Raw genomic sequence first — 144,179 nt, 5'->3', positions numbered from 1 at the left:
AAAAACATCCCTTTTTGCACATAACATGATAGTGTACATAAGTAACCCCAAAAATTGGACAAAAGAACTTCTACAGCTGAGAAACAAGTTCAGCAAAGTGACTGAATATGAAATTAACTCAAACAAATCAGTAGCCTTCCTCTTCTAAAAGGACAAACATGCAGAGAAATAAATTAGGGAGAAGATATTCTTCACAATAGTCACAAACTATATCAAATACCTTGGTGTGAATCTAACTAAGCAAGTGAAGGACCTGTAAGACAAGAACTTCAAATCTCTAAAGAAGGAAGTCTAAGAAGATCTCACAAAATGGAAGGATCTCCCATGCTCCTGGATTGGAAGGATCAACATTATAAAAATGGCAATCTTACCAAAAGCAATCTACAGACTCAATGCAATCCCCATCAAACTTCCTACCCAATTTTTCATAGAGTTTTAAAGAGCAATGTGCATTTTCATCTGGAATAACAAAAGACCTAGAATAGCAACATCCATCCTCAACAACAAGAAAACATCTGCGGGAATCATTATCCCTGACCTCAAACTATATTACAAGGCAATTGTTCTAAAAACTGGATAGTACTGGTACAGAGATAGGCATGTGGATTAATGAAATAGAATAGAAGATCCAGAAATGAGCCCTCACATATATGGTCACTTGATTTTTGACAAAGGAGCTGTAAACATTCAAATGGGACAGCCTCTTTATCAAATGGTGTTGGTCGTACTTGCACTCATCATGCTATAGAATGAAAATAGAACCTTTCTTATCTCCTTGCACAAAGGTCAAGTGCAAGTGGATCAGAGATCTCGGCATTAAACCAGGTACACTGAAATTATTAGAAGAGAAATTAGGGAAAACCTTAGAACACATAGGCATGGGAGAAAATTTCCTGAACAGAACACCAATGGCTCGTGCTCTAAGATCAGATATCAACAAATGGGACTTAATGAGATCACAAAGTTTCTGTAAGGCTAAGGACACTGTCAAGAAAACAATACAGCAACCAACAGATTGGCAAAACATTTTTACCAACCCCACATCAGATAGAAGCCTAATATCCAAGGTATACAAAGAACACAAGAAGTTAGACACTGGATAATCAAACAATCCTATTTAAAAATGGGGTACAGAGCTAAACAAAATGTTCTCAATTGTGGAATATTGAATGGCTGAGAAACATCTAAGGAAGTGCTCATCATCCTTAGCCATCAGGTTAATGCAAATCAAAACAACCCTGAGATTCCACCTCATACCAGTCAGATTGGCCAAGGTCCAAAACTCAGATGACAGCAGATGCTGGTAAGGTTGTGGAGAAAGAGGAACAATCCTCCACTGTTGGTGGGGTTGTAAACTGATACAACCACTCTGGAAATCAGTCTGGCGGTTCCTCAGAAAAATGGACATAGTATCACCTGAAGACCCAGTTATTCCACTTCTGGGCATTTACTCCAGAGATGCTCCAACATACAACAAATATACATGCACCATAATGTTCATTGCAGCTCTATTTATGATACCCAGAAGCTGGAAAGAACCCAGATGTTCTTCAGTAGATGAATGGATACAAAAATTGTGGTACATTTACACAATGGAATACTACTCAGCTATCAGAAACAATGGCCTAATGAAATTCTCAAGAAAATGGATGCATCTAGAGACTATAATCCTGAGTGAGATAACCCAGTCACAAAAGAACAGACATAATATGCAGTCACTGATAATGGGTTACTAACCCCAGAAGGCTCTGAACACCCCAGAAACAACCCACAGACTGTGTGAAAATCAAGAAAAAAAGAAAAAAATAATATATTTTAATTAAAATAGAGATGTATCCCATTCCCCTTTCCTTCCTTCAGCCCCTCCCAGTTTCTCTTCTATCTCTTCTAATTAATAACCTCTTTTCCTATATTATTGTTACATATATACATATGTGTATATATAGGTACCCACAAATACTTAATTACAACCTTATAAAAATGTGTTTGTATACTTTTATGCAAAAATGCTTAAAAATCTGTACATTTTTCTTTGTTTTTTAAAATAAAGTTAAAAAATAAAATAAAGTTGTTCAATTAAAAAAAAAAAACAGACCAGGGAATAGAGATATTCATCACCTTACTTAGCAACATTTTCATTAAAATGTATTGTGATAAGAGCATTTATTTATAAGATATGTCTCAAGCAAACTTTAAGGGTACACCAAATTAGCAATACCCCCCAGCAAAACTTTAAAACTTTTCTATCTTGCATTAATTTGTTGATTACTGACTTTCTATTGTATTCTTTTCCCCAACTTGGAAATTAGTCATGTTTTTATATTTTAATTTTATTTATGTTTGCCTATTTTTAGATACTTAATATAAATTGAACCAGAAAGCGTCTTTGAATAAATGACTTATATTGTTTGGGCATTTTCTTACCTGACTGATTGTTTATATATTATGGTCTCAATTTTGTATTTTTAATGGTTTCATATGTATGCAAGCATATCTCCATTTGTGCATGTGCTTTTTGTGGGATTTTTGTTCTCTGTTTTATTGTGATTTGTTTGTTTCTATTTTCTTTTTTGTTTTATGAAGAAAGAAGAAAAAAAGCCATAAAGTTGGTTGTGATGAGGAAATGTGAAGGCTCTGGAAGTGTATTAGAAAGGAAAAGGCAATACCATACTAATTATTTTATGAAAATTATTTCTACATTAAAATGGTTTTGAAATTAAAATTCCATAATAACAAACAATAGTCTTTAACTCATATTTTATACAGTATTATTTCTGTACAGATCGACAGGTGTTAAAATATTAAACCATTAAATGTATAGAAAAGTTTGAATACACATTTTTCTAAAGGTATACAGCATTACCAATGATTATTAAAAAGATAATTCAAAATACAATGAAATACTAATCTGCAGCTATTAGAATATTGATTATGAAGGCAAAGTTTCAATCGAATCTTGTTTGTATAAAGACAAAGTTCAGAAAACAAGAAAAGATGTAGAAAATAGGAAGGTCCAGCAACAGGCCCAAAATTGGAGCCAGCTCAAGGGGAGGTCCCAAAAGCTGACACCATTACTGAGGCTATAGAGCACCAGCAAAAATGGTCTTATTACGACTGCCCTCTGAAAGACCCAAAAAGTAGCTAAAAGAATCAGATGAAGATGTTTGCCCCTAACCAAACAACAGAAGCTGCTGACCCCTGTGGTTAGATCAAGGAAAAGCTGGAGGAAGCTGTGGGTGACCTTGTCATAGGACAAGCAGTCTTAATTAATCTGGACCTCTGAGATCTCTCAGACACTGAATCACCAAACAGGCAGCTTACACCAGTTGATATGAAGACCTCAACACATTTATAGCAGGGGTCTGGGTTCAGTCAGAGAAGATGCACCTAATCATCATGAGACTGGAGGCCCCAAGGAGTTTAGAGGTTTGGAAGGGTTGGTGGGGTGGGGATTTCCAGATGGAGAAAGAAGGCGGGGAGGAGGTAAGAGATGTTGAACAGTCAGCAGGTGGACTGGGAAGGTGGGGAGGTAATAAAATCTGTAGTGTTAAATAAATAAATAAATAAACAAACAAATAAATAAATAAGAAACAACAAACTATCAACTACCATGATCAAGTAGGCTTTATCCTAGGGATGCAATGTTGTTTCAATATATAAAACTCCGTCAACATAATCCACTATATGAACAAATTGAAAGAGAAAATCACGTGATCATATCATTAGATGCTGACAAAATACAACAGTTCTTCATGTTGAAAGCCTTGGAAATGTCAGTAATTGTAGCGCCATACCTAAATTTAGTAAAAGCAATATATAGCAAAGCAACAGCCAATATCAAATTAAATAGAAACATACTTGAAGCAAGCCCACTAAAATCATGGACAAGACAAGGATGCCCACTCCACCCATATCTATCCAATAATACTCAAAGTTCTAGGTAGAGTAATATTACAACACAGAGAGATAAGGGGGATACAAATTGGCAAAATAATAGTCAAGATATCACTATCTGCAAATAATATGAGTCTATATAAGCAACCCCAAAATTCCACTAGAAAACTTCTACAGCTAATATACAACTTCAGTAAAGGGACTGGATATAAAATTAACACAAATAAATTAGTAGCATTCCTTAATACAAATGATAAATGGGCTGAGAATGAAATTAGAGAAATAACATCATTCATAATAGTCACAAAAATATAAACTATATTGGGGTAACACTAACAAAACAGGTGAAATATTTGTACAATTTGAACTTCAAGTCTCTCAAGAAAGAACTCCAAGAAGACCTCAGAAAGTCGAGAGATCTCCCATGTTTATAGATTGATAAAATTAACAGTAAAAATGATCATTCTACCAAAAGCAATCTACAGATTCAATAAAATCCCCATTAAAATCACAACACAATTCTTCAAAGATATAGATATAGCAATTCTCAAATTAATCTGAAAAAATAGAAACCCTGAATCAAACAATTCTAAACAATAAAAGAACTTCTGGGGGAACTCATCATCCCTTACCTCAAGCTATACTACATAGCACTAGTGATAAAAACCAGCACGGTATCAGTATGGACACAGAGTTTGATCAATGGAATAGAATTAAAAACCCAAAAACAAAACCACACTTATGGATATCTGATCATTGACAAAGAAGCCAAAAATATAAAATGGATAAAAGAGCACATCTTTAGTAAATTGTACTGGTCTAAATGACAGTGTGTATGCAGCAAAATGAAAATAGATATGTATTTGTTACCTTGCACAAAGCTCAAGTAAAAATGGATCAAAGACCTTAATATAAAATCAGATACACTGAATCAAGTAGAAGGGAAAGTGAGAAAGAGGCTTGAATTCACTGTCTCAGGGGGAAAATTCCTAAACAGAAGTCCAATGGCTCATGCTCTAAGATCAATAATTGATAGATTGGGTCGTATAAAACTGGAAAGCTTCTGTAAGGCACTAGACATAGTCAATAGAACAAACCAGCAACCTACATATTGGGAAAAAAAAATCTTCACTAATCCCACATCAATAGAGGACTAATATCAAAAATATATGAAGAACTCAAGAAGCTAGCCACCAACAAATAAAACAACCCAATTAAAAAAATGCATAGAACAGAGAATTCACAAAAGAGAAATATCGAATGGCTGGGAAACACTTAAGGTTCTTAGTCATCAGAGATACAAAATAAAATTAGAGGAGTAAGGATTGAAGAAAAGATCATTCAGAGACTGCCTCACCTGGGGATCCACCCCATATGCAGCCACTAAACCCATGCACAGTTGCTGACACCAAGAACTGCTTACTGGTAAGAGCCTGATATGGATGCCTCCTCAGAGGATCTGCCAGAGTCATACAGATACAGAGGAGAATAATTGCGGCTAACAATTGGACTGAACATGGGGACTCCAAGGAAAGGGCTAAAGAAAGGACTGAAGGAGCTGAAACAATTTAAAATCCCATGGGAAGAACAACATTATCAACCAACCAGACCCTCCAAAACTCCCAGGAATTAAAACATCAACTAATGAGTACACATGGAGACTCCCATGGCTCCAGTTGCATATTTAGCAGAGGATAGCATTGTCTGGCATCAGTGGGAGAAGAGGCTATTGGTTCAGTGAAAGCGTGTTTTCCCAGTGTAGGGGAATGTCAAGACACTGAGGTGGAGAGGGTGATTGGGAGAAGGAGCACCTTCATGGAAGCAGTGGAACGGGGAGGGGAGTGGAGGGAAAGGAGATAACATTTAAAATGTAAATGCAGAGAATGGCCAATAAAAGAAAAAAGAAAAACATGGCCTTGAGATTTCACCTTACCCTGATTATAATGGCTAAGATCAAAATCTCAGGGGACAGCACAGGCTGGTGAGGACATGAGAAAGAGGAACACTACATCATTGCTGGTGGGATTGAAAACAAGGAAAACCACTCTGGACAAAAATGTAGAGTTTCCACAGAAAATTAGAAATAGATCTACCTAAAGATCCAGCTGTACCACTCTTGAGCATATACCCCAAAGATGTCCCACCATACCAGATGGTATGTTTTCCACTATGTTCATAGAGACCTTATTTGTTATTGCCAGAAGCAGAATCAATCTATATGTCCATCAAATGAAGAGTGGAAACAGAAAATGTGGTTTATTTACACAATAGAATACTACTCAGCTATTAAGAATGAGGACATCATGAGTTTTGAAAGCAAATGAATGAAACTAGAAAGTACTACTCTGAGTGAGGTAACTCAGACACAAAAGGACATGCGTGGTATATACTCACTAATAAATAGATATTAGCCCCAAATTACAGAAAACCCAGGACATAACCCACAGGACTCCAGAAAGTTAAAAAGCCAAAGACCCAAGTGAGGATTCCTCAATCCCATTTGGGAGAAAAAAGAAAGCACTTATGGAACAGAGGGTAGAACCTGTGTGGGAGAGGGATCAGGGAGGGAAAGGAGGGAACATGATCAGGTATTGGGAGGGGGCACTACTGAAGCCCTGAGGGCCAGCAGAAAGAATAGAAACAGGCAACCTCTGGATGTAGGAGGAGAGGGACCCTTTAGAATGTAGCAGAGACTTGGAAGGTGAGACAATCTCAGGTCTCAAATGAAGTGCTCTGCAGTGGGGAGACGGGACTTGTAGAGTCCACCTCCAGTAACGTGACAGCACATCAAGTGGAGGAATAGGGTTGCCATCTCATAGTCAAGAGTTGACTCAGAGTTGTTCCTCTTTGAAGGAACTGCAGGGACAAAAATGGAGAAGGTCCTGAGGGAAAGGAGGTCCAGTGACAGACCCAAAGTAGGACCCAGCTCAAGGGGAGACCTAGAGACCTGACACTATTACTGATGCTATGGTGTGCTTACTGACATGGGCCTAGCAAGACTGCCCTCTGAGAGGCCCAAATGAGCAACTGAAAGTGTCAGATGCAGATACTAACACTCAACCAATGGACAGAAACCTGGAACTCCTGTTGTTGGATTAGAGAAAGGCTGGAAAAAGCTGAGGAGGAGGGTGGCTCCAGGTGAAGACCAGCTATCTCAACTGACCTGGACGCCTGAGATCTCTCAGACACTGAGACATCAACTAGGCAGCATACAGGAGCTGATGTGAGGCCCCCAACACATATACAGCAGAAGAGTGTCTGGTCTGGCCTCACTGAGAAAAGATGAACCTAACCCTTGAGAGACTCGAGGCTCCAAGGAATGCGGAAGTCTGTTGGCATTGGGGTCGGCTGGGGACATCCCCTTGGTGACAGCATGAAGAGGAGGTATAGGATGTGAAACAGTCAAAAGATGGCCCTGGAATGGGATAAAGTCTGTACTGTAAAAAAAAATTAAAGAATAAAATAAATAAATAAATAAATAAATAAATAAATAAATAAATAAATAAATATTAGATAAATAAATTGTCAGGCTGTGTATGAGGACATTCAGAATATTATTTACAATGTTAATTAAGCAGGATTCATTGCACAATACTAAAAACACAAAACCTGCAGCCTGCCCCTCAATATAGCTCAGGAAAAGTATAGTTAGTTCATATCAATAATCTTCAACTCTGACTCTGTTTTTGACTTTCTGGAAATTTTGGTTAAAATACCAATGTGTGGGCCCCACCCAAATTTCTAGAAAGTATCTTAAGCAAGGATTGCCATGCCCATATTAAATTGAAAATGCTGCCTCTGCTATAGTGCAGAAGAATCATAGATAGAAGAGGACTAAAAATATATCCCTTTGCTGTTGGAGCCCAGTTTCAGAAAGATTACAAAAACAAAGTATTGCTGCCCAGCCCTGATAGGGAACACCTGTAATCCCAGCACGTGGAAAACTGGGGTTTCAAGAACACCATTAACTTAAGTCCTGAATAAGATATAAATAGTCAACTTGTCTCAAAAGTAAAAATAAGAGCTAGAAAGCTTGTTCAATGGGTAAGAGCAATAGTTGTCCAAAGGACCCAAGTTCAGTTCCTAGCATCCATGTAACAGTTTAGAACTGCTTGTAATTTCAGTTATGTAGGAAATCATGTCCTCTTCTGGCCTACACTATCCTAACACACAATTAGTGCACAGAAATACAGGCAGGAAATCACCCATACACACAAAATAAAAATAAATAAAATATTCCAAAAAATTAATGCTGAGAGAAGAAATAGTCTTCCCCCAGCAAAGAGCACACCAATAAATTATCTAATACCAAATGGTTATCCTGAAAAAAAATATATATATAGAAACAATAAATGAAAAAAATGAAGTCATGAACTTAGGTTTGGAGGGAAGAAATAGAAGAAAATGATATAATTATAGTACAATCTCAAAAAAAACATTAAAAATATAAAGAGCTTATAATTATATCTCTGCTCTGATTTCTGTCTGTTATATGTGTGAATAGATATAGAAATTTAAAAAGAAATTGAAATAATATGACATTTGTTGTTGAGCCCTGTGGGACTCTAGATATGTTTTTATTCAGAAGACCAGGTAGTACTGAGGAAACTGAAGTATCAATGATGTGCCATCTCTGAATCTGGGTTGTAGTAAAGCTGTTTCCTTTATTCCAACTAAAAACAACAAAAATAAATTGTAAATAAAGTTGGATTTCTGTTTTAAAATCCATCTTTACATCACAATTTCTCATGTCTTTATTTCATTTGTTGTTTGAGAATTTAATACATGTGTATAATATGTTTTGATTAAATCCATGCCTGACTTTATCCTCTCTAGCACCTCTCATATCCCTCCTACCATGTTTCCCTCACAACCCCATGTGTGTTCACTGAGTCAACTTAGGACTACAAGTGTAAGCATTAGTGCAGAATCATTCACTGGAATATGAGTAGCCTCTCAGGAGCCACATCCCTAAGGAAAACTGATATTTTCCCTCAACCAGTAACTCTGCAGCTGTGGATGAGACTTGTGAGGCCAACTCCCATGCATATTTGGATACACATAGATGAGTGCAACTCAAAGCTCATCAGAAAAGCTTATTTTTGCAGTAAATGGAAATTGAATAAGATTTATAACTGATCAATTTGAAGAGAATAAGTTATCATGTAGTACCCAGCCCTAAATGGGACAGCTGTATCATATCCTTCTGACCCACCCCACAAGGTTTAGGGACCATTACAAAAAAAGTGAGACTAAAGAGGACAAGGGCAGAAGTAGTGGAGGACTGCTGCAAAACAGCGTTCTCTGGATATGGATATGACAAGATTGTTGCACTCATAAATGCATAGTGTACATGAGTGCATGCATACAACCTGCGCAAGATCCAGACATTCCATCCTTAGTTCTGCACAGTGTCTCACATACAGCAAGTGCTCTACCAACATATTTGAATCTGAGAATGTCTCGTGTGAGTCTACCAAAAATAACAAAAAGTGGAGGAAAAGAATCAAAACTAAAATTAATTGATATAAAAAGGTGTTTAGGGTTAGACTCTTGCATAAGCAGACCTTTATTCAAGAATTGCAGTATAAGTCTTCAGTGAAAAGATGATCTCAGGAAGCTGACTTTTTACGCATTCTTAAGCAGTCTACTGTTGCAAGCAACTGAAAGCTACTCCTGTAAGTGATGCAGCTCTGAAGGGAAAAATTTTACACCTCTGCTCTGGCACAGGGAAGGTTTCCACCAGCAAAAGCTCTGCTCTGAGAGGTATCTTGGCAATTAGGGGCTGATGGATACCACAAAGTCACACAGTGTAACAAACCTCACACAAGAGATTTATTGTGGGAGAAATACCCAAGAGGGTGGCTGCTTCTGTTTGGGAGAAAATCAGAAGGGAACTGAGCAGAAGGCAGGATTTATTTGGGGTTTCTTAGATAGGAGGCAGAGCTTTCAAGAGGGTGAAGATTTCCAGCTTGAGGATTCGTGGGATTTCAATTCCTGAGCTTCTTTGAGCTCAGAGACTGGTGAGTTTTCATGCTCAGGAACTGGTGTTGTTTTGTGCTCAAGGATTGATGAGTTTCAGTGGCACATTCAGGGACTGGTGGAGGTTTCGTTCAGGGATTGGTGAGGTTTTGTGCTCAGTAATTGATGAGTTTCTGTGGCAAACTCAAGAATTGGTGGAAGTCTGGATCTTGGTCCAGGTACATCTCTAGGATCACACAAATAATAAGTAGCCAATGTGAAATGTGAACCCATACAGTCTGGCCTCAAGGCCTGACCTATTAACCATTATGCATTAAGACTTCTCGGTAGGTAAAAGTAAAGAGCTAATTGAGGTGGAACTCAATGTTCTATTTATTCTCCTTTAAAGGGTAACTAGCGTTAACAGAAGAAAATTTAGTCTACCAGATCAATTGGCATTTAATCCCCTTTAATTGATGTCTGACTCTGAGAAAACTTCATTATGTCTTTATCCCTCAGCTTCTTAAAATTAAAATGAAAGTTGGAAGCCTTGGGTCACAGAAGTCCTGGACATGCAAACTTAGCACCTGATATTTAGTAAGGTGCCTATCCTTGTAATAAATGACAGTAAAAAGACAAGCTAGGAATCCAGAGAAATAGGCATCTTGAAAATGTAATCACTTAATAATCTGCCAAATTCTTCCTTGGGGTTAATCTATAGCAAAGCTTACTTAACCTCTGAGAATTTGTGAAATGCTGCACTATGATAGAGCATTTTAAAATGTTTCATTCAAATCTCAAATGTTCTATGACAAACCCACTTCTTTCTTTCATCTTAGGGTAATATAGTTATTGCTTAAATGTCAGAAAGCCATGGATTTTATCTCTTTGCCCTCTGCTTCTACAAACACGCTTTATAATTAATGTTTATTTTAAATAGTTGATCTATTGTAGCACTACACTTTACTCAACTGTTTTCTTAGGAGGACAGTACTTCACAATAAAGAAAACAAATTAAAACATTTTTTCTTAAACAAACAAACAAACAAAAAAACCAAAATAGAATACCTTTTCTTACAAAACAACAACAACAACAACAAAAAACTCGATTAGAATTTGCTGGTGAAAATGCAGGCAGAAAAGGACATTTTGGCACTGTTGATTGGAATGTAAAACAGTATAGCCACTGTGGAAATTCGTGTGGAGGTTCTGCAGAAATGTAGCATATGACCCATCTGTATTACTACTGAAACCCAAAGGACACCAGAGTCCAGCAATCACAGAGCTGTTGGAAAATCTATGCTAAAATTTCAGTGCTATTTCCAATAGCTAATCTATAGAACCAAACCAGGTGTTCAATAAAGCAGGAAGGAACAAAATATCCCAGGTATATAAAATATAGAGTAGATGCTTCCAGCAATAAAGAATGAAATTATATCATTTATAGAAAAAGGGATGTAATTGAAGATAATATTATTGAGCAAATTAAGCCATTCTCATAAAAGACAAATATTGTATGTTTTTTTCTCATATGAGGTTTCCAGATTTTATATAGATACATTAAATTATGTATAAATGATAATAAAGTGGAAAAGAAACTTTCTAGGGACATGAAGAGAATTACCATGAGAAGAAAAAAGGTTATGTGGTCTGGAGTATAATATACTCAGTATATAAAATATCCTTATATTATACAGCATCATTCATAATGAATATACACAATGAACATTAAAATACTTCAAAAATCATGTTATTTGAATTATAAATGGTCACAAATTTTTACTTTTTATGATCATTTATTTAGCCTTTTGGTATTGTGCTTGGATTTTCACACAGAAAAGATTTCTTAAAGTACAAATCACAATAGCAAATATGCACTGGAAAAAATATCATGTAGGCTACATCTTTACTCTAATCTAGGAATTATCACAAAATACTGATCAAATTTGTCAGATTTGTCAAAGGACTCTAAGGTCTAAAATAAACGAACGGGAACATTTTCAAACTCTCCCTAGAACTTAATAAGCTCTATCGGAAGCAACTACAGTAATGTAGTTAATTTCATCTACCCAAATCAAAGCACCTGGTAAAAAAAAAAAATAATTAGATTTGCCCGAAGAAGGCTGAGCTCCAGAACAGCCTCACAAGCGTTTCTCCACCTGAGCCAAAGGTCATCTTGACTTACTGCTCACCATCTATCTGAGGAGGGAAGTCTAGGAGTTCTCAGAGCACAGGGAGCTTGGTGTTCTCTGGAAAAGGGTCCTTTCCAGCCCAGAGAGAGAGCCGGGTCTCCAACATTAGGACTCAGGACCTTCAGACAGAAGGCTGAGCTCACAGAACAGCCTCACAAGAGCTCTCAAACCTGTGTCCCTGGAGACAGAACCTAGACACTGCCATCAGAACTCACTGCCTGTCCACAAAGAGTGAAACTCCTAGGAGCAATCTCCCTCCTGAACCCACAGGCCCTCAGACACACAAAAGAGACAAGCATCAGTCAGAGACAAAAAGATGACCTGTAACCACAGACAACAAGATGTCAAGAGGAAAGCACAAGAACACAAGCAATGAAAACCAAGACAACATGGCAACATCAGAACACAGATTTCACACCATATCAAGTAGTGTATTTATCAACACTCCAGAAAAATAAGATATAGACTTAAAATCATACTTTATGATGATGATGGAGATATTTGAAAAGCATATAAATAACCCCCATGAACAATTACAGGAGAATTAGGAGAAATCAATCAAATAACTAGAGGAAAATACAACCAAACAGGTAAAGTAATTGAAAATAGAAATAGAATCAATAAAGAAACCACAAAAGAGACAATCATGGAGGTAGAAAACCTAAGAAAGAAATCAGAAGTCATAGATACAAGCATCACCAACAGACTACAGGAGATGGAGGAGAGGATCTCAGGGGTCGGAGACAACAGCAAATATAGCCAAAACAGTCAGAGAAGATACAAAAACCAACAAACACCTAATTCAAAACATCCAGATATTCAGGACACAATGAGAAATCCAAACCTAAGGATAATAGGTGTAGAAGAGGGCAAAGAATATCAACTAAGAGGCACAGTAAATATCTTCAACAAAATTGTAGAAGAAAACTTACCTACCCTTAAGAATGAGATGACCATAAACATACAGGAAGGCTACAGAACTCCAAATACATTAGACCAGAAAAGAAATTTTTCATGACACATCATAGTCAAAGCAGCAAAAGTTCAAAACTAAGAAATCATATTAAAAGAAGTAAGGGAAAAGGACAAGTAACATATGTAGGCAGACAAATAAGAATTACACCAGATTTCTGAAAAGAGACTAAGAAAGCTAGAAGATCCTGGACAGATGTCAGACAGACCCTAAGAGAACACAAACTCCAGCCCAGGTTACTGTATCCAGCATAACTCTCAATTACCATAGATGGAGAAACCAAGATATTACAGGACAAAACCAAATTTATACAATATCTGACCACAAATCCAGCCCTACAAAGGATAATAGATGGAAATCCAACACAAGGAGGAAAACTACACGCTAGAAAAAGCAAGAAAATAACCATACAAGAAAACCAAAATAAGAAAAGCACAAAAACATAATTCTACCTCTAAAAACAAAAATAACAGGAAACAGTCAATATTTTTTAATGTCTCTTAACAGCATTGAACTCAATTCCCCAATAAAATGACATAGACTATCAAACTGGATATGTAAACAGGATCCAGAATTTTGCTGCTGCATAAAAGAAACTCATGTCAGAGACAAAGGCAGGCACTACATCAGAGTAAAGGCTGGAAAATTAATTTACAAGCAAATGGCACAAGAAACCAGCTGGAGTAGCCATTCAAATATCTAATAAAATAGATTTGCAACCAAAGGATATCAAAAATGATAAGGAGGGACACCTTTTACACATCATAGGAAAAATCTATTCAGATGAACTCTCAGTCTTTAACATATATGCTGCAGATACTAGAGCACATACATTCTTAAAAGAAACCCTAATAAAGCGCAAAGCATATATTGCACTACACACAATATTAGTGGGATACTTGTCAGCAATGGACAGATCATGGAAGCAGAAACTGAACAAAGACACAGCAAAACTAGCAGAGGTTATGAACCAATTGTTATTAACAGACAACCACATAACATTTTATCCTAAAACAAAAGAATATACCTTCTTCTCAGCACCTCACTATACATTCTCCAAGCTTGACAACTGTCTCAACTGATACAAGAAGATTGAAATACTACCATGCATCCTATCAGATTACTATGGACTAAGGCTGATCTTTAGAAACAACAAAGATAACAAAAGCCCAAATACAAATGGAAGATGAACAATGTGCTACTCAATGATAGCATGGCTAAAAAAGAAATAAAGAAAGAAATTAAGGATGTTTTTTAGAATTTAATGAAAATGTAAGCACAGCATACTCAAACCTATGGGATGCAATTAAAGCAGTACTAAGAGTAAAACTCATAGCACTGAGTGCCTCAAAAAAGAAACTGGAGAGAGCATACACTAGCAGTTTGACAGCATACCTGAAAGCTCTAGAACAAAAAGAAGCAGATACACCCAAGATCAGTAGACACCAGGAAATAATCAAACTCAGAGCAGAAATCAACCAAGTAGAAATAAAAAGAACTATACGAAGAATCAGCAAAAAACAGAAGGTGGTTCTTTGAGAAAATCAACAAGATTGATAAACCCTTAGCTAGACTGACTAAGGGACACAGAGAGTACTCAAATTAACAAAATCAAAAGTGAAAGTGGAGACATAACAACAGAAACTGAGGAAATTAAAAAAAAAATCACCAAATTCTACTACAAAAGCCTATACTCAACAAAGCTGGAAAATCTAGAGGAAATGGACGAATTTCTAGAAACTTATCAGATACCAAAGTTAAATCAGGATCAGATTACACCATCTTAACATTAACATAATACCTAAAGAAATAGAAGCAGTCATCAAAAACCTCCCAACCAAGAAAAGCCCAGGACCAGTTGGATTCAGTGCAGAATTTTATCAGACATTCAAGGAAGACCTAATACCAATACTCTCCAAACTATTCCACAAAACAGAAGTAGAAGAAATGCCACAGGACTCGTTCTTTGAAGCTACAATTAAGCTCACACCTAAACCACAGAAAGACCCTACAAAGAAAGGACTTCAGACTAATATATCTAATGAACACTGATGCAAAAAATTCTCAGTAAAATTCTTGAAAACTGAATTCAAGAACACATCAAAACAAACATCTGTCAAGATCAAGTAGGCTTCATCCCAGGGATGCAGGGAAGGTTCAATATACAGAAATCCATCAATGTAATCCACAATACAAACAAACTCACAAAAGAACAACAACAACAAAAAAAAAACAAACAGAAAATAACACAATCATCTCACTAGATACTGTGAAAGAAGTTGACAAAATTCAACACCCCTTCATGTTAAAAGTCTTAGAAAGAGCATGAACTCAAGGCCTATACCTAAACATAGTAAAAGTAATATACAGAAAACAGGTAGCCAACATCATAATAAATGGTGAGAAACTGAATCAATCCCACTAAAATCATGGATTAGACAAGGCTGCCCAATATTCAGTGTAGTACTGGAAGTCCTGGCCAGAGTATGTAGACAATAAAAGTAAGTCAACCAGATACAAATCAGAAGAAAGAAGGCAAAATATCACTGTTTGCAGATGATAAGATAGGATAATAACGGACCTCCAAAACTCCACCAGAAAACTTTTACAGCTGATAAATAACCTCAGCAAAGTGGTGGGAATCCACCAAATAAACAGACTCAAAGAAAAAAATCACATGGTTATCTCACTAGATGCTGAGAAAACATTTGACAAAATTCAACACCCCTTCATGTTCAAAGTCTTGAAAAGAACAGGAATCCAAGGCCCATACCAAAACATAATAAAAGCAATATACAGCAAATCAATAGCCAACATCAAACTTAATGGTGGGAAACTTGAAGCAATCCCACTAAAATCAGGGACTAGACAAGGTTGCCCATTCTCCCCCTACCTATTTAACATGGTACTGGAAGTCCTGGCTGGAGCAATTAGGCAGCAAAAGGAAATCAAAGGGATACAAATTGGAAAGGAAGAAGTAAAAACACCACTTTGCAGATGGGATGATAATGTACTTAGGTGACCCCACAACTTCCACCAGAGAACTTTTACAGCTGATAAACAAGTTCAGCAAAGTGGCTGGATATAAAATTAAGTCAAACAAATCAGTAGCCTTCCTCTACTCAAAGGATAAACATGCTGAGAAAGAAATTAGGGAAAAGAAACTTTTCATAATAGTCACAAACAATATGAAGATCCTTGGTGTGACTCTAAGGAAGTGAAAGATCTCTATGACAAGCACTTCAAATCTCTAAAGAAGGAAATTGAAGATCTCAGAAGATGGAAAGATCTTCCATTTTTATGGATTGGAAGAATCAACATCTTAAAATGACCATCTTGCCAAAAGCAATCTACAGATTCAATGCAATCCCCATTAAAGTTCCAACTCAATTATTCATATAGTTGAAAGACCGTTTTAAAATTCATCTGGAATAACAAAAATCCTAGGATAACGAAATCTATTCTCAACAACAAGAAAACTTCTGAGGGAAGTTTTCTAACCTCAAGCTGTATTACAAAGCAATTGTGGTAAAATCCCCATTTTACTGGTACAGAGTTAGGCAGGTAGAAAAATGGAACAGAACTAAAGACCCAGATGAACCCACAGAGCTATGGTCACTTGATCTTTGACAAAGGAGCTAATAACATTCAATGGAAAAAGGACAGTCTCTTCAACAAATAGTGATGCTGCAATTGGTAGTCAGCATGGAGAAGAATGCAAATTGATCCTTTCTTATCTCCTTGTACAAAGCTCAAATCCAAGGGGATTAATGACCTCAACATAAAATCATGTACACTGAAACTATTAGAAGAGAAAGTGGGAAAAATTTAGAACACATAGGCCCAGGGAAAAATTTCCTGAACAAAACACCAGTGGCTTGTGCTCTAAGATTATGAATCAACAAATGGTACCTCATGAAATAGCAAAGTTTCTGTAAGGCAAAGGACACTGTCAAGAAAACAAAATGGCAGTCAACAGACAGGGAAAGGATCTTTACCAATACCACATCTAATAGAGGACTAATATTCAACATATACAACAAATTCAAGAAATTAGACTCCAGAAAATCAAACAATCCTATTAAAAATGGCATGCAGAGCTGAACAAAGAATTATCAACCTAGGAACACCAAATGACTGAGAAGCACCTAAAAAACCCAGATGTCCTTCAGTGGATACCGAAATTGTGGTACATTTACACAATGGAGTACTACTCAGATATTAGAAACAGCAACTTCATGAAATTCCTAGGAAAATGGATGGATCTAGAGAATATCATCCTGAGTGAGGTAACCCAGTCACAGAAGAACAGACATAATATGCAGTCACTGATAATTGGATACTAGCCCCAGAAATCTCTGAATACCCAAGAAACATCTCACAGACCATAAGAATCTCAAAAATGTAAAGGCCTCAGTCTGTCTTAGAAAAAAAAATAATGTATAGCACCCTCTCAAAGTGGGTACACTTTGACCTTAAATCCTTAATAACTCAAGACCTAAGAAGATATGCTTGCGACAATTTTTGGTATTTAAAAATCATTATATTTAATCTTTACACACCAAGAAAATTTTGACTATTTCCATGTTACGTTTTGTTTTACATATACATTGTAACAAGTAAGATTTCAATGCATACTATCAAACCTTTAAAAAATACTGACAAAAATATTATATAGCGTTATGCCAAAATGCTTTAAAAAATCTAAAAAAAAATGTAGCATGTATGTTCTTATGTGTGTATTTAAGTATTACTGTGTGTGTATGCGCATGCTCATGGGAGCCTGAAGTTGAAGTTGACACTAAGTTTTTCTGGCTCACTCTCTATCATACTCTGTTTTCAGTGTCAATCTATAGTTCTGAAAAATCACCAGAGAATAGTTAATTATTTGGGGTGCATAACGATAGTCAGGTAGATATTAATAACAATGGGAAGAGACTAATTAGAAAGTTGATGCACAATGAGATCATTTTAAAGATGAAAATTTTTCTGTGGCTCAACTTTGGTTGCTTTTAAATTTCTTATGGTATCTTTTATATAAGCAAAGTGTGCAGTGTTTCTTCTAGAATGGTCTGTAGTATCTGTCTCACTGAGGCATAAGATTCTTCACATGGTTGATTCATAGATACATAGATGATAGATGGATGACTTGGATAGATGGATGAACACAAAGACAGATGGACAGATAGATAGATGGATAAAAGATAGACTAAAATTTTCTTCCTTCTTAATAACCTACTCTGTTTTTATTTCATTCTATGATTCTTTATTTGGAGCCAATTTTAGGTGTTTCACAAATCAACATTTGCCCTGAGGTTATTTTTCCTGGAAATAGTACTGCAGTGGCTTCACAATATTTTCTCTTTACAGTTATTCAGTTTTGAACTGAGTCAAGTATTTCATAAGTCTGTTTGGGTTCTCTTTCAACATCCATTACTCTGTGGTACATTCTTTTTAGCCTTTTTCCATTTAGAGGGTTTCTACATGTGTAAGAACAAAAGACACTTCAGATGTTTCTTTTTTTTTTTTTTTTTTCTATTTAAGTTGCTTTCAATGTGATTTTGGCTGCAGACCAAATCATTAAATCATCATCAGTGTAGACATTTTCCACTGCTCTCTTTCTTGTATCACTGTTTGTCCTGCATGCTCACAGAGTTGATTTTTCCTTACTAATTCTTGTGTAGAGCATTTCAGTGACTCTATTAGGAACATTTAAAGATAGCCAAAATCTTATAAAGTTTTTATGTCGCTCTTGAATAACAGCAAGATAAAATGTATTTTTTGATGTGGCAAGTAAGTCTATAGTTTTTGGTCTTTGTGTTAGTGTGGTGATAAGTTTTCTATGTATTATATAGCCAGCTCTCCATAGAAATAAGAAACAGGTTTCAAGGACTCTCCACAGATCCCCAAATCTGCAGATGCCTCAATGTCCAATATAAAAAGTTGCAAAAGATGTAAAGATTGGCTACTGGTTTAGAGTGTTTACTGCCTGATGGTGAGATCCTGAGTTTGGATCCCAGCATCACTTAAACTGGCTATGGTTTCATACTAGTGCTATGGGGAAGCAGAGACAATATTTATGGGTTTAGCTTACTGCTAGCCTAGCTGAAAAAAGCATTAACTACTGATTCAGAGAGACATTTTACCTCTAAAGAATAAGGTGCAATGTGATAGAAAAAATACATTCAATTTCCTTCTCTGGCCTCTGTACACATTAACATCTGTGGGCATCTCTGCATATATAAATACACCATACACACATATACCAGGTATGTATATATATATATATATATGTGTGTGTATGTACACAAAATGAAATATTTGTATAATATAATATATGTACATATACTTTTATACACTTGCACATGGGGCTGCTATAAGATTAACAGCTGGCTTTTTTTTGTACTGCAGAGAGCAGAAAGCAATGAGATCACAAGTGCACACATATGTACACACACAGACACACAGACACACACAAACACATTCACATACTGACACTCACAGGTGACATGGTGAAAGAGAAATAAAAGTTAGCCACGAATTCTGCATTTGGTAAACCCATTCTTCTACAAAGAAGAAGAATTTAAGAAATTCTCAGATAAACAAAGATGACTGGTGTTGGCATCAGAAGTTGGTCACTGGTTGCCTCCAAATCCAGTGATATCACCCCTAGGCAACAAGGATCCTAGTATGTCTGTTGCCCTGGTAACTGCTACACATTCCCCGAGTTCACCTCTCTGTTCACCAGAGTTCCTTTCCTGTGTGTGGTGACACTTGCAATTATGTCACACTCTAATGAAAAGCAGAGGCCCCAAACTCCTTGTCCCTTCTTTTTTGTCCCCTCTTCTTTTCCCTGCATCCCCCAATAAACTTTTTCTCATGGAATTGTGTTTCCCTGGTATGATCTATTCAGGTACGATCCGCTTTCTAAAACAACATTTTATGCCAAGACTCTGGAATAGCTAGACCACCCAGGTGTGCCAGTCTTACTACTGGGGCAACAGTGACTGACCAACCACAGCTGCACCTGGGACACTGTCATTACAGCCTCAAACCACTGCCACCACGATTGCGGGACACACAGACCTCCACCATGTAGGCTAGCTTTTGTCACATGGGTTTAGCTCCAGGGGCCAAACCTCATTCCAACAGGTCCACCAGCGGCATAACACCACCCTTCCTGTTACCAGAGAACTAGACTCTCTCACACAAGAATTGGCAAATTGGTAAAGTTTTCTGTCCGTTAGGTAGGGAAGGGGTAGGGGTTGAGTCCCTTCCTCCAGAAAGGTCTAGCAAACCTCTATGGGCCTAGGGGTTGGCATTTCATGGTCCTTATGACCAGCCTCCTAGGAGGCCTCTTAGCCTTCTAGGTTCAAGATAGGAGTTACTTCTCTCTCAAAAAATTTTTATTCCCTCTCCCCACCCAAGGGCTCTTGCATCCTTGCAGCACTTGGGCCTCAGTTGGGAACTTCCTAATGAGTCCAGGAAAAATCATAGTCTCTAGTTATTCATGTGACGACCGGGACATCTAGCCTAGATATGCATTTTTAATTAATTGTGAAACTATTTATTGGGATGCCAGTATGAATAGTTCAATAACATTCCATCCCTGTCACCTGTCTGCAAAGAGTGTCTAGTAGTCTTAGACTGTGCCTCCAAGCTCCCTACTGTGATGTCTCCTGGAAAATCTCAAATCTCTGAAGTTAATGCCCAACGTGAGGGCATCAAACCTGGCACACCTCTGCAATAAGGTCTGAATTCAGTATCCATTAGACTATGGCTCTAAATGGTCAGTTAATCACACACTAGATTCAATTATTTTAAGGGATCTTTATACATACTGCCAGTGCTCAAGTGTTTACCTATCTTCACTCCAACCCTTCTCTCTGCTCTTCTTGTTCTTCAACCCAACTTTGCCTAGCCATGAAACGTCCAACAGATGACACTATAACCCTCAATCTAGCTAACATACTGCCTCCTTTCTACTGCAGACTTGTTTTAATGCCTTCAAAAACCCCAGCCCCTGCCTCAGTTTCTTCTCACCAGACTACACCAGAACCTCCTTGTGTGTCCTCTCCAGGCTCTTCCCCTCCTCCTGTGCCAACTGCAGGCCACTCCAATTGCCCTGTATTGGCACCTACTTTCAGCCCTCCCATCACCCCATTTAAGACCCCAGACAAACCCCTCACAAATCCTTTTACTCCCTGGACACATGGGCCAGCGTCAATGCTTCTTTAAAGGGAAGTTGCTGGGGGAATTTGGCCTAGTCAGAGTTCATGCTCTCTTCTCATTAAGTGAACTTTCTCAAAAATAAAATAAAGACCGGATTGAGATTCTATTCCTCTAAATCTTCTGCCTTTATTAATAAGTTTCAATACATTATTCTATATTATAACTTGACTTTCCATAATGTACATATGATCCTCCCAAAATGCAGGTGAGTTTTGGAGCAGGCAAAAATACATCCAAATGAGACTCATCAAATAGATGGAACATATCCAATCTCATCTGAGACAGCACCTCACCAAGATCGTCAATGGAATTATAATTCCCCGGGTGGCATTTTAGCCAGAGATAGATTCATATCCTGTCTCCTGGCTGGTCTCCATAGGGCTGTCTTAAAACCACTAAACTTTGAGAAACTCCAAGAGGTCATCCAGAACAAACAAGAAAACCCATCTCAATTCCTAGAGTGCCTTATAAAGACCTAATAAAAACACACTAATCTAGACCCTGAAACCCAGGAAGGTAAGCAACATACTCCAACATTAAAGCAAAACTTAAACCTTTGGAGATGTGACCCCCTAGCTCCACAGGCAGAAGTCTTTGTATTGGCCTTCAAAGTGTATTATGAGAGAGAATAAAAGGACTGCAGAAAAAAAAAAATACCATATGTTGGCAAAGGTTGTCTGATCAGCCCCAGCTCTGGACTCTGGTCTTCTAAGACTCAGAGATAACCAGATTTTTGCTACAAATGTAGTCAACAAAGTCACCAGATTTTTGCTACAAATGTAGTCAACAAGGGCTTGCTGTAACCTCACAAGCCTAAGGGGCCATACCCTAGGTGCCTCAGGAGGGACGTTTAGCTGTCAATTGCCCTCACATTACACAGGGCAGAAAGACCACACTCCTGGGTAAACCTCCAGCTGGTCTCCCAGGCTTGGTTATGGTCAAGCTCCCTTGGCCTGACCATTTCCATTACCAGCAGGGAGCCCTTGGTAGTCATCATGTAGGCGGCCAATCTCCTTCCTTTTGGACACTGGGGCCATTTACTTGGTCCTGACAGAGTTTTGGGGACCCAGTTCTCTCTCTCTCTCTCTCTCTCTCTCTCTCTCTCTCTCTCTCTCTCTCTCTCTCTCTCTCTCTCTCTCTCTCTCTTGTTCTTCTATTGTCAGGGTAGGAGTACAACCTTACCTTCACCAGACACCACTGCTCCTTCTTCTAGGCAGTAAACCTACTAGCCGAAACATGTTTCCTTTACCAGCTTCTCGGGTAGACCTCCCACGTCTGGGATTTCAGAACTCTTCTGTTCCTAAATATCATTCTCCCATTGCCATCTAATGACTAGACTCTACCATGTACATCACCCAAACTCAATACCTTCTCTCTCTCCAGAGCCTCAGGGGATATAAGAGTATTATCTCTGACCTTCACCCTACCTTTTTCCCCTTTAGCACCTGTACTTTAGCAGTTAAGAAACATACTGGAACTTATCACGTGGTTCAAAACCTCAGACGCATCAATTCTGTAGTGGTTCCACTCCACTGGCTGAACCTTATACACTTTTTTCCACTATCACCTCAGGGACTTCTTATTTTTCAGTCCTGAATCTCAAGAATGGGTTTTTCTTTATCCTTCTGGATGTCCAGTTACAGAACATATTTGTCTTTACCTGGACAGATCCTGACATCCACTCTTCTAACCAACATACTTGGACTGTTTTACCTCAAGGATTTTAGGACAACCCACACCTATTTGACCAGGCACTGGCTTCTGACTTACTTTCTCTGTCTATCCCTTTATCAAAGATTGTCCATTGTATAGATGACATTTTACTCTGTAGCCACTCTCTAAAAATTAGCCAAGCTGAAACCTCTGCTCTTCTGAGTTTCTTTTTTAGTCTAGGCTACAGGGTCTTACCTCTGAAGTCCAAATGCCCACTCCTCAGATCACCTATTTGGGACTAATAATTCTCCCAAACTATGAAGTTATTACCTTAGAAAGAAAGAAGCTGAGTCAGTCTCTAAATGTTTCTTCTATAGAGGAAGGGGGTTTGTTGTTGTTGACAATGCAATTTTGTTAATTGGAAATTTTAATTATTTACATCTCAAATATTATCCACTTTCCCAGTGGTTTCCCTTCAGCAAACTCCCTATCCAATTCCCCCATTACCCTTCTTCTATGAGGATACTCCCCGACCCCTCTACCCACTCCTGCCTCACCACTATAACATTCCTCTACACTGGGACATTAAGAATTCCCAGGACCAAGGGCTTTCTGCCACATTGATGCCAGTTAAGGCCCCTTCAGCTTCTACAGTCTGTCTTCTACACCTCCATATAGCTCTCTGTGATTCATATGATGGTTGGTTTCAAGCATCTGCATCTGTATTAGTCAGGATCTGACAGAGCTTCCCAGAAGACAGCTGTATGAAGATCCTGTCATCAAGCAATTCTTGGGCATCAGCAATAGTGTCTGGGGTTGGTGTCTGCATGTGGGATAGATACCTAAGTGAGGCAGTCTCTGGATGACCTTTCCTTCAGTCACTACTCCACTCTTTGTTCTATGTTTCCTTTAGACAGGAATAATTCTGGGTTAAATTTTGGAAATGGATAGGTAGCCCCATGCCTCAACTGAACAGCCATGCTGAACCTCTGGATATAGTCTCCACAGGTTCTCCCTCCCCTTTGTGGATTATTTCAACTAACGTCATTCCCATCATCCCTATGGGGGCCTGGGGAGCTCTTGCTTTCCTGGCATCTGGGGTTTTCTGGTTGCTACCCTCATTACTACACACCTCAGTTCATTTTTCTGTCCCTCTGTACACCTCCTCCCATACCTGATTCTGCTGATTTTTCCACTCCCCTCCTCAACTCCTCCCAAGACCCTTCCACCCTCTAATTCTCAAGATTATTTTGTTCCCCCTTCTAAGTAAGACTGAAGCATCCACTCTTTGGTCTTCCTTCCTCTTGAGCTTCATATGGTCTGTGAGTTTTATCATGGGTATTTCACGCTTTTTGCCTAAAATCTGCTTATCAGTGAGTGCATACCATCTGTGTTCTTTTGTGACTGAGTTATCTCATTCGGGATGATATTTTCTAGATCCATCAATTTACCTGAAAATTTCATGAAGTCATTGGTTTTGATAGCTGAGTAGTATTTCATTATGTAAATTTACCACATTTTTTGTATCCATTTCTCTGTTGAGTGATATCTGGGTTGTTTGTAGTTTCTGGATATTATAAATATGGCTTCTATGATCATAGTGAAGTAGGTGTCCTTATTACATTTTGGAGCATCTTTAGGGTATATGACCAGGAATGGTATAGCTGGATCCTGAGGTAGATGGAAAGATCTCTCATGCTCATAGATAGACAGGATTAACATAGTAAAAATGGCCATCTGGCTGAAAGCAATCTATAGATTCAATGTGATCCCCATCAAAACTCTAACTCATATCTTCTTTGAGTTAGAAAAAACAATTTTCAAATTTATTTCTAATGACAAAAACCCCAGGATAGTGAAAAACTGTTCTCAACAATAGAAGAACATCTGGGCAAATCACCATCCATGATCTCAAGCTGTACTACAGAGCAATAGTGATAAAAATTCCATGTTATTGGTACAAAGATAAACAGGTAGATCAATAGAATAAAGTTGAAGACCCAAAAATGAACCCATACACCTATGGTTTCTTGATCTTTGACAAATAAGCTAAAACCATCCTGTGGAAAAAAAAGCATTTTCAACAAATGGTGCTGGATCAACTGGCAGTTAGCATGTAGAAGAATGCAAATCTTTCCATTCTAATCTCCTTGTATAAAGCTCAAGTCAAATTGGATCAAGGACCTCCACATAAAATTATATACAGTGAAAGTACTAGAAGAGAAAGTGGGAAAAAGCCTCAAATACATGGGCACAGGATAAAATTTTCTAAACAGAACACCAATGGCTTATGCTCTAATATCAAGAAATGACAAATGGACATCATGAATTTGCAAAGTTTCTGTAAGGCTAAGGACACTGTCATAAGGGAAAAAAGGACAACCAACATATCAGAAAAAGATTTTTAACAATCCTACATTTGGTAGAGGGCTAATAGCCAATATGTACAAAGAACTTAAGAAGTTAGACTCCAGAGAGCCAAGTAACCCTATTAAAATGGGCAATAGAGTTAAACAGAGAATTCTCAACTGAGAAAACTCAAATGGCAGAGAAGCACCTAAAGAACTGTTCCATATCCTTAGTCATCAGAAAAATGCAAATAAAAACATTCCTGAGATTCCACCTCACACCAGTCAGAGTTGCTAAGATCAAAAACTCAGATGACAGCAGATGCTTGAGATGATATGAAAAAAGAAAAACACTCCCCCATTGCTAGTGGGATGATTACAAGTTGGTACAACCATTCTGGAAATCAGTCTAGCCATTCCTTAGAAATTTTAACATAGTACTACTTAAAGAAGAGAATTTATTATTTCTAGTTTATTTTATGTTCCTGTTTCCTTTCCTTTCTCTCTTTCCATCCAATTGTATGAAGTGTCATTAGACCCCACTCATGAACCTTTTTTCAAACTGCTTACCAGGCCTTTTCAAAGGCTCTGACAGGCTCTCCTTAAGGCTCTGACCTTACAACTCCCTAACCTAATTAGTCCCCTTTCCCTCTATGTAACTGAAAAATAGAGATTTATCCTTCATATCCTAGGTCACCAACTGGGACCCTCTTTTGCCCCTGTAACATACCTGTGAAAAAATTAGATCTAACCATCCAGGGATGGGTACCTTAGCAACCACTGGACTTCTTACTTGAGAGTTAAAAAAAAAAAAAAGAAAAAAGAAAAAAAAAAAAAAAAAACCTTTGGCTCCTCATAACTGTCTGTTCTTCTTACAATCTGTCACAGCTCCTAACTTACAAAGTCTTCCAGACTCTACCTTCCTCCAGGGTTCTTTCTCTTCAGGTATCACTAATAGACGACTTCGCAGCCACCTTCCACTCATGCCTGCTTCTTAATACATTCAATCGAGATCAGATACTAACCACTCCCTATCTCACTTCTATGCTGAAACTTGAGAGGAACTGTTACCTCATCCTTCATGATACAGGAGAAAAAATTGCCTCTGGCCATCTATACCTGATATATAGATGGCAACTCCTTTCTACATGAGGGGCCAGAAGACCTGGCTATGCTGTATTGTTAGACACAGAGGCAGTTAAGGCATAGGCCCTTCCTACTTATATCACCAATCAACAGGCTGAACTAATATTCCGTTTCTGTGCTTTTCAACTGGCACAGAGACAATTCCTCAATATCTACAGAGACTCCAAACATACTCTCCATATTCTCCTGTCTCACACTTCTATCTGGAAGCTGCTCAGGTTACTTATGACAAAAGGAGGATCAGTAAATAAAGCAAATCAAATTGTGGCCATGCTAAAATCCTCTGATCCCCCCTCCCACTATTAGGATTGTCCATTGCAGATGTCACCAGATGGATAATTCTATTGTGTCCAAGGGAAATAACAGAGCCGATGGAAATAACAGCTAGAGCTGCATTCTTTAGGGGACTAGACTCATCTTACCTTCCTCAGGACACTCTCACACTACAACCTGCATCACCACCCACATTCCCTGATACTTGTCAAACTCTATCCTATTCCACCAACTCTTATCCTAAGAACCAAGCATTGTCTTATTTTATTAAAGCCCATCTACAGCCTACTCCTGAGAATTTAAATTTCTTAAAATCTATCACTGCCTCTTGCAAAATCTGTCAGAAGTTAGACTCTGACTCCAGGTCTCACAGCACCCCTATTTCTACCCATCAGACTATCAGTTCTCTTCTTGGAACAAACTGGCAACATGACTTTACCCACATGCCCATTGTCAAACATGCCAACAGCTGAAGTTTATCATTAATAAGTTGTCCTAAAATTTGTGCTAATGAAATTCACTCAAGGTGCAATGAAAGACTAAGGAGAAACATAAGAATTTAACAAGTATAAAGAAAATGTAGGAAAAATAGTTATATAAATTGAGAAATGAGTAGTTTTGGGCTGGGGTTATAAATGCTGTTTATTTCTTCTATGTGGTTTGAAGAATGAGTATACCAAATAATAAATACAGGTTTGTGCTAGAGGATACATGGTATATAGATGAAATCATTATAACAGCCAATAGAATGAGTGCTAAAATACCATTTTACTGCAATTGAGATTAAATTGGTATCAATTCAAATAGAATGTTATAAAGATATTAATAATATTTCATTGCATATCCAAATTTAGGGGAATCACTAACAAAATTAAAAAAAACATTTATAAAACAAATGAATAAAGATAATGAAAAAAATCAAAACAGTACATTAGAAAGGTAATTAAACAAAGAATGAGAGCATTTTAGGAACCAAGACACAAAATAATTATATGACAGAAAACAAATTCAAAAGGGGCAAGACCCTATTACTAAAACAGCTTACACAACTCATTAAATATTGACAAATTGTGCTGGTGCCTACCTCGAGCTTTCTTTGAACTAGTGTTAATGGTACAGGAAGATACACTCATCCTACCAAAGAAGAAAGGTAAACACCATCCTGCTATACACTTTGATCTACAAGGTGGCATAAGGCTTGTGTAATTAACCAAACAACAGATAATTTCAGTTAAGGTTCAAGCCTTGACAGGGAATATATACCAAATGTTGCTTTTGTTGCCAAGAGCTTGAGAGTAGATAGAACTTGGACTAAAGGGCAAACCAAATATATTTTTCTAAAGGAACAAAGCAATAAAATGACTTTCTGCTATACTCAGATTTATGTCTTGCTCAGCCATCACAAGCTCTCTCTTTTGTACTGTATGGAAACAAATATGGAGACCCACAGCCAGAAATTATGCAGAGTGAGAAACATTGGAACACTTATCCCTGAAAAGGCTATCTCAGAGGACCTTGTGGAAGAGGCAGGAAGAGTATAAAAAAAAAAAAGAACCAGTGGTGATGGAGCATGCCAAATAATCAAGACCTTCTAGATATAACAAGTCTTGTAGATATACAAATTTAGAGACCTTGGCAGCATGCAGAGCCTGTATATGTCTGTACCAGATGGGGTCTTAGAGCTGAGAGGGAAATAGCACACATATTTCCATCCCTAACCTAGAAGCTATCTATAATGGTTATCTACTTGCAACGTTTTCTCCAAGGGTGTTTTACTGGGGAAACAAACCATTCCAAGTGGTAGGATGCATGCACAGAAGTAGACTGCTAACAGAAAATGAACTCCAAATCATCACTGAATGTTCTTTGATTCATAATGTTGTAAGGCTTTAAAAAATTACAGGCCCTTTACATGTATATTATGGCTTCCAGTTGTTTTGGGTTTTATTGGATTCCTATATGTAAACATGTGTTTCTCTGCATCTGTATGTTTTTTTAATGCTGTTCCTTGACTCTATTTTTGTGTGTTCTTTTTCTATTCTGGTTCATTTGTTTTTTATTTATATTATCTTGTTATTATTTCTTAGATGTTTAATTTTTAAATAAAAGACAGAAAGGTTGTGGATCTGGATGAAAGGGGATAGTCAGGGAGAAACTGGGAGAATCCAGGAGAGAGGAAACAATAATCAAAATCTATTTTATTGGAAAAATATCTATCTTTAATAAAAGAAAAAATACAATTCTTGTATATATTCACAACGAGAAAACTGAAATGAATAAAGTAAATAAATCCCTCATTTAAAAATGAGTTTTTAGAGAGTTTTTTATACATTAATCATATCTACCCATTTTCCAACCTCTTCTAGATTAATTTTCTCTTTTCTACCCACCCACCTACTCTGAGATGACTACAATTTATGTAAAGTTGGTATAAATCTGTCCAGCACAAATTCTTAATAATACTTGGGAGGAAGAGATGCAATACAGATGTCCCACTTTTTGTAATGAATCTAGACATATGAAGGAACTGCAAAAAAGTGGAGGACTGTAGTAACACTTTTTTTTTACCTAACAAATTTAATTTGCATTGCCTATATATTCTTGCATCTGTGCCTTGCCACTGGAGTGTGGTAGACTTACCAAGGGCAACATTCTTAAAGAAACCAGCCTCTCCTTCTCCCAGAAGCTATTAGTTGTCAATAGTTCTTTGGCTAAGTGTAGACATGTCACCTTCCCTTCTCTTGTTTGAGCCTATAGAGGCCTTGTGCATGTTATCATATTGTTATGAGTTTATATGTACAGTTATCCTCTTGTGTGCCTTTAATTCATCTACTGACTCTAGTTCTTACACTCTTTTTAAACATCTTCTACAATAATCCTTGATAAGTATTTTGTCTTATTTAGGGTTACTAATGCTGTAATGAGAAAATTGACAAGATTGATAAACCCTTAGCTAGACTAACTAGAGGACAAAGAGAGAGTATCTAAATTAACAAAATCAGAAAGGAAAGTGGAGAAAGAATGACTGAATCTGAGGAAATTCAAGAAATCATCAGATCCTACTACAAAAGCCTATACTCCACAAAGTTGGTAAATTTGGAGGAAATGGATGAATTCCTAGACAGATACAAGATGCCAAAGTTAAACCAGGACCAAGTAAACCATCTAAATAATCCTATAACACCTAAAGAAATAGAGGCAGTCATCAAAAGCCTCCCAACCCCCCCCCCAAAAAAAAGCCCAGGTCCAGATGGGTTTAGTGCAGAATTTTATCACATATTTATTGACAACATAATACCAATAATCTCCAAACTATTCCACAAGATAGAATCAGATGGAATACTACCTAACTCATTTTTTGAGGCTACAATAACCCTCATTCCTAAACCACACAAAGACCCTACAAGGATAGAGAACTTCAGACCAATCTCACTTATGAACATTGATGCAAAAATACTCAACAAAATCCTTGCAAACCGAATACAAGAACACATTAAAACGATCATTCACCATGATCAAGTAGGCTTCATCCGTGGGATGCAGGGATGGTTTAACATAAGGAAATCCATCAATGTAATCCACCATATAAACAAACTTAAAGACCAAAATCACATGGTCATCTCACTGTGTGTAAAGATTTTTTTTTTTTTTTTTTTTTTTTTTTACAATGAGCAGACAGTACATGTAACACAGGGTACAACCCGAAATTTGTCAGTGTGTTCTTTGTGGGTAAGGATTGAGCATGACTATATTATTTTTTGTTTTGTTTTGTTTTGTATTCTTTATTTCTTGAACTTCATACAGTCTGTGAGTTGTTTCTGGGGCAGTGCGATCCTCTGGGGTTAGCATCCCACTATCAGTGACTGCACATTATGTTCGTTCTTTTGTGACTGGGTTATCTCACTCAGGATGATATTCTCTAGATGCAGCCATTTTCTAAAGAATTTGGTTGAGTCATTGTTTCTGGTGGCTGAGTAGTATTCCATTGTGTGAATGTACCACAATTTTTGTATCCATTCATCTTCTGAAGGACATCTGGGTTCTTTCCAGCTTCTGGCTATTATAAATAGAGTTGCTATGAACATTGTGGTGCATATATCTTTGTTGTGTACTAAGGTGTCTCGGGGTATATACCGAGAAGTAGAATAGCTGGGTCTTCAGGTAGTATTATGTCCAATTTTCTGAGGTATCGCCAGACTTATTTCCAGAGTGGTTGTATTAGTTTGCAACCCCACGGACAATGGAGAAATATTCCTCTTTCTCCGCAACCTCGCCAGCATCTGTTGTCATCTGAGTTTTGGATCTTGGCCAATCTGACTGGTATGAGGTGGAATCTCAGGGTTGTTTTGATTTGCATTTCCCTGATGGCTAAGGATGTTGAGCACTTCCTCAGATATTTCTCAGCCATTCGATATTCCTCAAATGAGAATGTTTTGTTTAGCTCTGTACCCCATTTTTAATAAAGTTATTTGATTCTCTGGTGTCTAGCTTTTTGAGTTGTTTGTATACCTTGGATATTAGGCCTCTATCTGATGTGGAGTTGGTAAAGATCTTTTCCCATTCTGTTGGCTGCTGTTTTGTTTTCTTGACAATGTCCTTAGCCTTACAGAAACTTTGCAATCTCATTAAGTCCCATTTGTTAATCTTTGACCTTAGAGCTTGAGCCATTGGTGTTTAGTTCAAAAAATTTTCTCCTGTGCCTATGTGTTCTAAGGTTTTCCCTACTTTCTCATCTAATAGTTTCAGTGTATCTGGTTTAATGTGGAGATCTTTGATCCACTTACACTTGAGCTTTGTACAAGGAGATAAGAAAGGGTCTATTTTCATTCTTTTGCATGCTGAGTGCCAGTTGGATCAGCACCATTTGCTGAATCGGCTGTTTTTTTTTTCCATTGAATGTTTACAGATCCTTTGCCAAAAATCAGGTGACCATATACTTGAAGGCTCATTTCTGGATCTTCCATTCTATTCCATTGATCTACGTGCCTATTTCTGTACCAGTCCCATGCAGTTTTCAGCACAATTGCTTTGTAATATAGCTTGAGGTCAGGGATAGTGATTCCCGCAGATGTTTTCTTGTTGTTGAGGATAGATTTCACTATTCTACGTCTTTTGTTATTCCAGAGGAAATTGCACATTGATCTTTCCAACTCAATGAAGAACTGGGTTGGAATTTTGATGGGGATTGCATTGAATCTGTTGATTGCTTTTGGTAGGATGGTCATTTTTAAAATATTGATCCTTCCAATCCTTTAGCATGGGAGATCTTTCGGTTTTCTGAGATCTTCCTCGATTTCCTTCTTTAGAGGTTTGAAGTTCTTGTCCTACAGGTTTTTCACTTGCTTAGTTAGAGTCACACTAAGGTATTTCACAGTTTTTGTGACAATATTGAAGGGTACCTTTTCCCTAATTTCTTTCTCCACATGTTTGTCCTTTGAGTACAGGAAGGCTACTGATTTGTTTGAGTTAATTTTGTATCCAGCCACTTTGCTGAACTTGTTTATCAGTTGTAGGAGTTCTCTGGTGGAATTTTTGGGGTCACTTAAGTACACTATCATGTCATCTGCAAAGAGTGACGTTTTTACTTATTTTTCTGATTTGTATCCCCTTGATCTCCTTCTGGTGTCTAATTGCTCCAGCCAGGACTTCAAGTACTATGTTGCATAGTTAGGCGGAGAGTGGGCAGCCTTGTAGAGTCCCTGATTTTAGTGGGGTTGCTTCAAGTTTCCCACCATTAAGTTTGATGTTGGCTGTTGATTTGCTGTATATTGCTTTTATTATGTTTAGTTATGGACCTTGGATTCCTGTTCTTTCCAGGACTTTTAACATGAAGCGGTGTTGAATTTTGCCATATGCTTTCTCAGCATTTAGTGAGATGACCATGTGATTTTATTGAGTTTATTTATATGGTGGGTTACATTGAGGGATTTCCTTATATTAAACCATCCCTGTATCCCAGGGATGAAGCCTACTTGATCATGGTGCATGATCGTTTTGATATATTCCTGGCATCGGATTGCAAGGATTTTGTTGAGTATCTTTGCATCAATGTTCATAAGTGAGATTGGTCTGAAGTTCTCTTTCCTTGTAGGGTCTTTTTGTGGTTTAGGAACGAGGGTTACTGTAGCCTCAAAAAATGAGTTAGGTATTATTCCTTCTGATTCTATCTTGTGGAATAATCTGGAGAGTATTGGTATTATGTCTGCAATAAATGTCTGATAAAATTCTGCACAGAACCTGTCTGGAACTGGGTTTTTTTTGGTTGGGGGGCTTTTGATGAGTTTTTCTATTTCTTTCGGTGTTATGGGATTATTTAGATGGTTTACCTCTTACTGGTTTAACTTTAGGATCTTGTATCTGTCTAGGAATTCATCCATTTCCTTCAGATTTTCCAACGTTGTAGAGTATAGGTTTTTGTAGTAGGATCTGATTATTTCTTGAATTTCCTCAGTTTCAGTTGTTATGTCTCCACTTTCCTTTCTGATTTTGTTAATTTGTATACTCTCTCTATCTGCTCTAGTTATTCTGGCTAGGGGTTTATCAATCTTGTTGATTTTCTCCAAGGAACAGCTCTTGGTTTTGTTGATTCTTTCGATGGTACTTTCTGTTTCTATTTGGTCTATTTCTGTCCTAAGTTTGATTATTTCTTGAAGTCTACTCCTCTTGGGTGTATCTGCTTCCTTTTGTTTTAGAGCTTTTAGTTGTGCTGTCAAGTTGAGGATGTATGCTCTCTCCAGTTTCTTTTTGGAAAAGCTCAGAGCTATGAGTTTTCCTCTCAATACTCTTTTCATTGCATCCCATAGGTTTGGGTATATTGTGTTTCATTTTCCTTGAATTCTAGAAAATCCTTAATATCTTTCTTTATTTCTTCTTTGATCCTTCTAGCATTTAACAGAGCATTGTCTAGTTTCCATGTGTATGTGGGCTCTTTGGTGTCTTTGTTGTGGTTAAAGATCAGCTTTAGACCATGTTGATTTGAGAGGATGCATGGGAGTATTTCAATCTCCTTATATCGATTGACACTCCTTCTTTGTCCAATTACCTGGACAGTTTTCGAGAAGGTGCCATGGGCTGCTGAGAAGAAGTTGTATTTTTTTACTTTAGGATGATATGTTCTGTGGATATCTATCAATTCCAGTTGGTTCATAGTCTCTGCTAGTTTTACAGTGTCCTTGTTCAGTTTCTGTCTCCATAATCTGTCCATTGGTGAGAGTGGGGTATTAAAGTCTTCCACTATTATTGTGTGGGGTGAAGTGTATTTTTTTAGCTTTATTAGGGTTTCTTTTATGCATGTGGATGCTTTTGTATTTGGAGCATATATGTTAAGCATTGAGAGTTCCTCTTGACAGATTTCCCCTGTAATGAGTAAAAAGTGTCCTTCATTATCTTTTTTGATAACTTTTGTTTGGAAATTTACTTTGTTTGATATTAAAATAACCGCTTCAGCTTGATTTTTGGGGCTGTTTGCTTGGAAGTTTTTTTCCCAACCTTTTATTCTGAGATAGTGTCTGTCTTTGTCTCTGAGATGAGTTTCCTGTATGCAGCAAAATGCTGCATTTTGTTTATGTATCCATTCTGATAGCCTATGTCTCTTTATTGGGGAGTTGAGTCCATTTATTTTAATAGATATCAAGAAATAGTGGTTTCTGCTTCCTGCTATTATTGATTTTGTAGGTTGAGTTGTGTTTGTGTATCTTTCTTCTTTTGGTTTTCTTGCTTAGGAGTTTTCCCGTTTTTACTGGGATGTGCTTCCCCTCATTGCATTGGGTTTTCCACCTATAATTCATTGTAGTGCTGGATTTGTGGTTAGATATTGTGTAAACTTAGATTTGTTTTGAAATATCTTCATTTCTCCATCTATGGTGATTGATAGTTTTGCTGGGTATAGCAGCTTGGGCTGGCACTTATGCTCTCTTAGGGTCTGCATGATGTCTGTTCAGGCTCTTCTAGCTTTCATATTCTCTGTTGAGAAATTGGGTGTAATCCTGATTGGTCTGCCTTTATATGTTACCTGACCTTTTTCCCTTACTGCTTTTAGTATTCTTTCTTTGCTTTGGGTGCTTGGTGTTTCGACTATTATGTGTCAGGAGGAATTTCTTTTCTGGTCCAACCTATTTGGAGTTCTGAAGGCTTCTTTTATGCTTGTCATCTCATTCTTAAGGGTAGGGAAGTTTTCTTCTACAATTTTTTTTGAAGATATTTACTGTGCCTCTTAGTTGATATTCTTCTCCCTCTTCTATTCCTATTATCCTTAGGTTAGGTCTTCTTATTGTGTCCTGGTTCTCCTAGACATTTTGGGTTAGAAGCTTTTTGGTTTTTGCATCTTCTCTGGCTGTTTTTTCTATGTTTACAATGTTGTCTTCGGCCCCCGAGATTCTCTCTTCCATCTCTTGTAGTCTATCGGAAATGCTTGCTTCTCTGACTCCTGTTTTCTTTTTTACATGTTCTACCTCTAGGGTTATCTCTTTTAGTGTTTTCTTTATTGTGTCAATATCTGTTTTAAATTCCTTCTTCCATTCCTTCATCTCTTTGGTTCTGTTTTCCTCTAGTTCTTTGAGTTCTTTGAGTGTTTTTCTTGTTTCCTCTTTAAAAGCTTCTGATTCTTTTTGCTTTTCCTCCCATTCTTGTTTAAGGATCTCTATCATCATCTTGAGGTATGATTTTAGGTCTGCGTCTTCTTTTTCTGGAGTGTGTGGCATTCCAATATTTGCTGTGATGGGAGAGGTGGGTACTGGTGTTGCCAGATTTTCTTGGTTTTCTTGGGATATGCTCTTTTGCTTTCCTCTTGCCATCTTGTTGTCAGTGATATGTTCTTGCCTTTCCCTTGTAACTCTTCTGTGTCCCTGGATCTTTACGGGTCCAGGTGGCAAATCGTCCGAGCCCTGTTCTGCGCCCCAAAGCCACCGGTTGGGAACAGAGATCCCAATGCTGGGTTCCTGTTCCTTAGATCAGGCAGGGCAGGGGTGCTTTTTTAGTGTGCATTCGGCAGAGATCACTCTGCCCCCTGGGTGCTCAGATCTCCTTCTCTCCAGGCCTTAACCTTTGGGAACTGCTGGTCCTGGTGGCTGACAAAGTACTTTCAACAGATTATTTTTGAACACACGTTTTTTTTGTTTTTTTTGTTTTTTTTGTTTTTTTTTGTTTTGTTTTTTTTTTTTTTTTTTTTTTTTTTTGTTGTGACAAACTGAGGAATAAGCTACCATGATTAACAACAACTGAAATTTTATGTGAAAAAGAGCAAGAATAGAACCTTATCTCATGCCATAAATAGAATTGTATTCAACCATATCAAAGACTTAAAACTAAGAGGTAAAAATTTTCATGGCCTTAAGAATTGGTATTAATTTTTTAGGTGTGACAGCAAACATAAGTAACTAAAGAAAGTGATGGTAGTCTTTATCCAAATGGCAACCATTAGTGCATTAATGGATGATATGATCAAGTTTAAGAACGATATTCTATAGGATGGAAGAAAGTATTTGACATTATATGTTTGATAAGGGCTTTATTTTAAATATATAGAGAATTCTAGTTCATTAAGTAATGGGCAAATAAACTAATACATGTGCCACGTTCTTAAATGGACATTTAGCAGAGAAAGGTATACTAAGTACCAACAATCGGATTAAACTTGCTCATCATTAATTATTAGCAAATATAAATAAAAGCAAATGTGATTACTTTATACCTGCAGGATAACTGTCATTCCATCAGTAATGTCATTATAAAGACAATACAATTGGGAAGAGAAATTGCAGGCTTTGTAGTGCCAGGAAATGTTGGTGAATCTCAAAAATCCCACCAAGTATTCGGTTACAATCTACATTCACAATAGGGTCTCTTTATTCAAGCTTAAGCTTGGGCCACACCACCAGCTCTGACACAAGAGAATGGGAGAAACATCCCTGAGCCCAGTCTCAGGCAAATATTTATATAGGCAAAATGGGGGTACCTATCCTTGCACGCATTTGACTGATAGGCCATTATGGCCTTTAATATAATTGGCTATTGATAGGAACCAATCCATAATTTTTTTTGTTGTTTTTGTTTGTTAGTTTTTCTTTTTTTTTTTTTTTCTGGTATGTGGTTGTTAGAAACTAAAGTGCCAGGGACAAGCTTTTAACCGGGGAGTGCAGATTGGTTAGGGATAACATGGAAGCTGATGTTATATGTACATCTTTTGGGGGGGTGGTTACGTGGAAACTGGAGCTAGGTACAGGCCTCTTAGTTATTTCAACCTTAGGTCATATTCTCTAAGAACCAAAAAATCTGGTCTCTCACCTTCATACATTTCTTGTTAGGATGTAAAATTATGCTACTACTATGAAAACAATTTTGATTTTTATAGATAATATAGCATTATGATACTATTCATAATTATATTTCTAGTCATATGTAAAAAATAACTAGACTATGTAACAAAAATTGTCTGTAAATGTCCACAGAAGCATTGAACAGAACATCTGGAAAGAAGAAATAACTCTGAAGTTTATATTTGATGTATACTAAAAATCACAAATTTCTACAGTTTTAAATGGTTATTAATTTTGATCCTATATTATAATTAACTCAATTAAGAACAAACAAAACAAAACCAAAAATTATATTTTCTCTGAATAAACTATTCACTGAGTGGTTAGTGGTGTTTACCTTTATAGAGAAATGTCCTGAAAGAAGTGTTTCTCTAAATGAGACTTTGATCAATGAAGCCACTCTTACTTTGTGAATATAAAAACTGCAACTGTAAAGTCTTTCAAAAGCAGAGCATGAAAGAACTGCATTGGATGTTTCTCTTTAAATTAATGTGGCCACCTACACACTCTATTATGCCTTTTCTGCTTGGTGCTTTATGTTAAATCTAACCATCTAAAGAAAGTGATGCAATAGTACAGGAATCAGAAATGGAGGCTTAGTTAATGCCCTCCAATATTTTGTTGAGAACAATCAATACAGACATTCCCATTCAGAAGTAAAAGTATACAGATTATAGATAGTTCTAAGTTTTGCCAGTCTACTACTAAAAAATAGAGTCTACAACCTCCATTTCACATGAATATGAGCAATTTTGTGACTTATAGACCAATAACATATGAAAAACTGGTACTGACTTTTCATTAAAAATTTATGTCTCTTTGGACAGGCTATGGCAATTCTGAGGTACAGTGCATGACATCCAATCTACTATTAGGCTTTCCACGATGAAAAACGGCACATGGGTACTCTCTTTAATGTTTCTATTATAACCCAGCCTTCAAAGAATTCCTGTGCCTGATAATTTACCAAATAACATAAGCAAAGCCGTCTTTAATAACCTGGAATCTAATGAATGCCAAGTGTACAAGTGAATGCTTTGATATGGATACAGAGAAGAAGGATTAATCAATCTAATTTGTGTATTGATTACATCACATATTTACATTTGCAAATGAAAACATTTAATGTTGAAAATCTGCATCTGTTTCCTAGTCATTAAAACGTATATCATATAACATTACTGACAATAGAAACTGATTTTTTTTTCTAGCAAAATTTAGAAAGTTTTAAAATAAAAACACCTTATTTGTTAAGAAAAATATACTTGAAAGCTGCTACAACTTTATGGCTAAATAAGTAGCTAATTAAACAAACAGAATATGTACATATCTGAAAAATTTTAATGCCTATTTGTGTATTACATATGAAAATATTTAAATTTTTGTTGCCTCATACTAATGCTACAGAGTCCCAGTGTAGTGTGGCCTATTGTCATAGACACAAAATTAATTATTCCTATCTTAATATATGAAGTAAAGAAACTGCCTATAATTTAGTACTAGGGGATTTAGCACGCTGAAGATTATTGATAAATTAGTACTAAAAGATTATTGGTTTGTTATGAATTAATTGCAAAAATATTGCTATTTAAGTCCTGAATAAAATTATACATATTTGTTTCAACAGTTATATATATATATATATATATATATATACATATATATATGTGTATGTATGCATATATATATAGTTCAAAAATTATTTCTACATAGATTTATAGAAATTATATAGTGAACATAATATGTACTGAATATATAATAGGCACTTATTAATTCTCATAATAATATTTAGCATTTGGCATTTTTTTGTGTTCAAATATTCCTTTAAGGTTTTTCATATTAAGGAATGAGCAGCCTGATATGATTAAGTAAAAAAAAAAGATTTTGCTTTAGTAAGGCCAAGAACCTGAGATTAGAAACAAGAAAATAATTTGGACAGGTCCCTGGGAGCTCAGAAGAGTGGCAGCAACACTTTCCATCCTAAGGAGAAGGGTCCCTGGGAATTCGGAAGAGTGGCAGGAATGCATTCCATCCTAAGTAGAAGAGTGAGTTAACTTTTTTTACCCACGTTCTACCTTGGGAAAAGCTGCACAGAGCTCTTCCAGTTCAAGCAGCAGAACTGAACAGGGGTACACAATTCTGGCCCAATGTCAGACCCAGCCCAGGCAATCTGGAAGGGTAGCCCACCTTCACACAGGTCCCTGAGATCTCAGAAGACCAGGAGGGACACTTTTTATCCTAAGCAGAAGGGTGAGTCAACTTCTTTTACCCATGTTTTACCTTGGAAAAAGCAGCACAGAGCTCTTGTAGTTCAAGCAGCAGAACTGAACAAGGGTACACACTTCTGGACCAAGGCCAGACCCAGACCAGCTGCATCTGGAAGGGTGTCCCAGCCACACATGGGTCCCTGGGATTTTGGAAAACAGAAGGAAAAATTTTCATCCTAAATGAAAGAAAAGGATCCACAAGAGAGACAGGCTCCAATCGGAGACAACAAGATCACCTATACTCACAAATAACAAGATGGAAAGAGGAAAGCAAAAGAACTTAAGCAATAGAAACCAAGACACCCTTGCAAAGTCAGAACCCACTTCTCCCAGCACAGAAAGTAGTGGATTTCCAAACACACCAGAAAAACAAGACTCTGACTTGAAATCATACTTCATGATGGTGATGGAGGTCTTGCAGAAGCATATAAATATCTCCCTTAAACAATTACAGGAAAACCAGGAAAAAAATCACTCAAAGAACTACAGGTAAACACAATCAAACAGATAAAGGAATTGAAAACAGAAATAGGAACAATAAAGAAAGCATAAAAAACAACCCTGGAGATAGAAAACTAAAAAAGAAAATCAAGAGTTACAGACCCAAGCATCACAACAGACTACAAGAGATGGAAGAGGGTATCTCAGGGGCTGATGACAACATAGAAAACATAGACAAAACAGTCAGAGAGGATGCCAAAACCAAAAAGCTCCTAACCCAAAATGTCCAGGAGATCCAGGACACAATGAGATGACCAAACCTAAGGATAATAGGTCTAGAAGAGGGAGAAGAATATTAATTAAAAGGCACAGTAAATATCTTCAAAAAAAAATCATAGAAGAAAATTTTCCTGCCCTTAAAAACAAGATGACCATGAACACACAGGAAGCCTACAGAACTCCCAATAAATTGGACCAGAAAAGAACCTCCTTCTGATACATAATAGTCAAAACACAGAATATTGGAAACAAAGAAATAATCCTAAAAGCTGTAAGGGAGAAAGGACAAGTAACATATAAAGTCAGACCAATTAAAATCACACCAGACTTCTCAACAGAGATTATGAAAGCTGGAAGATCCTGGACAGACATCATGCAGATCCTAAGAACACTAATGCCAGCCCAGGTTACTATAACCAGCAAAACTTTCTATTACCATAGATGGAGAAAACAAGATATTCCAGGACAAAACCAAATTTACACAATATCTGTCCACAAACCTAGCTCTATAAAGGATGATAAATGGAAAAATCCAAAGCATGAAAGTAAACTACACCTAAGGAAAGAAAAAAAAATATTATCTTGCAAGGAAAATAAAAGAAGAAAAGGACCCAAACATAAGTCTAACTTCAACAACAAAAATAACAGAAAACAAAAGTCACTATTTATAATTTCTCTTAACATCAATGGACTGAATTTCACAAATAAAAGACATAGACTATCAGACTGGATACATAAACAGGATCCAGCACTTTGCTGCCTACCGGAAACTCATCTCAGTGACAAAGACAGACACTACTTCAGAGTAAAAGGTTGGAAAAATCTTCCAAGCAAATGGACCCAAGAAACAAGCTGGAGTAGCTATTCTAATATCAAATAAAATAAAATTTCATCAAAAGTTACCAAAATGATAAGAAAACCTTTTACTCATCACAGGAAAAATATATCAAGATGAACTCTTGATCTTTAACATCTATGCTCCAAATTCAAGGGCACCCACATTTATAAGAGAAATCCTATTAAAGTTCAAAGCACATATTCCACCACACACAATAATAGTGGGAGACTTCAACACCCCACTCTCATCAATGGACAGATCATGGAGACAGAAACTGAACAGAGACTCAGCAAAACTAGCAGAGCTTATGAACCACCTCACAGTACCTTCTCCAAAATTGACCATATATTAGGTCACAAAACAGGCCTCAAAAGACACAAGAATATCTAAATACACCCATGCATCCTATAAGATTACCATGGACTAAGGCTAGTTTTTAATTAAAAACAAAACAACAAAAAACACAATACACATGGAAGCTGAACAACGTTCTGCTCAATGATATCTTGGTCAAGGGAAAAATAAATCAAGGATGTTTTAGAATTTAACGAAAATGATACCACTACATACCCAAACATATAGGATGCAATGAAAGCAGTACTGAGAGGAAAACTCATAGCTTTACCTATTCAATATAGTACTGGAAATCCTGGCCAGAGCAATTAGACAACAAAAAGAAATCGAAGGGATTCACATTGAAAAGTAAGAAGTCAAAATATCACTATTTGCATATGATATGATATAGTATACTTAAGTGACCCCAAAAATTCTACCAGAGAACTTTTATAACTAACAAACTACTTCAGCAAAGTGGCTGGTTATAAAATTAACTCAAACAAAATAATAGCCTTTCTATACTCAAAAGATAAACAGGCTGAGAAAGAAATTAGAGAATCAAAACCCTTTACAATAGTCACAAAAACTATAAAATACCTGCAGGTGTCCCTAACAAAGCAAGTGAAGGATCATATGAAAAAACTTCAAGATTCTTAAGAAGTAAACTGAAGATCTCAGAAGATGGAAAGATCTCTCATGCTCATGGGTTGGCAGAGTCAACATAGTAAAAATGGCCATCTTGCCTGAAGCAATCTACTGATTAAATGCAGTCCCCATCAAAATTCCAACTCAATTCTTCCTAGAGTTGGAAAAAGCAATTTGTAAATTTATCTGGAATAATAAAAAAAAAAAACTAGGATAGCAAAATATATTCTCAACAATAAAAGAACTTTCAGGGAAAACACCATCCCTAATCTCAGTGATCACAATAAGGTTTCTAAAGAAAGGACCTTAGGAGCTGAAAGGGGTTGCAACCTCATGGCAAGATAACAACATTATCAACCAACCAAACCCTCCAAAACTCCCAGGGAGTAAAACACCAACTTCTTTGTGCACTTTGAGAGACCTATTGATACAGTTTAGTATGTAGCTGAAGATATCAGTGTCTGGCATCAATGTGAGAAGAGGCTTTTGTTCCAGAGAGGAACATTGTCCCAGTGCAGGGGAATCACAAGGCAATGGGGTTGAGAGGAGGACTAGAAGGGAATGCACCTCTGTGAATGCAACTGGAGGGGGATGGGAATGGGAGCAGGGCAAGGTAAAGGAATAACATCTTAAATGTAAATTCAGAGTATCTAATAAAAAAGATAAAATACTTTGAATTTGCCTTTTTCTAACATTACTTCCATAAAATAAACTAAATATCAAGTAATAAGTCATTAGCAAAATAATACATTAAAATGTATATCCAATAATGTATAGCAAAATCACATAAAATATTTAATATATTTAAATATAAAACAACTAAGTTGATTTATGCCAAAATTACAATTACTTTTGTATTAACACACTTCCCTGACTTGTCAATAAAAGCTATCTATGTATTGATTGTTTTCATCAATCTACTATATCCTGTACTTAAAACCTTGTCACCTAGACAATCAGTTAATTCAATACAACTTGAATGAAAAACTTAATAGATTTATACATTAACATATTTGGTTGCTATTTCAACTCCAAACATAGTTTCACATTGCTTGCATTACTATGTAGCTCTTACTTTTTCTTAGTGAACATTTACATTTCCAGATATAATTTTTAATTTTTTGAGATTATATTTACATAATTTCACTTTCCCATTCTTTTTCTCCCTTCAAACACCCCCATATACCCCTCTTTATTATCTTTCAAATTTATGGACTCTTTTAAATTAATTATTCATTAGCAGTGTTTCCTGCCTAAATAGTGAATAGGTATTGTGATCTGGAACTAATAGTCAACATATTCAAACTTAACCCATAGCCAATATTCAGCTGCTCCCTGTGGCTATTGCATAAACCCAATTTTGTCACTCTTTCCACATTCTAAGTGAATATGAACATAGTCTAGAAGTACATTTCTACAGGTATATCTACAGTGATGAGATCAAATTTGAGAGTGTTTTCAGTAGTATTGAAGGATGTTATATAATTCTCAAATAAATTTATCAAAACAAAATAAGCTTTTATATATTTAAAAAATAAAAAAATTCCTAAAACCAAGTTTTAAACATCATGTCATTCTAGCACAGAATAGAGGGATATTTTTGTTTTTGACATTGGCCAGAGGAATTTTATTATCTCCTCACTAATTATACACATAAACATGTCTTCTTCTAATGTTGGCATCTCTTTAAACCCATACTCAATTTATATTTAGAGAGAGATAGTTTTCAACATAAAGTATTTTTTCATATGCTAAAAGTAACAAGTCTAAGAGAGACTGGATAAATACACAGCACTCTAGATTTCCATAGTGTAGATCTTTCTCAGATAAACTTCCACGCCATAGGTGAAATATACACTGTCAGAACAACCTGCTGCACTACAGAAAAACAAAAACAAGGAATCAGCTACCAAGCACTTCTTTCTTGTTGAGGTGACTTATTTGACATTTAATAAAGTCTGTTTTCTATAAATTAATTAAACATTATTAAATTTTGCTGATGCCAAATACCAATTTGTACCATGAACATCTCATTTATCAGGCATGAAAGACAAATGAAAATCTGGGGTGATAAAACACAAAACCACATTAGAAAAATATCCCCAGAAGGAAGGGATTTTACATTCCTATAGGATACTAGCTTCCATGTAGTGAGATGCTTTTGGTGTCACATTTGCTGTCCTACAGCAGGCCATTTGAGTAGTGTTCTCAACACTGGGACATGGAATTACAGGTGTAGATTGTGCCTTGGATATTCAGTACTAATCCTAGAAGATTGCAGGTGAATCACAATGAGCAGAACCAGGTAATAACTGCAGTGGTGTAGAGAGTAGAAGATAACTATGCCTAGAAGTGGTAATTTCTAATTAAGCAGTATATTTGGGGAGTTTATTTTTATTTTTCTTACATTTAAATTTTAAACATTTTAATATTGCATATTTTATCAATCATTTCCCCTAACCAAATCCCCTCACATCCTTCCCAGCTCCCTACCCATACTACTTCATGTTCTCTCTCTGACACACACATAGCAAGGAAACAAAACAAAATTACAATGAAACAAAAAAAGAACCAAACAACAAAAACCCCCACCATCCTTAACGAAAAACAAAACCACTAACACATCACAAAAAGAAAGGCACACAATAATCACAATCTTGTTTTTATTGTCATTTTTTTTTCTAAGCATGGAGCCTTCTGTGGAGGGTAGTTAATATATCCATTGTCATCCCATTGGAGAAATCAGGTCTTCCCTCTTCCAGAAGGTATTTATTGCAAATAGCTTCTTGTTTTTCTGGTAGTATTTTGTGCTCTCTTCCTCTTCTCAGTGGTGGGGTTCTGTCTAATTTGAACTTGTATAGGTCTTGTGTGTGCTATCACAGTTTCTGTGAATTCCCACATTCATCAGTCCTATTATATCTGTAGGACATTGATTCTTTGGAGTTATACGCAGCCACTGGCTCTTATGATCATTCAAGTTTTTCTTTTACATAGATCCTTGAGACTTGAGAGTAAAGGTTTGATAAGGACATACCACTTTGAGGTTAGTGCTACAATGTGTCTCACCATCTTCACATTGTTTAGAAGTGGGACTTGGAGTTAATTCTTATCTACTGCGAAAGGAATTTTCTCCAGTGAGGGTTGAGTGATGTAGTATTGTATGAGTATAGCTATATGTCATCAGAGGTAATTTTATTTCAATGTTTAATTAGTAGTAACAAGTTTTCCTGTAAAGACTATGACCCATCTTGTCTCCAGTTCTTGGCCTCATTAACTGCTATATGTAAATGTGGGTTATATCTTATGGAGTGGACCTTAAATCCACTAAAAAAAAATGGTCAAAAAGTGATGATCGCTCCCATAACATTTATATCAGTTTATCTTACAAGTAAGTTGCTGTTGTAGGTCAGAGGGTTCATAGCAGGGTGAGAGTAATGATTATTTTTCTCATCTGGTAGGGTATATAGTATCTTTAAGTACTATAAATGCTAGTAAGTAGAATAGAAGCTTCTAGTTACATAACAGCTCAATTTATCTGTGTTCTGTGACATAAGTAAATGACATCCTTTGAAGTAGGGCTGACTATCAGATTGTGGAGAGTAACAACTAGCACAGGCAATAACCCGTAGTGTTTGGAGCCAACTATAGGGCCCCTTTATCTAGTGACTTAAGATATAACTCATTAAGGGTATTGGTAAATTTACTTGGTAGTGTTTGATGTCTATTTGGGAGCACTTTCTCCTTCATTATATGGTAAATCCATTTAAATTCCTCATATGTGTTTTAGGAAAATATTATAGGCTGTTACTAATGCTATTAGTTACTCCCCATTCTGGTTTGGAGGAGCTATTTATTATGAACAAACTCCTCTGAAATGGTTTATGGAATAGAACAATTGGGCTTATGGAAGTCTTTGAGTCCTTTGATGGACATTCTATGTGACAGATTTCTTCTTGTATTCCTGTGATCCTCAAGTTATCACTGTGTAGTATTATCTGTACGCTGGATCTGTTGATAGTACTATGAACACAATTCTGGTTGAGTGACATTACCTATCCTATGTTTCCCTATGGTTAAATTTATCCAGCTTTAAAAAGAAACTCATTTTGTTATAATGGAAAGAAATGTCTCTGAATGCCATGATATTGTGTATCACTTGTTTATTTTTCTTGTTCAAACCACAAAACTCTCACTTCAAGCTCCATTAAAATGTGAAAGAGACACATTGAGGAAGGATAAGTCTAGATGGTGACTTTCTATTACTGAGAAATATTTCCTGCAGTCTTTTTTCTCCAGCCCAATAACCATAACTATGTATCTGTAAGATCCTTTTTTTTAGTAAACTTTGAAGAATTTCGTACAATTTCATTTCCTCCTATCACTAATCATGAGAATTGTCACTTCAGCTTGAATTGCCCAAGCTACAGCACATTCATCGTACTTATCGACATATTGTTTTAGGAATATATTTGTGCTATAACATTAGAAACTTCTAAGAGTAATGTTTCCAGAGCCTTTACCACTATGTTGAATTCTTCTGTCCTTTTAAGAACATGTGACCCTAGGAATCACTCAAAATACTTTCATTCTGGAAAGGACAAACAACTGAAAATAAGGTTAACAAATAGGGAAAAGAGTATGGAAACATCTGGCTGCTCAATTGAGTTTAATATGCTTTAAAAACCTGAATGCACTAACACTGGGCTTTGAATGCATTAGCATGTTTGTTAAGCTATTTTGAGTCAACTTTTTTGTTACAAGCAATGTAATAGATCTTAAGAATGCAATAAATTGAGTGTGATTTGAAAGGATGGTTAACTACAGACTATTTTCCATCCAATCATACATCCAAACTAACTGAGGAGATCTTGGAAAAGTGATAGAATCTCAAGTTGAATGGAGTGTTTTCAGGCAAGAGGGAGTTTTGTGGATAACAGTAGGCTGTTTATAGAGTTCCTATGTGTCCACAGAGCCCCACATAAGCTAACTTTCTGTATTTTTTGTTAAAATTGCACAGGTATAAAATTGCTATTATATACAGTTATATGAAACCAATGCTATTCTACTGAGAAAACAGGTGCAATGTTGTCATTTGTTTCCAGGTTGATTTATTAGTGTCATGACGAAGTCCTAGTTTCCCCCTGAGACATTGTAGATTTTTTTCAAATAAGTATCTGAGTAGTGATTTGAGGGGTGAGCACTGGAAAACAGTGCTATAGAACAGAGGAATGACAAGAAATATAAAGACTATTTTTTAATGCAATTGCCTGTGCAATGTGTCACACTCTTTTCCTCTTAAGTTTATTTACAAGTTGTGTTAAACTCTATATGTTTCACTGTAATTTTATTATATATTTACTACTCTAGAACTTTTGTGTGCGTGTGCATGTGTGTGTGCTCATACTGAGATGACTTGGAATCAGTAGTGGAAGCAAGCTGTCAGTTCAGGTACTCTCTCTGTTCCCTGGAAAGTTTCATCATTCTTCTTCTACTTTCTGGCAAGAGCACCTGAACCCAGTCTTTTATTTACTAAAAATACATCAACAAGACTTTGATAGTTGTTATTAATCTTCAAAAATTCTTAAAGTTATGTTAATTTTATAAACCTCAGATCAATAGCCCCAACCCCTATGTCCTTAGAGCAGAAACTAAACACAAAGCAAAAGCACATTTCCTTATGGGTTTACACAGCCTGTTCTTCATAGGTAGCTAGGCACAGCTCTTATAGTTTCCTGGCATTGCAGACAGCAGTCTTCAGTAAGTATTTTCATGCAAGAACAGAAACATGACAGAGTACTTAAATTAAAATGATTCTTTACTAAGTTTTAAATTTATGTTAGTAAAGCAGTTAGCTCTAATATCTTTTCAGATGTTATCATCTCTAATTCTTCAAGTAGCTAGGAGAACAAAGTACTAACTTTTTATATGCTTGTACCTCATATTTTAATTCTTTAATCTTCATTTCCTCATCCTAGCAGTTACATAGCCTCTTGTACCCTCCCTCTAATACTGTTTATGATTTATGCATCATATCTAAATTCTTATTTTTTCTATTCATACCTTTTATTCCTGAGACCATGTCAACACTCTGTCCTTGATGTTCCTAAGTTCATCCTGGCTAATTCATGCAGCAGAATGTACATGTCTCTTCACGATTCCAAACTCAAGGCCAAGTCTGTCAATGAATGATTTCTACAGAGGACCACGTAAGCTTTTATGGCCTCTGTGGTTATATTGTTTATCTAGGTTCTTTCCTATATCCCAAAAATGCCAAGCAGATGGCCTGTTCCCCATCTTCCACAGTCTCATGATAATTTCTATTTTTCATTTATGAGAACAGCATTTGTTTCATTTATTATATTGTGACTAACTCAGAGTAATGGGTAAAGAATATTCTCTATAAAGGAAGAATGAAAATTTAATTTTTCAGGGAAAAAGAAACCATCAGCACATGCAGGGATCCTGGAGATCAATGGTATGGCTATGCTCCAGGGGAGGCAATAGGTCCATATTTACCCTTATACAGCCACACCAGACCTGGTGTGTGTGTGTGTGTGTGTGTGTGTGTGTGTGTGTGTGTGTGTGAAAGAACTTCTACCAAACTATTCAAAAACAAACAAAAATAAGAAGCTGATAACACACATACTTGCTGATAAGTGATTTATCTTGGGGAATAAATCCCTTCCTACATTACTATTGGTATCTTCTTGGCACTACAGTGTGTCCTATCATATTTCATTGCTCCTACAATGGAATGTAGGGTATGGATTCAGAACTAATTTTACAGAAGGCATCTCAGTGAATACTACAGTGAACAAAAATTATTTTATGAAACCATCATGGGAAGTTCAATTTTTAGGGCTTTCATTAAAATCTATGTGCCTAAAAATTTTAATAAATTTATAATTTTTCACAAGATATATTATGTGTGGGATGCAACAAATAAAGCACTGACAGAAGATGTGAATGAAAATTTTAACAGATTCAATGCAATCCCCATCAAAATTCCAACTCAGTTTTTCAGAGTTGGAAAAAGCAATTTGAAAATTCATCTGGAATAACAAAAAAATCTAGGATAGTGAAATATATTTTCAACAACAAAAGAACTTTCAGGGAAATCACCATCCCTAACATCATGATATATTACAAAGCAATTGTGATAAAAAAATCTGCATGGTATTAGTACAGAGATAGACAGGTAAATCAATGGAACAGAATTGAAGTCCCAGAAATGAACCCACACACCTACAGTCACTTGATCTTTGACAAAGGAGCTAAAAACATTCAATGAAAAAAGGACAACCTCTTCAACAAATGTTGGTTTAACTGGCAGTCAGCATGCAGAAGAATAAAAATAGATCCTTTCTTGTCCCCTTGTACAGAAGCTCAAGTCCATCTGGATCAAAGATCTCCACATAAAACTAGGTACACTGAAACTATTAGAAGAGAATGTAGGGAAGAGCTTAGAACATGTAGGAACAGGGTAAATTTCCTGAACAGAACAACAATGGCTTATGCTATAAGATCAAGAATTGACAAATGGGATCTCATAAAATTGCAAAGCTTTTATAAGGCTAAGCAAACTGTCAAGAAGACAAAATGACAGCCAACAGACTGGGAAAAGATCTTTATCAATCCTCCATCTAAAGAAGGGCTATTATCCAACATATGCAAAGAACTCAAAAAATTAGACTCCAGGGAATCAAACAATACTATTAAAAGTAGGGTACAGAGCTAAACAAAGAATTCTCAACTGAAGAATTATGATTGGCTGAGAGAAGCACCTAAAGAAATGCTCAACATCCCTAGTCCTCAGGGAAATACAAATCAAGCCAACCCTGATATTCCACCTCACACTAGTCAGAATGGCTAAACTCAGATTAAAGCAGATTCTGGCAAGGATGGAGAGAAAGAACAACACTCCTCCACTCTTGGTGGGGTTGTCAGCTGGTATAACCACTCTGGAAATCAGTCTGGCAGTTTCTCTGAAAATTGGACATAGTACTACTTGAAGACTCAGCTATTCCATTCCTGGGCATACACCCAAAAGATGCTTCAACATATAACAAGGACATATGTTCTCCCATGTTTATAGAAACCTTATTTATAATATTCAGAAGCTGGAAAGAACCCAGATGTCCTTCAACAGAGTAATAGATACAGAAATTGTTGTACACTTACACAATGGAGTACTACTCAGCTACTAGAAAAAACAACTTTACAAAATTCCTAGGCAAAGTGATGGAACTAGAGACTATCATCCTGAGTGATGCAACCCAGTCACAATAGAAGGGTATGCACTCCCTGATAAGCAGATACTATCCCCCAGAAAGCTCTGAATACCCAAGATAGAATTCACAGACCTTATGAAGCTCAAAATGAAGAGCAAAATGGGGATACCTCAGTCCTTCTTAGAAAAGAGAACACTCACTGGAAGGAAATGCAAGGTCAAATAGAGGAACAGGGATTGAAGAAAAGATAATTCAGAGGCTACTTGTCTTAGGTAGTCTTTTATTGTTGTGAACAGACACCATGACCAATGCAAGTCTTATAAATAACAACATTTAATTGAGGCTGGCTTTTAGGTTCAGAGGTGCAGTTCCTTATCATCAAGACAAGAGCTTGGTAGTATCCAGGCATGAGTTCTTGATCATCAGCTGAGAGTTCTACATCTTCATCCAAAGGAAGCCAGGTACAGACTAAGCATCCTCAGGCAGCTAGGAGTGACATACTTCCTCCAACAAGGCCAAACCTTCTAATAGTGCCACTCCCTGGGCCAAGTATATGAAAACCATCACACCACCTCACCTGGGGATCAACCCCATATGCAGCCATCAAACCCAAGCACTATTGCTGATGCCAAGAAGTACTTGCTTACAGGAACCAGATAGAGATGCCTCTTCAGGGGCTTTGCCAAAGTCATACAGATACAGCTGAGCATGCTTGCAGCTAACTATCAGACATAACATGGGGACCCCAGGGAAGGTGCTAAAGGAAGGATTGAAGGAGCTGAAAGGGTTTTGCAACCTCATGGGAAGAACAACATTATCAACCAACCAAACCCTCCACAACTCCCATGGACTAAGACACCAACCATTGAGCACACATTGACAGACCTATTTTTTCCAGTTGCATATGTAGCTGAAGATAGCAGTGTCTGGCATCAATGTGAGAAGAGGCCTTTGGTCCAGGGAAGACATATTTTCCCAATGTAGGTGTATGCCAAGGCAATGGGGTGGAAAGGGTTATTAGGATGAAATGCCCCTTTATGAAGACAAGTATGGGTATGGGGTTGTGTGAAAAAGGGATTACATTTCATATGTAATACAGAAACTGTCTAATAATAAAAAAGAATAAAAAATAAAAAAATAATGCTTCATTTGTTTTTATTTTTATATAGCTATTTTTCAGTATTTACATATAATTTTACTAGATATGATGTCAAACAAAAATAGTCAACTAAGAATAAAGAGGAAAATTCAAATAGTGGCCATATTTTGAAGATATTCTTTTCCACAAAATATCAAAATTTCTTCAATATCAAGAATTATTTCTTATATTTTATCATCAAAAAGAATATATAATTTTATTTTGATAGTGAAGTAGAAGCCAGTTGGAACAGAGAAAAATATAGGATACTTTTGCACAAGAACTCAGAGTATTTTATAAGTAAACAGATGCAAAGGATTAATAACAGATAATAACAGAAATGTATATGTTGTATAGAATAACTTATAAAGAACTTTTTTTCTTATAGTGCATTATTTTTAAGAAATAACATTTTCACATGAGCCAATTCAGTATATAAATCTAACATGTAATAAAATAAACAGATCACTGCTTTTCATTTTCGTCTAACTAAAGAAATAATATTGTACATTAAACCTTTATTTTTGTGGTGATATATGTTGAGATACCATCTAAACAAAAGGTATTTTGAAATTGTTTTTCTCTTTTGTACATAAAGGAATTTATTTGGCGATTATTATTACTTTAAATATTCATGGACAGAACATTTGAACTTGAAGTATAACTTAATTGGAAATTGATTAGAAACCAAGAAAAATTTTCTAGGGAGACAACAGTAATCAGTGACGTTTCAACAGAAAAATAAATCTGGTATTTATAGAAAAAGATATATTTCAGCATTTACAAATTCTAGAGTAGCTATAAATGACAACCCCCAGCTGCATTTTTTTTCTAAAAACATTACTATGTTAAAAAAGTGAAGTTTAATTAAATACAGATTAGGAATTCTAGTCTATGACCATACTATCCTGAATGTGCCTGATCTTTTCTGATCTCAGAAGCGAGGTAGGGGTGGGCCTGGTTAATTTTTGTTTGGGAGACACATTAGAAATCCCATCTTTTGCTTTTTTTCTCCATTTTATCTTAGTGGTGCCTAAATCCCACAGTGATGATTAAGTAGTAGGTTACCATCTAAAAACATCACTGTCGATGGAGCTGAGATTAGTACTGAATGAATAATGGGGCTTAGAAATATACCCTTAGAGGGGATGCATGACTCTCACTGAGAAGAGCCAATAAAATAGATATTGTGGGTGAAGCAGGATTAGACCGGGATGGGAGTGAAGATTGAAACTGGAATAATCAGGTAAGGGGAGGATCAAGGGAGAGAATACTAGGAAAGACAATTGGAATGGGGGGTATCTTTGGGATGAGCTAGAAAATAAGGGCAATGGAAACTCCTGAGAATCTATAAGGGTGAACCTAGGTAGCTAAGACTCCTTGCAATGGGTATATATGGAGCCTCAACAGCCTATCTCCTGTAGCCAGGCATGATTTCTAATGGCAGGATTGAGAAACTAACCCAGCCACAATATTTTTGATCTACAAATTGCCCTTCCTACAATATATGCAGGGAAAAAGATTGGGCAGAAATTGAGGGAGTGGCCCACTAATGACTGGTCCAGTTTGAGACCCATGCCATGAGAGGGAACCCACTCCTGACATCACTAATGATCTTTTACTACACTTGAAGACAGAAATCTACCCTAATTGTCATCAGAGAGGCTTCACCAAACAACTGATGGAAACAGATGCAGAGACTCACAGCCAAACACTAAGCAGTGCTAGTGGAATCCTACAGAAGAGAGGAAGAAAAGATTATAGAAGACAGAGAGGTCAAGGACACAGCAAGAAAACCATAAGACTCAACTAACCCAGGGCCCTTGGAGTTAACAAAGACTGAACTGCCAACCAAAAAGTCTGCATAAAACTGATGTAGGCCCTGTGTACATATGTTACCATTTTGCATCTCGGTCTACATGTGGGATCTCAAACAGCAGGAGCAGTGACTTTGACTCTGCTGCCTGCATTTGGGACCCTTTCCTCCTATTGAGCAACCTCCTCTAGTTTTAAGAGGAGAGGATAAGCCTAGTCTTACTGCAAGTTGATTTTCCAGGCCTGGTTGATATTCCTGGGAGGCCTCCCCATCTCTGAAGAGAATTGGAGGAGTAGAGTGGATGAGGGATAGATGAGGGGAATTGGGAGGAAAGGAGGAATAAAATGTCAGTTAGGGTGACAAAAAATAAACAAATAATAAATAAATAAATAAATAAATAAATAAATAAATTTTAATAAAAGATATGCTTAGGATTTAAGATCCTGGGCTAGGTTCAAGGTGACACATTTTTTATATTTAGAAAACTGTGTATCTGAAAACATACATTAGGTGGTAATTATAGATTGCACTCTGACTAGTTAGATTTACCTGACTGATTATTTCTTCAGTTAGTAAAAGTACAGTTTGGCTACTTTTGATAGAAAGGTAGGCTATAGTATAAATTCAAATACTGCATAAATTACACTCTTCTCCATAGGATAACTTGTCAGAAAATGGCAAAGAAATGCTTGCATTTGAATAGCTCTTAAGGAAACCTCAGATTTGAATGAAAAAGTTCTTGTTAGCCATGCCAATATATTCTGCTACTAGTCTTCAGATAAGAGCTTGAAGTCCTACAAAGGGGTTTGAAATTACATCCTTTATCAGAGACAAAGGTGGGTATTATGAAAAGAAGTCTTGGAAGCCACTAGATAGATTTTGTTGTAAAGGCCTCCTTGAAATGCTTTCTGAATACTAGAAATTTTGTACGTGAAAACAGAATTAGAACCTTATATTTTTTCACTTGAGTTTTTGAGTCAACATACTTAAAAAAATGTCATAAAATACGGGTACAGAAAAGGCAAATCTAAATTTGTCACCTTGGCAGCAAAGAGAGCAGCAAAACAGGTGTGAAATGCTATCTGATGAGTACATAAAATTTGGTTTACTAACTTCTAAATTGTGATATTTATTATATTTATTATCTACACACACACACACACATACATAAACACACACACACACACACACACACACACACACACACACACACACACTACAACACACTTCCCAGGAAGGGAGCTCAGGTTGCAGACTTGGCAGCAAACCTAACTTGCTGAGCCATCTAACCGGCCCAATACGGTATCTTTAAATTCATACAAGACTAAAGGATGGGGGCAAATAGAATGTTTACTTTGAACATGGGTTTTTCTTTCTGAGTGCAGAAGAAACTCACAAAAGATCAAAACATAATTTATTATCATGGATTCAGAGTAAAACTTTCGTGTGGCTATCAGGCAGGTTATACAAATATGGCACTCAATGATTAAAGCAGCACAAGTTTTACGTGATTTAAATCCCCCTTTCTGGGAAGCAATAATAATTTTAAAATGTGAAGGTCATAGAAAATGTCAACTCATGATTTGAGCTCATGTTTATGGAAATAGGATGGCTTCTTTTTTATCGTTAAGGGTTTCCTTTTGATACTATAGCTTGATTACATCATTTCTCCCCCACGACTATTTTCCTTCCAAACCCTCTCATATACTTCTCACTACCCTCCAAATTCATGAACACACACACGAACACGCGCACGCGCGCACACACACACACACATTTGCTATAAGTGTGTATGTTTTGAAGGTTGACTGGAACTTGACAACCAGTTGGTGTAGTCCTCATGGTGAAGGCTACAGCTCCTGTTTCCATTTATCTCAGTTGCCTATAGTTTTTTGAGGCCTCGTGGGCTGTTCTCTAATCATTTTGGCATGCTTGTTGATGTTATGGTTTGGCTTTTTGTTCCTTTGGTCAGCAGGGACCTCTCTTATGATTCAGTGGGAGAAATACAGGCCCTCCCCTGACGAGGAGAAATGCTGATATATAAATTGAATATAGCTGTTGATTAATTAAATCTGTATTTTATTCATGGTTCAGGAGAGACATAATATGCATTAAGTATAATCTTTTAAAGTTTAGGATGGGACCGCATTACAACAAAAATGTTAGCAGATTTATTCATGGCAGCTATTGGCTTTTTGATTTAGGATTTGAATATGGTTTGATTTTCCTTATAAACATCTTGAACAAATATTAGTGGATAAGTCATTGGATACACACATTAGAGATGGCAACATGGAAGTGAGGTTAATAACTGCTAAAATCTGATCCAAAGAAAGTTCTGTTATAATTGTAATTTCATATTCAAGGTACATAAAAGGTTTTGAGGACTGAAGTGACATCAGAAGCTATAAAGGGACCAGCCTTTAGTGAATTGCATCCTGAGATCCACATCAGCATGTATGCCATTCATCCATAATATGAGTTATTTATAGACAAAACCTAAAACTCAGGGATTACATATATTTTAGTGGTTTGTCATTAGCTCTTTAAACTTAAATCAGTGGCTAGACATTTAGTGGACAGATGGCCAGCTCACATTTGTGAAAGCTAATTGTTCAATTTTTAGAAATTTCAAAATCAGTCATTGAATTCTGAATAACATGAAACCTCCCTTCCCACCCCACCCCACTTCCCAGAGAGCGACTAGGCACAATTTATCACCATACCACTGGGCATAAATTTCTTGTACATGGAAAGATAAACTTGAAATTAGAACTCTTGATCCTGATATATGATTATGATTTTCTTCAGTCATCTGGTTTCTTAGGTTTGTTCTTATTTCAAAATTATGCTGAGTGCCAGATGGACCAAAATCTTTCTCTATGTTGAACATGCCAATAGCCTTAGAGCTATTTGGTATCTTTGATGATCTTTGATTTTTGGTGGTCTTATGCTAATGGAGACCTTAACTAGGTTGAATTTATCTGCTCTTATTACTGACCTATGCCATTGCTGGTTTCAACATCCATACCTTTGGTTCCAGAGAGATCACCAATGATTTATTCAGTATCTTTATGGTTCTCCAGTAATATTTCTAATTCTCACTGACACCATTGGTGCTTGCTCAGTGCCCTTCAGCATGTGTCGTTTAAGTATGACTCCTGTGTCATCACCTGCATTCTCCTGACAACTATTTTCCAGGTGGGGAAAGCAGAAGGTGTAGGTGACTTAATGACTGAATAATAGTGAAGTAATAAGGAGTGTTTTCCTAAACTGTATGATAATAGCTGAACTTAAATACCCACACCTAATTTTGTCCTCAGGTGTAACAACTCTGAAGGATGTTCTACAACTATTTATAAAAAGTTGCTAGCAGGCTTTTGTGTCAAAGAAGGATGTAGCCAAGAACATAGCATTCTGTTGTTTTCATCTCCTTTGTTGGATCACATCTCATCTGTTCTGCAGGTAATTCTGGAAATCTTCTCCTAAATAACTACTGGCACTTACATTTTGCCTATAATTCTGATTCTGGGACTCAACTTGAGACATTCCTTCTCCCATTAGTATGTCTATAACATAATATAAAGAGTTTATGAATTAAATTCTGGAAAGCAAGTGAATTGTCATACCCAGGTAAGAATATTTTTGTCTAGAATATAACATATATGTAATTGTTTAACTCATCATTCAACTTGGTGTCTGCTTTATTTTCAATGCGCTATAGTGGCTGAACATTTTGCAGTGGATCTTCTTGTGTTTTTCCTTTGTCATGTCACAGTAAGGTATAAGTGACACATATGTTCTTGATTTGAGATGAATTCTTTATATTTAAATCTCTTAAGGAACACAAAATGACTATAATTAATTATGTGATTTACATAACATATCACAACATTTCAGTCTATAGTTGTAAAAACATACTTCTATTATTTTGGGGATATAATTCACCTGGAAGATGCATCAACCACTGTTTGATTTGACCCTGGAATGTTTACAAAGGCAAACATTTTTAATCAAGATTATATGAATCATATTTACTGCAGTCTATGGGCATGTTTGGCCTCAGAAAAAGTGAAAAGATAAGGAACTTTTATGGGCATTTCTAGAGACTAGAAAAATCAGCAATATAATGTGATCTAAAGATTTTCACGTATAATTTGTTCTCTGTTCCCTTTGATAATGCAAAGGATAATTTTAGGCCCTAAAATGATAGAAAATAAAGATATGGATTGTTTTGTATAATGTTAGTGAGTTTCCAGATAAAAACAGTACTGGAGTACAAACCTTATTGTATTACATCTATAGGTTTTCAATCATTAGAATCTGTATAAACGGAAAGGAATTAATTGGTGTGACCAGATCTTTGTAAGTTTTATTATTTAAATCTTTTTTTCTTACAACTTTATTTTAAAAAAACAAAGATACATGTGCAGATTTTTAAAGGCATATTGGCATAAAACTATATGAATATATTTTTGTCAGTACTTGATATTTTTAAAGGTTTAATAGTATGCATTGAAATCTTACTAGTTACAATAAGCATGAAGTACATGTAAAACAAAACGTAACATGGAAACAGTCAAGGTTTTCTTGGTGTGTATAGATTGAACGTAATGATTTTTAAATACCAAAAATTGCCACAAGACTATTTTAGCTTTTGAGTTATTAATAATTTAAGGTCTACATGTACCCCACTCTGTACACTTATTTATTTATTTATTTATTTATTTATTTATTTATTTATTTATTTATTTATTTATTATAAGAATGGCTGAGGATTGCACTTTTTGGTGTTTCTTTCTTTTTTTTTTTTTTTTTTTTTTCCGAGCTTCATATGGTCTGTGAGTTGTTTTGTGGGTATTCAGACCTTTCTGGGGTTAGTAACAATTATCAGTGACTGCATATTATGTCTGTTCTTTTGTGACTGGGTTATCTCACTCAGGATGATATTCTCTAGATGCATCCTTTTTCCTAAGAATTTCACAAATCATTGTTGTTGATGGCTGAGTAGTATTCCATTGTGTAAATGTACCACAGATTTTGTATCCATTCATCTACTGAAAGACATCTGGGTTTTTTCCAGCTTCTGGATATTGTAAATAAGGCTGCTATGAACATGGTGGAGCATGTGTCCTTATTGTATGTTCTAGCATCTTTGGGGTATATGCCCAGAAGTGGAATAATTGGAGTCTAACTTCTTGAGTTCTTTGTATATATTGGATATTAGACCTCTATCAGATGTGGGATTGGTAAAGATCTTTTCCCAATCTGTTGGCTCCTGTTTTATTTTCTTGCCAGTGTCCTTAGCCTTACAGTTACTATTTAAATCTTAGTACATTGGTTGTGAATATTTATTGGTCATACTTAGTACTATTCCATATTTTTAGAGTTCTTGAGATTTTCTATAATTTGATAATAACACAAAGTTAAGTGAAAAATTAAGTGGACATCTTAGTTAACAACCTCATATTTGTTAATTCATATAAATACAAACAAATACGCTCACTTGGAATTTTTTATTTGATTATACAAAGTTCATGAGAATCAGTAATTTTATAATTCAATACCTGTATTCCTGCTTATCCTTTAGAAAGATCTATTTGTAGTTCTTTTGAACCATGTATCTGAATGCTGTGATTCAAGATTTTTTAATTTAAAGTTTGTAGTCAGTGCATCTTGCTACAGAAATGACAATCTTCTTGTAGACTATTGAATATCATCTTAATCTAACTCCTGAGGGGAGATAAAACTTGCTGCCAAATGGGTACAGTTGGTATATTAATTTGAGAAATTTTAGTTTACTTACCCTTCAAAAATTGCTATTATTATTATTTTAATCTTAAGAAGTGAGTGACTTTTTAATTTTACCAAGTAAAAGCACCAACTCTAGGTTGTATCCTTTCTCAGTTTACTGATTGAATATATATTATGAACATTTTTATCTCTTTATAAGACTATTTCTGTGTGAAGGTCAAACAAAAAATATCCTACAGTGAAGTTTTTAAAACTGTGTGTGCTTAAGATCAAGCCCTATTGTCTTGTTGATCAATGACCACTCTTTTCAGCCCTTCATTCTGGTCTGAATTCCAACCAGAGAAAATGTTTCATGAGTTGTGACATGCACAATTCTATAAAGAGTAGCAATTTAAAAGAACCTCATTCAATACTCAAAGTATTTACTCTTCATTCTGAGACTGAAGGTCCTTTTAAAAATTTTGTTTTTCATCTTTACTCATAGAAAGGGGGGCAGAAATGAGAAATGAAATATTATTCATTACCAAGAATTTTCCAAATGTAGAAGGCATTCAGTTTGCCTGATGGCCACGTTGTACATACATTACAAAGGCTGGTATTCATTCTTCTTCTGCAATCATTATGTTTTTAAATTATGGTAGCAACCTAATTATCAGTCCCTCTACCCATAAATCTGGAACATGTACAGTATTTTGCCATATAGATGGAAATCCAACCAAATATATGTTGGAAGTTTAAAGTGAATTCATTCACTTTCTCTTTTCCCTTAACTCTTTTCCAGACTATTTAGAGAAATGTCAGTTCTTCAGAGTAAAACAAAATGGTCAAAAATCCAAGAAGTTAAATTTAGGTTTTGTGAATGTCTTCCCATCATAGAATATTTCCAAGTTAGCTCAGTTAATTGAGTATGCAACTATGAAATGCCCTAAAGAATTTTGTAGTAGAGGCCTGGTTTGCTATAGCTTTCTAATTTGGATTAAAAAAAAATTGTATTACAAGTTTGTATTCTTTAAAAAAGATCCATTTGCTAGAGTGTGATTACTGGTGAGTGAATGTCTGTGCAGACATTATCTTGTGGACATTTACACATGTCAGTTCAACCACAGGCTCTAGGCAGCTTTCCTCAGGGGTGGAGGGAGGGAGGGAGGGAGAAAGAGAAAGGGGAGGGGAAAAAGGAGAGTGAGGAAGGAAAAGTGAGAGAGGGAAATCTGATTTCAGTTTCCATGGAAATAGGCTAAATAAGGACTTTCACAGACAGAAGTATGGCAGTTCCCAGCTGCTAAGTTTTAGCACAGTACTATTGGGACAAAATCTGAATGCATCCCAATCCTTTATATTAAAAAACCAATATTATAGTTTGGTAGCTGGAACATGAATATTTGATACAAACTTTCTTTGTGACAGTGATAATCACTCACCCATTCAATTTGCCCTACATAAAATTTTGAACAGAAAACTCACCCAACATAATTCTTTCATTACCCCCATGCACACATTGCTGTTTCCATTTTTGTAAAATTATTTTGCTCCCACTTTATATAGATTTTTACCTATAAGAAAATACACTCACAATGCCCCCTATACACATCTAAATGCCAATGGAAAGTCTAGAGAAAAAGGGGGTAAAATTCTTTCTTAGGATTCTGTTGACTGTATAAAGGATCTGTGTTTTTTCGATGCTTGCTGCTCTAATTTTATTAGCAAATTTGCTGTTGGGTATTAAAATAAAGTTGTGGAATAGAGTTGTCCTCCTATAGAGATAGGGTATGATATTGTGGCCATTTAGCTAAAGAAGACACTATGTGCAAGGTTTATTTTTATAAAAATTGTTATTGGCTGTTAAACAAACAAAAAGCCCAAACTGTAATATGTAGGATATTGAGTCATACACAATTTTGGTGGCTCATCTGGAAAACACACACCTCCACAACCACCACCACCACCAGCAGCAGCAGCAAAAATACACCTGTTAAAGAGTATTTAAATATCCAGAGATAAAGAAAGAACAAAAATGAAAGATTCCAACTCAGTTTCCTGGCCTGATGCCATTTCAGTCTTCGGTGTGAATCTATGAGACTTGACAAGTGTATAAAAATGTGAAAGCATACGAAATAAAAAAAGGAAAAGTCTGTGAGGTTTTGGATATACAATTGTTTGATTTCATTATTCCATGATGAATACAGATATTGAAGCATCACATTGCATCTCACAAGAATATATTATTTTGCTATGTCAATATTAGATATAAAGGAAGGTAAGAGCAGCAAGTTTAAAATCTTTGTAGTTGGAATTTAAAGAGTACCTATGTGTGTGTATGTGTATGTGTGGGGGAGGGGATGTGCCTTTGCGTGCATGTATGCTTGCAGAATCATACTCATTTGTGTTTGCAGGAGACAGATAAAGTGTGTATTGGATGTGTATGCATGTGGAGGATTGAAGACAACCAAAGGTGTCAATTCTCACTTTCTCTTCTGCCTTGTTTGAGACAGTCTCTTGTTACTTACTCCTGGATATACCAGACAAGCTGACCAGTGAGTCTCTGGGGATTTTTTGTTTGTTTGTTTCGTTCTGCTTTCCATCTTGCCATGGCAGTACAAACACATGGCCCTTCCTTCGAATAGTGCTGCCTGGGTTCTTGTGGTCTGCACTCAGCTTCTTTTTATTTTTATTTATTTTTTTATTGAAAATGAATCTTTCTGCCATACATTATTACATCCTGACCACACCTTCCCTTACCTCTAATTCTCCAACTCTTCATCACTTTCTCTTCTCCTTAGATCCACTTTCCATTTGTTTCTCTTCAGAAAGGAGCAGGTTTCCACGAGACAACAGCCAAACAGGATTTAAGACAAGGCAAAGGCCCTCATGTTGAGGCTCAACAAGGCAACCCAATGAGAGTCCTCAAAGCAGGTAATTGTCAGCGATCCACCCACTCCCACCCATATGAGTCCCACATGAACACCAAGTTAACAGCCATATCCTTGTATAGCAAGGGCTTTATCTGAACCATTTGCATAACCCTTACGCTTGGGATTCGATACCTAGACTGAAAATGTAAAGGTTCATTGGAAGATAGGATTTTTATTATGAAAATATGTGAAGGACTCACTATTTATTGCATGTCATTTCCTGAGTTTTGTGTACCAAATGGCTTGAAGGTTTTTTACCATCTGTAAATGCTATATGAAAGCATAAAGTATCACTCCTTGCTGAAAGCTAGTCAGGTGGACAGGAACTGTAAGATTATCAGCCATCAGTTGAATGGTGTTCTGTGATGATTTTGTTTCTGTTTATGTTGGTATGGAATGATATAAATAAATATGTTTGGGCATCAGGAAAGTTAGAGTAGTATAAAATATGGGACAATTGTTTCTGAAAAATGGGCCCTTCTTATATTGATTTTTAGAAAAAAATATTACTTTTATTTTTTGCAGTCCATTTATTGCTTCCTGCCAGTCTGCCTTCCCACAGTTCCTCATATCATTCTTCTTCCCTCCTGTCCCCAAAAAGGACATCTCCCCAAACCTCCCCACTTCCTATGGCTTCAAGTCTGTCAAGGGTTAGGTGCCTCTTCTTTCACTGAGGGCAGACCAGACAGTCCTCTATGTGTGTGTCAAGGGCCTTGGACCAGCTGATGTACACTGATTTTTTTGGAACCACTTTAAAAGAGAAATATACTGAATAAGTTTCCCTTTCTTCTTTTATCCTCTGGATATAAGTGTATAGTTTCTTCGGAACTGTTTAAGTCTAGGAGTTTTTGACCTGTATGAACAGCAGAAACATCTAGGCTTATTGATGTTCAGAAGACCTCAACCATCATGAAATCACACACACACACACACACACACACACACACACACACACACACAGCTTCTCCTACCAAAATGAGAATTTATTCCATTTGGTTCTGTTTTTATGTTTGTTTTGTTTTGAAATGCTTTATTAACATCAAATAGCATAGTGTGGAGATTAAGTGTCCTTATGTCTTCACAAGAACAGTCATCTCAACAGCACAAGTCATCCTAACTGATTTGTTTTGTTCATCAACCTATGAACTGTGGAGGAGATATAAAGGGAAATGGCAAAGAAAAATCAAGAGCATCTGAAGTTACACATAATTCAGAAGCTGCAGGTATGAAGGCAGTATACATGGTAACTTAAATTGAACAGCACTGTGTTTCTCAGGGGTCTAGTTCTGTGTCTGTGACAGGTGGCATGAGGACTACACTTCAACACACATTTGCTTTTCTTATGAAGGAAATACTTTTAAAATGTCATTTCTACATTGTTCCTTAATCCATTTATAGTCCCTCTAATGAGAAAGTTCAGTATCAGCTGGTTGTCCTGTTAGGTATTATAAATTTTATGACCTATTCTGATGGTTAAAACAGTGATTTTATATATATATATAGTTACAGATTAAAGGAAAATTAGAATTTATGGATGTGGAACAAAGGTGTTAACTAGTTGTGCCTTAAAGGAGAACAAAGCATAATAATTTATATCTAATTAATAGTTTCGGCACAAGCATAAATATACAGAGAAGAGGCTAGTCTTCTAAGATCAAAGCCAACATCTAATTTAGTTCATTAAGATGCATTTTACAGTCACAATGATTCCAGAAAAATCTAGTACTTCATTAAATCTTCCAATCTGAGGCACATCCATCACTGCTAGCTGATGAACCACAGTGTTATGCTCCACAGAGTCTACTGCACAGATAGCTCCTACAATGCCACCTTGTGGATAGTGATCTTCCACGGTTGTTATTCAGCCACCTGTGGCTTTTGCATTGAAAATGGTGGTGTCAATAACCAGAGGTTTAATGGTAAGCAAATCAAGGACAGTGATAAGACACCTTATTTAAAGAGTTCATCAGCAGCTACTAGGGCTTCATGCAGAGTGATTCCTGCTCCAATAACTAGGACCTTGTCATTGTCACTACAGTGGTCAACCTTGGCCTGTCCAATCAGAAAGGTTTCTTGAGTGGTGCAAATAACTGCAGTTTCTGCTTGGCTGGTAGGAATGAAGCACGTTTCCTGTGGCCTTGTTCTCATTTTTAAGACAGACTTTATCCATATAACTCAGACTACCCTTGAACTTACAATGATGCTCAGTCTACCCAATGCTAAGATTATAGGTGTGTGCCACTATACCTAGGTAAAATAATAGGGTTTTTTGTTTATTATCCATCCATCTATCTATCTATCATCTAGCTATCTATCTATCTGTCTGTCTGCCTGTCTATCTATCTATCTTTCTATCTATCTTTAATTTTCCTTGTTCTTGAGAATTTAATACATGCATGCAGTAAAATACAATCTGATCTACCCATGCTTTCCTTTTCAGTTCCTCCCTATTACTCAAATACTGTGATGGTTTGTATTTGCTTTGCACAGGGAGTGGCACTATGTGATCTTGTTGGAGTAGGTGTGTCATTGTGGGTATCAGCTATAAGACCTTGACCCTAGCTGCCTGGAAGTTAGTCTCCTGCTAGCAGCCTTCAGATGAAGTTGTAGAACTCTCAGCTCATTCTGTACTATGCCTGCCTGGATGCTGCCATGTTCCCATCTTGATGATATTGGACTAAACCTCTAGACCTGTAAGCCAGCCTCAAATACATGTTGTCCTTTATAAGACTTATCTTAGTCATGTTGTCTGTTCAAGTGTAAAATCCTAACTAAGACACAAGTTGGCACCAGGAGTGGGGTACTGCTATGATAAAAGCCTGATCATGCTTTAGTTTGGAAGAATGTGAATTTGGTACTTTGGATTTGGAAAGCAGTGGAATTTTTTAAAATGGGCTTAATGAGCTATCCTAGTAGAAATATGGAAGACTTTATTACTGAGATTTATTTGAATTGTGTGGACCTGGCCCAAGAGGTTGCAGTGGAGAATTTCAGTATGTGGTCTAGAGACTGTTTTATGTGATTTTGGTGAAGAATGTGGCTGCATTTTGCCCTTGTCTGAGGAGTCTACCTGAGTCTAAGGTAAAGAGAATTATATTAGTTGCATTGACAAGAGAAGTCTAAAAGAGGCCCAGCAGACTTTGTTCTCTAGTTAAGTCTTATTACAAAGAGCGTTTTGAACAAGCATAGTAAGCTTAGAAAGGAAAAATATAAAATGTATGGTTTGAGTATTAAAGGCTCACCGGGAGGTAAAATGGAGCTGAATCCTCTGTTCAAGGATATTAAATTGAATTAAGGGTGTGGGACTTTGGGGCAAAAGCCTACCCAACTAAGTATAGATCCATACCTTTAATCCCAGAAGTCAGGCTTGCAAATATTCGAGTTCAAGGTCAATCTAAAGAGCAAGATACAAGACAGCCAAGCTTAGGAAATGAAGGTGTTGGAAAAGAGGAAGATAATGCCCAGGGGGTCATGTTCTAGCTCCTGCAAACAACAGAACTTGGCAGCTTAGGCCATGTGTTCCTGACTTTATAATAAAGAAGAGAAGGAAACTACTGAGACAATTAATGCTGGTTAGCTGGACCTAAGGAATTAGTGGTGACTAGTGTCACTGAATTGAAATTTTCTGGGAAGTGTTTTCTGAGAGCATATAAAAGCTGTGTTCTAGATATAGCCGCGGTTGTACTTTGTGCTGCAACAGTAATTGATAATTTATAAGAGGTACCCAAGTGGTACTTGCTTTGAAGGCTTGAAAGGGTCATGAAAAGCAGCTGAGTCTTAGCACTGTGAGAGGTTATGAAAGGCCGGCCACTGGTGAAGGTACAGCTTCAAATATAGTTGACAACCAAGAACTGAGGGGTCATGCAAAATATTTGAGACTTGGCACCATGAAGAGTGCTTATGAAATACCTAGTTACAATGGAAGACTTCAGTGTATTGGAGATGCCAGTACCATGGGCTGATCAGAAATAACAGCAACAGTGAAGTGGATCAACCTGAGCTTAAAGTGTAATAGAGGGAGGAGACAGAGAAGCAGTGCCAGCCTTTTGGAAGAGCTGAGAAAATCATGTGTGGATCCCAGACATTAGAACCAGAAGCTGTAACATTGAAGTTTCCTTGGAGACCCAAGATATTCAAGATGCCAGAGCCATAGGATAGCAGCTGAGAAAATATGCTAACGGGGAGTGGAACTAGCACAGAAAAAGAAGTTAGTTTCAGTCAACAAAGATGAAAAAAGATTTGGAGATCTGATGAGTGCTTTGACATCAGCCTTGTAGATGCAGAGTTTGGAGTTTGCTCACTTGGTTTTCTGTCTTGCCTTGGGAATGACAGTTAAATGTTTGGATGAATAAGAAGAGACTTTGGACTTTTAACATTATTGGGACTGCTATAGAAGAAGGGGACTTTTGAAGTCAGACTAAATGTATTTTGAATTATGCAATGTTTAGGTATGCCCTCCCATAGATTCATATGTTTGAACAAGTCTATAGGAGCCAGGGAGTAGAATGTGACAGTTTGTATATTCTAGGTCCAGGATTTGAAGGTGTGTTCTTGTTGGAGTAGGTCTGTCACTGTGAATAAGGGCTATAAACATTCATTCTAGCTGCCTGGAATTCAGTATTCTGCTAGAAGCCTTCAGATGAAGATGTAGAACTCTCGGCAACTTCTGCATCATGTCTGCTTAAATGCTGCCATGTTCCAGCCTTGATGATCCTGGACTGAACCTCTGTGCCTGTAAGCCAGCTCCAATTAAATGTTGTCCTTAAAAGACTTGCCTTGGTCATGGTGTCTGTTCACAGCAGTAAAACCCTAAGACAAATACCTATCCCCTAACATCTCTTAATTTCATTTATTAAGTCACTAAGTTAAATCAGTGCTATGCACATATGCATGGGTTTCAGGCATTCACTAAAAGACTTTTAATCTTCTCACTTCCTCAACAAAGAACCACTAGTCTCTACATTACCAATAACTAGTTCCTTAGTAAGGGGTCTATTAATGCTCCTTTTTAGATAGTGTTTCTATTTCTGTTGAGAAAACCTTTTGGGAAAATTTTCCACTAAATCTCAACTAAGCAAAGGTTGCCTGCCATAGATAAAAGAAATATGGCTCAAACTTGGTCAAGCTGGATGGGCAACCACACTGTTTATTCTAGCATGCTTTTTAGCTCATCTTTCTCAGAACTGACCAAGTTTAACTAATTATGTTTTCTAGTGTTTGGATATATTTTCCTAGTTAAAGAATAAATTATTGCTAACAGAATCATCTATTTGCCTAGTGTAAAGAAACCCAACTGGATATCCAGCATTACTGGTATTTCCAGAAAAAACAGATAAGAAGTTTTCTGAAATATACAAATTGTTACTGTGAGAAATATGTTCTTATGTAGATACAAGTTAAAAAGTATTACTTAGTCCCAAAATTTATAAAATAATATGCAATATCAGGAGATGTAAAATAAGAAACACATTTTTATATTTAGATACTTTTATGTTTGTGGTGGAATTTATTTTAAACAACAAAATATTTGGTATGGATTTTCTGTGTTTATTATTCATCTGTTAAAATTGTATTGGGTTTTTGTTTTTCTGGGTGGTTGAGGGTTAAAGTTGGGTTTGGGTTGTTAAGGACAGGGATGTGAACCTGGAAGAACTTGGAGAATAGAATAATATGATCAAAATATATGACAATTTAAAAATTGTTTTAAATTATAAAATATAACAAAAATATTCTGTTAGACAAACATAAAATCAATAATACTGATAAAGAAATATTTCTCTTTTGTGGCTATTTTGTTAATATTTATCAACAGATGTTTCTTTTAATGGTAAAAAAAAATAAATGCACTGTGTAAAATAATTTTCTACAGCTTTGCAGCACTGGTACATTTAAAGAAATTTAGTGAAATATGGACTAAAACTAAGCTGATATATTTTCTTGTTTGACTTATCACTAAGTAATTCAGCTCATATATTTTAAATTGAGAAATGGATCGAGAAAGGTAGGTAAATTATAGTATCAGAAACCATAATAAAAGCATCTTACTGTTCTGAGTAAGTTGTTGAAGAGAATTTATGGGTCAATAAATAATAAAGTTCAGGGTCCTCTTAGTTTATTAAAGTATATAGATTAATTTCTTTTTATTTTATTGTATTCCATTTTATTCTGGTTCCTTAGGTCCCTGTCTATTTTCTAAGGAGAAACAGAAAGTGTTTGGATCTGGATGGAAGGGGAAGTAGGAAGGTGCAGGAGAACGGCGAGAGGAAACCATAATCAGAATATAATTTATGAATAATCTATTTTTAAAAAAACTATAAATTGAGGCTTTAATGTCTTACAAATTTTAATTTTAAGTTTTGTTGTTCATTTATTTATTTTGTGTTGGAGTAGCACACATGCCATAATATATTTGTGAAGGTCATAGGGCACATTTATGGAGTTGGTCATCTCCTTACACTATGTAAATACTGAGGATCAAACTTAGTTCTTCAGTCTTGCAACAAACACCTTTATCTTTTGAGTTATCTTGTCAGTCTGACCTGTTCTATCTATCTGTAGGGAATTCTAAAAATTTCATTCTTTTTAATTGGATACATCTGTCATTCCCTACAGATCTAGTTAACTTCAGCTTCTCAGTAATTGATTTTCTCCTTACAACATGTAAAATTTTAGTAGAGGCAGGAGGTTCTCTGTGAATTTGAGGTCAGCCTGGTCTTCAGAGCTAGTTCTAGGACAGCTGTGGCTACAGAAATAACCCTGTTCTAAACTCCTGCCCCTTCTCACAATCAAGAAAATAGTGATGCACACCCTCTCTCACTATAACTGAAAAAGCTGAAGTAGAAAGATGGCTGTGTATTTTGGATTAGCCTAAGTTGGATAGTACAGGTGTATTTCAAAATGCTGTCTGTGCATGTGTTTTAAGAGGGAGGTACTATACCAGGGACCATCTTAATTTTCACTTCCCCAACTGTGTTTCTAAGTTAGAGATAGATAACTCATCGAATGTGTGGTGTTTCTTCTGTCTTTACATTTATCCCATTTTGTATATTTCTGAGAATTATAAATATATATATATATATATATATATATATATATATATATATATATATATATATATATATATATATATATATATTTAGGATATAATATAGGATATTATATCCTATATTATATATATAATATAGGATATATATATATATATATATATATATATATATATATATATATCCTATATTTGTATGATTTCTACCTAACTCTTCCCCATCTCAACTCCTCTTAGGTCTTCTTGAATTCTTTCTTAAAATGCACACACACACACACACACACACACACAAACACACACACACACATATACCCTACTGTGCTCAATTATTGTTTCCCATTTGTGTATGTGTTTAAGGCTGGGCACTTAAGTGTGAGTGACCCAAAACAAAACTGGTTCTTCCTTCCTCAGCTGCCATTCACTGCCTTTAGCTTCTTATCTAAGGTAAGCAGCTTGAGAAATGTTTTTCCATTCATGTTCTGCATGTCAGCTGGTGTGGAGGGAACTGTGCCAAGGTTTCCTGGGTGCAGCATTTCAGTCATGTCCAGCTCCTCAGACTCTGACAATCTCTCCCACCCTCTCTTCCATGATGTTCCTTGAGCTTTGGTTATAAAGGTTGTGTTATAGACATCTAAGCATTTTTGGTGGTTTGGTTTTTTGGTTTGGATTTTAGATAAAAATGTTTCTATGGATTATGTTTTCTTTTCTTGTGGTATATGACAGGCATTGGCTTTTCCACCAAATTGATGTTATGGTTCAATGGAAAATATGCACTCCTTTCCAAAACTGTAAGTTGGAAAGGTGGAGTGTTCATACCTTATGTCTTAATTTTATTTTCTGCCCCCCATTTTCTTTCTATGGACCACCAATAAGTGGTTATAGATAAAATTTCATGAATCCAGACCTTGGGAGAATTTTCTCTCATTTTGTGACTCAGATATTTTTATTCATGACTTGGAAATTGTCATCAAATGCAGTTTTCAACCATAGAACTATTCATTAGCAATTTGTAAATTACATGTTCATATTTTCTCTTTTAAAAGCATATTGTTTGGCTGATTTCAGATATATTAATACACAGGGAGTATATAGAAGGTGAAAATATTATTTTGTAGGGTTTTCTATGTACAGCAGAAGCTCTTGGCCTACCTTTATAAAATATAAAGGGTCACCTGCCAAGGCATTTTATTACCATCACATTTGCTGAAAATATTATAAAAAGTAGTATGCAAGTATGTGCATACATGTATTAAATGTGTACATATATGTATAAGCATGTACTTAAATATTTACTTTAGGTGTTATATACATGTACCTGTACTTCTGTGCAGTATATGGTAAAATGTATGTGTATATGTACCATGCCTGGCTGTGTGTTTGTGCAGCAGAGCCATAAGCATCATTGCAATATTTTGGTGACTCTGGTACAGCAGGAAAAACCAATTTTACAAAAGCACATTAATTGAAAGAGCATTTGAAAAGTGAGACAAACACATTTCAGCAGATAATCCAGGGACATTGTTTTGACAAAGAAAACAATATGAGTTTTTCTCAGGAATAAGCCTGGAATGTGCTTGGAAAATTATCTTTCAGCCATTTTGGTTTGTGATAGGGTTCTTAGACAAAATGCTTTGTAGATCCCAGCAAATATATAGCTCTCAAGCTTCATATTAGATACTACAAAGTTGGACTAATATTTCTTCACCTCAGAAGACTTACCTTACAATGGCTTGGCAAAGGGTTGTGTAAGTGACAGAGATGAGTTTTTGGTGATTTATGTTCAAAGAAGGTGAACCTCTGATTCTCTCAACCTTACCTCATGTAAACACAGAAGGATTCCATATGCTTAACACTTATACTAAAAGAAGTACAACCAGCAAGTGCTTCCTCGGTCAACCTATACTATCTCTAGCTTCAGCCTAGTTGTCAAGAGAATTAGACTTTTATTTACTTATGTATGCAATGACACTATCTCTGAGTATACTGGTCTGTACATTGGAAAATTTATTTTCAACTTTCATTGCTATCAAGATAATCAAGACCCATTTTTCCATTTTTGTTATCAGGTCAGCAACCACAAGTATATGCAAAGAAGCTTGGTGTACACAGTTTGAGATAGCTATCACTTGGAAGAAGGAAAATCAAGAGATGTTATGTGTTGTTGCCAAGAAAGTATGTAATCAAATAACCTGGAAATAGGCTGCTCTTTTTCTAGTTATTTGATAGGGTACACTTCTACCTGTAGGCTTTATCAGTTTCCCACTCTGTGTATAAAATTGGGTTGTGATTTTTATATTTTTGAGGCTACACAGAAAAGTGACCTGTGGGTTGCAACTCTTCTGGTGGTTTAACCACAGTTTTACCAGGAAGGGCTTGCCTAGGTATATCAGAAAACACAGATATTTACATTATAATTCATAATGTTAGCAAAATGGCAGTTTTAAATAGCAACAAAAATAATTTTATGGTTAGGGGGTCATCACAACCTGAGGAACTTTATTAAAGGGGCACAGCATTAGAAAGGTTGAGACCCACAGATATAGAGTTAGGTGATAACAGTGAAAGTATTCTAGTAACTTGGTGTTCCTTTTGGTAACAAGGGTACAGTGCAGAGAAATTTTATCTTGGTCTTTTATGGCTCCCACTCGCACTGAGGTCTTTATTATTTTAGGACAGTGCAGTGGGTTATGGAGAAGTCTTTTAGAATCTGATGGAAATCTTTTCTTTAGTAAAATGTACATACTTAACATACACATGTTTTTCTGCATATAATTTAATTTTGTGGAAGTCAAGAGTTCTTCCCTTCCCCAGCTCATTCATGGTCCTTGTGTTGAGAGCCCATAATTTAGATGGCTGGGATTTGGCAGTAAAGTGGCAGAATAGAAAACAAACAGAAGCTAGAAACTATATTTCAATTATAGTCCAGCTTCTAACTATTCCAAATTTGTGAATATCTTAATTCTCTAAGTTTCAGGGGTTTGTGTGTGTGTATGTGTGTGTGTGTGTGTGTATGTTTGTGTGTGTGTGTGTGTGTGTGTGTGTGTGTGTGTGTGTGTGTGTGTGTGTGTATACAGGCTTTCTTTGTAGTTTGAAAAGAATCCTCTGTTCTCTATTAAGTAGGTTTCTTGGAAGCCTTGTGGTGATAATTTTATTTTCACTCAAAACTCTACATGGAGGCCACAGCTCTTTAGCATCACATTTCCTTTTCTTGCATGGCATACATGTCAGATATCAAAGAGGACTTCAAATAGATCACCTGGGTAAAGAAGGGACAGGACACATGAGAGGCAGGCTGGGGAGAACATATTGATGCTGCCTGTTCAGGTGAGCTTATTCTAGTTCATATGGTTTATTTTTTACTTTCTCCTGGACTGGCATGGAACAAAAATAAACAGTTGTAGCCTCCACAGGGAGGGACTCTGCCATGTGTTAGCTCTGTCATTCTCAGGTTTTTATTTTGCCAGTGTAGTATCAATATAATATCTTCCTTTGCATTCCACACACTTGTAAAAGAATGGGACCTGGTGCTTTTTATTTAGCACAAACTTAAAAGCAAATCTCCCCACAGATAAGTTCAAATGTCATCAGGCAAACCAGAAATAAACAGTAAGAAGTGAGGCTCTTCAAATATCTATATTCCTTTGAGGGTTCGTAGTCTAACACCAACATCCAGGTTTGCATCTTCTTTACACTCGTCCCACCACGTGGTAATGCAGACTACTTTTAATGTGATCTCATAAGAATCAAGACTTAACAGCCATCTGTGGTCATCTGTGGCATTTTATATAGATCTAATCTGAGGACTAGATATATATTTTTTTATGTTTATATCCAGAGCCCTAATGCTATAGGGTAAAATTGGCACATTAAAGATAATGTCTCAAATTCTCTCTTTTTTCACCCAAATGCTTCCTAAACACCATCTAAATCCCCACAGGCAACCCACAACATCACTCAAACTTAAGTCTGCAAGGCAAGATCTTGCTCTATCTGATTTGTTTTGTTGTGTTCCAACTCTTTAGAACAGTGTATATATAATATTAGGCACTCAAAATTGACTATATTTAAAGATATTTACTGTTTATATCCCCACTGTACAGACGAAGAAACAGAGATCCACAGAGGTCAAACACTGGTACAAGCTGCAGGAAATCTTTAATAGGATCCAAAGGAATAAAGCCATTATGAAGAGGGTACCATTTTATTCAAGAGGCTTTGCCTCATACCATACCACACCTGGAAGGTGGCTCTCCATTCGACCTTTTCTCATGAGGGACACAGCCAAGGTCTGTTGCTGGGGTTGGAGGAAGGTAGTGTCATAGTCTTAGAATGCCACAGACAATTGGGCAGTGGTTGTTTAAAATAAACAGTTTCTCAAGGGTCTTTTTAGAGCAGTAGATTGCATTAATAGCTGTGTCCATAGAGGAGACCTCTAATTATTTCACTTCTAACTGAAAATATAGAAGTAAGAGGAGGAGCAGAAGCCACATGAACAATAACCACAAACTAAATCAAAGCAAAATGAAGACAACCCCTTTCCCAATAAAAATTAAACCCAGCCAACCCATTAATCTGACAAGCAAAATGAACCTGACCCAAAACACACACACACACACACACACACACACACACACACACACACACACACACACAGTTATTAGCAGAAAAAATGGACAGATATTTTCACTAAGGTTTGTTTTACATTTTCTCTGGAACAAAATGTACTTTTAGCATGTGTATCCTTCATGGTACTTGTTGGAACATTACTGCATGTCAGAATAACAATATCCAATTTCAATTATTATTTTCTTTTTTATAAATACCAATTCCCTTGTGAATTTATGTCTGCTGAATTCCACCAAAGGAGAGAATATCATTCCTCTTATGGGAGAATATTATTCCTCTTACCTTGGTTTTTCTTATTTTCCTTTGGAAGGCCCAAGCATCACAATATTTTAATAAACCAGGAAAAATAGGGTTGATGATGGTATGTTTTCTTTGGTAAATGGACACCAAACACTAACTTAAAGCCAACCAAATAAGTTTCTTTGGTTAAGTGGACATTAATGTCTTGGTTAGAATTAATTAAAAGAAAATAATTAATTTTGCTGAGATCATTCATTCCCTTATAGCAATTTAAAAAGCAAAATTTTATGAAGTCGTAAAATTTTTTGAGCTATTTCTACAGTGTCATCTCCATGGTGAAGTTAGACCAGTGCTGTCAGATAACAATCAATAATCAATAATAAATATGAAAAATACATACTAATTGCTCAACAATAAATAATTTTTGGCATGCAGTCCTCCAATAGAAAAATTCATTTCACAGTCAGAATTTCATAAACCTTAATTTCAAGTGCTGAAAAGAGAAGGTGACAAGTTTGGAGAAAGTGACAAGTTTGAATATAACCTCCGTTTAAAAATACATCTTAAGATACACAGAGACTTAATCGAGTTGGAAAACTACTATGTGTCATAAAACAAAGTTCCATAGTAAGTCATTCTGGTTGACCAAATTGATGATTAAATTCTCAACAAAATCCTTTTAATTGGTGCATGTGTTGGGTCAGTTTTGTGAATTCAGGAAACCAAGGTGTTTCACATGGCTGATGCTAAAGCAATGGCAGATTTTGAACACACTGTTCAGAATATGGTTTAGCAGCATATAATTTAAGAATAAAACCAATCCCTTCATCAGTTGTCTTTTATAAATAATAGCCTTGTTTCAGGCCCATGAGAGACAGACAGAGAGAGAGAGAGAGAGAGAGAGAGAGAGAGAGAGAGAGAGAGAGAGAGAGAGAGAGAACTGATTGAACATCTATTATGCAAACTTGCTCTTTTGTGAAGAATATACTTGTCTTTAGATTTAAAACTCCTCCTCTTCTTGTTCAGTGAACAACACAGTATGACTGCTTAGTGTTTCTGCAGGGGAGACTGAGCAAGTAGCATATTTGTTAGAACTTTTTGGACAAAAGCACATGAGAGCAAAAGCAGAGATTATCACTTGCTATGATTACATCACAATCAATTGGGCTGTTTAGAAGAATAGTAGCCAACCTAAATCCAAAGTGTTTTCATTCCAGACATTAAAGACATATTTGTTCCACTGCCAATGAAGTCTTAAGTTCACACCTCATATATAAATTTTAAGGTGTATTAGCTACCTACAGGAAAATATACAGTTGTCCTGCTGTGTCTTTGCCATGTTGAAATGGTGGAACTCCTCTACTAGTGTAACATGATTCAGTTATTTCATTCTTCAAGGCCTGTTTCACCCTTTGTGGAGAATGAGGAAGTAATACAATATGTCTGTTAAAGTCCTGAAAGGTAATATGCCTTTTGAAAATGCTTACCACTACAGGTGACTAAAGAAGCTACAACTTTAAAAGGGAAAGGCATTGTAGTTGTTTCTCTCAAATGTAACTTCATTTTTATGAATGTAAAGAAATACAGGGGTCTGAGGGCAGCATACATATCCCTTTCAGATCAAACTGTTTTTGTTTAGATTGATGAATCATTGCCCTTGTTGATACAACTGTTCAACTGTATAAATATCTGGGCATGTTAATGTACAGAGGGTCTTACAATGAAGTAGAGAGATAGCAAAAAGGCATTTTAGGGATGAGGAGAAACAGCCACTTTAGCAGGGAAGTTTGGCTGCTGTTGTGTATTGGTTTGTACTGGTGATTACTCTTGTCCAGGAAATTCCATCTATTTTCCTTTGAGCCCTTTATCTCCAAGCACTTTTATAAAGTTTCTCATCGGCAAATCTTAGTTTTATCAAAGGTCTTCTTTTTCTCCACTATGTCAAGTAGAACTCATCACATAGCCCAAACAGTCTGGCACTTGTTGGCCAATAACCATCTTAGTGTTTATTTTCTTTTCCTCATATATGTGGGAAGATTTTGTTGTGGACATATGTTGTTTCTGGGCATCCATGCAAAAGTGTATGTAGGGCCAAACCACAAACATCTGTACCAGCTGGCTTTTTCTCTTTTTGTTAATATAACGATACTCTGTAGGTTTAAATAGACACCTGCTTTTCTTCCAACATGCCAGATATTTCAGCTTGACTCTGTGGTTTTGCACCCTTAGAGGTTCCTGCCAAAAGCTGTAACTAATAAAGCAGACCCTTTTCATGACAGGTAGCAAGATATTCTGAAATATAATTGCCCCAATTCTGTAATGCTGGAGGTGTTATGGATTTCTGGGTGCATTAACTAAACCATACAGGTGTTAAAAGGTGCATCAGTGAAGGAATATGACAAGTTCATTCAAGAAAAAATTAACTTGGCTCACCTAAGAGAATTTGGGGGTGACACTCAATTTCAATTTGTGGATGATATTCAGTCTACCACATCTGCTTCAAAGGTTCTGGCTTCCTCTTGCTGATCAGAACTTTCACAGAATCTCCTTGAGTGTTGAAACAATGAAGACCTCAAACGACAGAACCTAAATAGAGTTACTGTTCTGCAGATGTTTAGAAAACCTTGTTGTTTGAACAATGCTTAAAACTATTTTTGTAATAACAGCTGACCTTGCAATCAGTTGTATTTTATTACAATGCCAGTAACTTGTGCAGTGTAGGTAAAATAGGATCCTGCTTATTAATAAGCATTCCTTTGTTCGATCCTTATTTAAAATATAAGTCCTGTGTGTGTGTGTGTGTGTGTGTGTGTGTGTGTAAGTAAATTACCAAAATTACTATAGAAACCCTCTTGTTTTAATAATTTAAAGATGCCACACTTATTATCCTCACCTTATACTATTTTTCCCATGTCTGTTTCTTACCTTTTTTTTTTTTAACAGATCAACTTTGACTGTAATTGTTTCAGCAACACAAGGTTTTTGTTCTTGGTAAGACCTAGGGTGAAAATATATGAAGCAGATACTATCACACTGTGGTAATTTGGTCAACCACTCGAGTACTGTCAATATCCACCATTTCTACACATTCAATTTCCTCCCGGTTTTCAGGATTTTTCTTCTCTTTCCGTTTTTTCTTAGAGGGTGGCAGGAAAGTCAGTATCACAGGTAAAATGGCAAAGCAGTGAAAGAAGGTGACAAATGCTATTAAAAACAAGCACCTGAACAGTGTACAGGTCAGATTTGAAGGCACAGCTGCGAGAGGAAATAGACCAACAATATAACAGAGGTAACTCTGTAAAATAGCTACCCCATGTACTTCCAGGGCATTTTTTACCCATTTAGTTCTTGTAAAATCCTTGCCTAGGACAAATGTGGATAACAGTGGAGCACAGTTATCAATTGTGTAGTTAATTCCATAAATTAAGCATAGCACAGAAATGCAATCCAGTTCGACTTTCCATAATGTCATGAAGCCTATCACTCCAAACTCCACAGACACAACCGTGAGAGTGATCCAGACATTAATCAGTGAATCTGCTACCAGGAATGCCGAGAAGAAGAGCAAGAACAAAGCACTGATGCAGGAGTTGTGCAGGGGGGCTCCCAGAGAGGAGGCATATCGATCCATGTACACAAAAGATGGATTAAAGACAATAAACTTCACCTTGGAGGTGACTGAAAGCCTCCTCAGGGTCTCCAAGAGATCATAGAGTTCTTCTCTGTTTGTTTCCATAGTCTTGGCCACCAAAAACATTCTAGAGGCCACTACATCAACCTCATCATTGTACTTTTTAGAGAAGATGATGTCCTCTTGAAAATGTGAAAATTGAGGAGCTTTCAGGAAGGAATTCCTCAACATGTCTGTGAAATTTTTCTTAGGCAAGTCAGTGGACACATTGAGTTTCCGAAGATAATTTAAATAGCTTTCAAACCAGGATATCCGCACAAAACCCTTAGTGTACTCTAGAACATCTTCTTGGACACTAGAGTTCCAGTATTCTATGGACTCATATATGTAAAACCCAATAACAGGACTGTAGTTGTTAAAGTACTTTTGGTGGGCAGTAGTGTACTCAATGGTTTGTGTTGCAGTTGCTACGATGTTACTAAGGTCTGACCCTTCACTGACCTGCAGATAGCCCATTAAGGCAAAGGAAATATAAATAAGGTAAAATAGGACTACAAAAGGCTTGACATAGGTATTGGTTATCCAGTCACAGTAATAGCGCTTGAGGAAACATACCAATAAATGACTCTCATAAGTGTTTGCCTCCTCACCTTCCGCTGTGTCCTCACTGAATCTGGCTGTCAGAAGAAACCTATACCATGCTGGCTTCTCCTGTAATACCTCAGGCTTTGGAACTTTTCTACAGAATATACTATGCTGGTAATTGTTTTCTATGTAGCCAGTGAACACAAGGCTGGAACCATAAAATGAGAGTACATAGAGGTAGTTGAAGAGGATTGCAATACAGGAATTGCAGCAGAAAATCCTGGCTGCCTCAATGTTCGTGAAAGGGCTGGCCCCTATGCCAAAGGTGACCAAGTACATGGCAGTGGTGAGAGAGAAGGAGAGCATGGAGTCTGCATAGACTTCTGCAGTTCGCTCTTTAACATGTTGGTCCTCTCTAGTTTTCCTCCATGAGGATAACATTTCAAAAGTCCCGTATAATCCATGACCTGAAAAGGCAGAAAAAAAAAAAAAAAAAGAAAAAGATGAGAGCAAAAGTTTTAAGAAACTAATCTTTATAAAGAGGGGTATCAATTTGATCACGGGAACTTACTGGATCTTGGTAAATATAGCCAGCTTTAGTAGTAGCAAGTTTAGAAATACCAGGGATTTTTCCTGTTGGAAAGTAGACCTGCAAGTGTTCATTGATAGTCTCTTCTAGGAAAGGTAGAGGAGCATAAGTTTTCACAATCCCTACTAGTCTGAGAAAGCTGAGTGCCAGCAGAAATCTACATAAATCTGGGTCTATTTAGATCTGTTTAGAAGTTATAAACATCAATAGCTTAGGATTGTTGATACAGTTTGGCTCCAGAGAATATTGCATCATTTTGTTTTATATTTTACAGGTCTGATGGGAGGGGTGTGCACATAGGAAACCAGTGGGCAGAGAATTCTCAATCAATGTAGATAACTTCTGTTAAAATTGGTCAAGTAGACCTGCACCATTAGTTGAAGATGCTTTTTTTTTCTTCCATTATATGGTTTTGGCCTCATTGACAAAAATCAAGTGTCAGCATCCTTCTGGTCTCAGGGATAGAGGATGCTTTTCGTCCTGCTGTGACATAATGTGGGCCAGGGCATAAGCATGGGGAGCTTCTTTTCTCAGGGACAACAAGGGAGGGGAGAAGGATATGTGAGGTGGGAATGGAAGGAGACAAGGAAGTGGTCTGCTATCAGGATATAAAATAGATAAATCCTATATACAACAGCAACAACAAGAAAATTGGTCAAGTCATGTACTTCAGTGATAAAAAGACACTATATTTAGTTTGAGTATTAATAGAAAACTAAATCAAATCCTCTTTTCTTCACTGAATCTAAGGGCCTGAAGCAATAAATCAGAGAAACAGAGCAAATCAAAATAAGTAGGAACAAGTTTGAGTGCAGAGTAAAATGAGAAGAAAAATACATAACAAACAAAATTGATGTGACCCCTCATTGCTATTGCAGAAAATGACAATCAGATTTAAGATTTATGACTTGCATTTCTCTTAGTTGTTCAAAGATAACATATCAAGGATACAACGACTCTGCCAACTTCTTGATTCTATTTGGCAGTAGCCTCTGTGGGATAAAACTAAGTTAGGAACTTTTTTTAACTGCTTAGGGGCTCTTGGCTCCCTGTTTAGGATTCCAGAAACATTAGGGTGACGTAGATACGGTGGCTGCCCAAGTTATAATTGCATTCCACTTCTTGGAAATTTGAGCATGCCTTCTGTATCTCTTCTGGTTGGAATGAGGTGCTTCCTTACTGCACATCCTTCAATGTCCAAGCTACTCTGTCACTGAAAACCCCATCAAAATGACCCACCATGGCTTCTGATATACCCTGTCTTGGCACTACGATTAGAAGATAAAATTGTCTGCTTCTACAGCATTGCAAATTCTGTCCCATTATTGAGAATAATACTGTACTCTGGTATGTTAGTCTTGTTTGGAAATAAAAAAGGTATTTAAAATATTCAACCACATATAATGAGTGGAGTGATTCACCATTATCTTCTATGCAAAATAACTGAGCATATGTTTGACCTTACACCCAGGCAAGGTCAAACATATCCTTATTTGTAAAGTCCTGAGCTCAAACCAGGGTACCCATTACAAAGTTAATAATAATATAGGTCTATTTCCTAACAGGGATTTGTCATTCATCTTAATTTATTAGACATCATTTTACAGCTACTTTAAGAGGTCAGGCTAAGACTGTAGATTTGATTACTAGTACCATGGCCTCTATTAAATTGGAGCACCTAGATTCCAGAGATATGAAGTAAAAAGTGTTTTTGTTGACTAGTATTCTGCAGTTATATTTTAGGCAGTTAACAATGCCCAGTCTCAAGAGGAAAAACTGGTTTATTAAATCTCTTTCCAGTTTTCTCTGGATGGATGGACCAGCCTTTGACTAAAAGAAAACCAATCTTTGTCAATGAGCAAGAAAACTAATATTTCTAAAACCTCTGTGCCCTTGGGAAATAATACTGACCATTTAATCTGGAAACATAAAGAACAATAAAACTTTGTAAGGTAAATGCACTTGAAGAAGTTGCTGAAAGTCCAAATCATTTTCTGAGTATTTACTTGTTGGAAAAAATACCCCAAAACAAGATTTATACTGAGTATTTAAATATGGTAAGAAAATAAATGTCATATAGCAGAATTAGTTAATCATATGGAACAATTTGAGCTGAAATTAAATATAAAATTGAATATAAAAATAAAATAAATTAAAAATAAAATTAATGAGGTAATTTATAGTGGCATTATCTGATACTAATACTTTTTGGGCAATATAACAGGAGTCAATTTCTCAGTGTATTGTTGAATAATCTTAGCTGCCGAATGAGAAAAACACTTGAAGTAACAGAGCAAAAGGGTGATAAGGTTCCAGGATGAAAATAATCAGACTCAAGGAAAGATGAAGAAACATTGTTAGCTTGTCTCCAGTTTTGTTCTGTCATTTAAATGCCCATTATATATAGTTTGATATTTTTCATTGAGTCCTGAGTCTTTTTGCATGTTTTTGGTTCAAAGGGTACTTCCAAAGAGAATTTGAATTTTATTTTCAGAGGCTCTTAGAAACAACCCCTTCTCTTCCCTCCCCTTCTCCCCTTCCCTCACTTCTACACCTCAGACAGTCAAGAGAGAAATGAGTGCCAAGAGAGTTATAGGTGCCTCTTAGGGATTTGTTAGTGGCCTGGAGTGCCTGTCTGGCACTAGTCTCTGGTTACAGCTGCATGTTTATGCTTAAGAGGTTGGCCTCTTAAAGGAAAGATAAATTGTGAAAACCCTATTTTCTGACTTGGACTCCAGAAGAAATACACTCTAAGAGTCCATAAATGTTCCCCCCCCCCCAAATTCCCTCTATGCCCAGAATTACTATTGAATTTCCTTTAGCTTTGGCCTATAAAGGTATAGTTTTAATAGCAAACTGCTTTGGGAAAATGGTGTATGAAAGCAGCTTTCCTTATTGGGGGGAACTGGGACAGAAAATGGGGCTGCCTGAAGAGGAATTAAGAACATTTCAGCACACAGTAACATCTTTTCGTTCCCAGGCCAACCAGCCCTGGCTTTATCTTTTCCTGCTACTCTAGAAAATAGGAAAGTTAGTGTCACACAGGGGACAACCAGTCCCACCTGGGAGGAGGGCAGTGGTGGTAGTTGGGGGAGGCAGAAAGCAGGGCAGTTGTCACGTTTTAAGCTCTCTTAACTTAGGGACTGGAGTACAGCAAGCAGGACTTGGAGGCCAAATCTTACAGGGTGTAGTACTGTTTGTAGACTGAAGACATTTTGCCTGAGGTTTGAATATTATTTTCTTCACAAAAAAGAGGTACTTTAAATGTATTGTTCTTTGTTTTGTGTTTAATTTCAATTATTATTTGGAGCTTGCAAAATATCTAATTGGAAAAGGTGCCTGATCACCCAATTTCAGTCTCTAAGGCTCATGTGGTTTGTAGAGAACTGACAGACACAAGTCATTTTTAGACTTCAATATGCTTGCTATAGCTGATTTGGAAGATTATAAACAACCCTGAAGGCTTTGGCTAAACCTCAGAAAGGAGCTTTGGTGGAAGTGACATTTAATTTGTGAGCATGCCTCAAAGTCACCTGGGAGATATGTGTGCATATGTGTGTGTGTGTGTGTGTGTGTGTGTGTGTGTGTTTGTGACAAATACATGTGATTTTAAAAGTATCTGAAGTAGTTCTATAGCAATAACTCTAATAGTAAAGTTCATGTGGATAACCACTACAATGCTATCTAAACATGGTTTTCATAGTACATCATAAGTTTGGTGACCACGGTGTTTGTAGAGGTAATGGGAGTCATGCCTTATAGTCAAAGTGATGTCATAATCTCAGATTTTTACTGTATCATAGTGAGAATGTCAGGGATCCATTTTACACAGTCAGAGCAGAAATCAAAAGACTCACCAAGGGGAATTATTAAGTGGTACAACTTATTCTATAAAACTTTGAAAACAAAGCTTTTGAAGCATTTTCTTTTCAAAGCATATTCAAGGTACATTTCTCTTTGTTACACTACATGTGTACTATTACATGATAAGGAGCCCATGAATAGTAACACACACACACACACACACACACACACACACACACACACACACACACACATTCCCAAGTTGTAATTATTCATAAGCAATTACTTTGAGGTGGCACAGGATTTTAGTTAAGCCCTGGGCTAAGGAGAGTAAAACCCTTGAGTACTCACACATACAATTTGTGCCAGGAGTGTGAATCTGAAAGGTAAACTGCTTTTATTAATTGTATTAGCCATGAACTATGGAACTATCTGTTCTCTGGTAAAATAAAATACTAAAGGACTTAAACTAATAATTCTTCATCTTTTCTGAACATTATTTTTGGAATCTGTATGTGTAGTGAACTTACACTGTTTAGAACTAATGAAGAGAAAACGTGGCACAGATGATAAATAACACTGATGGTAGAAGAAACTCAGCTGCCTAATCCTACAGTCACTTAGGATGACTTTCAGGCATACTCAACAAATTAAATCTCGCTTTCACGCAAGCTCTTTCCTGGGGCATAGCCAAAGCCTTCAGGGTTGTTTATAGTCTACCAAGGCAGGAATTCACCAGCAAATAGTTGAGAGTTAACTCTAACCAGTAGATATGCTTCTAGAGATCTACTCATAAAATGACTTGTGTTTTCAATTTATATATTTATTTATGAGACCTTTTGAGAGATTTGGTTTTGCTTACTTACTGTGCCAATGACTATTTTTATGAATTTATCTACTCGGTACTTCTGGAATTTTGTGTTTAGATTTTCCTTGGCCCCATATTTCCTTATCATACCCAAAGCTCACAGACAAGCATGAAAACTGACTGCTGTCTTTGGATACTTCTCAGGTCTTTTTCAGGTTTTACTACTTTCCCTACTAGCAGGATTTCCTCAGTTCCCTGAGAAATTGTTGAGGAAAACTACAATAAGATGACTTACTGGTAGATCATCTTTAAGTTTCTGTATGAAAATGTGTAATATTAAGAGAAATTGAAGTCAACTAATTATATTGCATCTGTAACAACTTTCATATATGGAAACAAACAAGTATATTCATTTAAAAATCTCCATATATTAGATTACAAACTGTAGGTATGTCATCCGTTACTCTTAGACAAGCTTTATGATGTAGCCCACGTTTATGAAATGCTTTTATTCAATAACATCTGCATAAAAATGATGTTTATTGTACAAAGAAAGAGATGTCAAGAATAGGTATTTCTGGATTGAGTAATGTTTATGATATGGAAGAAGTTCATTAATGGGGTTACATTTAAACTTCGTCAGTTATAAAAATTTACTTTGAAATATGAATTGTTTGGCTTATCCCAGACTGTTGTGTCTCACAGTTAAGAGTAAAAGCAAAGTACTTTTACTTAACTAAAGACGGATGCTTATATCTGGAAAGGATATAGGCATCTTAGTCTTCCTACTATAGGCTTTACATACACTGAGTACATATATGTATTCTAGTAAGAACATAGGGTTTGAAACTGATAAAGGATTTTTCTTGCTAGATAATTGCATTTGAAAGTTCAAGAAATTATTTTGCTAATAGAGTTTTACTTAAAGATATTTAGATTTTATATGTAAGTATATTAGAATGTTTAGATATTATGTGTAAATACATTATATAAAACTAGTATATATAGGTAGGGTCCATAATATATGCTATGGCTATTGTGTAATATCTTTTCACATGAAGCTATATATCATGTATATGTATATACATGTATTTATGCTACATCATATTCAAGCAAACACATTCTTTTTGCTTAAATATAAAATATTTGAATGTATACGGAGAGCTATATCTTAATTTAACATTCAAAGTATGCAGTTAAATAATGTTGATTAATGTTAGTTCTAATATCTATAACATGAAGTAATCCTGTATTATATAGGATAACTGCTATAGCTAATGCCATCTAAATTATGCACACAAATTATACATTTATACACATAGAGGGTAAACTGGAGGCTGATGAGGAATTTATTTACCAACGATGCAGAGAAATGTTAGTGTTACTGTATTGATCAATACAGAGAAGTGCCTAGAAAGCTATCTACAGTTTTATTGTAGTTAGTAATGTAGTAAAGTTTAAGTAAACAGTAAGATTTCTTTCACAAGGACTATGAAACTACAAGGTCTGATTTGGTGAGTCATATAACAGTTGTGTGTGCTCCATTGGTTAGATAGATCAGAAGAGGGCACCCTGGACTTGACATTTGAACTCTTCAAAATTGAAGAGTGTTTTTCATCTTATTTCATCCCCAGTGCTGTGGAATATCAACAAAGGCAAAGTGACCCTGGTAAGTTAAAATGCTACACAGAGCCTGATATCCAAGCTATTTTTCACAATGACTTCAATTATCTATTTTATGTGTATGAAATGTATATGAGAAACAAGCTTCCCACATGCATAAGGAATAAAACATCCTTTCTGCTCTTTCTATGTTCTCCAACATTCTATTACTTTTTTGGCTTATGTGTGACAAACAGAGCTAAATAAATAAATACTGCAGCTATAAGGAGAATTTCCACATACAAAGCAGATGCTAATTTCTTAAATCATACTCAACTAGACAACAATGATACAAACCCTCATTCTTTAGATGACTTGTTATAATAGATTTAAAAGATGCTTATAAATATCAATACCTCACTATGTGACATTAATATAACCAAGTAAATTCTTCTCTAAATTCTGGCAACTGCAAATGACAGTAAACATTTATAATACTGTAGACCTTTGAGGATTTCAGCTCTAGATAAACTACTCTGACTCATTTGGATAGAGGTTTTGGCAGAATTGGAAGTGTCTAGTATGCAGGCACTGATGAAAAACATTCTAAATCATGAGGTATTTATGCTTACATCATTGCCAAGCTGATTCATCTGTGTAGGATATATTCTTTTTGCCAGAGATATCATGTATCATCTTAGCTAGAAACACAAAATCAAATTCCATTATGATGACTTCTCAGGGTTTATTCAAATACTTTCCTCCTGTGTAATTCCATCAAGTTAATACTGTTTACCACATGTAGTCTTACATTTTTTTTTCATTGCAATCAATTCTCATTTTTTGCTTTTTGCGGGTTTTGGCCTTATGTGACTAGGGTCATACTAAGAATGTTGAATTTGAAATTCATAATACTTGTCACATTATGATTATGGTTATTGTTGATAACCAAGGAGATTTCTGCATTCAGTATTTTATAAAACGTTTTTCTTCTAAATGGAGACGTATATGTGTTTGTGTGTGTGTGTGTGTGTGTGTGTGTGTGTGTGTGTGTGTGTGTATGACTCAATTTGCTATAATTTTACATGATAAACTAAATCATTAAGTTTTTAAAATAGCCTGATTAAGTTAAGCTTAAATGAATATTTTATATTTTGGACAACAAATTATCAGACAACCAATTGATATGTAGCATAAACTCCTAGCTCTGCATTTCTTCTTGGTGTTTTAAAACATTTACTGTTATTTTAGGACTGGTCACCGATAAACATAATTAAACATTGGTTTTGAATGCATTCAGGAATTTGCTTTTGCTTGTATTATTTTTTTTTACAGTCCTACTCTAAGGATTATCTGAGAAATCCAGAAGGACAAGCATCTTAAATCCAGGCATTGTTAGCTTTATGAGAGTGTTAAACACCAATTACATCATGCAAAGTCTTTATTGCAAATGAGCCTTAGCCACTAAAATATTTAGCTTCTGTTCATGCTGCGATTAAGTAATGTGAGAACCATGCAGGGTGATGATGTATAGAAAGATTGCATGCTGACTGTAAACTGGAAAAGCCTGCATTTTACCCATGGCTCACAAATCCCAAACAAGTCTGAGAGTACCAGGTGTGCATGTTCTCTTGGACTGGAAATACCTGTTTGTTTACTTTTGTGGTTATTGTTTTGTTTTCTGAATTAAATTCTGAGCTAAATTTCAGTGATGCTTAATCTCTGGTGAGTTGTGGAGCTACTTAATAATTCCTGAACTCACTTTTCAGACACACTCCTCTCCAATGGCACTGTCCTAACTTAACATCATTCACATTCCTCTTGTTCTGATACTGTCTGCCATATTATTTTTTGGGTGTTTACATATATATATATATATATACTTAGAATGCACATTTAAACTACCTTTAAAAGTACAAGGTAGGTTTGGTGAAACGATAAAAGATTCTATTTAATTTTATTTTGTACAATCAGCTTCAAAAATGTTTCAATATTTTCAGTTCATTGTACTTAGTAAAATCAGGTTTGACTATTAATCAGTACTCCTTGAAGACTAATTCTAAGCAGCCTTAAATACTAAAATTTTATGTTTTTTTACTTATCATTAATGGTAAGAAGCTTTAAATATTGTAATGCTCTTTGTGATCACCGGTAATAAATTGCAGTGCCATAAAGCCATACTTTTGGTCCTTTTCCCAGGATCTCACGTCCCTTTTTCTTCACCTTAAGAATCTTTCTATCTCAATTCAGTTCCCAACCAATTTCTTATTCTTGTTTATCTTCTTCTTGCAAAAGCAACAACAGAAACACTATTTTTAAAATGAAAAGTTTAAAAAAAATCCAAGCAGTCAAGCATGTGACTAATCATGAGCAACACATCTTAATTTAAACTTTGACTCAACTCTCTGAGGAAGTTACTAATACTCAGTCATCCCCACTCTTTGAGGAACTGTCTTGGATTCCACAATTTACCTAAAGTGTCTTGGATTCAGTTTAAAGGGAGAGATCGTGTTGCCTTCTTATCAGACTGGATGCAGAAGGTAGTACAGCAGCTTCCTTCTCTATTGTTTTCAACACTAAAAATTAAATTGATCGAGCAGATTCTCAGACTGCTTGGTCTCTCCACAGTACCCTGCTTTCCATAAAAGTTACTAGTATATGTTTATTGACTAGGTCTCAGTTCTTACAGGTCACAAAGCATTGAGGACAGAATGTAAACTGACCAACCATGTTTGTCATTTAACTGATCATTTAACTGTATAATTCAGCTGAGATTTCTTTTAAAAAATTTTGGTATTTTAAAACTGATAATTAAAAACATGGCACAAAGCATACTAATCAAATAAATTATGATGATGTCCCAGTCCACAACAACAGCCCCACAACTGTCTTGTAACATTTGGTATTGATTCCAAGTGACATTTTAATTTTGCTGGAGAAACTAATGAGACATTGTGACAGTAAGACAGGTGGACAGAAAGCTACCTAACTTCATCGAATCTTTGGCTCAAAGGACCTTTACCATTTAGTGTAGTAGACATGCTATCTTCAATAGCAGGCAGGGAGAACGGCTAATCCTATAAATATTGTGACTTTGTTTTAAGCTTTATTTCTCCTGAGGAAACAGTGCTGACCCCTGAGATTAACCTAAAAGATACCTTCCTACTGATATTTTACAGTTTACTTTCCCAGTTTCTGTTCATTTTATTTACTTATTACATCTTTTGTGTGATGCTCTCACATCTGCTCTAGTCATTAATGGAGAAACCAAGGAAGGTAGCCTAACTCACTTGTCCTTCCATTTGCAATTCCAAAACTCCCCAGGGCTTTTCACCACAAAATCACCTGCAGAGTTTATCCAACTTGTGGAAGGAAAACACTGAGGAGTTAGCTATGCAGAGGAGCAGCCCTCACTAAATTCACACAGGTCTTTAGTGTAAATAAACCAATTTTCTCACCCTTCACGGAGGACCCTTCTGAGTAATATACCCAGTCTTCAAAAAGTCTCCAGGGGAAGTAGAGTACCCTTTAAGATTACCCTAACATACTCTGGGCTGTCTGCCTTCCTATCTCTCCTCTTCCCTCTCACACTGGTGTTACTAGAGTTCTAAATAAACTACTAATAACTTCCCCTACTCAGGTCTACTTTTGAGGAGATACACCCTAAGACCCTGGAGGACAAATAAGATTAATATCTGCTAAATACTACAGAGCTACTAAATGTAGAAACAGGGCTGAAGCCAAAGGCTTTGGCTTTCTGACATATGAACCAAGTTAGGTTGTTCCTTGGTAGTAACCAATGCTTGATAGACCTGTTTCCACACCTTCTCACTACAGTGAAACAAAATTGTCAAATGGCTTTTTGAGAAAACTAGTTACAGTCATCAACAAAAACAAACAAATAACAAACCCAAGGAAAATGAAAGGTAGTACTTACCTAGCATGACAAAAGGGACTCCCAGGAAGGTGGAATTGTATTTTCCACCAGTAAGATTGATGATTCCAGCTGCAGTGAGAGTGGCTAAGCTTATGGTCACCAACCCAAGTAGGCCTAACCAGGGTTTGCTGCGGACACAGTCCTGCATAGAGCAGCACAGAATGGCCATGGTGACTACCAGGATCAGGCTAGTGACCAGGTAACGTTCTGATACACGGCTGGTCTTCTGGAAATCTTCCCTCAGTGATGAGGATGTGTACGGGTATATTTTGACTTTGCTGTTGGATTTCTGGAATAGTTTGACAGTGTCGCAGAAGCTGGACTCCCATCTCTCAGCTACCATGTCATTGAGACTGTTGATTGACTGCAGATAGTAGGTGAGCTGAATGGCCTCTGCAGATTTCACCCGATCCTTGCTGTGCACAGTGACACCTCCAAGTTGGTGCCCATTATAGACAGCCCTTCCATCCTTTAAGTGAGTGATTGGATATGTGATCGCAAAATTGGTGCGATTGGTGGCCCGAGCATTCCTTAGCTCTTCCAGGACGTGAACTATGTCATCCACAATGCAAGTCTTATCATTGTTCAGGACACATATGTGGGCAAATGTATAATTAAAGCCAGGCCTTGGAACCTGAATCTTGGTTACAGCAGTATGCAACTATGGGGGAGAAAAACAACAGTCAGATTTTCTTTTTAATGGACAAGTAGATATCAATAAGTAATATCTGCTCTTGAAATTAAAAAAATATTCTTTTAGGGGTAAGGGAAAGTCATTGGTTCCATTTCTAAGACAAAGAGTTTAAATAAAATGTTTTGCCCATAGTCCACAAATGAGTAGTAGTGATGTAAGACATAGATTGCATCAGTGGTTTTCACCATGTGTGGCACCCAGGCTAGCAGCATCAAAGGAACAGCTTGTGTGTGATAAATGCAAATTCTTAGGCCCCATTTCAGATCTGAGAAATAAGATTCTTTGTAGTACAACCTATATAGACTTTCTTGGGTATTCTAGGGATGCTAACAGCTTAATAATTTTATCGAATTACTCTATCTACTATAAAACCCCAGGAGTTTACCCTCATAACCATGCTGGATAGTTCTATGCCAACTTGACACAAATGATGGTTACCAGAGAGGAAGGAGCCCTCAACTGAGAAAATGACTCCTCAAGATGGGACTGTAGGCAGTCCTGTAGGGCATTTTCTTAATCAGTGATTGATGTTGGAGTGCCCAGTACATTGTAGGTGGTACCATCCCTGGGCTGGTGGACCAGGGTTCTCTTTGGAAGCAGGCCACGAGGAGCAATCCAGTAAGAAGTATCTCTCTAAAGCCTCTGCATCTGCTCCCACCTCAATATTCCAGCCCTCCTTGAGTTACTATCCTGACATCTTGATGAACAGTGATGTTGAAGTATAAGATAAACAAACTTTTGCTACTCCAAGCTGCTTTATTCATGGAGTTTCATACTGGCAATAGAGAACCCTAAGACAATAACCTTTGACTTCTCTGCTGTTCTTTGTCTGCATAGATGGGAAGGTCACTAAATGGTAAGACTCTAGCTGATAAAAATTAAAATTGTACTAAGGGAGCACAGTGGGACTTCTGTACACTTTAAGGAATGGAGAGTGCTCAGTGGTAGAGTTCTTGCCTACTATGTGCAAGATGCTGATTTCTAATCCTAATACCATAAGAATCATTCTACACGCCTTGACTAGAGTCAGAGTGTAGTTGTGTCAACACACTTAACTCTTGCCATCCAAGTGCACATGAAAAGATGACACCTACTCTTTCCCATGCCAAATACAATTCTAGGCACTGGAACAGATTAGCTGATCTAGAACTAACACCAGATAAACACCAGATTTGTCTTCCAGGTGTGGCAGTGGAGACACAGAGAACTTGAACCATTTATCCAAGATCACATGCATCATAAAAGGAGGAAATGGGTTATACCTAGCAATCTGAACAGAGCCTGTGTGTTTAGGTTCTTATCATATATGCCTATAGGTGTCAGAACTGCAATGACAGTTCCTGCCAACTTATTTCTGAATTGGTGCTTTTATTACCCTGCTGCTAAAATTCAAATATAAGTGTTTATAGAATATTTGAATTGAAAATATTTGAAGTGAAAAAAAATAGTATGTTTGTAAAGGGAGTAAGAGGTTTTAATGCACTACTACCATGTGCCAGGATATCACACTTTACCTTCTCCCAATAATTCCATTTATTATGAGAATGCCAAGGCTCATTAAAGGCTTATAAATGGGACTAAACTGGCATCTTAGGGTGGCATCATCTTATTGTTTTAACTACAGATAAGTATGCCTCTAGTTAACTGTTTCAACTCCTTAGCTAGTTATTATCAAGGTAGCTTTGTCTTACCTCTGTAAATGTGGCTGGTCTGTAAAATGAAGCCAGTGGGAGACATAGGATGGGGTGTTAAATAAAAAAAGTGTATTTATGGCTGTGCCTAACAATGAGTGAACTCTACCATGAGTGTTGGCAAGATCCTGTTATATCTTCTCTCAATCTCTTCTAATTGGGTTATTGGTTAAGATTTTTGCTGTGCATGTATGTGTCTGAGTAAGTTGGATAGTAGGATTTTCTGAAAATGTATGAGAAGGTCCAGCTATTAAAGTACTTTACTTAGCCCAGAGGTGGAGTTAGTTGTTCATCCTAACTTCCAGTGTCCTCTTCCCAGACATTTCTTCATGAACACCAGCCCTTAGGTTCAAAAAAATATGTTGCTGTATTATGTCTAGCTAAAATATTTTCATTTCTTTTATATACACATACAGTCTTTCAGACATACCTAGGAGGCTATTTTTATAGTTTGAACCATATGGTAAATTTTGTCCTAGCATTTTGGAATTAATTGCCAAAAAAAAATCTTTCAGTGGTTTTAAGCTCTGCAAGTATCTTTCTGTCAACTCTTGTCTAAGCACAGGCTAGCAAGTCTTGATTAGGATTATTCCTAGTCACCAGAAGTTTCCAAATTTAAAAGGTTATTTTGGAAAAAGAAAAAAAAGACAAATGTAAAGATGAGAGAATTTTTATGAGAGGTAAAGACTTTAGGGGAACGAGTCAGAATAGACTAGAGGAGTGATATTGAAAGCATGTATATCTGTAATATTCTGTGCATCGTTTGTTCCCATAATCAGTGTATGGTCTTTCTTAGAATGATTAGTAAATATATCAAGAGAAAAGATTGCCAAAAAGATGGTGTTAAGCCACATGGTTGAACCCAATTACAATAGGGATGTTTTTCCATCTATTCCTTACAATGCCCAGGCCCTGCTTGCTAAAGAGGTATAAACTATTTTACTGATCTGCCAACTTTGCACTTATACTGCTAAGACTTAAGAAAGGAGTCAGACAATATAGAAACCATTCTGTTATCAGACAGTTGCTGACCATCTTAGAAAATGGGATGGAACCTTACTGAAGTTTGAGATGGAAGATTTCTTAACTCAGCAATAGAGATGCTGTGAGATATGTAGTTGCGTTGAATTTCTGATGAGGTAGTGGGTAGCACATATGTCACTCTCCTTTCTGACTAGTAGAGTGATACAGAATGAATGACAAACCAGCTGGGTGGTGCCAGACCACCCACCTGGTATGGAGAACCTGTGGAATTGTAATGTGCAATAAGCAGTGAGAAGACGGAATGGAAACTGAAAGTTGAAACTCCCCTGTGACTTTTGAAACAACTCAGGTCTCATCACTGTTTCTAATAAGTACATAACAAGTATAAACACATTTCACTCTTGGACACTCACGGAGTCACAATCAGATATCTTGCGCATAATACTCAGATATCTACATATATGTGTGGCCTTAGGATGCTTTGATTTACTTTCCTGAAGGAGCTGCAGTGAGAAAACTAGAACCCTGACATTCTGAGTTGTGGTAACATGTGTATTTTCAAGAATTCATGTAAAATAAAAAGGCAAAGAAAAAGCCAAAGAATGGAAACCATGTTCAGCTCTTCTATAAACAGTTATGGGACCATGGAGTCTGATTTCTGGTTGAACTAAGGCTAGAAGCCCCAGTGACCTGGAAGGGATGGTAGAGCCTCATTTGTTCCTGGGTACCAGGCTCCTGTCACTAGATGAAGCCCCTATAAATTTGTGGCCATCAGTCACATAATGGCAATGTCCCAAGCCCCTCCACATGTAGAGAACGTGATGTCAATTAGGCTCAAGATGTATCTCCATTTTAATGAGGCAGCTAAAGGCCTGGATGGCTTAGCCAATAAGCTTTTTCCTTCCAGATACTCCTCCCTGCAAAAGGTATTTAATCTCAGGTCCATCCTGAGATGTGGGATATGGTTCTACACATCCACTTTCTACCCTGACAGCAAATGCCTTAAAACCATGGACTACCTCTTTTCATCAGGATCCACAATGGGGAGTTATGGAGAACATATCTCTACAGAAGGCCTCTCTGTGCTCCCAGCCACGTCCAACCTCAGCCAAGTCAACCATCAAGCCTACAGTGGTCAAACCAAAGAATGCCCCACCTCACCCGGGATCAGCTGGAAACCCCCTCCCCATTTTCCCCCTTGGCCCTGGCTAGATCCTGCCTGCAGGCTCTAGTACATTCTCAGCCCTTATTTTGCTCCCAGTGGTGCCTGGATATCCAAGAGCCTGAGAATCAGATGGCCCTGACCTCATCACAAAACCTGGGACCCCGGAGACAGCTCCACCTGTCTCTCATCTCAGACTATACGTTCCCACCCCTGGAGTGGTGTTCTTGAGCTTCACTTCAGCCCAATGCCCTCCTGTCAGTGGTAAAAGCAGTCAACTCCCAGAGCAGCTGAGCCCTGTAGCAGAGCAGACACGGGACTTATAAACCTACAAACAGTAGAAACCCACATGAGTGTAGTAATAAATTAGTCTAGGTGCTTTCATAGAGGAAAGAGGAGAGAAAACAAGACAAATTAGTAGCCTTTACCCTTAACATATTCTGAATCTGTCACATGGGTTAGTGGAAAATTTGTGTTTGTAAGACTATTATATGCCTAAGTATAGATGCTGTTAAGCCAACACATACTCAGTAAGTACTCACTATATATACTGTGTTATTAGTAATGTAATAATTGCCATGAATTTAGTGTGTATGCAAAATCACAAGGAATATGGTGCACAAAGCAACAAGAAGATTTTAGCAATAAACAATGCCAAGTGATTTGTTCTAGTAAATCCCAAGCCTCTATAAATCTTAGCAGGAGTTAAGCCTCATCTTTAGACATCAGTATCACATGAAAATGTGAACAAATAATAAAGGGGTGTTTTCTGAGTTCAAATTTTTTCTCGTCTTCCTACAGTGTCTGAAATTGATAGATAAAGGTTTGCAGGCATACTTATAATTTCTCCTTATCTAGTCAGAAGATGTATGGTCTTTTAGCATGGCTTCTCTGCTTACCTAAGGTATGCTGGCAATCCTAGGTATGCAATTTTTCTTCTTTACATACAAGATTTCAGATAGCACAGTTTCAGTAATAAAAAAGGGTATTGACCTAGCTGCTTTTATTATTATTATTATTATTATTATTATTATTATTATTATTATTATTATTAAACATAAATTCTTCTCTCATAAAATATATCCTGACCACAGATTTCTTATATCCACTCCTCCCAGCTCCCACCCTTGTTCCCTCTCCCCAGATCCACTCCCTCTCTGCTTGATCATATGAGACAATAATCAAACACAACAAAACAAGATCCAATAAGACAAGGCAAAAGCTCTCTTGCCTGTACAAGGACAAGGCAACCCAATAAAAGGAAAAGAGTCCCAAGAGCATGCAAAAGAGTCAGAGATACACTTGTTTTCTGTTAGGGGTCTCACAAAACACCAAGCCAATAGCTATGACATCTATACAAAGGATCTAGTGCAGATTTTTAAGAACCCACCATTGTATTTGTAATGTCATATTATTCTAAGATAAATGGTATCTGTAAACGATACAATCAGATACTAGGTAAAAGAAGGTTATCACCATAAATGACAATTTGAGATTTATTAGAGCTACTTGAGGCACTATTTCCAATACTCTGATATTTCTTTTAAGGTAATAAAAGATCTGAAACTAGATGAAATGCAGAAAGAAAACTGGGAAAGAAAATGGATATACTTAAAAGATCCTCTTCTCTGAATAATATTTCATTCTGAGGAAGCATTGGCCTTTCTAATCCCCTTCTGCCAGAGTCTGGGACAAAGCCAGGATGGACTGCCGGTCACCACAGGCCAGTGTATAATTTCCTTTCTGCTTTTCCTTGGCATACTTGCATTTTCCTCAGAAGACAGCAGGGACACCTTGTAGAGGAGGGTAGAGAAGAGGTATGGAAGAAAGGGACTGTCTGCTCCTGACTGCAGCTTACTGTAGGAAAAATACCTGTGTAATACAAGATCTGATACAATATATTTCATCTCTTTAGTTTTTGGGGGGTGGTGGTGTAAAGGGGGTGAGGGAAAGAGGACAGGATGTTGATCCTGACCACACAGGGCTTTTACATGCTTTGGGAACACCTTCAAACAATAACACAGCACCACAACTATGAGGAAAGATTTGAAGGAGATGCGTATTCTCTGGTCTCTGGCAGTAGTGATTCAAGTTACCCCCAAATGAGATTTTTCACAGCATCTCATTTCTCAGCTTCCTTCTTTAACCTTGTCCCCACCCCATTTTCTGCTGCTACTGAAGAGTAAGCTACATACACTTAAAAAAGAGGGATTGTTGGTTTGCTTTCCTTGCCCTCAAATATTACCTTTCACATTACAATAAGTCAACTTTGCTTAGAAATACTTGCAAGGGATAGGTTGACTTTTACCCTCTATATAATAACTTCTGCACCGAATCCCTCCAAATTTCAGGTCTTCAATTTTTACGAGTATTTATTGTTTCTGTTTTAACCATTAAATAATATTCATTACCAAATCCCCAACCCATGTCTTCTGCACTGAATCCCTCTAAATTTTAGGTCTTAATTAGGTTCTATATTCTGCTGCTGTAGGTGACAGGTAGTAATTGGTAAGATATCCTTACTCAGGTCACATAAAAACACCTTGAAGTGGATAGATCTGGTCTTAGCAGTTCATAAATTACACTAGCTCACTTTGTGTTACGTTCTGTCTTAGCATGATCTCACTCTCACCCACTCTCTTTCCTCTTCTTTTAATAGCCACACATTACATCAGAACACCAGAAGTCCAAAGTTGGGGACTGTTACTGTGATTCATTTGTAGAGAAGCCAAAAGCAAGTTAGTCATCCCTTAATAAGTGAACAGAAATAATCATTCTGCCTTTGAAACATTACATTTTTCAGAGGACACCAAATTTAAGCTGTGGATGAAGCAAAACAAGTGACTATCTAGTCACACATTCCCATTTGCACAGAATCATGCATATAGAACTGTTTATTGCCACTAGCAATAGTGAAATGGCTGTCTAGATTTGGAAGAGTCTATCATCCCTGTTTTGATTCTTACTTCACAGAAGTAAATTCCTAGACCTTGGGTGTTGTACTGAAAATCAACCTGAACAACTCCATTTTGGAATTTCCTAAATAAGCTAAGTTTGTCTTCAATGCTTGTCTGGGAAAATGGATCTGCTTTCAATATGAAGTTACTGAAGCTGAGATTTGAGACACAAACCAAACAAAAATGGTCTTGGGTAAAGGAAAAAGCAATTGTCCCATACTATTGCATCTTTTGCCTGATTTCACACTGATCTGGATAAGAAAGGTAATGTAATTTAATTATTTACATAATCTTGGAGAAATTTTCACTTAGTTAATTAAAAAATCCTGATATCTGAAGATTTCTAGAAATGTGTGAAGTTAATCTTTCTAGTCAGAGCTACTATTTCTCATTTACTTATATCCTCGCTTCACTTTTATGGCCAAGCATATATGCTTGCTGAGCAAGTTCATAGGGAATGAATCTTGTTTAGTAGTTTAAACGGGAGCAATATTCATAGAAATAGGAGAATGTTGAACCTGGTTGGCCAAATGGCAAAAGAGTAAAATGCACAGTAATGGTGATTATGTTTTTAGATTTAGAAAAAAGATCACAGCCAATCATGCAAGGGGAATAACATCAAGTAATGAAGGGCATTTAAGTCTAGAAAATGTGGACCTGAGTGGGTAGAACAGTGCATTAGGAGTCAAATGTCTTCTGTTCCTGATTTTTCTGGCTATTTAAAATGAAAAAAAAAATTGAACCTATAAAAAAATATCACCTTCTGTAGGGGTTTCCTATCATGTACAGAATAAAACCCCAAGTTCTTACAGGGAAGAAGTACGTGGAGCTTTGCACTTCCTGGCTTTTCTCCATTTGTATTTTGCTGTGCTCCTACTGCTTATTCTTGGATCTCACTGGAATGAACTTCTGGGACCTTCTAGACCTGTGTGCTCATTTTCTCCACTTCCCCTTTAATCCTTAACTGTAATAATGCATTCAGTTAAAAAATATCCATCAACATCTTATTTTAACTTCATTCTGGTACCAATTACAATATGACATTGCCTCTTTGTTTCATTATTCTGCTATCCGCAAGGGAATACAAATTCTGCCATGCTAGAGTATCTGTATGTTTGGTTTACTACTACACTGTCTTTTCTCAGAATGGTGCCTGGAAAATGTACTGCAAAGATGTGAAAAGATACATGGGGGATTCTGGCAACTGAATAAACTTGTGTGTATGTGAATGCATGCTGCATGCGTGCATGTGTGTGTGTGTTTGTGTGTGTGTGTGTGTGTGTGTGTGTGTGTGTTTGTGTGTGTGTGTGTACATATATACTTGCTTATGTGGGAGTCAGAGGTTAAGATTAAATATTATTACTCAGCAGCCATCTGCCTATTTTTTGAAACAGGGTCTCACTGTATACCTTTTGATTAGCATGGAATTCACAGAGATCTGCCTGGCTCTTTCTCTTATGAACTAAGATAAAAGGTCATCTTGTCTTTTCAAACAAAATTTATTGCTGAATGTTCTGGTGTATGCTTTTAATTCCAGAACTCATTCTAGAGGCAGAATCAGGCAGAGTTCTATGAATTACTATGGTGCCAGTCTCATCTACATAGTAAATTTCAATACATCCAGAACTGTACAGAAATACCATGCCCCCCACCAGAAACTCACAAACAAACTGAAAAAAAAATTATGTCTATCATTGGTTTATAGCACACTGAATAGTCTAGGTTGGCTCAAAAATTTGAACCTGAGTCCTTTGGAAGTACTGTATCTACTCTTAATCATCTCTCCACCCCAGAAAGTACAATTTCTAACAAGGATATTACTACTATATTCCAGAACAAGCACTTTTTATATGTTATTGCAATGACCCTTTAAGGGAAGGATTATCTCTTTGTTTCAAATAATGAAGCTGAATTAAATTAGATGCCTGACATCATTGCCTTTGTTTGGATTCCCAGTAAAGCTTGTTTGCAGGTCATAGCACTATGAATGTAAGGCATTTGGAAGACAATCCTGGATGGCACCAAAGAAAGATTACAGTGTGAGACAGCATCAATGAGTAGTTGTTATTCCTTTCTCCTGTCATTTCCTCTCTATCAAGGTTATGATAATTTCTTTATAGGAGACAATATAGTGGAACTAAATCAGGATTTTAGGTAAAAGGCAACTATATTAGGAATGATTTTACACACCAATTCATGTAATTGTTCCTTTTGTCTACAAAAGAAAGTGAGGATGAATACATTCTGAGCATGAGCCTCTGCATTGCAGTTTATGGAAAAAAGATAAAATCACTATATAACCCACAACTCAAGGTAATTAAGATTGCAAATAGCAAACTAAATTTATAGCTTGTAAAAAATTCCTATATCAGATGAGTTCTTTATCATTTTACATTTATCCTTAAATGGGCATTAAGGATGAGAACAATGAAAAATAAGGCAGATGGCTTAATTACCACTGACAACAAAATGTTCTACTATCTGATGACACGCAAACATCTCTCCTGGATGATGAACCTTGAAACTTAGGATGAATACTTGATGCAAAACATAACAGAAAATTAGACCAGATAATACATTTTCTTCTAGAAATAATTTTTCTCTCAAGGTCCTCACATAAAGCTAGTACTCTTGAAACTTAGAAGTATATCTTAGTTGCTACTTTCATTCATTTTTTTGACCTGGCAGCAAATGGCCAAAACTAAGATTATTTCAGTGATTCAGCCTGCAAAGGCCTTGGCTCTTCTGAGATGTGTTGATATTGGTGACATAGGGACATCCTACCTGGCTTCGAACCTCAGTATTGGCATTGATGCATATAGGCCTCAGTTCATCTGTAAAATGAGGATGAGGATGGTGATAAAATCTATCTCATTAGCATTGTTAAAGAATAAATTAAAAATCTAATGTCAGTTTTTCAACAGTTTCTGAAACACAAGTGTCTCAGTTTTGGACATTTGGATATTGGTTAATGTAGTTTCTGCATTAGACTGAATACATTAGTCCAATACAGAATAGAGGCCACTGGCATATGACAAAACAGTCTATGAAAAGCAGTCACATTCTGTCCTGCTTTAAATCCTGAATCCCTATACATTCTGGATGTTCCAATAGAAATCTCAGAGAGAAGATAGAACTCTATTACCAGTGACAAGCATGTTCAACCAACCAAACAGAAGAAAATATGTGGGAAGAGTGGATACTCTCCATAGTCTAAGAAGCATCCTTTGAATCATGCTTGTTATCTATTGTTAAACCAGTTTGCCTCCATCTTGGGTGTGAAAACCACGTAATAGTAAAGACAAAGTAGGTTCATTCTTATTTATGATTATGCTTCTGTTTCTCTTCACCTATAACATCAACTGAAAATATTTCTATATTGCCTGTTCCAGGAAAGAGCAGTCATGCCGTTGTTTCAAAAAGTTGCTATGATCACCTTGTTATAAGTACTTTGCAACCATGCCTTCGTTTCAGAAGGTTGTTATGACCAACTTGTTATACTTTGTTTTGCTGTTTTGACCCCTGCTTGTTTGCCTGCCATAACCCCCCTAATTTGGAAACCCTGTACTCTTCAAATATAAAACTCCTATCCTTTTCATGTCCAGCACAGAATTTTTGAACTCTACCTTAGGGTAAGACAGCCTGTGTACATAAGTAAAGCTTACTTTAATCAATTTGACCTGGTTTTGGCTAGTAGTATTTCTCCTCACATCTATGGTATTAACATTGTTACCAACATCTGGTGTGGGTAGGAGGGCAGGCAGAAAACTAAAGAATAAAACTTTTATTGGTAACAAGGGATAACATTTTTAGATTTAGTGCAAAACATTAGATAGAAGGCATAGGTATTTAGGAACTCAAATATCATCTTTTCTCAAAGGTAGTTCAACAATAGAATGCATGGGATCTCTGAGGCAGGGATTATGGTTCATTTAATCCTATACATCCTAAGCATTTAGAATAGTGCTGGACATACAGAAGCCTAACAAAGATGTGCTTATTGAACCTTCAGAGATTGTTATTACTTGCTGATTAAATTTTTCTTTGGTGACAGTGTATAATCCCTCATTTGTGCCCATAGGCTCTTACTGTTCCATGTACAAATCATTTACATCTTCAATAAACAGATAAAATTGAATTTGATCCTTTTGCTTACATTCTGGAGACAAAGGTTGGTCTCCTTGGGTGTTCATATGTTTGCTTCACCACTTCAATTGTTTATAGCCCCAGTATTTTTTATAGCCACAGTGTTATTGAAACCCTGAAATATTGAATGTGATGTTATGCTACCCACAACAGAGGCCTTAAGGAAGGCAATTAGGGGAAATTATTTTATCTCTAACCATATTCAGCCTTTATCTATTGGTATCCCCTTTCAGCATAAGGTTGTGATTTGGGCGATTCAGCAGGTCTATTTTCCTTGATACTTCAGAGATGGTGGACATCCATAGAATATTAACCTCTTTTCCATGAGAACACTAGCTCTGCTGTAATTGACAACTGACTGCCATTGAACTATCTCACTGACGGAAGACGTATGGAGGTACTTACCTAGCTAGGAAAGAAAAGTTGCTTTAATATCCAAAGATATGCCTCTAAATTATATCTTTGATGTTGACAATGCTTGCTGATTTTCAGGCTCATAGATGTGCCATATGTAATAGGTTTCTGATACTTGACAGGTGGTCAGAAAGAGTCTTTTTTTCTTCCCTGAGAAGTAGAGGTCATGCAGAGAATGTATCTCATACCTTATCAGTTATTGCAGAGACCCATTAATTCAACAGGTATTACATGACTATACTATGTTGGGTTCTAGCTAATCTCTGTGTAGATAAAGGACATTAAAGCATAAATTTATTCATGAATTGGTTAGCATGGGTAAACCACAAAGTGAAGAATCATGTTGCTATGACAGGAGAATCTAAAACACTAAAGTGGAATACAAAGAATAGATCTACTGTGTTGGGATGTAGGGAAGGATGAGGACATATACGTGTGCATGTGTACAAACAAGAATACAGTAGCAGGTTACCATCAATACAGAGTTGGACAGAAAATAATACAGTTGAGGGAAGAACTTTCATTTATGATGTAAAAAAGTCTTACCAACTTTGAGTAAATCTTAACTTAAATAATGTTAGCAAGGCATACAGTTCTGCCTTCCCAGAACATTCAGGAGAAAAAGATTCATGACATACTTACAAAACAGGTGTGGATTTCTAAAAAAATGGAAGTCTGAGGTATTAAGGTAAGACTTCTTGGAAGAAATAACCTCTAAATGAGAGGTTCAGTATGTGAAAGAGTTCACCAGACTTTTGGCAAGATGTTTGGAACCTCTGAGAAGAGAAGAGAAGGGGGCATTGTGATCATAACATTTCCATAAAAATGGTTTCCTGTTTTTTTAAATATTTTTACTTCCTGTTTTCTATTAAAGAATATTGGGAAATTAAAGAGAGTAAAGCTGTTGGTTAAACCATAGTGGAAAATTAAAGAGGCAAGAAAAGACTACAGGGTATTATCTGCTGAAGTTGAAAGATAAACTTTTACTGAAAGCAACTGAAAGCCAATGAAAGGTCCTAATAGTTTCCTGGGCAAATTACAAGGCCTGAAATATGGTAGCAGAATTGGGAAAAACTGGAGCCTTTAGACAAAGTGTGAAACACTAGTGCAGGATCTACTACACTACTGAAAGTTTCCAATCCAAATTGTCAAATTGGCTTGAAGATGATGAAGAACATGTCTGTGTAATATTATGACCTAGAAACTTTATGCCAGAAAGCAATCTAGGTAGTAAAAATGGGCCCAAGGTACTGATGAACTATTTCAGCTCCATTTCTTGAGATTATATCTTAACAGGCCACCTATCAATTAGTGCAGATTTAGTTAGTGTGACCCTTAAGTTTTCTGTATGTACACTCCCAAAAGGCAGACATAGATCACACAAGCACAGAAATTCCTGGCCAATTGTTTAAAGTTATTTGGTAGCAGATGTGTTTGGCACCCTGTTTAAATCCTCTAGTCTTTATCTCTTGAGAGCACACCTGCCCAACTTCAGATGCCAACACACACACACTCTTCTTTGTAAAAGAGCCCACATTGCCTTGTGCTTGGCAAGCCAGAAGTGCTAAGAAATTAACACTTTTTGGAAGCAGTAGTAGGTATGCAATTAATATTTCTTCAAGTAGTCTTGAGAAGTTCAGTGATATGTGTATGTGTGTGTGTATGGTGTATGTGTGTGTGTGTGTACATGGTATATCACTATAATATATATATATACATATATGTGTGTGTGTGTGTGTGTGTCTGTGTGTGTCTGTGTGTACATGGTATATCACTATATATATATGTGTGTGTGTATGTGTGTGTGCTTGTGCAACTATGTTATTAATTACAATTTTTCCTCTTTATCTCTACTATATTTCATTAAAGAGCAATGTTAAGAATATGGTAGTTCTAGGGTAGATGAAAAGGCTGTATCGTAACTCTTCAAGAAGGGCTTAGTTCTGTATCCTGCCAGAAATTGAAAACTGTAGAATGATATTATCACACATCTTTTTTTTTTTGCTGATAACAAAAGCAGCTATTTTGTTGATTTTTACTTATTAAAAAAGCAACAAAAATACCCAAGATTAGCAATATACTTAGAAGTTTATTTGAATCCTTCTGGAACATCTTAGTAGGTCTCAGGCTTTAGTGTTCTCCATTGACAGCAAATGCTGGCTGGTTGCCTAAGTTGGATAAGAGTCCCTCTCTTTACATTTCTGTATTTCTGCTGTTATGGCAGTAGGTGTATGGGAGAGACAGCTATGTGTTCACTGGATTCTTTCCCAGGCAGTGATGTGTCTGGGGAGTATGTGCTGGTGGAGACAAATTCTCTATGCATCATTTGTGCTGCCAGTACAGGTGTTGAAAGTCTCTATGGTGACAGTGTGTTGGACTTCACTAAAACTGAATGGATTTGTCTGCCAAGATTTGGGATACCTTTGTTCTTCTTGGTAATCACCACTGTTGGATGCCTTATATTCTATCATTTTATTGGCAGGGTCACTGATTAGAGGGTATGCACATATGTATACTCTTTATAACTCAGGCATAACTTGTATATGGTAATGTATACATGTCTTGAATGTACAGCTTATGTATTATCTACACAGATACCCATAAAAGTATCCTTCAAATCAAGATATAAAATATCTATAGCACTAAAATGACTTTTTAATGTCCCTTTCCAGTTAATACTGCCACCGATTCTAGAGAAAAATTGCTCTGAAATCTATTTGTATTGATCAGGTTTTTTTGTCTTGAGCTTCCTACAAATAGAATTGTGTAGTAATTAAAAACATGTGTGATGTGTCTGTAACCCATTAAATAGCCCTCACATTCCATTTTTTATGCTTTTAGGTAGTTTTTGTTTATATTCACATATTACTAGTTCATTGTGTGAAGGTACCACATTTTATTGCCCCATTTTTACATTGGTGTATATTTTAGGTAATTTCCTTTTTGTTGTTTTTCTAAATAAAAAAAAAAAAAAACCTTGAATATAGCCTCTGGAGAACATATATAACTATTTCTCTCAGGCATATAGTAATTCTCTAATAAAAATAGCTCTGTCACAGATTTGTAAATATCTCCCCAATTGCCAGTTTCAAGTTATTCATAACAAGCAAAGTAGAAAAAGATATGTCCAGTGAGAATTCAGGGGACAATGTCTGCATAGGACTGTGTAAAATATAAAAACAAATATTTAGGTTAAAATTCTTAAAGTGTTTAGACTTTTTCACATCAGCATCAGCAATATGTTAGAGTTGAAGTTACTTAATATCCTGCACAGTATTTACCATTATTTATCATTTTAACTTTTACCATTCTAGTGGATGTCCACTTGTGTCTAATTTTTGGCTTTAATTTGCATCATCATGGTGGCTGAAGCTAACTTGACACCTTTCCAGGTGCTTATTATCTATGCAGCTATTTTCTTGTACAAAATCCTATTCTATTAAAGTCTTTTGCCCTTTGGGTTATTGGGTTGTTTAGTTTTTTACTTTACTGATTTGTAGAATAAAAAGTTGAAGACTAGTGAATATTAGCAGATACACTGAAAGAAAGGAAAGCTCTGGCCCCAGATGCATATGCAGCAGAGGATAGCATTTTCTGACATCAATGGGAGGAGAGGCCTTTGATCCAGTGAAGGCTCTTTTTCCGGTGTAGGGGAATACCAAGGCACAAAGACGGAGAGGGTGGTTGGGAGAGGGAGCACTGTCATGGAAGCAAGGGGAGGGGGAGGGGGATGGGATTGTGGGAAGGTAATAACACCTGAAATGTAAATGCAGAGAATTTGCAATAAAAAAGAGGAAAGCTCCAGAGGCTGTATGACCTTCTGGGAACCTGAACATGAGAGGATTCCCACAGACTTCCTTTCTAGCCAACTAAATACCTTCCTGATGACTTTGAGCAAATGATCATCCTCAGCCCTAGGATTCGTTAAGGCTAAAACAGGATTACTATAATATAGTGCTGTTGGTTCCCATCAGAAATATCCATCAGAAGGGGCCCAGTTATTCTTTTGTGTACTGAAAAAACATCATTGATCTCAATCAGAAAATGAGCACTGTCACCTTTGCCCAGGAATGCTACTCATGACATGAGGCAGATGATGGCCTAATTGAATGGCCCAAAAATATCATATTTTGGCCCTCTAGTGATGTTATTGTTATAGAGCTACTGTCTTTATCAGACTGTGGTGGTTATTTTGTTTGTAAGGTAAAAATATTCTTTTGTGGCAAAGTCTGACAACATGAGATTCTCCAGGAACAACTTTGATATGGTTGAGAAAGTGTCCATATGAAATCTTTTAGAGTCTGAATCTTTGATTTAGGGGAAGATGCTTCTGTGAATCAGCACTATTAAGAATCTGGGACTATTCTAGAAGGGTGGCTCTATAAATAGACAAACTGTTGTCTTCTCCTTGTTTTTCTAGTCTGGATCTGTGAGAAGGAATAGCCTCAGTTTAGATACCTTCTTCTCCAGGAAGGCTGCATTGAAAACTAAGCTGAGATCCTTCTTGAATATCGTGTGTGTAGAAATGTCTGTTCAATCACTTGACATATTTTAATGGCAATATTCTCTTATTTGTCTAGGAAAGAGTGACGTTTCAGTCTGTTTTATCCATGTGCTCACCACACTGTCTGCAAGAGAAGGCATATGATAGTTAAGACTAATACTGCAGGCAAATATACAGCCTTATATCGCGTTTTTGACATCAATTAAGCAGCCGCTACTAAAATATACTCAAATACTGAGAGGTTACTAAATAAAAAGTTCTGCCTCATTCTCATAGACCAAGGGAAAAAAGCAAAAACAAAATAAAGTAAACAAAACCAAAACATGAATAAAAGTGAATATATGTTCTTGTATGTCTATACAAGATGCTATAGTGCTTTAAAAATACACAGGTGTACTACTACTTTTCTAGCACTATGTTCAAGAGAATATGCAATGATATATTAATATATGTATTGTTGGAAGTAATAGCACACTGGAATGAAGAATAAAGGAGTTTAAGCATTGTCATTGTTTCCTTTTGCTGTACAAGTAATTCTCTCAGAATCAATATAATGCAGCCTACAGACCTCAAATAAGCTTTCAGTTCATTTAAGAAGTGGATGAGCTTAAGTGTCAAACTCTGAAATGTATTTAGTCCACATTACACAGTGCTTCTGTATTGTTATAGTAAGTAGTGGCAGACTTTGTAGTTTTTTTTTTTTTTTTTTGTTTTGTTTTGTTTTTTTTTTTTTTTTTTTTTTTTTTTTTTAAATAACAAGCTGGAAAACAGACATGCTAAAGGTAAGACCATTCCAAAATGAAAACATTTTCACATGTTTTGATTATTAATTTTGAAAGGAAGGCCTCCAATTGGAAGCAAGTAACTCAATATGGAAAACTCATGGTACAGTTTTATAGCTTTGATATATCACCTACTAAAGTGGCCTCCACCATTTGTCATCTGTGTCTTCGTCTACATAGAATCTCAATAAGTGGTGAGAAGAGGTTGCAAGGGTATTGACGATATGTTTTAAGTTATGACTTTCAGTGTGTGCATTTGTTGCATGATGTTGATATTTGTGTACATATATGTGTGTGTACACATGAGAGGCTATAGGAGAATGTGAGGGGTCCTGCTTTGTCATTTCTCTGTCATATTTCTTTGAGACAGGGTTTCTCACTGAATTGGAACTAGAATGGCACACAGAAAGTCCAGTGATCCTCCTGCCCCTTCTTGTCACAGTATTACAGTTTTAGATGTGTGTATGTGGTCATAATAAACATTTTACAAGGGTGATTGGATCTTAAACTCAGGTATTCATGGGTACACAACAGGTCCTGTTTGTTACCCACTGAGCTACCTTCTCAGACTAATTCAAAGTTTTATTTTATTTTTTTCTGTAACTGGTTGTGCAGAACTGCAATAAAAATTAGTAGGGTATCTAAGACAGGAGGACCAGATATTCAAGGGTAGCCTGGGCTACAAAGCAGTTTCAAGGCCAACCTGGCACCACATAATAAGACCATATTTCAAAATAAAAACTGAAGAGATGGCTGGGGATATAGGTTGAGCCGCTGCTTCATCACTACCAAAGGGGAAAAAAAAAAGTTTTACTTATTTGATAAAAAAAGTGCAAGGGCAGTCTTCCTAACTTTTCTTGTTTGTACCTTTGATTTTGCATTTTTTTTTCTTTATTGGGTGGGTACTTGGAAATGTGGAGAGCTTGGAGTCCTCCAATGGCTCCCTCCCAATGAATGATGGGGACTGTTCAGTTCTTAGATAATGATAGACAACAGTTTTTTCTCATTCTAGACATGATCTCTCATCACTTAAAATGCTTTCATTTTTACTTTTAAACAACTGACAATAACAAGGACTCACAAACAAGAGTTTCGAGTTCTCACATATTTTCCTGTAATAATATTTTATATAACTAGGGGGCACTATCAAAACCATGAAGGTCATTTTTGTATGATGGTATTAACTACCAGCCTTATTTTGATGCTACCAGTTTTTACATGTATTATTTTTGGTATACATGAAATGATATAAAATTTTACCATAAAATTTTAAGGACATTTTTAAATGCTCTTTAGCAGAGATGGTCTCAACTCTGATTGCATGTTAAAACCTCATAGGTGAGCATCAAACCAGTGCTCATGTGATTATGCTTCAGTCCAGCACTTTGTAGGCTTTCGTGTATGCAAAAGTCAATGTAGACTGGGGCTTGTTAAAATGCCAACCCTGATTTAATAGTGGAAGTTGGGCCCAAAAGTTACCATTACTAATAAGTTCCCACAGGATGAATATGCTGCCAGTCTGTGGATCGTATCTGGAGTAGGTAACCATAATTTTAGGCCACTGAGATGAAAATAAGTGGGTGTAAGGTCTTCTATAATATATTTGAATTACTCTGATGATTCTGATGTACATCCATACTTAGCAGCTAGTTAGACATGTGATAGAATTGGAAGGTCAACATTCAGTCTACTATTTATGTTATTCTGGATCATTGTAGTCTCTTCTGATAAGCATTTCAACTACAAAATTAATCTTGAAGAAATCCTTCTATATTGTGTATATTATATTCTCCTGAAAACTAAACCTACCTTGTGTGAACTTTCGTAAGTTGCCCTGCTTCCGCTTCAATTTCTTCTCTATATGTAAAAGCCCACCATGAAACTAAATAAGGAGACATTGTACTATTGTTTTCATGCACAAACACTATGAAAGAGACTGCTTCTGCTTTACTATTTAGTCTCTTCTCAGTCCATTCTCATTTGGTTAACAAGCTCACAAATACTACAATGTTCTTTCTATCATTTGACAAGATTCACTTCAACTCCTGTTGCTATCTTAAAAAGACAAAAGCAAAAGCAAAAGCAAAACCAAAACAAAACTCAAACCATCAAACTACCTGCAAATTGCTGCTATTACATCTATAATGATAGTTACAGTTGCACCCATAATTTTCATTTGTGAAAATCAAAGCCATTACCATCCATTTCTATAAGGACAATTTTATTGGCCACTTACTACCATTGTCCCTTGTCGAGGTAAAATTAAAAAAAAATGAATCTGTTATTATTGGTCCCGCAGTGAGAGCTCCCTCTACAAAATAAGAGTCTGCGGAGCTCTCAATCTGGGGAGTTGCTCCAGTACAGAGCCCAGTGAGCTCAATCCCTTAGGTGGTTAGTTCCCAAGCCTGGCACCTACACATCTCTTTCCACAAGCCTGTGCATCCTCATCTCACGTGCAGGCAACATAGCTGAAACTGCTAGTTCGAACTATAGCTCAGCCATTGCTTTTTTAACAATTCAACAACAATAAGTTCTCAAACAGGTTTTTATGTTAAATTATCAATCCACAATCTCTCTACACAATAAGCTTACAACCAGCCAACAAAGATATAAATTGCCCACCTAGATAAGTTGATCCATAGAAACCCTTAGAAATAATCATAACAACATTATCTATATAGAGATACACCGAGAGAAACATCCACATCTGCTTCCATATAGCCTCTCCCTTTCTCCTCCACTTCTCCTTTATCAACTTTGTCAGCCCCACTCTCTACTGTTCAATCACGTATTGCCTTGCCATCCTCCTCCAGCCCCGTTTTCTTTTTTAGTGTAATTTATTCTCTATTCAAATAAATTTTCAAACTCTATAAACTCCTTCTTGTGAACTTTAAAATGATCTAATGTCTTTCACTTGTAGAAAAAACTTCCTCAGTTACCCAATGTTCTCTCTTACTTCTGCCATTTATGAATAGTTATATATATATATATATATATATATATATATATATATATATATATATATATATATATATATATATATACATATATTTCTTGTCCTAACATAATGGTTGGAAAAATAACTTATGTTGGACATGGTAGCATAAGTTTATAATATTAGCCCCAGAATTGTTGAGGCAAGTGGACTGTGAGTTTGAAGCCAGTCTGGACTAGAAAGCAAGTGAGACTCTGTTTACTGTTAATACTTGGTTCCTTCACTTCTGCCTTTCCCACGCCATTATAGAGCCACTCCAAGGTGGACTTACATAAAGGCTGTCTTTATGAATGTCTGATGATTGTACTTTTCACAGCTGTAGGCATACTGTCTGTTACTTTTACCTAGGTCATTTATATCCATATTTTCTACTTGCTTATTGTATTACTGACAGAACAAATTTAGGCTTTCTAAGTATAACAGTAAACTGTTTTACTTTTCCTCCCAAATCTACAAGTTCTTGCTTTAGATATTTTGCTGCCCCCTTTTTAGGTGCGTATATGCAGGGTTTTGTATTTTCTTGAAGAACTGATTACGTGATCATTATGTAATGTACCTCTTTATTTTTTATAAGTTTTCTAGTTCTGAGGTTGATTGTGTTTAAAATTTATATATCTACTTGAGCTGTCTTTAGTTTAAAATGTTTTACCATCTTTTTCTTTTCACCATTTATGAACCTTTATCTTTAAGGTAGGTATACTGTATGTAGAAAACATAGAATTGGTTCTTTTTTCATAATTCCTTAATACTTACTATTTTCTGCTTGATTTATTATATATTTATATATAATATGCACTCAATATTTATATAAATCACATCTGTGCTTATTATTGAGACGGTTGTACTAATATCTACTGTAATTTCAATTTTTCTATTACTCTTCACTTTACTTTTTTTCTACCTCTTTTTGGTTTTAACTGAAAAATTTATCTTCTCTCTTGGTTTGTCAACTATACTTCCATTTAAAAAATAGTGGTTGGTCTAAAATTTAAAATGCACACTTGCACCTGACCTAATCTCACCGTTAAATACTACACTTAACTCACATGTTCTGCAGTTGAAACAGAGTACTCCTATTTCCTCTGTCTTGTGACACATTTGCCATTCATTGTATTACGCTGTTATAATTATATAAACCTTGTTATTGCCTTAAATGAAGAATTTTAAACAATCCATAATAGCAAAGAACTGAAATATTTTAATTAATCTCGCTTACTTCTTAATATTTTTCTATATGTAAATCTGAGTTTCTGAACTACATTATTTTCCTTTAATGTGAGTTTTTATAGGACAGATCTGCAGAAAATGAAATATCTCAGGTTTTCTCTAAGACAGTCTCTATATATCTTTCACCTTGAAGCATAATTTTGCTAGACATTTAATTTTAAATAAGTGGACAAAGCATTTTAAATAAGTAGGTTTTTATTTTTCCCTTTGGTACTTAAATATTTTATTCTGTTTTCCTCTTGCTCGTTTTTTTTTCCGATAACTAGTGACATTATTTTTGTTTCTCTGTAAATAAGCTACCTTCACCTAAGTATCTTACAAGATTCTTCTTTGTCTTTGGTTTTCTGCAGTTTGACTGTGTTTTGCATAAGTGCGGTTTGATGAAAACTTATTCTTCTTGGTGTTCTCCAAGCTATATGAATGCGTGGTTTGCTGTATGACATTAATTTTGCAAGAGCTTTTGATCATGGATCTTTCATTATGGTTATTGTTTCATTTTGCTCTCTCTACTGGTATTTCAATTACATATATGTTATACCTTTTTGATACTGTTTGTGCAGTTAGATATTCTGCATGAGATCTTGCTCTTTTTCATTATTTAACTATTAATGTTTCTGTTTGTGATATTTCTACTGAGCTATGTTTCAGTTCATTGATTCTTTGCTGTTATATCTACTGATGATTTAATATCTGCAATTCTTCCCCAGTATATATGTTTCTTACTTCTAACAGTTTTTTATTGACTCAGAGAGTTCCAAACCAGCATTTCTTTTAGATTCACTCAGGTAATTCCAATTTTCTGATCATATTATCATATTATCCATCTGTTCTTGAGTTTGCCTATTTTTCACACTAAAGTCCTTAAATATTAATTGTAGTTATTTACATTGTTGTATGATAATTCTAACATATGTCATATCAGTTAAGTTTTGATATTTTCTTTCTTCCCTTCAAGTGAATTTTTTTTGCACTGCTGGACATTTGTGAATTACTAGGATCTGAGATAATAGGCCTTCATCATGCGACTATATTAAACTACTTCCTAGAAGTATTTTTATTGCTTGTTATTGTTTGGGTCCCCAACATTTCAAATTCCCTAAATGTTTTTTTTTTGTTTTTGTCTTGTTGTTGACTACTGTCTTCCTTACGTACATGTCCCAGTTCAGTTTTTATCTTGTTGATATCTTAATTGCAATATATTATTATTACCCTGGAACACTGCTATAAACTGGTAAGGCATGAGAACTGGAAATGATTTATATACTTCCAGGAAAATTTTATTATTTTAGTGGGTTTGTGCCTGTGACTATTAAAGTAAAAATTTTGGTAGTATAGTCTACTGTATGAATTCTTGATTCATGTTGATTTTCATCACTCTGTTAAGTAGGCTAGCAAAAGACTATAAAGGTGCTCTAAGAATTTAGGATAAAGTTTCAGAAAAGTACATTCTTGATATTCACCCTGGGTAGGAGGCCTTTGATAAACGCAAAAGAAATGTATGTCTCGATCCAATTTTATAGGAAAGAAAATAGAAACTCCTAGAAAGATAACTAGCTTGACAATGGACCCTTAAACAACCCACAGCCTTACAACACAGAACTGTTGGGTTATGAAGCATTGCTTATTCCAATTTGGAATGTACTAAACTCTATGTTATAATAGCACTAAACTATTATTATACTAGTCACATGACCAAAATATTCACTTTCTGAATCCTCTGTGTAATATCTAATCACTCTGGTCTGTCTCCATGAAGAATCCTGTGAGGTTGTATAGCCAAACTCTCCTCTTCATTCCCGATGTTTCTTAATAATGTTCTAACCAATCCCCACACTGCTTCTTGAGTATAAATTATCATACTTCATTGAATTAATAATTGATCCTGATGTCAATCCCTTATCATAGAATATGATATCTAATCCTATACCTATTTCAATGGTTCTGACTAAGTTCTTTTTTTTATCAATCATTTAAATTTGTAAATGTCTTCTTTTGGTTTGCATAAAAATGACTAGTTTCATTATGATATTTTCACACATATATATGGTATACAAATGAATTTTGGTCATATCCTGCATAACCCTTATGTTACTCCAACCTTCTCCCTATCTCCTTTCTTCCCATAAAATGATATTCCCCAGTCCAGTTACATGTAATTTATATATAAAGTCTAGATTCCATATGAGTGAAAATATAAAATTTATCTGTCCCAGTCTGTTTTATTTCATCTAACACTATTATATCCATTTCTATCCACTTTCCTGCAAAGGAAATAATTTCATTTGTTATTATTTGCATTAATATTCTTTAACCTGAGTATCGTATCTTTAACACAGCTAAATAGCTGGGGTCCTGTCTGAGAAATAAAGCATGCAGGTATTATTATGTGTGCATTTTGCGGCCTGATTTGCTTCAATGGAATTTTCTATGAAGGCAAATGTCTTATAATCCAGCATAGAAGGTCTGTGATAGAATGGAAGCTTTAGTAATTATAAATCTGATGCTTTTAGTTTTCTCTCTCTCTCTCTCTCTCTCTCTCTCTCTCTCTCTCTCTCTCTCTCTCTCTCTCTCTCTCTCTCTTTCTCTCCATCTCCCTGCCATCCTTCTCCACCCACCCCGTGTTCATGTTTGTGTGTGTAATTTCTTGCTATCTTTGCTATCTTGGTGTTTTCTTTATGAAGTTCAGAATCTTGAGTCAACTATACCACAGGGAACTGGGGAAATGTACTAGTTTATGCTGCAAATCTCAAATGTTTAGATTTAGGCAGTACTTTGTAAACAGTTAAATTATCATTCAGAATTCAACCACTGAAAAATCATAGTTGCACTCTGCTTGTATTTATTGGCTGATTTCTACAGGACAAAAATATCATTTTGGAATTAATTAGGAAAGTTTACTGTTGGAATTTTTTTCTATCAGAGGTCTCAAGATGTGTTCCATGGTCAAAGAGGTACAGTACCACTTCAGGGAACTGATGAAAATACAGATCCCTAGGTTCCACTCGAAGCATAACTCAGAAAATCATGGTGTAACTCCAGTCTACATTTGGACAAGCTTTCTGGGCTGAAGTTGGAGAGCTACTACTTTAGCATAAAACCGAAGTTCTCTGTCCCCCTATAACTAACACACACACACACACACACACACACACACACACACACACACAGAGAGAGAGAGAGACACAAGACATAGCAAGGTGCTTCTGGTCCACAAATCCAGTATTCTCCTCTAACTGTACTCAGCACATCAGCACCAGTATCTGGTGGAGTTTACAAAAGTACAGATTCCCAAAGATTTCAGATGCACATTGAAACTTAAAGAGTATCATTAACCTTCACCTTACTGTGAAGACAGTTTTGTTTGAGGAATTAGACAGATAAAAACAGGTGAACAGAGGAATCTTTACTGGTGGATTTGTTTTGAACCTAATTATTGCTTTTAAAAAAATGTTTAAAAAGAGTTTTTCAAAAAGGACTAACCTAAATGATAAAAATATCCAGTCAGCAAAATTTTCCAACATTTCAGTTATTTGCTTGACTCTCCTGATCTAGGGCAATTCTGACAAGACTCTTTTGAAGTGCTTTGCACTTCAAAAGTAGGTACTTTTGTGGGCAAGATTTCCCAGGGAAACATATAGTCATGTAAATTAAGTAAGGGATAAGTTGGGAATGCTTTCACTAAAATGTACTGAGGGATCCCTTTTCCTGGCATGATGCTCACAATTGAAGAAAAAAAAAGCAGCTTGAAAACAGATCCACTGCCTCCTAGAGCATGTTATTTCAATGGCATCTCCCTGGGTAGGAACTGAAGGTTTGTTTTGTGTGCAAAGTTCCTACAAAGAATGAAGATTGGAGTTTTGGGCCCCTAGAAAATATCTTGATAAACTGGAATTTCTAGCATCCAACCACATCTACATCTCTTCCTGCTTAAGAACTTTGTGCAGAAGTTGCTGCTTCCTCAGAAATAAGATGAATCTAATCATCTATAATGACCCAGGTGAAGCCATCAAAGACCAACACAGTGCCAGTCTGAGTATTGAGGATGTTGATGGAGCAGTAACTACTGCCTGGTTGATCAAAGATAAACTATGCAATGTATATTTATTCAAAGGGCAATAATCATGGTCAAAGAACTGGCACATATGCAGAAATAACCACTATTTTCAAAGCAAATAGTAATAAAATCACACAACTTAGAGAGAAAAATGCTTACACAATGGCTTCACATATTTATCTCATTATAGCTTTACATTAAATGGGCAAAAAATAATGCCATTGCACCCAGTGTAATCAAGAGGGAGTTCAGTGGCTTGTTAGAATTATGAAAGCTTGATCTTGGCCTTCTTGACTCAAAATTATTTTATTTACAACAACTGTATGTGGACCAACAGCTCCTGCATTCCTGAGAACTTGATGGAGAGGCAGACCAAGCTGGACATGGTGGCTCAGACTTAGGCAGTATTTGTAAGCCTAAGGTAGAATCACTGCATAGGCTTGGAAGTAACCTGCGCTAAAATGAGAGCCTAGGGAGTGTCTAAAGAATCCCCCAGAAGAAAAAAAAACAAAACAAACAAACAAAAACAACAACAACAACAACCTACAGATTAGCAGGTCCTACTCTAGAAGCCACTGAATCAGAATCTATAGTTTAGACCTATTGTTAAACAATCATTTTATGTGCTATGTATAGTCCAGTTAAAAAGTCTAAGTGTGATCAACACTATTCAATGGGTTACTTACCCTTATACAATATAATCACAAGAACAAAACCAAAAGCCAACAACTAAAACCTTATAAAATTAAGGTATTAAATGTCAGTGTGTTTGATCACTTAAATTGATAGCTGTAGACTAGTAAGAGACCATTTTTTCTTGTGATATTCAGAAGATTTGACAAAGCTTTGGAAGTAGTGATGGCAAGAAAGCATCATGGGACAGGCAAGATGTATTTACTTCCAAAGCTGAAAAATCAAAGGTTTTACAGATTTTATTAAATTCACGGAAATATGATCTTGTACTGGTATCATTTCTCTCACTTTCATCTTCGTGACTAATATATTCAGTTATCTTGATTGCTCTCTTATAAAAGGCAGGAATAAATAACATACAAGCACAGATCTCTATAAAGGTCATGTTATAACTAGGAAAATCTCTTGTCCCAGATTTAAAAAAAAAAGTATTTCATCTTTGCATTTGATTATGGATGTGGTCAATATTTTGAGACTTACTCCAAGCAATAAGAAGACATGTATAGAATAAAGAATGGACTTTCAGGATACTTGCTGAGAACTGCAGAACTCTCTACTTTCTCCACAGCAATGAACTATTGGAAATTTATATCTTCCCAAACTGTTTACAAGCTGTGGTGTGGTGTGGTTTGAGAAGTTAGTCAGGTGTTTGATTTTCTAAGGATTTCTCTTCATGAATCCTTGTCGAATAATTTTATTGAAGATGAAAACAAAGAGACGCCCAAAGAAATCATGTAAAAATTTATTTTACCTAAATAAATCAAGAAGGAAGAAAAGTACATTTTCCATCGTCTAAGTCAACAACTGCCTATAATTTAATTATTAAGTATTTGCTTCACATTTTACATTTTACTAGGATCTAGGAGATATTTATCAGCATCCATCATTGCTCCTATTCTAGATAAAGTATTAGGAAAAATATAGAAAATGAACTAATTTTTTTTACTTAGCATTAATGAAATGTGGATGCTTATTCAAGTCATTCAGATTTAAGGACAAGAAGGAGCCATGAATCTGACAAAGCCTACAAGGAGAAGTCATAAGAACTGGATCTTAAAGAAAAGGGGCCTTTCTATGGGAGAACAATAGTAAATGTGTTAAGATGCTGGATATGAAATGAGGACCTGCAGACTTTTGAGTTCATAATAAGTGGCTAGACATGAGCCATTTAGATGTGAAGGTTCACCAACTAACACCACATTATCTGGTTTTGTTTAAGACTCATTTGGAATAATCTATTCAGAATCTGTTGGTTCTTGGAAAACTGAAAAATAAATAAGTATGGTGTATCTTAATTTTAAACTTTATGTGGATGAGGTCATTGTCATCTAGTTGAGTGAAAAGAGGAGTATCATCTAGAAACTGAACCCTAAGTCTGTAAATATACAACCCTGGTTAAGTTTAAAATGTCAGGACAGATGCTCTTAGGGCCCCACCCATATTCTCTCAAATGAATTCTGTTTTCACAAGTCAAAGGTACTTACTACAATTGCCTGTGTTTCTCTATTAAAGCTTTAAAATATCTAGTAGTGGGGACAAGTTCTGCCTCTAGTTATGCCTAAAATTTATTATTCCTATATGCAGGCACATCAGGTGGAACTGGAGGATAAATACTCAGCTTCTCAGACAGTTATCCTCCAGTGTTTCCCTGAGTTAGCCAGTGAAAATTTGATCTGGGTGCCCTCAGTGGACACATGTTTGATAATGTCTTGCTACTCCATATATTTTGTTCTTATTTTCCTGTTGGCAGTTTCTACTTTCATTTCCCAAGACAAATAGCTTTAATTTAAAACAATCCTCATCTTGACTGTTCTTCGAATCCATGGTTTCAACATAAAGTGGAAGACCAAACAACTGGAGTTTTGTTTTGTGTTGAGACAGGTTCCTTTACATAGGCCTGGTTGTCATGGAAGTTACTCTCTGTAGACCAAGCTGGCCTTGCAGTCACAGAGATGCCTCCAAGTGTTTGGGTTAAAGGTTTGTGTCACCATGCCTAGATGAACAATTCAATTTTTTAAAATACCAGAAACAACCTTCTCTGGAAGATTTCTTAGAGAACACTTACATACAAATTAATTTCTCTAGTCTCTCATTGCCTGCTTTCATTCTAAACATAAATTGTGAACTCAAAGGTAAAATATATTAAGATATATTATTTAGGGCATCCAACATGAAATAACAACTGGTGTTGATTTTCATTTTTCCCACTTTTTAAAGGTTAGAGATTACTCACCTCCCCTGCTGGTCATTAAATCAGTCTGGCAGGATACCTCATAGTTCTGTGGCTTTCTGAGTATGTGGCAGAGATACAGGCTGTGCTGCAGACAGGCCTGTTTGCTGTGATACACTACCAAACAGGTAACATCAAAGGTCTGCTTTAAGCCTAACTCAGGTATCAGCCAGGGCTCATATTAAGCCCCCAAATCAGGTACCAAATAGCATATCTCACCAAGTCAAAGTTATCAGTTCAGACTTCCCTAGCTTCTGTTCCAAGGGATGCTGCAACCTCAAGAAGAGAATATTCCTTTTTTTTTAACTCCATTCTTATTTATCATAAAGGCTTGCCAGTTAAATGCTTAATATTTCTGTAAGTTTCTAAGTCGGTCCTTAAAGGTTCAGTTTGAATTTTAATAAAAAAATTCATCTTTCCTTATGGAATGAATGTACTAAGAGCTAGAATTCATTAAAATTAGGTTTTCCTTATGGATTTATGTTCGAAATTTTTACCTACATGAAGAGAGTAAATGATCGTTCTCTTGGTTTCTAGAAACAGAGTAGCAAGTACACCAGCCTGGCTTCCAACTAACTTATTGTGAGGCTGAGAATAAACTTGACTTTCTTAACCTCCAGCTCTCACTGGAAAGTATTAGAATTAAAGGTAAGCATTTCCACGTTTTATTATGTTATTCAATTTTAAATGAGAAAAGTTGGGTGGGTACTTGAAATACTAACTATTCAAATGCAGTGTACTAAAATATCAGTCAACTCAGAAAGAAATTTTACTGAAATTATTTGAATGCAACTCCATGATATGAGAATCAAATGTCTTCAGTCTCTTAATTTTCCCTAGTACAATTTAACATGTAGAAGGCAATTTACTGACTTGGCAAATGCAAAAAAAAAATGCTACTCTTTCAGGCTTGGGATCAATCTTTTCTTAGAGTATGTGCCATCTGGATAAATCACAAAAGCAACTGCACTGCCCAGGGTGTCATAGCACCTGTCACCAAACAAGACACCCAGAGATGCTAAGAGCAGATCCCTGCATCAGAGTCTGTTTAGATGACCTTTACAGTGCTTTCCAAAACCATGGTCTTTGATTCTATGTTCCTTAGATGAAGCTTTGCTTTTGTAGTTTTTTGCAGAACAGCTGGAATAGGCAGCAAAGTGCTGCCTGCTTCTTGACAGATTAACACTCACAGTGGGGTCTTATACACAGTCAGAAAAATCCTGTTCTAAGTGGGCAAGTGCTATAGATTGAAGCTTCAGACACACCACTAATGGGCACTTTACTATCTGCTCAGTCTCAAAGGTCAGGAGCTTCGTTATTCAAGATGTTAGACGACATTCACTTTCTCAGGATTTTCTTCAGCAGGTATGATTAGACTATAATGGATAAAGTTATGGAGAGGGTAGAATAACTACATTTTAGGAAAATTAGACTTTAAAAAAATATATCTGGTGTGCACCCAATTGCCCACGCTGGCACCATCTCACAGTTTAGAACATTTGCCCCCAAAGTTCAATAAGACTTTTGGGTGTGAACATCTCTTAGACATTTTTATTTTTCCATTAACCAATGTAGCTGAAAATAATCCAAATAAATACAAAAACACAAAGAAGAGGGTTTTTCTAATTTGACATGATTGTTATCTGGAGCCAGATAATGTCTTGCTTGGAGGTCTATTACATGATACAACAGGAAGAACAACAAAAACAACAACAAAAATGATGATGATATCACTAAATTTTGCTATTCCCTGGGTAGAGGCACAGTCATTTCCAGTTGAGATTTACTGCTTTGTGGATTATTTTAATAGCACTGACATCCTGAAATGACTCGGGTACTACACTTTTAGATTACAGTGTCAGAACTTCATATGTACAGTAATAGTAAAATAAAAATTATTTTAGGCATAAGGACCCCCTTTCCAGTTTCTGGTATATACACAGTTCCGGGCATATGGTTTTGTTTTGTTTTGTTTTACTTAAAATATTTTTTCAATTTAAAAACTATTTGGCTAAAAATAGACTATAATTTCTTATGGCAATTTCCATAAACTGGACTTTTTGTCTAGTGATCCAAAGCAGTTAGACATGAACAACTTAAATAAAATGGAAACTCAATATTTGAGCCAAGTGAGATGCCTAGTAAATGAAAAATTACATCATTAGTGAGACTATGTCCTTTCTCTGGTATGGAACTAAATATTCTGTGGCGGTTTCTTTGAAGATATGGACATACTACAGACCACAATGGAACATGTCATAATTAATTTGAAAGCCAAAACGCATTTGATTTGACTTCAGAGGTTATCAAGAAAAGAAGCATGCTGTTTGCTTGAGAACTGCTGGTAAAGTTATAAAAATTGAAACGTCATTTAGAAGATACATTTCAAACTAACTTCTATGGATTTTTCTTTACCTATAGCATGAATTCTTTAGTAAGTGAGAAAATATCTATTCAAGTATTTATTGAATATCAAGTATCTTGCAGGTACTGTAGGTGACCTAGGCTAGACTATACCTGGACCCTGCCAAAGAATAAGAAGTTCACCAGGAAAACAGCCATGTTCAATCCCCCAGTAAATTTCAATTTAGAATTTTGTCTTTAACTTTTTATATATTGATAATTAAAATAATGTTTTGTGTTGTGTATTTAAAATATATATCCATATGTACATATATTGAAATATATGTGCATATGTATGTGGATAAAGTAATAAATATATATGTATAATTATATATTATGTAATATGTATGTATATATTTATTGATATGAGAGAAAACTGGCCAAGAAAATAACATTATTATCCAATTAAGCTAACAGGGTATGAGAGCATATAAATAAGACTTAATTTCATAAATTTTAAAAGATCCATTTAAAATGATTTAAGTAGTTTTTTTTTTTTTAATAAAACGAAAGACAGTTGAAAGGAAAGGAATAGTGTGAAACCTCACACTGGAATATGAATTCAAATCTGTGTTTCAGTTCTATCTTTGTATTTCTTCATGGATAAGTCAGTTAACTTCTAAAGAGTATCATGTCTACTTGTAAGATGGGGTAACAGAACTGTCTTTCAATATATTTAAACATTGGATATGCTTTTAACTTGTAAGAGGCCTGAAGATAATCAGAATACCCTTGAGGTTTCAGCTATGCCAATTTTTCATTCTACATGGATGACTGCAGGATAAATCCATTATTTTCTTGGCCATACCCTGGATTAATTAACAATGGGAGTTTCTTAAATGTCTTCTTATATAACCATAAAAACATTTATCAATATAGGTCCTTCTTTGAAAGTTACCGAGATAAATATCATTGTTTTTATGTTAAGAATATATTGAGCTATGTTTAATTTTGTAATGAAATAAAAACTTTTGAAGACTAGTATTTATTTAAAGGGGTTCAAAACAGTTGAGGCCTTCTTAGCATCATTAAAGTCCATTCGCTTCTGCCTAAAATTATAACCTTGCCTTGCAGCCTTCGGAGAAGACTATTGCTGGAGAATGTCATATCCCACACAATATGGGGTAAAATTATTTACTACAGGGTCAGAGTGAAATAATCTTATCACTTTCACACATTTGAGAAAGCACCTTTGAATCAGGGTCAATGATATTTTCAAGCAGAATTTTCCCCGTTATTCTTTTAACTACATTTAAAAAGTCAACCTTTCTGTCATAACTACCTTTGGTCTGTATTTTTGTCAGCAAGTAGCTCTCCTAATATATAAAGAACAGTAGCCTTTATTGAATAATATTATGCAAAGAAAAACAGTACACTTGAAATGCCTTATGCTGTCCTCCAGTTTGGCAGCACCCAGAAAACTCAAGCCCTGCTTTAGCTCTGCCCACTCATTTAACTTCAAATGAGATGCTATAAAATACCCAGGGGCTATTAGGTATAGTATACAATTTAAAATATCTGTGGTATTGTCCTTGATGCTAATAATAAGGTATTGGTATCAAACTAGTAGTAGCAATAACAGCGACATTTTCATTCCCAATACCTATTGCAAAGGACAAGTCACCATGTCTCTAAATGGAAAAAAAAGGAAGGGGAGAAATGCTCACTCCCACACTTTACATTGCCATGACTACTGAACAACCATTTTTGTCTATACCCCTGTTTCTTTCCTAACAAAACTAGTTGAGTGTATAAAGAATAAAATGGATATCTAATTTAAAGATCAAAGACATTTTCTATGTTTCATAAGTATGCATTGTTATAAACTATATATGCTGATTTGGAAATGAGTTTCTGACCACTAGTTGACTTTGCTTTGTTTTTACCCATATACCTAAACCGTGAAAAATCATGCCATTTTTATTTGAAACAGTCCACTGACTTCAAGACTGTCCTTTCACATGTAGGCAAAGCTAGTTTCTTTCTCTCCCGTCCCAACCTTTTTTACAATATGCCTTTTTTTGTCTTGAACTGATTAAAATCAAACAGAAAGAACATAATTTCAAAAATATCTGATTTTCCTGTTGATGTCTCATTAACCTTGACAGTGGATGTAACTAGTGATTGCCTGTCACAATGGCTTGATGGTTTGTTAGAGAGGGAGAAAAAAAAAAAAAAAAAAAAAAAAAAAGCAAATGGAAACATCTCAGAGAGAAAAAAAATTCAAAGAGAAAAAACTTAGTAGATCATCCTCAAAAACAGGAAGCATTCCCAAATGCCCATACTTGTTCCATTATACTTTCCTTAAGCCTGTAGCAGTTCAACTGTACACATTCTTCATAAAGCATTCGTAATAGTATTTATCTGTATCTCAATTGATGCTCTGATGTATTGGGGAAGGGCCAACCCACTTTGATATTGAAAAACAACCTCGGGGGGGGGGGCGCATCTCTAGACTAATGTTGATAAGATTCTGAAATAAATGAATATGTCTAGTGATTTGTGTGCCGTTAAAAAAAAATACAAGTCACTCAATGTGACAGTGTTCTAATTCCAATCAGTCCCCAGCCAGATTCGCCCCTTACTAATTGCTGGTGGATAGCATGTCAACAAACAGAGAGGGAAACAATAGAGGAAAATGAGCTTCTATCTAGGGACACCGGGGTTAGCTGGAGAGGAAGAGACAGAGTAAAGAGTTCCCCAGATTCACTAGTAGACTCCCTTTGGGAAAAGGAGGAATCTAACCTTCCAGTAGACCCAGAAACCCCACAGGAAATCTGCACTTTCCATTTCTTCTGCATCTCAGCTGGGACTGGGTCCTGCCCCGCCCCCCTTCCCCAGCAGAAGCTGAAGTAAACAAACCCCACAGTCTCCACCTACATTCAGACAGAACACTCTCACTTTAAATGTATTTATTTATTTATTTTTCTTTCTTTCTTTTTTTGTTTATCTCCTATGATCTCTCCACTTTTCCATTTCTAGCCCTCACTCCTCGGCTTTTCTTAGGAACTTCTTGAAAGTTATCACGGGTTAGCCTCACTTTTCACAGCAAATTCCCACCTCAGGCTGATGGTGCAAGCAGTTTTTGTTTTGTGCTTCTATGATCTTCTCAGGGTTCACATCCTGGTTCCTAATCTCTGAGCTTTGAATCTGCCCCACACTGACGGGTTCAAATAACCCCAACAAAAGTATCTCAACGTTTTCTGTATTTCCTCAAAGAAGCTGACTTTACGTGGATTGAGAGTACTGTGAAAGATGAAATAACCGTGACTTACAAGCACCATTTCCTACTCTCAAATACAGACATGGCCACCTTGCTCCAGGAAGAGTGGGGTGGTGTCCGTCCTGGTCTTCACCAGGAACCGCACTTTGGTTGGGGGTGGGTGTTATCTTCCTCACCATGCCAACTCACACTCCTCTGTCCCTCACCTACTCCCCACAGCAACCTATCCAAAAACAGTTAGGGTGCAGCGACTAGAGGAAGAGAGAAGAAAAACGGGAACAGAGAATGGTGTCTTTGAACCTCGTTTCCCTCCTACTGAATAGTATTTTATTCTCAAGTCGCGGGACTTTCTTGAATGTATTCTCTTGTTCCGCTTCTTCTTGGCCCAGTTAACCGAAAGCCTCCCTGCCCCCAAGCCCACTGCGACCAAAACAAGCGCACTAAAGCACCGTGGCTGCCGCCGCCCCAACTGTTGCAGCAGCTGCGGGGGTACAGCAGAGGCAGGGAGGGCAGGGCCGAGCCAGGACCCGATCCGAACGTTTCCTGCCTCAGAGCCTCTGAGAATCCAGGCTGCTGCCCAGGGGGCGTGCAGTGCAGAGGAGCCCCCCGCGGGAGCCACTGCTTGGGACAGCAGAGGTGGGTTTTTGAGCCAGGACCCCACGCGGAACAGCCCAGCCAAAACAGTGGAGCCACCAGGGGCTGCCAGAACCCGCCCTGATCTCACCTTTAAGATCAGGTCCGTGTGATGCTGGTCTAGCATGTTGGCTTTTTGGTAGGAGGTGACAATGACCCGGCCGTAGCGCCCAGGGGTCTGCAGGTCCGAGTAGAGCCGGTGCTTGGAGCGATTGACCGGGAAGAGGCTGTTGACTAGGTTGCGCTCGATCTTGGCTAGGCTGTGCTGGGGCGCCAGCAGGTGCTCCACGCTCTCTTCGACCTGGTAGCGGCTGAAGCTGGCGCCGAGCAGGATGGAGATAAGCACAGGCGCCGAAGCGAAGAAGACCGGGTGACTGGCAATGAAGTGGCCAAGCCGGGAGAAACACGTCCTCAAGCCCCTGTGCAGAACCTGCCGCAGCATCCTAGAGCAGAGCGGGCGCGGGAGGAGGGCGAGGCGCACGCTCGGCGCGGGCTCGGGCGACGGCGGCGGCGGCGGCGGCGGTGGTGGTGGTGGCGCCCGCAGCGGCGGCGACGGCGGCGGCGGCGGAGGCAAGACCCTGAGCTCTCCTGGAGCCGCGGCACCACCATCGGGGAGTCCCGCGCCGCGCCTCAGGAGGGACCCCTCCGGCTGGAGACACGCCCTCCTGCCCGCTGCCGCGCCTGCCCGGAGAGCCCCCCAGCTTGGCGGCCTCCGCGCCGCCCCCACCCCGCCCTACCCGGGGCGACCTCCCCACCCCACCCCCGCCTCCCGGCCCGGGGGGCGACACGCGACACTGCCGCGTTCCCGCTCAGCGCGGGCGGGGCTGGGAGCCGGCCCCGCGGCGCGTCATGACCCCACTCACCGGATCCCCGAAGCCAACGATGGGATGGCGCGGGGAGCGGTGGTGGTGGTGGCGCTAGCGCCAGGAGACTCTGCGCGCCAGCCTGGAACACGAGGACAGATAATTCCAGGCTACACCCAGTCCCCTCCTCTCAGCGTACTCCCCCTCCCTCAGCTTGGCGGGCCAAGTGGGCTCTCCCCCTTACCCTACCCCTGGCCTCCTCTGAGAAGACTCAGAAGTAAATAGATGGCTCGAATTTTTTCAAACAAAATAAAGTATAGGAGTTCTCCCCGTTAGGGGGGTAGGGTGGGGGTGTCGGGAGACCCGCTTTGGGCCAAGTCTCTTCAGACCGTTAAAGAAGCAGGCTGAGGACTGTGTGCGCCCCAGCTCTTGCCAGGCTTAGGTGGTGGCGCGCACTGGCTGTTGCCTTGAGGGGGTGGGGAACCAAGACACTTGAGCATGGAAATCACGCTTCCTCCCAAGTAAAAGCCATTTACGATCTCTCCAACACTGCAGCTGAAGGGGTACCCACAGGGGACCTGTGTACATCTGGAACTCCTCTACCCCAAATGTGTCCTAGGACAATCTTTCTCCCAAATCCCAATTTTAGGGTCTCTCTAGAGTGGATTGAACTGGGCAGTTGTACAATCCCTGCACTACTCTAGCCACCCAGCTTCCCAATAATAAAAGTGCTGATATGACTCTTGGTCAGTCCATGGACCTGTCTGTCTCCAGGCTTCTCTTTTTCTACCCAGCCTTTTCCTCTTTCTCCTCCTCCTCCTCCTCCCCCTCCTCCTCCTCCTCCTCCTCCTCCCCCTCCTCCTCCCCCTCCTCCTCCCCCTCCTCCTCCTCTGTCGTCATTGGCAGGTCTGGGGGATCTGGTGCGGCGGAGCCGGTGCGGACACCCTGGTGGGTGTAGACTGGGAAAGGCTGGTCTGGGAGTCTGTACTTAACCCCCTTCTCTCACTCCACCTGCTCCTCCTCCACGCGCGGGTAGGGGGACCCTTATATCAGAACAAGGCATGTACTGGTCTCTGAGTATGTCGATCCGCAGGGGGCGCGGGGGAGCCAGAGGGGCTCTGAAGGCTTGGCAAAGTTGGGCTTGTGCGTGCGTGCGCCAGCCGTTGCTAGCCGGCAGCCACTGTGGTTCCCCTAGCACTTTCCCTCGGGAGATTTCCCGAGAAGGCAGACACTGGCTTCAGCCTGGGACAGACCTGCGGCGGCGGCGGGAACGGCCACGCACAGGTACAATTTAGCGCGTTTCTTTGCGCGCTCCGGGCCCCCGGGTCCGTCCATTGGAATGCAGACAGAGAGTGGGATCCACGGAGTCTGGGTCGCTGACGTTCCCTGTCCCTCCAGGTTCAGGTGGGAACCAGAGCATAAAGGAGGGTCCTCAGGTTCACTGCTCCAACAGCTTAGTCAGCCCACTCAACAACTATGGTTGATTTGGTCGACCTCTAAGTACCAAGGGTCAAAAGGGAAGTAGATGTGACAGGAGGAGCGGTCCCTACAGTGGCCCACACAACTGAGTGTGGACATGCATATTAACCAAAGCAGAAAGAAGAGGGAATAGTGGGGGAGGAGGAAGAGGAGGAGAAGGAAGAGGAGGAAGGAGGGGGCAGATAGAGAGAGATTCAATCAGAGCCAGAGCCAGAGAGAGCCAGAGAACCAGAGACAGAACCATAAGAGAGCTCAGCAGCAGTGGGGAAAAGGGACGGAAAGAGGCATTTTCCTAAAATTCCAGTCCTCCTAGACTCCCCAACACCCTCTACTGCTCAAACTGAACTTGAGAACTTGGCGCGCTGGAGATCAAAAGTCTTGGACCTTGAAATCCTTTTCCCCCTTGCTCCTTTCCCTATGTCACATCTATGTTCCTTCAGTAATGCCTATAACTGCTGATCTGTCCACCCTGGGGACACACTTTTCCAGTTCAGCCAGAGATTGCTTCCTAGGTCCTTCCACCTGTCTCTTGCAGATTTTCTTTCTGCCTGTCTCCACTTTTTGCTATCCAGCTCTCTTTCCCAAGACTCCTAGGGACACCCAAGCCCCAAAGCTTCAAGCCTACATCCCCCCTTCACCCTATATTGCCCTTTTTAGGAAGGATTTACTCAGCCGGCTAGAAATTCCCCTGCCACATTCCATTTTTGCCCTTCCCCCAGCATCTTAATTTCAGCTCCCTGAGATGCTGCTGCTCTGCAGTGCTTTGCTGATTCATGATGATGATCGCGTAGGGAAAATCCTCATTGACTTGAGCCCCTGCTAGCGCCAAGGTAGCACAAGTTGCTGCAAGGGCTTGGGTGTTGGGAACCCCCCTCTTACCCCCTCCCACTGCTGAGGTGCTAAAAGGCAGAGTAACTGTCTTGAGTAGCCCTTAGTCCTGCAAAAAAGAGAGAAGGGTGCACTAGGTGGGGGTGGCAGCAGGAATCTTAGGAACCCAGCTTATCTCCACTAATCCCAGTTAGTGGGTGGGCACTTGTCAAGAAACCTAACATCAGTCTCTGTTTCATAAACCCTGGTGCCATATAGCACTGGGACAAAAGTAAGAGAACAGAAATCAACACAGAGATCTACTTGGGAACCTTTAACATTTGGGAGAAACTCTTGTCATTTTGAAATCTTTGTTTTTCCTTTACAACCTTGCTTAGCTCTCATCCCATATGTCTTTGTTTGTTTGCTGTTTTGTTTATTTGTTAATTCCAGCCTTTATGCAGAATGAAGAACTGATACTTTCTTTGCAGTGCCTAGGCTGAATATTAGAGGAGGGGACACTGCATTGCCCAGCTATCCTGGGTGGTATAGATCAGTTTCTTTGAGACCAAGACATTGCCTTCTCATTCTTCCAATTCTTAACCTTGTCTATCTCAAGAGGGAACTTCTGCCTTCTTTGATGCAGAGACAAAACCTCCTGATATTCAATCTTCAGCAACCTTTTATTATACACAATACAGTTAGTATTTCCTAAATCAAGCTAAATGAGATGCAAGAGAGGAAGAGGAAGAGGGAGGAGAGGAAAAAAGTATGTTTGTCTCCGTGTGTGTGTGTGTGTGTGTGTGTGTGTGTGTGTGTGTGTGTGTGTGTGTGTTGTGCACTACATTTAGACTTCTAGGGAAACATTGCCGTTTCTAAAGATTTTGGTTTGCATTTGGGATAGTAACACTGGAAACAGACCTTCCATCAGTCCATTCATAGATGATTTCTTTATCTGATTGAATCCTAATGCATTTAATATTGTACAATTTAGAAAATAAGAAAAGAAGGAAGAGACCTTTTTTCCCACTGCCTTTGAAATATAACCTCTGTTAAAAATGACTGGCACACATAAACACAACAGTGAAGACACTAGCATTTATAGCTGTGGAGCTGAACCCTGCTCCACTCCTCACTACTGACCATTTATTAGGTAAATAGACTAATCCTTTTATTTCAGTTCTCCTTTCTGGGAAATGGGAATAATAATATAATATAATATATTCCATGAAGTTTCAATGATTTAAATAGTTTAGGTTATAAAGCTTTGAAAATAGTACTTGACATCTCACAAACAATCAAGAAATGATAACAATTATAATTATAGTCTTGTATGTCTGAGAGAGAGAGGGAGAGAGAGACAGACAGACAGAGAGACAGACAGACAGACAGAGACCAAGATACAGAGACAGAGAGACAGGGGGAGGGGATAAAATCAGTCTCTAATTCCAGGAACTGTCCTAGTGTTGTGAGCTGGCTAGGAGCTGGCCTGGCACTACCATTTAAGTTTTGGTGTTCTCTTTGTGAACTTAAATCATTTCCCAAAACACTAATGTCAAATAAGAGCATTGTGTAAATGTAATGGATTAAGACCAAATGAGGACAACTCCATAATCATGTCTGAACACAGACAAAGCGTGAATCTTTTCCAGACGGCAATAAGTGACCAAAAAGAACATTATTCTAGCTAATCAAATTGACTATTGTGGTCTTTCAAAAACAAATAATTTAAACTATTATCCTAACCCCCCTCCAAGTAAAGGCTAATTAAAATTCCCACTCAAAAACTATTACTACTTGCTTACAGACTTAAAGTGTCAAACCATAGAATACACATTTATTTTCTATGTAATAATCTCTTATTGAAATGTCCCTTAGACAGCCTGGAGTAGTGTAGTTCTGGTGCTGTTTGACATTGAAATATATGCATATTGTTTATATGTCCCTTTTAAAAATTGAGCCTAGCAAGTATGAGTCACTATTTTTCCATTAAAAGCATGAACATTTTCTCATGCTGCTATTGCTAAAGAAGATCTGAATAACACTATAGAATTCCTTCATGTTACTAAACTTCATAAGATGAGTTTAAAACAACTCTATTATAAATAACACTGAACTGAATATCTGAAGGTCATGTGTATAATTTATAATTTCTGACTGTTCTATTTATTTTTTTCAAGTCTTGATTTTTATTACTTAAAAATGCATATTTAATTTGCTTTGTGACTCTGTGCTTTCACCTTTAACACTTTTGCAACAATTTTCTGCTCCTCAATAAGGAAAGCCCACTCGAACCTGTCACAGACACATTTTTCACACGTGAGACCACCATAGACTCTGTTGACATGCTTAGACAATCTCATAAGGACTTTGTGTCTCATAGCCCCTCACAATCTTCCTGGGCACATGCCACATGCAGATTTAGGTGTTTTTCCAACCTTCTGGGTATAAAGGTAAACAATCTTGTTGGTAGGGTTTAGAGGTAGCCTAGTTTTGTTAGCAGCTGTATTGTAGGAAAGCCTATGGCAGTATGTCAAATGCTGAACCATCCTGAGTGCCTCTAAGCACCATTCCCAGAAGAATTCTTCTAATTTATTTTGAAAATCAAATATCCACCACTAAATTTTAAGTAGACTGTTCCTAACAAATACCTGTCTTTCTTTCTACCCTTTCCTTTCCTTTCCTTTCCTTTCCTTTCCTTTCCTTTCCTTTCCTTTCCTTTCCTTTCCTTTCCTTTCCTTTCCTTTCCTTTCCTTTCCTTTCTTTTCCATCCTGTCTCTTCCCTTGCCTTCCCCTGCCCTCCTCCCCTCCCTTTCCCTTCCCTTCCCTTCTCTTCCCCTCCCTTTAATTTAGGCTGGCTTACAAATTCAGAATTTCAGTCCATTGTCATTTTCATCAAGGCAGGAGCATGGCAGCATCCAGGTACAGCTTGGCATCATGGTACAGGAGGAGCAGAAAGAGAGCTGTAAATCTTTATCAGAAAGCTGCTAGCAGAATACTGGCTCTCAGGCAGCTAGGACAAGAGTATTAAAGCTCACACTTACAAGGCCCCACCTACTCCAATGCCACACCTCCCAATATGCCACTCCCTGGGCCAAGCATATACAAACCATCACAATCATCAAAAGAATTACAGCAGCGGTTGGGGGACAACTACAGCTCCTGGAGGCAGGAGCTGATATAGAAGCCATGGATGAGTACTACTTGTTGGCTTACTCTTCATAGATTATACAGCCTGCTTTTCATAACACCCAGAACAGGGAGACCAGAGGTGGTACCACCTCCACTAAGCTAGGCCCTTCCACATTAGTCATCAGTCAAGAAAATGCACTATAGACACAGGCTTGCCCATAGGCCAATCTATTTGGGGGACATTTTCTCAATTAAGGTAACTTCTTCCAAAATGACTGTGGAAAGTTGATGTAAAACTAAAGAACACAACTTCTAATGACAGTTTAAACTTGTGGATGAAAGAAGAGCATGGGCTTGGAAAAACTAATGTTTATTTATAATGAAAACTTTATTTTTAAGCATATTTATGCAAGTTGTTATGGCATATTGTTGAAATTGTTATAGCTCATCATTCATTTTGTTCACTGTTTCATTGATGCTAATTTGTAATTTAAACTCTACCATGATTATCTACGCATAGGAAAAAGACAGAAGGGTTTGGTAGTATCCATGGTTTATATTTCCTCAGGGATTCTTAGCTCACATCCTCCATTAGTGATACAGAACTTCAGGACTTCCACTTTTGTTTTTGCTTTTAATACATATTAGATATATAGTAAGACATATATTTATTTGAAAAAAGTTTATGAATATCTTCTGATGATAATTTTCCTTCTCCCATTAACTCCTAGATCCACTTCTATTTACCACATCCCCCTTTCTTCCTCTTCATCCCTCTCTCTCCCTCCACCATCATCTTTCTCTCTTTCTTCCTCCAGCTCCCCTCCTCTCTCCCCTCTTTCCTTCCCTTTGTTTTTGGAAAACAGGCAAACTACAGCAAAAACAATGAAACGAAACAAAGAAAAAGCACAAGGAACACACACAATCATGCACACAAAAGCAAAACCCATAAAAATACAAAACGAGAAACCATAATATACAAGCAGAAGACAAATAAGAAAAAAATGTCCAAAAGAATCAATAACAGACACAGAATCTGCAAAAATACCATTGACCATGTACCAAGAAGACCTTGGAGAAAACTTATATTTTCTTTTCAAGAGACTGTCAATTTGAGATGACTAATGGTTTAGGGATGGCAGCTTATGTATACTTCCATCTCAGTGTTGGGTCTCTGTCAGGCTTGAACCTGAACAGGCCTGTACATGTTGTGAATTGATGTGCACATCAGGTCTGTTATGTCTGGAAGATATTGTTTCCTTGACATCACCTCTAGTTCTTATAATCTTATTGCCTCCTATTTCATATAGATCCCCTAACCCTCAGAGAAGGAATTTGATAGAGACATCACATTTAGGGCTGAGAACTCCAAAGTTTCTAGCTTTGCCCATTGTCCAGTTTGGGGCATACTGGAAGAGGACATTTATTTTATTTTTTTAATGATGGCTGAGTAGGGCATTGATCTAAGGGTATAGCAGAAGAGACACAATATTCTATGCATATGATCTTTGTGCAAATGTTTGCTTTTTAGACATCCAGGTTTTAAAGATGTTCTGCCAAATTAGCAGGATCTCAGTGTCATTATGAGTTGTTTACAGTGATCCTTATGACATAAGGAAAAATTTCATACAATATAATTTTCCTTGATAACACACAAGACTCTGAGTTAAGAAGGAGTTCCTTCTATTGTTGGTTCATTGATAAGATTATTTTGATACACATAATTTGTGTATCTGTGTATAAAATACTATTAGCAACTTCACATGGCTTGGCTAAAATCTTTTTTAGATTTTATCTCCTAACAGACTGGGTAGCCTTACATGATCCCAACATTTCGAACTCCTTTATTACTTCAAGGTTCTCCTAATATCCAGGCTCTTGTATCTAATAAGTCTTTTTAGAGCACCACACCAAGATCAAATAGTATACTTCTTGAATAATTTTATGCAAATTATGTCCATAAGAAAGGCAGTACTATGGTTGGCAATTAGAACACATAGAACTTCTTTTATCTTGGCAACATTGTAGTTCAATTAGTCTGAATGAATATAAATAATTAAAGTTAAAATATTATAAAGTATTGATAGAGAAGGAGTTCCATGCCAGTAGTGTGTATATGTAGGATATAGCCAGCACAACTGCACACATAGGGGCATATATTTGGGATGTTTCTGGCATTAGAATACTCTTAAGCCAGGGTTAGCATCTTCTTTATTATTTTAAGATCCTAGAATATTTAATGTGACACAATGTTTTAATATAATATTTCTATGTTGTAACATAGTTTTACTTTCCTAAATCTAGGAACTTACATTGAATTTTAAAATTCTACATTCATATCTTCAGTGGCAGAACTTGTCACGGAGAAGTCTTAAGTAAATACATGTTGATGATATATTAAAGGAAACTATAGAAATTGGCCATGTTATTTGAGCAAATTGATACATTCAGATAAATTATTTCTGAAGTTTCTTCACTTGGACCAGTAATAGATGAGTTAAAAAAAGAATTTAACAATTCTGACATTACATGATTAAAACATATGTTAATCTGCATGAGTAATTTGAGCTATATACAACATGGATGGGGTGCTCATTTTAACAACCCAATTTAAGTTGGATTAGCATATTTTAATATGCAAATAAATGTTACAAGTAATTAATGAGCATCTTTTTGTTAAACTAGGGTGAATGGGATGATGATGTAGACATATTTTACAATGAACAGTTTGAAGCAATGAGAACATTGAAAAAAGAAAAGTGTACATGCATTTTAAATCTAATCTGAACTCATGTGAGTGGGCATGACATTGAATTTTAGTTTACATCTCCTTTTGATAGCCTTTTGGTCATTGGATTGAGCAATTTGAGGTCTACTCTGTTCTCATTTTTAGAATATTTCTAAAATTTTGAGCTTGGTGAATTAATGACCTTTTCTTACTTGGAGGGTGCCTGAATAACAGCACTTTCTTTGTATTAAATTTATTTATTCCACTTACAACCTAATATCTGCCTTTCCTCTCCTCTCAGTACCCCTTATGTGAGTTCTCCCCTGATTCTACCTTCCTCTTTTGAGTAAGTGAAGATCCTATGTGTATCAAACTCAATCCCCCCACATTGCATCCCCCACCCACATCACTTTTTTAATAACAGACAAAATTCAATTCAGGCTTTTTATTAAGTCAACCTTGTTTCCTTTCATTACATCTAAGTGAGGAACATTTTACTTTCAGAAATGGGGACAAATATTACTACCCTCTACTTTTGTCAGCTTTCATCAATTCCATGTTGATTTCAGAAAAATTTAGATTTAATGATATTTTGTAAACTACTGCAATCCAGGTGTTTATCATATTTTGTAAGCTAGGTCAATTAAGTTGAAAATAAATTTAAATTAATACACCACAAATCCTATACCTAATTTTAAATTATGCCTTATACTTTATGCTTTCAGGATGCATTTCTATTAGAAAGAAAATATTTAAAGAAGATCTTTTGAACCATTAATCTCCTTTTGTGTTTTGTAAATAATTGTGCTGAGAATTTATAAGAGCCATAGAAATGGGCCAAAGAAATATTTATAGCCTACATGCTTTCAAGTATTTTCTTAGCCCATATAACTTTCAAAATCATTCTATGGATTATTAATAATGTTTAAAATCTATTTTAAGGAGGAAATTGAGTGTTGAAAAGATTAACAATTTTTCCAGGGTTATACAGTAATATAACAGAACCCAGGAGTATATTGATATTAAAATTTATGTATCTTTCTCTCTTCAGTAATTTTGTTTTGTAAGGATAATTCTTGAATTGTTTTTTCTAAAATGCCTTGTTTGGCTATCATAATGTGTCAAAAACCTTTTAGTCAGAAAACATAATGTGCTATAAATATCATAAAGAATGTAATGTGATTTCTGTATCTAGTAAGCAGTCAATACCATTGTAGAGTTGCCACATTGTGACCTTTCCATTAATTTTTTTCAGTGTTTGGATTCATTTGTGATTTTGCTATTTTGAATAGAAAATCTGTGGGCCAACAAATATATTGTGTGGATCCTAAACTGTTTGCAGATGGCAGAACTTCTGCAGTTCTTTTCTGTCTTTTACCAAGAAAAATCCCTTAAAATGGCAAAATGGAACACTGTCTAGTAGTTCTACAATACGCAACAGAAAAGCAACCAAATAGACAATGACTTTATGTGTGTTAAAGTGCCTCCTTTTCTTGTTGGTTCACTCTGTTGCTAGAGAAATATTTCTTTAATTCTTTTTCTGTGCTTTTTTTTTACAAAGTAAACAGAGCCATTCCAATCACCAAATCCATTGTCTTATGTTTGAACATAAGGGGCATAAAAAAGCATGGGGTTTTCTAATACAACTCTTAGCTTCAGGGCAGTTTTTCTTTGATGTTTATATATTTAATCTTTTCAAAAATTGTACTCTAGAGCATAACCTAAGAACAAAGCAGTTCATCCCTTCTGTTATCAGAACTGTATTGTTTCTTGCTTTAAATTTAAAAAAATGGAAAAGTTACAAAGCATCTTGTAACCAGTGGCTGTTCACTTCTTTATAGTGAGTTGCCTTGTAAGAGTGAAGTTATTAATGGTAAAATCTTATTTGCATATTACAAATATAATTGTATAAAAGTTAAACCAGGAGGCAGCCACAAGGAGTTGTGAGGTTTGAGAAGAAAAAAAATAGATGAAAGGTTCCTATTTCCTACGAAAAATAAGACATAGCACTTCAATTTTTAGACCATAGGAATCAGTGATAGAATGTAGAGACCATGATGATAATCTCTCATCTTATACCAAGAAGAAAAAAAAATTGCCAGAAGAAAATGAAAGAATCAGAGAAATTTCTGAGAAGGCAAAATCCATTACTTAAAAGTTTTGATGGCAGACCCAAATCCAGTGCTTGAGTAACAGCAGTCTGTCTGATTTTGACTCAGTTTGAAGCCTGCCCAATGCTGTATCTTAGATGATGAATGCCCTCAAAAATCTATGTGTTGAAGATTTGGTCCTGGGGCTGGAGGGATGGCTTCGCAGTTAGATGCACTGGCTGTTTTTACACAGGACCCGAGTTTGATCCCCAGCACCTACACCATGACGTACAAACATCTGTAACTCTGTTCCAGGAGGATTCAATGTTCTTTGTTAGTCACTGTTCTATTGCTATGAAGAGACACTACAAAACTAAGGCAACTCTCATTAAAGAAAACATTTAATTGGGGCTGACCGACTGTTTCAGATACTCAGTCCACTATCATCATGGCAGGGATGCTGGTGCTGGAGCAGTAGCTCAGAGCTACTTCTTAATCAACAGATATGGTAGGAAAGAAGAAAACTGAGCCTAGTATGGGTTTTGAAAAGCTGAAAGCCCATTGCTGGTAACACATTTTCTATCATATCCTCGGGAAATAGTGATATTTTGACTCCTTCCTTTCCAACTTTTATCCCTTTCACTTCCTTTTGTTGTCTAATTCCTCTGGCCAGGACTTCCAGTACTATATGGAATAGGTAGGGGGAGAATGGGCAGCCTAATCTAGTCCCTGATTTTCATGGGATTACTTCAAGTTTTTCACCATTTAGTTTGATTTTGGCTACCAGCTTACTCTATATTGTTTTTACTATATTTATATAAATGCCTTGGTTTTCTGATCTTTCCAAGACTTTTAACATGGAGGGGTGTTGAATTTTGTCAAATGCTTTCTCATCATCTAGTTAGATGATCACATTTTTTCCATTGAGTATATTCATATGGTGGATCACATTAATGGACTTTCATATATTGAACCATCCCTGTATCCCTGGGATGAAACCTATTTAATCATGATGAATGATTGTTTTTATGTATTCTTGAATTTGATTTGCAAAAATTTTATTGAGTATTTTTGCATCAATGTTCATAAGGGCAGTTCGTCTCAAGTTCTCTCTTTTTGTAGGGTCTTTGTGTGGTTTAGGTATGAGCAAAACTGTTGCTTCCAAGAATGAGTTGGGTAATATTCCTTCTCTTTCCATTTTGTGGAATAGTTTGGAGAATATTGGTATTAGGTCTTTGATGAAAGTCTGATAGAATTCTGTACTAAACCCATCTGGTCCTGGGCTTTTTTCACTTGGGAAGCTTTTGATAAATGTTTCTATTTTTTTTTTTTTTTTTTTTTTTTTTAGATTTTATGGGATAGTTTAGATGGTTTATATGATCCTGATTTAACTTTGGTGCCTGGTCTTTGTTTATAAATTTGTCCATTCCCTCTAGATTTTCCAGTTTTCTTGAGTATAGGCTTTGTTTTAGGATCTGATGATTTCTTGAATTTCCTCAGTTTCTGTTATTATATTTTTCCTTTCACTTTTGATTTTGTAAAATTGGATACTCTCTTTGTGCCCTTTAGTTAGTCTGGCTAAGGAATTATCAATCTTGTTGATTTTCGCAAAGAACCATGTCTGGGTTTTGTTGATTCTTTGTATAGTTCTTTTTATTTCTCTTTGGTTGATTTCAGCTCTGAGTTTGATTATTTAAGGGAGTTATTTATGTGCTTCTCAAAGATCTTCATCATCATTATGAAGTATGATTTCAAGTTTAAATTATGTTTTTCTGGTGTGTTGAGAAATCCACTATTTACTGTGGTGGGAACACTGGATTCTGAGGTTGCCAGATTGTCTTGGTTTTCATTGCTTAGGTTTTTCTGCTTTCTTCTTGCCATCTTGTTATCTGTGATTATAGCTGATCTTGTTGTCTCTGACTGGAGCATGACTCTCATGTGGGTCTGAGGACTTGTGAGTTCAAGAAGGAGATTGCTCCTGGTTGTTAGGCTCTTTGAGGGCAGGCAGTGAATTCTGATGATAGTGACTATGTTTTGTCTTCATGAGCTTGGGTGTGTGAGTGCTTGTGAGGCTGTTGAGGGTGCTCAGCCTTCTGAGGGCAGATACTAAGTCCTTATGGTGGTCACCTGACCCTCTCTCTGAGCTGGAAAGGACCTGTTCCCAGAGAAAACCATGCTATCTGAGCTCTGAGATTTCCCAGTGTTCCATCCCAGGATAGCCAGTAGGGTTATATGGCAGACTCACCGTGGGCTCAGGTGGAAGAGGGATTTTGAGGCTGTTCTTGGAATTCAGTAGTATGTGGGCAGAACCTAAGTCATGATAGCGGTGATCCAGTCCTCTCTCTGGGCCAGAAAACTAGTTTATTATTAATAAGCCATGAGAGCTTTAGAAAGGTAAAACCTTTTTATTTTTCTGGCTTGCTCTCTTCATAATCATAAAAGCATCCAAGCTATGCTTTATAATGCCAAAATTAAGTGAACAATCCAGTCAGCTAATAGAACAATAATAAACCACACTAACTATCATCATATCAACAAGACAGAGAGTTGTTAAAACATTCACATCTAAATCAGTTATTTTGACATTATATGGGCATCATTCAAGTCAACATGTAAACAGTATTTTAAGAAGTCATTAATTGGAACCATGTTTGCTGATTATCTTATATATGTGGGAATAATTTTCATTGAACAGACGGCTTTACATCAATACCATCTTAGAAATTAGTAAACACAGATTTTTCTTATTGTGGAAAGGAAGTAAATACATAAGAAGTGGCCAATGGCAAAACGGCAACCTATATAAGTAACTCTGAAAACAAAGACAGTGGTAATTCATTTGTGGTGTTAAAACTATCCAGGGAAGAAAAAGCACTTGAAAATATATGGATCAGAGGTTTTGCTTATTCATCTAGTGTTCTGAAAAACTAGGGCTTACATAACAAAGCTCCAAACTAGGCAGCTCAAAAATCCCCAGCTTGACAGGTCTGAAATGTGAAGAGGATCATGGGCAAGGCCAGTAGCTTCTTGTAAGGGATCTGGGAAGGTATATTGTTTTGAGTTTAGAACTACAGGTTTTGATTTTCATTAACTTATAGGTATGTCATGCTGAACTCAACTTTGATATTTACCTTGTGTTTTCTTTGCAAATCTCTCTCTCTCTCTCTCTCTCTCTCTCTCTCTCTCTCTCTCTCTCTCTCTCTCTCTCTCTCTGTGTGTGTGTGTGCATGTGTGTGTGTGTGCGTGTGTGTGTGTGTGTGTGTGTGTGTGTGTGTGTGTGTGTGTGTGAATATCCAAACTTTCCATTTAAAGACACCAGTCATATTGTATTAGGGCCTGCAAGGACTACTATATGACTTTATTGTAACTAATTTTGCCAATGATGAGTCTATTTCTAAATATCACATTCTGAAATATAGAAGGTTAATTCTTTAACATATAAATGTTATGGGGATACAATTCAACTAATAATAACTATTAAGAGACCTATATGACTTAGATAGAAGCCAGTCTGGAAGCTGTGGCAAAAGGATTTTGGACTGGGTGTTTGTGGGTGGAGGTACATCAAAGAAAAAGAGTAATCTAGTTTTCATAAATTTATTGCCAACTGGATGCTACATACATATAAATCATTTTTAAAGCTTATACTTTTTGATTCAACCTTCTTTTAGCATTAATACTTTGTGGGACAGAAATTAAACATTTCTTAATAATTAGGAACTCGAAGAATCAAAGACAAACATGAGTCGTTGCTAAAACTCTTTTGCCTTTGGAGGGAGTGGGGTACAGGTCTCATTATGAACCCTAAGCTGGCATCTTCCAGTCACCCTTATCATATTTGCAGCCTCTAGTGTGCTTGAGTTACAAGTGTGCACCTACAGCCCCATTTCTGGATAAACACGCGCGCGCGTGCGCGCGCGCGCGCGCACACACACACACACACACACACACAATGTTTCTGTCTGTTCTAGGTTTGAGGATTTCAATATTCTTCTTTTGATATTTCATATGATTTCTAGTGCAACTTGGACTTTTGTGGTAGAGCATCCATGTGCTTTTTCTCTCTTCATTTTTCTTCTCTTCCACCTCCTCTCCTTTTCTTCTCCTCTGCCCCCTCTTCTACTACTCTACTACTACTACCACCACCATCACCACCACTAGCACCAGCAGTGGCGGCGGTAGCAGCACAATGCTTTTCTGTATGTAGATGACAATCACTTCTAAAACTTTGCAGAAGCTTTTTCAGGATTATTGTAGATGATATAACCATGTTCAGTTCATCTCCCCACAACCCTGTGCTTCCAGAAATAAGACTCCTACTCAAAATTTATTTACAAATATCTTGGCCATATAGCTAGGCTCTTCTTTGACTGGAATCATAACTTAAGATAACCTATTTATTTCAACCTACATTTTGCTGCATGGCTAGTTGTCTGCACTCAGGTACTGCAATCTGCCTCCTCACAGTTTCCCCAGCAGATCTTTCTGAGCCTGGCTCTATCTCAGTAATCTCTTTTTCTCCAGATGTCCAACCTCCTATTTCTTGTCTCAGCCATAGGCCATAGGCATTTTAAATGACAGGTGATGATGCATCCATACAATACACAAGATATTCTCTACAAATTATCCTTTCTGATTTGCTTGAAGTACATACTTTAGTTGTCTGGCTTATTTGCTGTATATGTGCTATAGTCACCATGTCTTCAACATGACTTTCAGCTTGGGTTTGACAGTTTTATGTGGCTTCCATATTTTATCTGGATGGAAGAAAACTGTTCTCCTCCTTTTAATAATATCTTTAATACTTGGGTTAAAACCATCCTCTTGTAAATAATTAATTGTGCCTTGCATGCTTATTTGACCTTTTTGAAAATATAGTTTTACCCGATGTGTATGGGTATTTTGATTGCATGCATGCATGTATGTATGTATGTATGTATGTATGTATGTATGTATGGATGGATGGATGCATATCAATACAGTACCCACAGGGCCAAAATAGGGAAACATATTTTCTAGAAATGGAGAAACAAATAGTTGTGAGCTACCTTATGGATTCTGAAAACTGGAATCAAGTCCTCTGTAGGAACAGCCAGTGATCCTAATCATTGAGTGATCCCTTTAGTCCCCTTATACCTGTCTTGAGCATTTATGCTAGCAAAGGCCATAGGCTTTTTGTCCATAATGCCATAGGGTCTGTTTATCTGAACCATCTGACCTAAGAGACCTTGACATTTTTTTCTGTGATTCAACGGATAGCTATTTTTAGAAATGGATTCTTTGAAAAATAACCCCCTCTGTGTGTGTATGTGTGTGTGTGTGTGTCTGTGTGTGTGTGTGTGTGTGTGTGTGTGTGTATGAGAGGGCATACACACTTGTGCATACAATAACCATGGCACATGAATGGAAGTCACAGGACAACTTTGTGAAGTTTGTTATCTCTTTTTGCTTTTATTAGAGTTCAGGAATTAAACTCAGGTTACTTTACTTGCAAAGAAACTGCCCTTACATGATGCACCATCTTGCCAGCCTTGTTTCTTTTCTTAGTTTATTTCTTAAGGTGCTTAATTTTATTCTGTGTTTATGGGTATCTTATCTGTATATATGTCTGTGCACCATGTTTATGCAGTGTCTGTGGAAGTTAAAAGAGGGAATCAGATATTCTGGTACTGGAGATAATTTGTAGCTGCCTCGTGGATTCTGGAAAAGAACCCAGGTCCTCTATTAGAGCAGACAGTTGTTTTAACTGCTGAGTCATCTCTTCTGGCCTGCTTTTAACTGCCAATAATCTCTTTCTAGACAATATTAGTCAAAATATAATTGAAAGTATATTTGCATGATTCAGAAACAATCAGAGGGTTGAATTCCTACCTGGAGGTTTGATGAGAAAATTTTGTCAGGGTAAGCTATCATTTAACGTAACTTGATTTAATGTTGTATAGATTATACATGGGTATTTGATCATATATATATATAATATAATATATATAATATAATATATATTATCAAATATATAACACTATCTATCTATCATGTATCTATCTATCTATCTATCTATCTATCTATCATGTTCCTTAATTTGAGTGTAATTTTTTGAAGTGTATGTGTTTGTGTGTGTTTGTGTGTGTGTGTGTGTGTGTGTGTGTGTGTGTGTGTGTGATAGAGAGAGAGAGAGAGAGAGAGAGAGAGAGAGAGAGAGAGAGAGAGAGACTGAGATTGTTTATTCAACAGATGCCCAAGCAACTAATGTGTTTGACCCAGTTTGATTCCTGAGCAAGTGACATGTAAGCCATCTTTGCTATCCCAAAAATGTTCATTAAAAAGAGCAGCAGCTGACAACACATGACTAAAGAAGTATGATGAGGTCTTCACTGGCATTGTAGCAACTGATATTAAGTATATCAAGCCAAAACTGAGAGTCAGAGAGGCATCTGGTGATAGAAGATTACTAACAGCATTGAATGTCAATGCCATAAGTGTTCAGTACTAACACAGAAATAAAGAAGAAGTGAAATTAACAGATTGAGGGAAAAGCTACTTAGTGTTGGTTAAAAGAAGGAGATTGAAATGTGGCAAGGTTTAGGTACAAAACTGCAGATCAGAGGACTATGCGTAATGGAAGCTTTTTGTATGGAGTAAAGAAGGGTGAGGAAACAAACCTGACATTCAGTATGAACAGAAATAGATACTAGTAATCAGAAGAGGATAAAGGGCAGAGGTTGATGATATCACTTGTATTCAACTGTGTGCTCTACCTTGATTTTTGATACAGGGTCTCTTATTGACCTAATAGCTTATCAATTCAACTAGTGTAGATGGCCATGAAGCTTCAGGCATGTGTTCATGCGGGGATTACAGGAACACATCACGACATCTTACTTTTTTATGTTGGTACTGGAGATCAGAACTCAGGTTCTGGTGCTTGCACTGCTAGCACTTTACTGACCTAGCCATCTCCTCAACTCTCCTTTCGTTATTTTTGGGGCGGGGGGCAAGAAGAGGGAAGAAGAGTAGGGAGGCTAGGAAGGAGCTAGGCTGTCTATCTGTATGTGTTCCTCTTCCTGTTGGAAATGTTGGGATTAGTTGTGGTAGTTTTAGAGATAGATGCAGTATCAAATATAGCCTCAAGGGGGAACCAAAGAGAAGGCCACTCAGTTGGGAGATACACAAATACTCATTTTCTGACTGCTGGAATAATTCTTTCCCACCATTTCTTTTCTGTCATGTACTGTCCATTCTATATGCTTTTCCTGCCTCTTGGAAACCAATGCCTTCTCTGGTATTTTGCCATTGTCCTCTTCTCATTTTGTTCACACCAGGAAAAATATCAAGAAGCTGACATTGATAGAAGCTTAAATGCCTACCAGATCCGGCCTCTGTGGTAACCTTCAGTTTTCTCTGGGTAGGGTTGCAAGTTACCAGCCTTATGCCCTTGCCAAAGACGAGAAAGGCAACAAGAGTATCAGGCAATCAGTCTCAGACTAGCCAGTGGGAAACCAGACAGGAGTAGTTTTAGGATAAAAACTGTATTTTTTGGCAAAGAACTTGGGGAGGGAGCAAGAGGAGGAACCATGGGAGGAATTGAATGGAAGTCAGGGAATACAAGGATGATAAAATTACATTTTACTTAAAATATTAAAAATCTGTCTCTGGAGACAAATGACACTGGACTTCAGCATTTCTACATATTTTCATCCTTTCCTTTTATTGTCCTGGTGAAACTTTTTGTCCAGAAACCTTATAGATAAAATACAAAAAAAAAAAAAAAAAAAAAAAAGTTGTTGCCTATACCATATCGATGAGACCCTCTTTCTTACCTCCAACACAAGGAGAAACCAGGCTCACTAAGCTTGAGATTCTCCTAGGAACAGTGAAATTAGTTAATAAAATATATGGCGAGGATGCAGAGTGAAAGAGCCAAGATCAAGGGCACATTTTAGTACTCTTCTGTCAGGGCATGAATTCTTAGCCACAGCTGCTGGTGAGACTGAAGAGAGGGGCACAAAATTTTTGGGAAAGCTGAGAAGTGGATACTTTACATTAAAAATAAAAAGCTCAGGGAACAGTTTCACACCAGTATTTATCTTTGATATCAGAAAGTATTAAAGATGGGTATGAGTGTTAATTGGAGAGATGGTAAAATTTGCTCTCAAAGAATGACAAACACTGGTAGCTATGATAACAAAGGGTAGATGGGTCATTTTGTGAAGATGGTTAAGTGTCATCTGTTCGTAAATTTGTCCAGGCTAAAATTTTCTCTGATGTACTAGTGAGATTTTTCTGGCAATTTTAATGTATGTTGTAAAGTGAAAGCTAGGCTACATGTTCTGAATCTTTCTCTGGCCAAGGACAGTTTTGCAAGGCTAGTAAAGCCTATAAATTGTTTCCCAGAAAATGTATTTAAATGTACAAAATAAAATACATAGGAGGACATATGAAATAAATTATATTGATGTATAGTTATCAAAATATATTTGTAAAAGCCATGCTTAGAATAGAGTAATACAACTATTTCTTTATTAGCATACAGTATGAGACAGCCTGGGGTACAGTCCTGGTGAGGACACGCAGGGAGTTCTCCGAATGCAGAAAGTGCTGTGCTGTGCTGTGCTCACTGGAAAAGGGTCCTTTCTGGCCACAATGTGGGCCATGTATCTGTCATCATGAATCGGGATCTCCCTAGAAAGGCTGTGACTGTGGACTAGCCGCACAGACTCTTTTTTTTTTTTTTTAAACTTTATTTTTAAAAACAAAGATAAAAGAAAAAAATTAAACATTTTTGCATAAATGTATACAAATACATTTTTGTCAGTGCTTGTCTTTTTTTTTTCTTTTTTTTTTTTTAAGGTTTGATACTCTGCATTAAGGTCTTACTAGTTACAATGAGCAAAAAGTACATGTAAAACAAGATGTAACCCGGAATTAGTCAATGTTTTCTTGGTGTGTAAGGATTGAGCATAATGTTTTTTTGTTTTGTTTTGTTTTTTTTGAACTTCACACAGTCTGTGAGTTGTTTTTGGGGCAGTCCGAGCCTCTGGGATTAGCATCCCACTATCAGTGACTGCATATTATGTCTGTTCTTTTGTGACTGGGTTATCTCACTCAGGATGATATTCTCTAGATGCAGCCATTTTCTTAAGAATTTGGTTAAGTCATTATTTCTGATAGCTGTGTAGTACTCCATTGTGTAAATGTACCACAATTTTTGTAACACAGGCTCTTTTTTTACCTGGACCAGCACAGAGCCTAGGGCACAGGCCTGGAGTTCTCAGAACACAGAGAGTGCTTTGCTGTGTTCTCTGGAAAAGGGTTCATTCTGGTTCACAGTGAGGGCCAGGACTCTTCCATGGAGAATCTGGATCTGCCCAGAAAGGCTATGCCTGCAGACTGGCCACAAAGGCTCCTTTCCACCTGGGTCAGCAGAGAGCCTGGAGCACAGACCCAGTGAGGTCATGCCGGGAGTTCTCAGAGAGCAGAAAGTGCTGTGCTCTTTGGAACAGGGTTCCTTTTGGCCTAGAGAAAGAGCCAGGTCTCTGCCAGTAGGACTTAGGACCTGTGGACAGAGGACTGAGCTCCCAGAACAGCCTCACAAGAGCTCCCACACAGTCCATAAACACAGAACTGAGTCACTGCCATTGGAACTCATTGCTTGCCCAGAAAGAGCCAAACACTCAGAAGCAATTTTCTTTCTGAGTCCAAAGGCCCTCAGATCCACAGGATAGACAGGCACCAGTCAGTGACAACAAGATCACCTATAATCACAGATAACAAGATGGCAAGATAAAAGCAAAAGAACTTAAGTAGTGAGTTGGGAAAAACAAGAAAAACAAGACTTAGACTTGAAA

General features: G+C 36.9%; 1 protein-coding gene across 1 annotated transcript; it reads right to left on the bottom strand.

The window, feature by feature from the left end:
- Positions 1-76,575: 76,575 nt before the first annotated feature.
- PTCHD1 (patched domain containing 1) lies at positions 76,576-123,737 on the bottom strand (the record flags this gene model as incomplete). Its single annotated transcript, XM_080910824.1, has 3 exons — positions 76,576-78,230; positions 88,504-89,164; positions 123,387-123,737. 3 exons carry the CDS (start codon positions 123,735-123,737, stop codon positions 76,576-76,578), a joined length of 2,667 nt encoding a protein of 888 aa, XP_080766950.1.
- Positions 123,738-144,179: the final 20,442 nt, after the last annotated feature.

This window comes from Micromys minutus (assembly GCF_963924665.1).
Source record: "Micromys minutus genome assembly, chromosome: X".
NCBI lineage: Eukaryota > Metazoa > Chordata > Mammalia > Rodentia > Muridae > Micromys > Micromys minutus.
Note: the sequence above shows the minus strand (reverse complement) of the source record. Positions and strands in the feature narration are given on the sequence as shown.